The sequence below is a fragment of the Arvicanthis niloticus genome, chromosome 12 (genome assembly GCF_011762505.2).
Source record: "Arvicanthis niloticus isolate mArvNil1 chromosome 12, mArvNil1.pat.X, whole genome shotgun sequence".
Taxonomy (NCBI): Eukaryota; Metazoa; Chordata; class Mammalia; order Rodentia; family Muridae; genus Arvicanthis; species Arvicanthis niloticus.
Genome location: NC_047669.1, coordinates 6,431,250 through 6,573,438, shown reverse-complemented (window position 1 = coordinate 6,573,438; position 142,189 = coordinate 6,431,250). Strand labels below are relative to the sequence as shown.

The following is a 142,189-nucleotide window of genomic DNA, read 5'->3' as shown; positions in this document are numbered from 1 at the left end:
AAGATCCTGGACTGATATCATGTCAGACCCTAAGAGAACACAATGCCAGCCAACTACTGTACCCAGCAAAACTCTCAATTACTATAGATGAAGAAACAAAGATATTCCATGACAAAACTAAATTTACACTATATCTTCCCACAAATACAGCAGTTTAAAGGATAATGGATGAAAACTCCAACACAAGGAGGAAACTACAACCTAGAAAAAGCAAGGAAGCTTCCAACACTCTAAAAGAAGATAGCTAAAAAAACATAATTCTACATAGAGGTAGAATTATAACAAAAAATAACAGGAAGCAACAATCTTTTTTTCTTAATATCTTTTAACATCAATGGATTCAATTCGCCAATAAAAAGAGTAGCGTATCAGACTGGATAAATAAACAGGACCCAGAATTTTGCTGCATACAGGAAACAAACCTCAGTGACAAAGACAAACACTACCTCGGACTAAAAGAATGGAAAACAAGTTTTCAAGCAAACGGTCCCAAGAAAGATGCTGGAGTAGCCATTCTAATATCAAATAAAATTGACTTTCACCAAAAATAATCAAAACAGATAAGGAAGGATTCATACTTATCAAGGAAAAATCATACTTATCAAAGAAAATCTATCAAGATGAATCTCAATTCTGAACATCTATGCTCCAAGTGCAAGGGCACCCACATACAAAAAAGAAACTTTACTAAAGCTCAAATCACACATTGCACCTCACACAACAATAGTGGGGAATTTCAACACCCCAATATCAGCAATAGACAGATCATGGAAACAACTAAACAGAGACACAGTGAAATTAACAGAAGTAATGAACCAAATGGATTTAACAGATATCTATAGAACATTTCATTGTAAAATAAAAAAAATGGTACCTTTATCTCAGCACCTCATGGTACCCTCTACAAAATAGACCATATAACTGGCTACAAAATGGGCCTCAACAGATACAAAAAGATTGAAATAATCCCTTGCACCCTATCAGATCATTATAGACTAAGGCTGATCTTTAATAATGACAAAACCAATGAAATGCCCACATATACATGGAAATTAAATAATGTTCTACTCAATTGTGACTGGTCAAAGAAGAAATAAAGAAAGAAATTAAAGACTTTTTAGAATTTAAGGAAAATAAGGACGCAGCATACCAAAACTTGTGGGACACAGTGAAAGCAGTGCTAAGAGGAAACTCATAGCTCTAAGTGCCTACAAAAGAAACTGGAGAGAGCATACACTAACAACTTGACAGCACACCTGAAAGCTCTAGAACAAAAGAAGCAAATACTCCCAAGAGGAGTAGACAGAAGAAAATAATCAAACTCAGGGCTGAAATCAACCAAGTAGAAACAAAAATATGTACAAAGACTCAAAAAACAAAACAAACAACAAAAAAAACAAGAGCTGCTTCTTTGAGAAAATCAACAAGACAGATAAACCCTTAGCCGGATTAACCAGTGGGCACAGAGACAGTATCCAAATTAATAAAATGAGAACTGAAAAGGGAGACATGCCAGGAAGGGTGGCTCACGCCTTTAATCCCAGCACTTAGGAGGCAGAGGCAGGCAGATTTCTGAGTTCAAGGCCAGCCTGGTCTACAGAGTGAGTTCCAGGACAGCCAGGGCTACACAGAGAAACCTGTCTCGAAAACCCAAAAATGGTGGGGGAGACATAACAACAGAAACTAAAATATTCAAAGAATTACCAGATCCTACTACAAAAGCTTATACTCAACAAAACTGGAATATCTGGACAAAATGGACAATTGTCTAGACAGATATCAGGTACCAAAGTTAAATCAGAAGCAGATAAGTCATCTAAACAGTCCCATAACCTCTAAAGAAATAGCAGCAGTCATCAAAAGTTTCCCCACCAAAAAAGCACAGGATCAGATATTTTTAGGGCAGAATTCTATCAGACCTTCAAGAAAGACCTAATACCAATTCTCTTCAAACTATTCCACAGAGAAGACAGAAGGAACACTACCCAATTTTTTCTATGAAGTCACAATTACACTCAGACCTAAACCACACAAAGACAGAACAAAGAAAGAAAACTTCAGACCAATTTCCCTTATGAATATCAAAGCAAAAATACTCGATAAAATTCTCGCAAACCCAATCCAAAAGCATATCAAAACAATCATCCATCATTATCAAGTAGGCTTTATCCCAGGAAAGCAGAGATGGTTCAATATTTGGAAATCCACCAACATAATCCATTATATAAACAAACTCAAAGAAAAAAACCACATGATCATCTTACTAGATGCTGAAAAACATGTGACAAAATTCAACATCCCTTTATGGTAAAAGGCATACCCAGAGACAGATACTCGCAGCTAACCATTAATCTGATCAAAGGTTCCCAATGGAGAAGTTAGAGAGTAAACTGAAGGAGTCTTAAGGGTTGGGGGCCCATGAGGAGAGCAACAATACCAACCAGCCGGAGCTCCCCAGGGTCTAAACCACAGCCTAGAAGCACATATGGAGAGACACATGACTCCAGCTGTATATGTAGGGGAGGATGGCCTTGTTGGGCATAGGTGGGAGACGAGGTCATTGGTACCTGGAAGGCTGAGCACTGAGTGGGGAGTGGAATCTGAGGGTGGGGAGGGGTATTGGAGGATAGGTGGGTAAACACCCTCATAGAAGCAGGAGGAGGGGGATTGGATAAGGGGTTCCTGGGGGGGGATGTGGTAAGGGATAAAATGTGAAATGTAAATATTATATCCAATAAAAGAGGGAAAAAAGAAAAGAGGTTAGAACCAACATCCTTAATAAAATGTCAGCCCTCTTAAAAAAAACTATCTTGATACTAAATTTGTTTTGAGAATTGTATATTGCAGAATGATCAGCCTTGGTGTATCTACTCAACAAGCAAGCTGGGCAGACCTGCTCAAACCTCTGAGGTCTGGGAATTCCATCTGGAGGCAGTGAAGACACAGCATCAGAGGCTTGTCAATTTGCTCTTCCTCCCACTCCTCTTCTAATATCTCAACACCCATAATCAGCTTGAAGAAGCTAATGAAGAGTCAACGCCCCTATTCCCTGGGCTTGGGACTAAGGTGGTAAATGTTGGGCTGTTTTTCTAGGGAAAAGTAGTGGTTTTGTCGGAATAGAGAGGATTAGCTAGGGTTTATTGCATAGCCATCACCTATTAGTAGAAATCTGTATAATTAGTATCAAGATGAAGATATAAATTTTTAAACGGCACCAATTTACTTTGATTACAAATTTTAAGGTTTTCATTGGTATGAGCTTCTTATTGATATAAGAGTGAGATGAATATTGTTACTCTCATAGGCATTGTACCAGTATAACACATTTAGGAATACAAGGCTTAGACCAGCCTTCTTTAACTTTTTTAACTGATTTGAGATGGTCAGCCTGTGAGTTAAGGGACTATAGCAATTCATGGCTTGGAGTTTATTGTTAGGGTGTTTTCTATGTTTTATTTAGAAATAGCTGAGTGGAGTTAACAGGCAACAGTCCAGATTACTTTACATGGATAGTTGATATTCAAAACATCAGAAATCCACAGAATTGACATGACAAACATTTCTGTATTAATGTTCATTTTGATTAGAGACCTGTCTGCTCCCGACAGCTTCCTATATTGAATTCTAAGAAGAATTGAGCATCTTTGGAGTTACTCCAGTTGTGGTGAGACAGCCACTAGGCAAGAATTGCCTCTTTCCTTCTACAGAAAATTACTGTCCAGAAAAGGACACACTTGCAGAATAGTCGACTGATTATATCTGCCTAGACAGAGTAATCAGCCCTAATAATTCTGCAGCACTAAGGTCTGTCAGATGATCCTGGGCCAGAAGGCAGAAGAACAGATGCTCCAACATTTTGAAGTAGAGAGTCTGTCCAGGTGTTCAGAGGTCTCTATAAATTGGCTAAGTTTTAGAAGCTATGCTTTGTGCTTCCCACAATTATAGTTAACTCAGTCATTCTGGATCTCTGATGGGGTTGAAAACTTATAGCCTCATAGCCAATCCTGGCTATTTACCTTGAGAGAAAAGATTTGAGTGGATGATTGTCAACTGACATTCATTCTAAAGCCAGGTTCAGAACTAAACGTTTTAGTTAGGATAGATGACAGAGGTGCTGGTTAGTCAACAAAGGATGGACGGGGTATTAGGACTATCTTGTACCTCACTGGTACAAATTGGCATAATTATGCTTTAATTGTATTTTGAGAGAAAAGTTTCATTTTAACAGGAAGGGTGATATGTAGGAGGACCTAAGGTGGGAGGAATACTGAGAGGAAGAGATGGTGTAAGAAGAGGAGGAGAAGAAGGAGAGGAGAAGCTAGGTGATGAAAGAGAGAAAGAGGGGGGAGACAGGGAGGCAGATGTTCATGTATCTCCACCAGTCAAAGATAGTTGATATATCTAGGTAATGGGTAGTTAGGTAGTGGGTTACACCTCTGATTGAGCAATACCAAAGCCTATGATTAACATTTTTTTAAAAATGTATAAATGCAAAAAGGAAAAGGGAGCATGGGATAAGGGTTTTCTAAGGGGGGCAATGGGGAAAGGGATGGTATCTAAAGTGTAAATAAAATATCTAATAAAAAAGGAAAAAGGAAGAAAGAAAAGATGGGGGAAATGAAAGAGGAGACATGAAGTTGGGAAGGGATCTCAAAGATATTTTGGATGACAGAATGGGAGTATATGTTTAAAAAAGCATCCATATGTGTGAGATTCACAAATAATAGATAACATCTATTATTTATATATATTATATAATAATATATAATATTTATATTTATATTTATATTATAAATAAATATTTATATTTATATTATAATAGATAATAGATAATATTTACTAGAGGTTTAGAGTTATTAGCTCTCTAGCAGAATACATACATATGTATGCATATATGTATGTTTGCATGTATGTATGTGTGTGTATGTATTTTAGACAGACATGATAGTTTCATGGGTATAGGTAGCTGAAACCAAGCGTGATAACTGGAGTACATTCCATGGAACACACACAGTATGAGGAGAGAACCAAGTCTTGCAAGTTGTCACTATTCCATACTCAATGGGGCAGTCCCATGACAACACACAACTGATTAGCTAAATCTAATTTTTAAAAGTGTCATTTTTAAATTGTTAATTTATTCATTGTTACATTTCTATGCATTGGAGTTTTGCTTGTATGTATCTCTGCAGAGTGAGTATGCCTGCTATTGCTCATGGGATATTTCTCATAGTGCCTAAAGTATTTCTATACAACCTTACTTGACAAAGAAAAATAGTATTCTGATTACAACTGACTTACCAAACTGGTACCATCCAAGTTCACCTGAGGCTGTTCTGAATCTTCTGTTGGAGGTTCAGGTTCACATTTCAGTCTAAAAACCATATTTTCAAATAATTATACTCAAAATTCAACTTTTACAAAACAGAGTTCCTGAAATGTGCAGATACTTTTCTAAAATTATTCAAATGAATGGATTGGTAACCATCACTTTTCTAGCTGGACTTGAAAATTTTGCCAAGATAGAATATATAAAATGTATTTTGTTTTCTATGTATTCCTGTCTGAGCTGTTCAAGTACTAATTCAGGCTGATGAAAATCTTAAGGCACTCCCCATTTCTCAAGTTTATGAGTGTTGAGAATGTTAGGTACTTGCATTCAACCCAACATTTTAAAAAAAGAAGAAGAAACTAAAGAAAACATTCAGAAAACCGAGGAGGAAAAATGTACTTTCATTTAATATGGCATTTTAAAAGGAAATGAATATAACAGGTTTAGATAAAAAATCTTATGCTGTTTATTTAAAATCAAATACTAATTTATAGAGTTCGAAATCTATGCTTTAAAGAAACTCTGATATTAAAAATCTTCAGCTAGGATTATAAAATCAACTAAACAAATAAGTAGCCTTCCTCTACTCAAGGGATAAAAAGGCTGAGAAAGAATTAGGAAAGTGACACCTTTCACAATAGTTATAAATAATACAAAATATCTTGGAGTGAATCTAACCAAGCAAGTAAAAGATCTGTATGACAAGAACTTCAAGTCTCTGAAGAAAGAAATTGAAAAGATCTCAGAAGATGGAAAGATTGCCCATGATCCTGGATTGGCCAGATTAACTTAGTAAAAATGGCCATCTTGCCAAAAGAAATCTACAGGTTCAATGCAATCCCCATCAAAATTCCAAATCAAATCTTCATAGAGATAGAAAGAGTAATTTGCAAATTCATTTGGAATAACAAAAACCCCAGGAGAGTGAGAACTATTCTCAACAATAAAAGAACTACTGGGGGAATCACCATCCCTGACCTCAAACTGTACTACAGAGCAGTAGTGATACAAACTGCATGGCATTGGTACAGAGACAGGCAGGAAGATCAGTAGAATAGAATTGAAGATCCAGAAATGAACCCAAACACCTATGTGTTGCGGTAAATCTCTCGCCCATTGGTAGTCCATAGAAGAAAAGACACAAGTCAATAAGTATCAAATGAATGCTGCATGCCTAGATTGGGCAGATTTACCATTAAACTACACTATTCCCCGGCTATGAGAGCTCTTAACAACTTGCGATTTCCTAGGTCTTCTTCATCTTCTCCCTCTCCACCAACTGCCCTCTGCTTCGACCAACTGCCAACTCCGCACCCCCTCTCACTCTCTCCTGGTCTTCCTCTTATCTCCTTTCCCTGCCTCTGGCTCCTTCCACTCCTCTTCTACTGCCCAATCACTGGCTGTAGCCTGTATTTAACAAATTTGATTGGACAGAAGGTTTACAAGATTCTCTCCTCCTTCGCAGCCCCTCCCAGGAGAGGAGTTACCATTACAAGAAGAGGCTAGGGCTATCCACCACACCTATGGTCACTTGATCTTTGACAAAGGAGCTAAAGCCATCCAGTGGAAAAAGGACAGCATTTTCAACAAGTGGTGCTGGCTCAACTGGAGGTCAGCATGTAGAAGAATGCAAATTAATCCATTCTTATCCCCTTGTACAAAGCTCAAGTCCAAGTGGATAAAGGACCTTCACATAAAACCAGATACACTGAAACTAATAGAAGAGAAGGTGGGGAAGACCCTCGAATACCTAGGAACAGGAAAAGTTCCTGAACAGAACATCAATGGCTTATGCTCTAAGATCAAGAATCGACAAATGGGACCTCATCAAATTGCAAAGCTTCTGTAAGGCAAAGGACACTGTCAATATGACAAAACGACAACCAACAGATTGGGAAAAGATCATTACCAATCCTACATCCAATACAGGGCTAATATCCAATATATACAAAGAACTTAAGAAATTAGACGCCAGACAACAAAATAACCCCATTAAAAAATAGGGTACAGAGTTAAACAAAGAATTCTCAACTGAGGAAACTCAAACGGCCAAGAAGAACCTTAAGAAATGCTCAACATCCTTAGTCATCAGGGAAATGCAAATCAAAACAACCCTGAGATACCACCTCACACCAGTCAGAATGGCTAAGATCAAAGATTCAGGTGATAGCAGATGCTGGCAAGGATGTGGAAAAAGGGAACACTCCTCCAATGTTGGTGGGAATGCAAGCTGGTAAAACCACTCTGGAAATCAGTCTGGTGGTTCCTCAGAAATTGGGCATAGCATTACCTGAGGACCCAGCTGTCCCACTCCTGAGCATATACCCAAAAGACGCTCCAACATATAGCAAGGACATTTGCTCCACTATGTTCATAGCAGCCTTATGTATAATAGCCAGAAGCTGGAAAGAACCCAGATGTCCTTCAACAGAGGAATGGATACAGAAAATGTGGCACATTTACACAATGGCATATTACTCAGCTATTAAAACAATGAATTCGAAAAATTCTTAGGTAAATGGATGGAACTAGAAAATAACATCCTGAGTGAGGTAACCCAATCACAAAGAACACACATGGTATTTACTCTCTGATAAGTGGATATTAGCCCAAAAAGCTTGAAACAGCCAAGATTCAACTCACAGACCACATGAAGCTCATGAAGAAGGAAGACCAAGTGTGGATGCCTCGGTCCTACTTAGAAGGAGTAACAAAACACTCAAGGGAGCAAATATGGAGACAAAGTGTGGGACAGAAAGTGAAGGAGGGGCAGTCTGGTGATCATTCCCCATGGGTATCCAACCCATGTGCAGTCACCAAAGGTAGACACTGATGTGGATGTCAGGAAAAGCATGTTGATAGGAGCCTGATATAGCTGTCTCCTTAGAGGTCTACCAGATTCTGACATATTCAGATGCAGATGCTCACAGCTAACCATTGATCTGATCCAGGGGTTCCCAATGGAGGAGTTAGAGAGAAGACTGAAGGAGCTGAAAAGGTTTGTGGCCCCATGACGAGAGCAACAATACCAATCAACCAGAGCTCCCCAGGGTCTAAACCACCATACTGGGAGCACACAGGTAGGAACGCATGACTCCATCTGTATATCTAGGGGAGGATGGCCTTGTTGGCCATAGGTAGGAAAGGAGATACTTGGTCCCATGAAGGCTGAACACAGAGTGGTGGTGGGGGATTTGAGAGTGGGGAGGTGGGAGTCATTGGGTAAGTGGGGGCACATCCTCATAGAAGCAGGAGATGGGAGATGGGATGAGGTTCTTGGTGGTGGGGGAATGGGGTAAGAGGATAAAATCTGAAATGTAAATATAATATCCAATAAAAAATAAAAATAAAAATCTTCAGCTAATATAAACAACAAATAGAATCAGATTACGAATGAAAATCTTTGGCCCATATTGAAAATTACTGCTGAATCTGTATGTACACTTTTTAATTTGGATAATTTCTTCTCTATCTATTGAAACTATGTGTTGATATCATAAATAATATATTTATTTATTCTTCATACCAAGTTATTGGCTCAGACATGAGTGATTGTACCCATTATAGAATACTACAAAGTCAGAAAAATAACAGAATTAGCAACTTTACCTCTTCAGTTCATCAGCTAATTTTAGTATCTGGTTTCTCTTGTCCACTAAAAACTTTGCCAGGCTTTCGTTGTTTCTTAATCGAGCCAGAGTATATGGTGTAAAATTATCCTATGGAAAAACAATAGTTGATAACTCTGAGAACTTGATATGTCTCAAAATAATGGACGATCCCATGGAAGACTTAATGGAGCTCCCTTCTCCTGAGGGTCAGGGAGCCACAGCCTTGCCCTTCTCACCCCACAGTGCTCTTGTACTTGTTGCTCTTCCCTTTGCACAGCCTCTGACTGACAGAGCTGCCTACAAATCCTGTCCTCCTGACACTCATTTGAGGGTGAAAAGGTCACCTGAGCTTGGCTTTTCCCCTGGCATTACCATGGTATTTGAGTCATGTGATTGCTCTCTTGCTAAACCAAAGCTCCTTGAGGATGGAGCCCTCGTTTTTATCTCTAATACCCCAAACATTAAACCATAGTGGAAAGGTTCCCAGTATTTCCTTTGAGTGATGAGTTAAATTGCATCTCTGGGAGAGGATTTAATCCTTCGTATTACAAACTATATTTAGTTTACCAGAATATCATGCCTCGTGTGAGCACCATGTTCATCTGTTAGAAAAATGTTATAATCCTGAGCACAGTAAGACCAGTATGGAAGAAATATCATGACATGCATAATCCTCCCTACATGGTGACTTTGTGGCAAACATACACAACTTCACTGAAAGCATCACAGAAACAACTGCATTCCCACCAGGCTATGGAAGCAACTCTTTAGATTCTACTTATGGTATTAGGAACCCACGGCAGATGCAAATGGCTCACTGAGACATAAGTTGTGAACTAAATGATACAGGCATCAAATGTACTCTGATAACTTATGAACAATGGATCTGTACAATTTTTCTACCTACTGGACAATGAATCTCTTATCTTTAAGAACTCTTAATGTCTCTAAGGCACATTTACTTAAAAAATTTTAGGTCAGTTTTTTTAGTTACTACTTAAGGTTATTTCTAAGCAAAATATAAATCAGATATTACAATGAAACTGTCTATCAATACAAAGTCTGATAACTGTCTATGTGGTCATTTTAGAACAATGAAAACCACTAACTGACTGCATGTGGAATGCATGACTTTAGTCCCAGCATTTGGGAAGCAGAAACACAGTACCAGAAAGCCAGGGATACACAGAGAGACAGGCAGACAGGCAGACAGGCAGGCAGGCAGGCAGGCAGGCAGGCAGGCAGGCAGACAGGCAGACAGGCAGACAGGCAGACAGGCAGACAGGCAGACAGGCAGACAGGCAGACAGGCAGACAGGCAGACAGGCAGACAGGCAGACAGGCAGACAGGCAGACAGGCAGACAGGCAGACAGGCAGACAGGCAGACAAGGAGATAGGAACTGAGCTGCTAACAAGTTCAATGAACAATGCTGAACAAGAAGTTTTTTTTTGCAATAATCATAAGCCCTGCACCCGCTCCTATAAGTAACTTCATCAAGCTTACAGATATGCAAAGGGAATGGGATTCCTTAAGGGCTGAAAGTTGTTTAAAAACAACCTCTAACTATTAAAATAAGATACCATTTGTAAGATAGTTATAAATTACACAACATAATCTTCCCAGATAATATACTTTTATATGTCCTGTCATTGTTTTCACAATGCAAATAAATCATTTAAAGCACACGCAGTGAAAATAATCTTTAAATCAAAGTTGTGTGGTCTGTACCTCGTTCCTTATACAGATGTCAGCATTGTGTTCCAGCAGTATGTTTACCATTGAAGTTTTGTTATGCCAAACAGCATAGTGCAGAGCCGTGTTCCCATGGTTGTCCTTGGCATTTGGATCAGCACCACTACTTAGTAAAGTGAGCACACATTGTTCATGCCCATACTGTGAAGCCTATGGGTATTACATCAAGAAATAAATAGGAAAGATGAGAAATACAAAAATTTCACAGATTTCACTAACCATTTGCATTTAGCTGAGATCATTTTTATTCCCAGAATTCCCATCAAATCCATGTCACACTGAAACTGTTGGGTGATGTCTACCTTAATTAGTGCTGTGCAGTTGTCACTGTCACGGAGATCAATGTCACAATTCCACTCTATTAGGAGGGCAGCTACCATGGGATGGCCATGTGCACAGGCATAGTGTAACATCGTTCTGTGAAAATGAAGACATTTTAACAATTTTTATGACCGTCCCGGTCTGCACCGGTGCCCAGAGCAGTCACAGGGTGCCAGCTCTGCACCATATCCCCCCAATACCCAGAGGAGGCTGCACTCCCAGGAGCTCTAACAGGCCCAGGATCTTGGGTGAGTAGGCCACGACACACCCACACCAAAACAGGAAGGAATTGGGACCTACTGGGACCCAGGGACTCCAATATGGCCAGTGGCACAGGACCCTTCAGATCTGCACCAGTGCCCAGAGAGGTCATAGGGCACCTGCTCTGAACCAAATCCCACAAAACCAAGAGGAGGCTGGACTCCCTGGAGCTCAAACACACCCAGGAACATAGGATAATAGGACCACAGGATCTCAGAAGCCTGGGCCTACCAGGATTTTAGGATCCCAGAAGCAACCTGACTCCCAAGAGCTATCCAGGATCTCAGAATCAGAGAATCACAGAAACAGCTGGACTCTGAGGAGTTCTGACACAAGAAAGATAACAGGACAGACTTTTCCAGTCAGAGACAGTGAATGAAGGTAGCACTAGAGATAACCAGCTGGCAAAAGGCAAGTGCAAGAACATAAGCAATGAAAACCAAGGTTACTTGGCATCATCAGAACCTAGTTCCCCCACTATAACAGGTCCTGAATACCCCCATGACACTGGAAAAGCAAGATTCAGATACAAAATTAACTTCTCATGATGATGATACAGGACTTTAAGAAGGACCTAAATAACTCTCTCAAAGAAATAAAGGAGAACACATGTAAACAGGAAGACGCCCTTAAAGAAGAAACACAAAACTCCCTTAAAGAATTACAAAAAAAAACCACAACCAAACAGGTGAAGGCATTGAACAAAACCATCTAGGACATAGAAATGCAAGTAGAAACAATAAAGAAATCACAAAGGGAGACTAACCCAGGAGATAGAAAACCTAGGAAAGAGATCAGGAGTCATGGATACAAGCATCACCAACAGAATACAAGAGATAAGAGACAGAATCTCAGGTGCAGAAGATACCATTAAAACCTTGACACAATGATTAAAAAAATACAAATGCAAAAAACTCCTAACCCCCAACATCCGGGAAATCAGGACACAATGAGAAGACCAAACCTAAGGATAATAAGTATAGGAGAGAGCTAAGATTTGCAACTAAAAGGGCCAGTAAATATCTTCAACAAAATTGTAGAAGAAAACTTCCCTAACCTAAAGAAAGAGGTGCCAATTAACAAAAAAGAAGCCTACAGAACTCTAAATAGACTAGACCAGAAAAGAAATTCCTCCTGTCACATAATAATCAAAACACCAAATGCACAAAACAAAGAAAGAATATTAAAAGCAGTAAGGGGGAAAGGTCAAGTAACCAATTAAGGGCAGACCTATCAGAATTACACCAGACTTCTCAACAGAGTCTATAAAAAGCCAGAAGATCCTGGATAGATGTCATACAGACCCTAAGAGAACACAAATGCCAGCCCAGACTACTGTACCAGCAAAACTCTCAATTACCATAAGATGGAGACACCAAGATATTCCATGACAAAACTAAATTTACACAATATCTTCTCATAAATCCATTCCTACAAAGATAATAGAGGAAAAACTTTCCAAAACAAGGAGGGAAATTATACCCTAGAACTAGCAAAACAATAATGTTCTTCCAACAAACCCAAAAGAAGATAGCCACACAAACATACCTTACCTCTAATAACAACAACAACAACAAAACAGCAAGCAACAATCAATTTTTCTTAGTATCCTTTAATAACAATGGACTCAGTTCCCCAATAAAAAGACATAGACTAATGGACTGGGTGCGTCAGCAGTACCCAACATATTGCTTCATAAAGGAAATGTGCCTGAGTAACAAAAACAGATACTACCTCAAAATAAAAGGCTGGAAAACAATTTTCCGAGCAAATGGTCCCAACAAACATGCCTGAGTAGCCATTCTAATATGGAATAAAATCAACTTTCTAACAAAAGTTATCAAGAAAGATAAGGAAGGACATTTCATACTCATCAAAGAAAAGATCAAGCAAGATGAAATTGCAATTCTAAACATCTATGCTCCAAATGCAAGGGCACCCACATTCATAAAAGAAACTTTACTAAAGCTCAAAGTACACATTGTATCTAACACAATAATAGTGGGAGACTTCAATACCCTACACTCAGCAATGCACAGATTATAGAAACAGAAACTAAACAGAGACACAGTAAAATTAACAGAAGTTAAGATTCAAATGGATTTAGCAGATATTTATAGAACATTTCATCCAAAAAATAAAGAATATTCTTTCTTCTCAGAACTTTATGGTAACTTCTCCAAAACTGACCATATAATTGGTCACAAAACAGGCCTCAACAGATACAAGAAGATTAAAATAATCCCATGCATTCTATCACATCACCACAGACTAAGGCTGGTCTTGAATAATGACAAAATCAATGGAAAGCCCACATATACCTAGAAAATGAACAACACTATACTTAATGATAATTTGCTCTGGGAAGAAATAAAGAAAGAAATTAAAGACTTTTTAGAATTTAATGCAAATGAAGACACATCATACCAAAACTTGTGGGACACAATGAAAGCAGTGCTAAGAGGAAAACTCACAGCTCTAAGTGCCAAAAAAAAAAAAGAAAGAAAAGAAACTGGTGAGAGCATACACTAGCAGCTTGACAGCATACCTGAAAGCTCTAAAACAAAAAGAAGCAAAAGCACATAAGAGGAATAGAAGGCAGGAAAGAATCAAATTCCGGACTGAAATGATCCAAGTAGAAACAAAAAGAACTATACAAAGAATCAACAAAACCAGGAGCTGGTTCTTTGAGAAAATCAACAAGGAAGATAAACCCTTAGCTAGACTAACCAAAAGGCACAGAGACAGTATCCAGATTAATAAAATCAGAAATTAAAAAAGAGACATAACAACAGAAACTGAGGAAATTCAAAAAATCATCAGATCCTACTCCAAAAACCTATACTCAACAAAACTAGAAAATCTGAATGAAATGGACAATTTCCTAGACAGACACCAGGTACCAAAGTTAAGTCAGGATCAGATAAACCATCTAAATAGTTCTATAACCCCTAAAGCAATAACAACAGTCATTAAAAGTCTCCCTACCAGGGGCTGGAGAAATGGCTCAATGGTTAAGAGCACTGACTGCTCTTCCAGAGGTCCTGAGTTCAATTCCAAGCAACCACATGGTGGCTCACAACCATCTGTAATGGGATCAGATGCCCTCTTCTGGTGTGTCTGAAGAGAGCAGCAGTGTACTGACATACATAAAATAAATAATAATTAATTAAAAAAAAAAGTCTCCCTACCCAAAAAAGCCCAGGACTAGATGGTTTTAGTGCAGAATTCTATCAGACCTTCGAAGACCTAAAACCAATTCTCTATAAACTATTCTATAAAATAGAAACAGAAGAAACACTACTCAATTCGTTCTATGCAGCCACATCTACACTCGTACCTAAACCACACAAAGACCCAACAATGAAAGAGAACTTCAGAACAATCTCCCTTATGAATATTGATGCAAAAATACTTAATAAAATTCTCACAAACTGAATCCAAGAACACATCAAACTATCATCCACCATGATCAAGTAGGCAAGAATCCAGGGATGGTTCAATATTAGATATTCAATATTCAGAAATTCGTCAACCTAATCCACTATATAAAAAAAAAAACTCAAAGAAAAACCTGCATGATCATCTCATTAGATGCTGAGAAAGCATTTGACAAAATTCAACACCCCTTCATAGTAAAAGTGTTGGAAAGAACAGGAAATCAAGGCCCATACCTAAACATAGTAAATGCAATATACAGCAAACCAGTAGCCAACATCAAACTAAATGGAGAGAAACATGAAGCAATCCCACTAAAATCACACACTAGACAGAGCTGCCCACTCACTCCCTACCTATTCAATATAGTACTTGATATCCTACCTGGAGCAATTAGACAACAAAAGGCGAGCAAAGGGATACAAATTGGAAAGGAAGAGGTCAAAATATCACTATTTGCAGATGATATGATATTACACTTAACTGACCCCAAAGCATCCACCAGAGAACTCCTAAACATGATAAACAACTTCAGCAAAGTGGCTGGTTATAAATCAACTCAAACAAATCAGTAGCCTTCCTCTATTTAAAGAATAACAGGCTGAGAAAGAAATTAGTAAAATGAAACCCTTCACAATAGTCACAAATAATATAAAATACCTTGGTGTGAATCTAACCAAGAAAGTAATAGATCTGTATGACAAGAACTTCAAGTCTCTGAAGAAAGAAAATGAAGATCTCAGAAGATGGAAAGATCTCCCATGCTCATGGATTGGCAGGATTAATATAGTGAAAAATGGTCATCTTGCTGAGAGCAACCTACAGATTCAAGGCAATCCACCTCAAAATTCCAACTAAATTCTTCATAGAGTTAGAAGGAGCAAGGCTCAAATTTATTTGGAATAACAACAAAAAAAAATAGCAAAAACTATTCTCAACAATAAAAGAACTTCTGGGGGAATCACCATTCCTGACCTCAATCTGTACTACAGAGCAGTAGTGATAAAAACTGCATGGTATGGGTACAGAGACAGGCAGGAAGATCAATGGAACAGAACTGTAGAGCCTGAAATGAACCCGCTCCACCTACTATGGTCATTTGATCTTTGACAAAAAAGCTAAAACCATCCAGTGGGGAAAAAAAGACAGCATTTTCAACAAGTAGTGCAGGTTGAACTAGAGTTCTGCATGTGGAAAAATGTAAATTGATCCATTCTTCTCTCCTTGTATGAAGCTCTAGTCCAAGTAGATCAAGAACTTTCACATAAAACCAGACACAATGAAACTAACAGAAGAGAAAGTGGGGAATCGCCTCGAACACATGGGCCCAGGGGAAAAGTTCTGGAACATGACACCAATGGCTTATGCTCTAAGATCAAGAATTGACAAATGGGACCTCATAAAATTGCAAAGCTTCTGTAAGGCAAAGGACAATGTCAATTACAGAAAACGGCAACCAACAGATTGGGAAAAGAGCATTACCAACCCTACATCTGATAGAGGGCTAATATCCAAAATATACAAAACTCTCAAGAAATTAGAATCCAGACAATCAAATAATCCTATTTTAAAATGGAATACAAAGCTCAACAGAGAATTATCAACGGAGGAATATCGAATGGCCAAGAAGCACCCAAAGAAATGTTCAACATCTTTAGTAATCATGGAAATGCAAATCAAAATGACCCTGAGGTTCTACCTCACACCAGTCAGAATGGTTAAAATCAAAAACTCAGGTGACAGCAGATGCTGGTGAGGATGTGGAGAAAGAGGAACACTTCTCCATTGCTGGAAGGATGGCAAGATGGTACAACCACTCTGGAAATCAATCTGGTGGTTCCTTAGAAAACTGTACATAGTACTACCTGAGAACCCATCCATACCACTCCTGGGTGTATACCCAAATGATGCTCCAACATATAACAAGGACACATGCTCCACTGTAATCATAGCAACCTTAATTATAACAGTGAGGTAACCCAGTCACAAAAGAACAATAATGGTATGCACCCACTGATAAGTGGAATATTAGCCCAAAAGCTCACAATACCCAAGACATAACTCACAGACCACATGAAGCTCATGAAGAAGAAATACCAAAGTGTGGGTGCTTCGGTCCTTCTTAGGAGTAGTAACAAAATACTCACTGGCGCAAATATGGAGATAATGTGTGGAGCAGAAACTGGAAAAGGGGCCATTCAGATAGTGCCCCACCTGGAAATCCATCCCAGGTGCAATCAACAAATGCAAACACTGTTGTTGATGTAAGGAAATGCATGCTGGCAGGAGCCTGATATACCTGTCTCCTGAGAGGCTCTGCCAGAGCCTGACATATACAGAGGCAGATGCTAGTATATAACCATTGAACTGATTACAGGGACCCAATGGGGGAGTTAGAGAGAAGACTGAAGAAGTTGAAGGGGCTTGCAGCCCCATGGGGAGAGTAACAATACCAACCAACCAGGGCTCTTAGGGTCTAAACAGCTAGGATGGGAACACACATGGAGCACCCATGGCTCCAGCTGTATATGTAGTGGAGGATGGCCTTGTTGAGCATCAGTGGGAGAGGAGGTCCTTGGTCTCTTGAAAGCTGGATTCCTCAGTGAGGGGGAATTCGAGGGTGTGGAGGTGGGAGTGTGTGGTTGGGAGGGGAAACACCCTCATAAAAATAGGAGGAGGGAGAACGGGATAAGGAGTTTCTGGGGTGGGGCGAATGGGGATAACATCTGAAATGTAGATAAATAAAGTATCCAATGATAAAAAACAAAACAAAAAAAACCTGATAATAGATCTGGTTATCGAAGTACAGCAATTGAGACTTTTGGCAGCAATTTAAGATTACCCATACTACTGGAATACCTTATAATTGTCAAGGACAAAGACTGTGGAAGGGGCCCAAGAAACTTTAAAACAGTATCTTCATAAAATAAAAAGGGGGACATATATCCCCATATACTACAAATTTATTTAAATCATGTTCTTTTTATTTTAAATTATTTTTTAAAAAATTGGATGCCAAGGAACTATCTGCTGACTGTCTATGGCATCCTACAACTAGGCATACTTATGCATAGTTGAAAGGGAAGGATCCACTTACTGGCATATAGCATGATCTCGATCAGGTATTTAATGTGGGGAAGAGGGCATGTTTGTGTTTTTTCTGCAGGAAGCTGAAGGAGCAGGGTGGTGGTCAGAGTGATGGGTGAGACATGCTGATGTCCGGACAAAGAATGATGCTGACCTGTGGGCTTGCTGAGTGCTGTGACAATGCTGACTGGGGAGCTGCATTGGACATATGTTTCTGACTCACCTTTGCTTACCTATACCCCTGATGGGAAAAGCTGACTTGCCTTAAGTTTTTAGGCCTCATGGAACAGAGAATCAAAAAGAGAATTGTATTTTTCTTAAATGTGACCAGTTATTCGGACTGATTCATGTACTGGTCTAGAAGTCAATTCAATATTGGAAATAACAGTCTTCATTGGGAAGGCTGGATCTGGACATTTTCAGAGACATATTTGGAAGTTAGCTGCAGTTCTCTATAATGTTATATTAGCAAGAGATAAGGTTGGGACAAGATCTGGATTTCAAACAAGTGTTAGTGCATGTGTTAAGGCTCATTTAATTGTCAAATTAAAAATACTTTTGTTTCTTCTACAGTATTTAATGCAAGTTGCATTGATTGTATACTTTCTAATTGTGTTAGCATGTTGAAATCCAGCATGTCAGTTATGAAGGTCTATCAACCAGCTTTTGTTTTATTGCCTTGAGTATCACAGAACTTTGGTCTTTGGAAAAAAAGCTTGCAAGTACTAGAAAAAAGTGAGTCAGGCCTTAAGCAGAAGCAGGAGGGTATTGGGCTAGATTATTGCTGGTATAACGGCTTTTATTACATTAATTGCTAGCACCACTGCTTCTGCAATTGCTGTGACACAAGAAGTTAAGACAGCTACTTTTGTTAATCATTTAGCAAAAAATGTTACTAATGTGTTGAATAGACAAGAGGATTTAGATAGGCATTTGGAAGAACAAATTGATGCATTTATCCTATTCAAATTATTGGAAGGAGGTTCAGAGATTAAGAGAGTATGGAGCCATCTCAAGTGTCATGCCAAATACCATTGGATCTGTTAGTTCTAAAATTTATAATAGTAGTCATTATAATTAGGAAAAAGTTTAAAGACACTTGCAGTGTATTTAGCATAATTCTAACACCTCTCTGGATTTTTAAATTTTGCATAGTGAACTTATAAGTTTAAAGAATGCTGCTCTGCTGAGTGTTGATGCAGCAGATACTGTTGATGAAATTACCCATGGCCTGAGGTCAGTATTTCTATTTTGGTCAATCTTCAAGAATGGCATATATAGCTTGATCATGCTAGCCCTTTTTGTCCTGGGAATACTTTTATTCCTGCCCATCATGATAAAGCTTGTCTGTAACAACATGTTGGCAGCCAAAGTACATGGCTTGAAACTGAAAATGGACCCCTAGATAGAGTTATTAAATTAACAGGCTGGCAAGCCAAGGACGGGTAAGAGTCTGCACAGAGCCTTACCAACGTAAGACAGAAGTGCATTGCTTTGGAGAATGCATATTGCATGATGAGTAAGGAAGTAATTCTTTTCAAAATGACCTAAGACAGGCTCCATCTTATTTACAAAATAAAAAAAGGGGGAGAGGTGGAGAGCTTTTAGGACTTCTTAGCAAGAATGTGACATTGGTCAAGGACAAGGAAGTGGGCTTCAGGCAGGAATCTGACATTAGGCTAGAAGAAAGAAGTAATTTCAGGCAGGAATCTAAATATTAGGCTAGAACAAAGAAATAATTTCAGGCAGGAATCTAAATTTTAGGCTAGAACAAGAAAGTAAGCTTCAGCCATAAAAATGACTTTGGGCTAATACAGGAAAGTAGGCTCAGATATTTTGGTCATCCAGATAAGCGCTTAAAAACAGTGATCATGGAATTCTTCACAGAACTTTGTTTATTGCCTTGCTTGTTCTTTGCCTATTTATGTTTATTGTCTCGCTTGTTCCTTGACTATTTGCATCTATTTTATTGCTAGTTCCTCAACATAGAACTGACCTTAATACTTGCATGTAATTAAAATGGTATAAAAGCAAAAAGGAAGAGGGGGCATGGGGTAGGGGTTTTCTAGGGAGGAAAAAGGGGGAAAGGGGATGGCATCTAGATGTAAATAAATAAAATATCCAATAAAAATATTTTTACAAAACAAAGTCAAAACCACATGATTATTCATCTAATTGTAAACATTATTAGCATGTAATTAATTTTCTTTTGATGTAGACATAATATATATCAGCTCTTAGCACACAATTCATTAAGTTAGGGCAACCAATTCAGAGATTTTCTTTTTTACTTGCAGTGTTAAAAACATGGGACATACATTTCTGCACAAGGGACAATAGCAAATTGTATCTAAAAAATAACTTTTGATTTATAAATCATTAGCTAAAGAAAAACCAGGACTCCAATGAGAAAGTGCGGATTGTTTTATTCATTACTTAAATGTATACAGTGTGCAGAAATGAGAGGTTTTAATGATTAATAAATAGATTTTGATACTGCTATAATTTTTCAAAATAGCTACTCTTTATAATTTCCTAATTTTAGAAATATTGTTAACTGAAAGGAAAGAGGTAGAGGTTCAATTAGACTTGAAGCCTATTTCTCTAAAATTTCTACACAGGGCAGAAAATCTGGACAAGGTGAGAGGCATTTACAGGACATAGAATAAATGTGATACCTACATAATAGAGAATTGATGTATATTTGGTGAACTACTGTGTAAAAAGAATAAATAAAGTTGAGGAGTTGAGTGCTTTATACTTAGTAATTGTGAGGATTCTGATAAATTTAATTAATTATTTTATTAATTATAACTCACAACCCATAAATCAAGAAATGGGTGAAATTGAAATTATAGTTATTTTATCAGCAAGCTTTAGGAGGTAAACAGTAAAATACTGTCAATAATCATTCTCTTCCCCTAATGTGAGAAAATTGCCTCAACAAATGGGTCCATGAAGTGCAAAACCTCTGCATTTGCATTTGTATGTCCAATAGTTTTATTTTCTAGACTTCTATCATTTTCAGGGGTGTGTGTGTTTGTGAGTGTGTGTATGGTGTATGTGTGTGCATGTGTACAGTGTGTGTGTGTGTGTATGTATGTATGTGGGGAGTGTTTCTCTTTTTTGTGTTAATGTGTGTATGTGTGTGTGCTTGTGAGTGTGTGTGTGTGTGTGTGTGTGTGTGTGTGTGTGCGCAGGTGTGCCTATGTATGTTCTGGATTAATAATTTTAGCTAATTTTTAAGTCTTTATTTTATTGTCTTCACATCAAGGCCCACAGTTATGGAAAGTTTTTCATTTAAATAGTTACAATATGGGTCATTCATTATTTCATTTATTGAAACAAACATGTATTTCAACACCCAGGAAGCTATGTTAAATTGTCTTAAATGACAACTTGCCACAGCTTAAAATCACCTAGAATCAGAGCCTTAAATGAGGAATTCTGTACATCAGGTTTGCTGTGGGGATGTCTATAGGGTATTTTCTTGTTAACTGTAGAATGACACACTACAGGTACCAATGTTCCACAGGCTGAGTAATGAGAGCTAACTGTGAGCAAACAGCTTGCTTTTGTTTCATTCCTTTCTTGTCTGTGGATGTGGTGTGACCAGATCCTGACTCTGATTTCCCCACTATGATGAACTATAACCTATAACTGTAAGCCAAATACCCCCCTTTTCTTCAGTATGTTGCTTTGTCAGGGTGTTTGATCTAACAGAAATGAAGCCATGGAAATAGTAAAATGACCCTTAAAAAGTTTTGTGATGAGTACCTGATGTTCAAGATAAAATACAAACTGTACCAGAGATATAAATAAGACAATGGCCAGTGAAAATATAGAGAGCATTATGCAGACTCTCTAAGAAAGAATGAAGTTGTCACAAAGGATGCCAATTGGATTTTCAAACTGCTGGTATTCATATATGGACGTATATAACCATTTGGTGTTTACCAAGCATAATGAGAGGTAAATGATCATCCTGTCCTAAATTTTCCAACATGCAAATGCATACAAATTTATAAAGCTCATACTTGTGCTCTTGTGCCTATATTTATAATCTCCTGATTTTAGGAAGAAGCCACTTTTGCTTTTTCTGTGAACATCTCTGATTTTTCCTTCAACATATCTAACCTAAGCTTTTGTCTTCCTCCTGTTCTAGGACGAAGCACTACATATGATTTGTGTATCTCAGCTTTAAAACACTTTCTTTTGAAAGTTGACAAAATCCAGGAGGTGGTGGCACGCACGCCTTTAATCCCAGCACTTGGGAGGCAGAGACAGGCAGATTTCTGAGTTCGAGGCCAGCCTGGTCTACAGAGTTAGTTCCAGGACAGCCAGGGCTACACAGAGAAACCCTGTCTCGAAAAACCAAAAACAAACAAACAAACAAACAAACAAAAAAGAAGGTTGATAAAAGTAATGAGCATATTTAAGACAGATTTTCAGTTTGAAGTCATTTTTCCTTCTCACTATTATGACTGCAGTCATTATACCTCTTGAAGGAAAAGTTGTATAAATGGAAAGAAAACCTGTATTTGAGATAAACATATTCAATGTCATATTTTCAGAAAACTTCAACTAAAATGATGATGTCTAATTATTTATATGTAACAAACCTGTAAGTATATAATACTATGATTGCATAATGAACTTTCAGTTTTCCATTAAGATCTATTCTTTACTTCTAAAGGCATTAACTGCTTTTAGAATATATACAGTATAATAGTACAAGATAATACACAGTACAAATAGTATAAAATAATTATGTGAAAAAAGTCATAAACTTGCATGTCACAAGAGATACTTTATTACCAATAAATGTATAATAATATTTCTCCACGTGTTCATGGCAGAATTCACAGATAAAGAAAAAATAAAGGTGCCATCTAACAAGGCTGACATATTGGATATGAATTCATTGGATTGTACAGCTTGAAAAAAAATGAAGGTAACAACACACTCTACACAAAAGAGCTGAGGGAAAACCAAAGCTACTGTACAGTTTGCAGATGATGAAAAACACAAAGAGATGTCAAGGAGTGAAGGGGAAGCAGCATGGGTGGCTCTCCGCTGGCCGAGGAGAGCTAAGCCTTCCAAAAGATAAACATGTGCTCCTGAATTTCTGCCCTGGGCTGCATGATAAGACCATAGTTTCCAGAAGCCTGGCTGTCAGCTAAAGAGCCTTTGAAAATGACTCCAAAGATTAATGTTAGCATTGCAGGAGTTCACGTATACTTGCCTTATACGTGATTCTCTGTATATTTCCCCCATAGGTGAACTCAGACGCCAAACTGAAAGCGTGGTTATTACTATTAAGTGAGTTATTTTGGGGCACTGAAGGAATGAAATTTAATAACATGAACGTATCAGCCTACTATAGAGCCTGGGAGAGAAACAGGTACATCAGGCAATCACAGAAAAAAGGAAGGCTGGGTATCAAAACGTAAAGAAATTCAAGTATCAAGGGAGTTGAGTGGTGAACAGTTCTAGGTCAGCAGCGTCCCCACCCCCACCCCGCATTCATGGAACAGTAGAATAACTGCCAAGTTCAGAGATTAGCACCTTTGATTCCCAAGACATCTTAATGACAAAGGTCAACATACTAGTCACCAGAACTGAAGGCATTGGCAGTTCCCTCCTCTCTAGTTTTCTGGGCTACTTAGGAAAGCTGACACATCTTCCTCCACTCGACTCCCAACCTGTGCCTTGGCCGTGACTCTCAGTCCCAATTACCTGTCATTCTTGTCTCGGTCATTGACACCATTTCTTTCAAGCATGAGTCTGCACTGAACTATGACAGCAGCACCCCGGCTCGCAGCCTTGTGGATCTTTCCAAAAGCATTGTAGCTTTTGAGCTGTCTGAAGGCGTGGGGAACAATAGCATCAGGGCTCGGGAAGGACTCCCTCTGGCTGGTGGAGGGGCCAGAGGAAGAACGCCTTAGATTCCAGTTGCCAAAGAACTTCTTCATGGTGGAACTCCCCCACCCACCCACCCCAAGTCACCCTCTCCCTGCCCCTCCCTCTTCCCCTCCCCCTTGGTTGTTGGCCACTCTCAACCAACACAAAAGGAAGCCAAGTGAGCTTTGTCACCACCACCACCACCACGACAAAGCACCCACAAAGCAAGCTCAGTAGGATAGAGTCCAGGCAGCACAGGTACTCCTGTCAACCGAAGTCCAATCCCACTGTTGCCAAGCAACGCATCAAAACACAGGCATTCGCACGCTGACCAATTGGAACGCCTGGATCAAACTACTATGATAGGAGCGTGCTTGCTGTTTTTTGTTTTTTTTCTTTATGTTTTTTTTCTTTTTTTTTATTAGATATTTTATTTACACTTCAGATGGCATCCCCTTTCCCCATTCCCCCCCCACCCTCGTTAGGAAACCCCTATCCCATGCCCCCTTTTCCTTTTTGCATTTATACATTTTTTAAACATAATGTTAATCATAGGCTTTATAAGTTTGGAATTGTTCAATCAGAGGTGTAACCCACTGACCAACCTAGATATAACAACTATCTTTGACTGGTGGAGATACTTGAACCTCTGCCTCCCTGTCTCCCCCCTCTTTCTCTCTTTCTTCACCTAGCTTCTCCTCTCTTTCTTCTTCTCCTCTTCTTACTCCTTTTCTTCCTCTCAGTACTCCTCTTACCTTAGCTCCTCCTACACATCACCCTTCCTGTTAAAATGAAACTTTTCTCTCAAAATACAATTAGAACATAATTATGCCAATTTGTACCAGTGAGGTACAGGATAGTCCTAATACCCAGTCCATCCTTTTGTTGACTAACCAGCTCCTCTGTCATCTATTCTAACTAAAACATGTAGTTCTGAACCTGGCTTTAGGATGAATGTCAGCTGATGACCATCCACTCAAGTCTTTTCTCTTAAGGTCAATAACTATATGTTTTCAATCCCATCAGAAATCCAGAATGACTGAGTTAACTATAATTGTGGGAAGCACAAATCATAGTTTCTAAAACTTAGCCAATTTATAGAGACCTCTGAACACCTGGACAGTCTCTCTACTTCAAAACGTTGGAGCATCTGTTCTTCTGCCTTCTGGCCCAGGATCATCTGAAAGACCTTAGTGCTGCAGAATTATTAAGGGCTGATTACTCTGTCTAGGCAGATATAATCAGTCAACTATTCTGCAAGTGTGTCCTTTTCTGGACAGTAATTCGTCTGTAGAAGGAAAGTGGCAATTCTTGCCTAGTGGCTGTCTCACCACTAGGAGTAACTGGAGTAACTCCAAGGATGCTCAATTTCTTCTTAGAATTTAATATAGGAAGCTGTCTGGAGCAGACAGGTCTCTAATGAAAATGAACATTAATACTGAAATGTTTGTCATGTCAATTCTAAGGATTTCTGATGTTTTGAAAACCAGCTATCCATGTAAGGTAATCTGGACTGTTGCCTGTTAACTCCACTCAGCTATTTCTAAATAAAACATAGAGAACACCCTTATAATAAACTCCAAGTCATGAATTTGCTATAGTCCCTTAACTCACAGGCTGACCATCTCAAATCCGTTAAAAAAGTTAAAGAAGAACTGGGTCTAAGCTTTGTATTCCTAAATGTGTTATACTGGTACAATGCCTATGGGAGTAACAATATTCACCTCACTCTTATATCACTAAGAAGCTCATGCCAATGAGAATCTTAAAATTTGTAATCAAAGTAAATTGGTGCCATTTAAGAATTTATATCTTCATCTTGATATTAATTATACAGATTTCTACTAATAGGTGATGGCTATGCAATAAACCCTAGCTAATCCTCTCTATTCCGACAAAACCTCTACTTTTCCCTAGAGAGACAGCCCAACATTTACCACCTTAGTCCCCAAGCCCAGGGAATAGGGGCACTGACTCTTCATTAGCTTCTTCAAGCTGATTATGGGCGTTGAGATATTAGAAGAGGAGTGGGGGGGGGAGAGCAAGTTGACAATCCTCTGATACTGTGTCTACCTCCAGATGGACTTCCCGGACCTCAGAGGTTTGAGCAGGTCTGCCCAGCTTGCTTGTTGAGTAGATACACCAAGGCTGATCATTCTGCAATATACAATTCTCAAAACAACTTTTAGTATCAAGATAGCTTTTTTTTTTAAAGAGGACTGACATTTTATTAAGAATGTTGGTTCTAACCACTTTTCTATTTTTCCCCTTTTATTGGATATAATATTTACATTTCAAATTTTATCTCCTTACCATATTTTCCCCATCACCCAGGAACCCCTTATCCCATCCCCCCTCCTCCTGCCTCTATGAAGGTGTTTACCCACCTACTCCCAGCCCCCCTCCACACCCTCAGATTCCCCCCCTCTGTGCTCAGCCTTCAGGGTACCAATGATCTTGTCTCCCACCTATGCCCAACAAGGCCATCCTCCCCTACATATACAGCTGGAGTCATGTGTCTCTCCATATGTGCTCCTAGGCTGGTGGTTTAGACCCTGGGGAGCTCTGGCTGGTTGGTATTGTTGCTCTCCTCACGGGGCCACCAGCCCTTAAGGTTCCTTCTATTTACTGTCTAACTCCTCCATTGGGAACCTTTGATCAGATTAATGGATAGCTGTGGGTATCTGTCTCTGGGTATGTCCGACTCTGGGGGACCTCTAAGGAGATAGCCTTATCTGGCTGCTGTCAGCTTTCCCATTCTGACATCCTTATCAGCGTCTACTTTTGGTGACTGCCCATGGAATGAATACCCAGATGGAATGGTCTCCCTACACCCCCCCCTTCAGATTCTGTCCCACACTTTGACTCCATATTTGCTCCCTTGGGTATTTAGTTACTCCTTCTAAGAAAGACCTAGGCATCCTTACTTGTTCTTTCTTCTTCATGAGCTTCATGTCGTCTGGTAGTTGAATCTTTGTTGTTTCAGATTTTTGGGCTAATCTCCGCTTATCAGTGAGTAAATACCATGTGTGTTCTTTTGTGATTGGGTTACCTCACTCAGGATGATATTTTCTAGTTCCATCCATTTAGCTAAGAATTTCCCAAATTCATTATTTTTAATAGCTGAGTAATATTCCATTGTGTAAATGTACCACATTTTTTGTATCCATTCCTCTGTTGAAGGACATCTGGGTTCTTTCCAGCTTCTGGCTATTATAAATAAGGCTGCTATGAACATAGTGGAGCATATGTCTTTGTTATTTGTTGGGGCATTTTCTGGGTATATGCCCAGGAGTGGTATAGATGGGTCCTCAGGTAGTGCTATATCCAATTTTCTGAGGAACCGCCAGACTGACTTCCAAAGTGGTTGTACCAGCTTGCAACCCCACCAACAATGCAGGAGTGTTCCTCTTTCTTCACATCCTTGCCAGCATCTACTATCACCTGAGTTTTTGATCTTAGCCATTCTGACTGGTGTGAGGTGGTATCTCAGTGTTGTTTTGATTTGCATTTCCCTGATGACTAAGGATGTTGAGCATTTCTTAAGGTGCTTCTCGGCCATTCGAGTTTCCTCAGTTGAGAATTCTTTGTTTAACTCTGTACCCCATTTTTAATGGGGTTATTTTGTTGTTTGGTGTCTAATTTCTTGAGTTCTTTGTAAATATTCGATATTAGCCCCCTATCGGATGTAGGATTGGTAATGATCTTTTCCCAATCTGTTGGTTGCCGTTTTGTCTTGTTGACAGTGTCCTTTGCCTTACAGAAGCTTTGCAATTTGATGAGGTCCCATTTGTCAGTTCTTGATCTTAGAGCATAAGCCATTGGTGTTCTGTTCAGGAACTTTTCCCCTGTGCCTAAGTATTCGAGGGTCTTCCCCAACTTCTCTTCTAATAGTTTCAGTGTATCTGGCTTTATGTGAAGGTCCTTTATCCACTTGGAGTTGAGCTTTGTGCAGGGGGATAAGAATGGATTAATTTGCATTCTTCTACATGTTCACCTCCATTTGAGGCAGCACCACTTGTTGAAAATGCTGTCCTTTTTCCACTGGATGGATTTAGCTCCCTTGTCAAAGATCATGTGACCATAGGTGTGCGGGTTCATTTCTGGGTCTTCAATTCTATTCCATTGATCATCCTGTCTGTCTCTGTACCAATACCAAGCAGTTTTTTTTTATAACTACTGCTCTGTAGTACAGTTTGAGGTCCGGAATGGTGATTCCCCCAGAGGTTCTTTTATTGTTGAGAATAGTTCTTGCTATCCTAGGTTTTTTGTTATTCCAAATGAATTTGTAAATTGCTCTTTCTATCTCTATGAAGAATTGATTTGGAATTTTGATGGGTATTGCATTGAATCTGTAGATTGCTTTTGGCAGGATAGCCATTTTTACTAAGTTAATCCTGCCAATCCAGGAGCATGGGAGATCTTTCCATCTTCTGAGATGTTCTTCAATTTCTTTCTTCAGAGACTTGAAGTTCTTGTCATAAAGATCTTTCACTTGCTTGGTTAGATTCACTCCAAGATAATTTATTTTATTTGTGGCTATTGTGAAGGGTGTCATTTCCCTAATTTCTTTCTCTGCCTGTTTATCCTTTGAATAGAGGAAGGCTACTGATTTGTTTGAGTTGATTTTATATCCAGCCACATTGCTAAAGTTGTTTATCAGGTTTAGGAGTTCTCTGGTGGAAGTTTTAGGTTCACTTAAGTATACTATCATATCATCTGCAAATGGTGAAATTTTGACTTCTTCCTTTCCTATCTGTATCCCTTTGACTTCCTTTTGTTGTCTAATTGCTCTGGCTAAGACTTCCAGTACTATATTGAATAGGTAAGGTGAGAGTGGGCAGCCTTGCCTAGTCCCTGATCTTAGTGGGATTGCTTCAAGTTTCTCTCCATTTAGTTTGATGTTGGCTACTGGCTTGCTGTATATTGCTTTTACTATGTTTAGATATGGGCCTTGTATTCCTGATCTTTCCAAGACTTTTAACATGAAGGGATGTTGAATTTTGTCAAATGCTTTCTCAGCATCCAGTGAGATGACCATGTGGTTTTTCTCTTTGAGTTTATTTATGTAGTGGATTACATTGATGGATTTCCGAATATTGAACCATCCCTGCATTCCTGGGATAAAGCCTACTTGATCTTGATGGATAATTGTTTTGATGTGTTGTTGGATTCGGTTTGCGAGAATTTTATTGAGTATTTTTGCATCAATATTCATAAGAGAGATTGGTCTGTAGTTCTCTTTCTTTGTTGGGTCTTTCTGTGGTTTAGGTATAAGTGTAATGGTAGCTTCATAGAATGAATTGGGTAGTGTTCCTTCTGTTTCTATTCGATGGAATAACTTGAAGAGGATTGGTATTAGGTCTTCCTTGAAGGTCTGAAAGAATTCTGCACTGAAACCATCTGGCCCTGGACATTTTTTGGTGGGAAGATTTTTAATGACTGTGTCTATTTCTTTAGGCGTTATGGGACTGTTTAGGTGGTTTATCTGCTCCTCGTTTAACTTTGGTACCTGGTATCTATCTAGAAAATTGTCCATTTCCTCCAGATTTTCCAATTTTGTTGAGTATAGGCCTTTGTAGTAGGATCTGATAATTTTTAAATTTCTTCTCTTTCTGTTGTTATGTCTCCCTTTTCAGTTCTGATTTTATTAATTTGAATGCTGTCTCTGTGCCCTTTGGTTAGTCTGGCTAAGGGTTTGTCTATCTTGTTGATTTTCTCAAAGAACCAGCTCCTGGTTTTTTTGATATTTTGTATAGTTCTTTTTGTTTCAACTTGGTTGATTTCAGCCCTGAGTTTGATTATTTCCTGCCGTCTACTCCTCTTGGGTATACTAGCTTCTTTTTGTTCTAATGCTTTCAGGTTTGCTGTCAAGTTGTTAATGTATGCTCTTTCCACTTTCTTTTTGTGAGCACTTAGAGCTATGATTTTTCCTCTTAGTACTGCTTTCAATGAGTCCCACATGTTTTGGTATGATGTGTCCTCATTTTCATTTAGATCTAAAAAGTCTTTAATTTCTTTCTCAATTTCTTCCTTGACCAAGTCATCATTGAGTAGAGCATTGTTCAGTTGCCAAGTGTATGTGGGCTTTCTGTTGTTTTTGTCTATGTCAAAGACAAGTCTTAACCCATGGTGGTCTGATAAGGTACTAGGGATTATTTCAATCTTTTTGTACCTGTTGAGGCCTGTTTTGTGACCAATTATATGGTCTATTTTGGAGAAGGTACCATGAGGTGCTGAGAAGAAGGTATATTCTTTTTTTTTTAAGATGAAATGTTCTATAGATGTCAGTTAGGTCCAATTGGTTCATAACTTCTGTTAGTTTCATTGTGTCTCGATTTAGTTTCTGTTTCCATGTTCTGTCCATAGCTGAGAGTGGGGTGTTGAAATCTCCCACTATTATTGTGTAGGGTGCAATGTATGCTTTAAGCTTTAGTAAAGTGTCTTTTATATATGTGGGTGCCCTTACATTTGGGGCATAGATGTTGAGAATTGCGAGTTCCTCTTGGTACATTTTTCCTTTGATGAATATACGAAGTGTCCTTCTTTATCTTTTTTGATTACTTCTGGTTGAAAACTGATTTTATTTGATATTAGAATTGCTACTCCAGCTTGTTTCTTGGGACCATTTGCTTGGAAGATTGTTTTCCAACCTTTTACTCTGAGGTAGTGTCTGTCCTTTCCACAGAGGTGTGTTTCCTGAATGCAGCAAAATGTTGGGTCCTGTTTACGTATCCAGTCTGATAGTCTATGTCTTTTTACTGGAGAATTGAGTCCATTGATATTAAGAGATATTAAGGAAAAATGAGTGTTTTTTCCTGTTATTTTTGTTATTGGCAGTGGAGATATGTTTGTGTAGCTACCTTCTTTTACGGTTTTTAGAAGATTACTTTCCTACTTTTTCTAGGTTGTAGTTTCCCTCCTTGTGATGGAGGTTTCCACCAATTATCCTTTGAAGTGCTGGATTTGTGTTGAGATACTGTGTAAATTTGGATTTGTCATGGAATATTTTGGTTTCTCCATCAATAATGATTGACAGTTTTGCTGGGTATAGTAGTCTGGGCTGACATTTATGTTCTTTTAGGGTCTGTATGATATCAGTCCAGGATCTTCTGGCTTTTATGGTCTCTGGTGAGAAGTCTGGTGTAATTCTTATAGGTCTGCCTTTATATGTTACTTTGCCTTTTTCCCTTACTGCTTTTAGTATTTTTTCTTTGTTTTGTACATTTGATGTTTTGACTATTATGTGGCGGGAAGTATTTCTTTTCTGGTCTAAACTATTTGGAGTTCTGTAGGCTTCTTGTATATTTATGGACAGCTCTTTCTTTAGGTTAGGGAAGTTTTCCTCTATAATTTTGTTGAGGATATTTACTGGTCCTTTAAGTTGGGAGTCTTCCCCCTCATCTATTCCTACTATCCTTAGGTTTGGCCTTCTCATTGTGTCTTGGATTTCTTGTATATTTTGGGTTAGTAGCTTTTTGTATTTTGCATTTTCTTTGACAGTTGTGTCAATGTTTTCCATGGTATCTTCTGCACATGAGATTCTCTCTTCCATCTCCCGTATTCTGTTGGTAATACTTGTGTCTATGACTCCTGATCGATTTTTTAAGTTTTCTATCTCCAGGGTATTCTCCCTTTGTGATTTCTTTATTGTTTCTACTTCCCTTTTTAGATCCTGCATGGTTTTGTTTAATTCCTTCTCCAGTTTGGTTGCATTTTCTTGCAATTCCTTAAGGGATGTTTGTGTTTCCTCTTTAAGGGTTTCTATCTGTTCTTTGAGAGTGTTATTTATGTCTTTCTTAAAGTCTTCTATCATCATCATGAGAAGTGATTTTAATTCTGAATCCTGCTTTTCTGGTGTGATGGGGTGTTCAGGGCTTGCTATGATGGGGGAACTGGGTTCTGATGATGCCATGTAACTTTGGTTTCTGTTGCTTACGTTCTTGTGCCTGCCTTTTGCCATCTGGTTAAATCTAGTGCTACCTGTGCTTCTGTCTCTGATTGTAGCCTGCCTTTCCAGTTGTCTCGCTTGTGTTTGGTCTTCTAGGGGTCCAGATGTCTCTATGATTTTTTCTAGCTGCACTGATTATGGTGGTATCTCTAGAATGCCTCAGGATATGGTGCCTCCAAGGTAGCAGTCCAGCTATTTGTCTGCTGTTCTGGGTGCAGTGTCTCCTCTTGGATATTTCAGGATATGTTGTTTGACACTCTGAGTTCAGTTGTTCCTCTGTGGCTCTGGGTTGAGTGGACCTTCCAGTATGTCTCAGGCAGAATCCGGGGTCCACACAACTGCAGACCTGGCAGAGGTCTGGTCTAGGCCTCAGACCCGGGAGATGGGCTGAAGGGGGGTGCTAGCCGGCAGGGGTGGGGGGGGTATCTGCTGGATTCTGAGCACTCAGGGCACCCAGCTATGAGTTCAGGGTAATATGTGGGTTTTCCTACCTAAAGCTGGTTGTGGGATCTGTGGAGCCCCCAGAATGTGTCTGGCAGCAGTAACTGGGGTGCACTCACCAACAGGCCTCAGACCGGAAGAGGGGCGTGCAGTGGCAGGGGAGTGCTAGCACTGGCTATGGGTTCTATGGATCCCCCAGAATGTGTCTGGCGGAATGGAATCCGGGGTGCACTCACAAGTTGGCCTGGCAGAGGTCCGGCCCAGGCCTCACACCTGAAGAGGGGCGCGTGGCGGCAGGGGAGTGCTAGCACTGGCTATGGGTTCTATGGATTCCCCCAGAATGTGTCTGGCGGAATCCGGGGTACCCCACAAGCTGGCCTGGCAGAGGTCCGGCCCAGGCCTCAGACCGGAAGAGGGGCGCGTGGCGGCAGGGGAGTGCTAGCGCTGGCAGTGCTTGCTGTTTATGCTCATGGCCTGATCTGGGAAATTGGATCCAGCTCAGTCTAGCCTTGGATCTGAGAAACCACACATTCGCTGGGACTGATGGAGCCTGCTGAAGCCAGCACTGGTTTAGTCTCCAAGAGCAGTTTCCTAAAAACCTGTCAGTCAAACTGCCCTTTCTTTGACTTCCTTACCAAGGCAAAAAAAACAAAAAACAAAAAAACAAAAAACAAAAACAAAACCACTGTGCCCCCATTGTTGTCCATGGGGATTTAGCAGGAGCCATTAGGCAAGGAAGACGACTTTGGTGACTCCAAAAGCAGTGACATTATTTTGGGTTTTTGGTTTGTTTGTTTGTTTACTTGGTGTGGTTTGGGGTTTTTTTTGTTTTTGTTGTTTTTTGTTGTTGATTTGGAGAGGTATTTTTGATTCCAATATGGGCTTTCAATAACAGAGAGCTGGATGGGCTCACTTACTAGACCAGGCTGGCCCAGAAATGAAAGAAATCTGCCTGCCTCTGCCTCCCTTATGCCAGGATTAACAATATGCACCACCACATCCAGCCATATTTGCAACTTTTTTTTTAAGCAGAAACAAGCACCACTTAGCCTGATAAATGAGAAGCCATCCAGTCTTTTGTCTGCCCTGTGGAGGTGTCTTTCCTTCACTGCATCTATGCTGTTGGATGTGTCTGCTTGAGTTAGGAACATTTTCAACATTTTAATTATTTGCTCCTTTACTTCTCATGAGCCCTGTAATTTCTTTATTCTCTAGGTAATAATGTCAGTGTGATATGGGACTGAACATGAGCCTGGAAACAAGACAGGAAAGAATGTTAGTCTTCCATGGACGCTTCTGGAGTTTCTGCTTCCAATTTCCTGCCTCCAGCTCAAGCCTTGGCTTCCATTATAAACAGAAATGAACACTTTCCTTCTCAGACCTAACCTTCATCTGCCAGGTTGACTAATCCAAAGACTAGTTCCTGCTTCACAAAGTCAGTTGGTTCTGACTGAGAGAAGACTTTTGGGGGTCCCCATTGTCTTAGTTAGGGTTTTACTGCTGTGAACAGACACCATGACCAAGGCAACTCTTATAAGGACAGCATTTCATTGGGCCTGGCTTACTATCATTAAGGTTCAGTCCACTATCATCAAGGTGGGAATAGGGCAACATCTACGCAGACATGGTGCAGGCGCAGCTGAGAGAGCTACATCTTCATCTGAAGGCCACTAGAAGAAGACTGACTCTTACACGGTTAGGAGGAGGGTCTCAATGTCCACCCGCACAGTGACATACTTCCTCCAACAAGGCCACACCTACTGCAACAAGGCTATACCTAATAGTGCCACTCCCAGGGCCAAGCTTATTCTAACCACCACACCCATGAATGCTCCTTTGGTAAAGGTTTTCCAGCTCCAGAGTTAACTGTCAGTATGGGGCCATAGCCAAACTTGGGGTGTTAAACCAGCAATGGTATGCCACTCCAGTACAACTTCCAGCTAACCAAGTTGAGGGAGATGAGCTGACCAACTGGCCCAGACTGGGCAGTCCTCTGAGGTGCAGACTGGATACTTTCCAGGTTCAGCCAGAACTTAGTGTAACTACCATCACTTGTATGATTGCAGGTCTAAGTGCATGCAGGATACACTTGGGAAGCCTTGGGAGGGCAGCTGGAGGTTGTCTCTGTATTTAACTGACCTTCATTCAGGTTGGAATATAGCTCTGCAATGAAACAAGCACACATGCATATCAGGAAAAGAAAACCAGTTTGGGGTTTTACAACCTAGAAAAAGGATGATTGGGAGCTCATGACAGTTCACTGGAAAACTGGATTGGTTGTCACCCATTTAAAACAGCACAGTAAATGGCAAATGGCGGTTCACGAGCTGACTCAAATGGATTTTTCGGAAAACATGGTTCCAAGTCCTCACTTGCATCACCCTCCTTGTTGACCACTACTTCCACTCAGGGTGACCACCGAGCCCCCTTAGCACAGCTGAAACTCTATTTTGCAGCCACCCGTGTCCACAAGCCTCATCAGAGTCCCCTGGCTCCGCCATCGGAGCCTTCTTGATGGATTGTTCCTTTAAAGAAAAGCAGGCAGAGTGACCGCAAGGAAATGCCTCCCTCAGGCCTCGCCCTCTGTGAAGCCCAGGTCTGATTTCTGAGCTCACATTCGGGGGAACTTGTTGGGAGCCGACTTTAGTAGAAAGCGGCTAGATCATCTTTGCAGCCATCTGGAACCATATACCCTGATGGAAAGATTTGGTTTTCAATAGCCTACAACAGCTGAAGCACACTCTGATATCCCACATATTTTGTGTTGCTGTTTACTGCCCCCAGCTGCAAGGTGCACCTGGTGGCCACGCCTGCAAGGCATGCGGTTCACGTGCTGTCCACGTGCTATCTACGCCATACATGCCTGTAAGGCGCACGTGCTATCCACGCCTGCAAGGCATTGCGGTGCATGTGCTGTCCACGCTATAGACGCCTGTAAGGCTTACGTCATATCAACACCTGCAAGGCACGTGGCAAAAGCCTAAAGATAGCTCAGAATTCCCTTCAATAAAGGAGACTTGATCAGAATCTCTGTCTTGTCTCCATTCTTCGCATCTCTTGCCCCAAGAGCCACACTCTCTCTTGACCAGAGCACTGAGCCCCAAAAGTGCTGAGGCAGAAGTGTTGAGGCAGAATGTGGGCCTCAACAGGAACTCTGGGTTTAACCATGAAGACTGCCCGCAGGCAGTCCTGGTCAGGCACAGAGCTGCGCAGGGGCTGTGGGGTAATGTGCGGGTGACAGGCGCGCGGCCAAGCGACATGGCGTGGCCCTGCATCAGCCGGTTGTGCTGACTGGCCCGGCGCTGGAACCAGCTGGACCGCTTAGACGTAGCGGTGCCGCTGACTCTGCACGGTTACTCGGACCCGGGGAGCGAGGAGCCCGGCGTGGACTGCAGGGTCTCCCGCGGGAGCCCGTCGGTTGCAGGCGCGCGGGAGCCTAGCCGTGCTGTGCCGCTCACCCAGTACCAGCGGGATTTCGGTGTGCGAACTGCGCGCGCGGGGTCCCGGGATGTGGATCAAGAGCGCACACCGGGGTCTGGCGACCGCAGGGGCCAGTCCCTGGCGCCCCCAACCCGGACGGTCTACGTGCTTCCGGTCGGGGACGCGGACACAGCTGTAGTAGCAACCATGTGGGTAGCTGACTGTGGCAAAGGAACACTTGGCATCTCGACCTGCGGTGGGAGGAAACTGAGTCCCGGAGTCCTGAAGCGGGGTGGGGGGCGAGGAGAGCATGGAGCCTGAATACCACAGGATCTGGAGAGTGGCAGGGGAGCCTCAGTGTCATCCCTTCCTGACACTGTAGGCACAGCCTTGCCTTCCCGTCTGCTCCCTACCCTGGGATCCAGGATGAGCGCACCTCACAAGGGAGTACCCCCTTCCTCGGTTCCTCCTCCTTCCCTCTCAGATAGTTCTCTTTTAACTTCTGTGGGGTGAGCACTGAGGGCGGTGCATGGCCCCCCACCCCACGCCTCACGCTGTGCCCAGGACCAGTGCCTGCTCTGTTCAAGACCCCACTGAAGGAAGGTCCTTTGCTCCCTTAGCTGCTCAGCTTTGAACAGCTGAGGACTTCCTGCCTCTCTTTCTACACAGAAGATTAATGAATGCTCATAGTGGGGGAATTAGGAATAAAAATAACAAATACCGCCTTAACACCCTCACACCTCCCCTCCCAAACAGATGGATCGTCCTAATTCTCAGTACAAAATGAATTCATACACATTCAGCTTCTTTCATGATCCTATTCTTGCTGTCGCGATGTTTTAAAAATATTTAATATATCTTAGTGCGTGGGGGGAGAAGGGGGTGAGCAGGTCAGAGGACAACTTTAGAAAGTCACTCCTCTTCCCCTTCTGCCTTGGGTTCCAGGGATCCAACTCGGGCTGTCAGGCTTGTGCCAGGCAGTCACATCTTCTGAGCCATCTGACAAACATTTAACTACATTACCTTTTTAAAAACCTAATGTAATGTTTGACCATAGATAGATGTTCTGAATGTTAATAACTGTATTGTATGTTAGCCTTTTCTTAGGCATACAGCCATAGGCAGAAGCCCAATATATATATTATTTTTGTCTCATTTGTGATTCCCAATTTGGGACTATTAAACACTACCACACATTTGTTACAGGTGTTTAAATACTTTAGGAATTTTGTCATTTAGATTCCTTGTAGGTAGGATGAAAGCTCAGGACTAAGAGGTAATGGGGCTGAGAGGTGGCTCAGTGATTAAGAGAGTGCCCTACTCTTGTGTGGGATTGGAGTTCCAGCACTCAGACCAGGCACCTCATAGTTGCCAGTAACAACAGCTTCAAGGAGATCTGACACCTCTGGCCTCTGGGGCATCCACACTCACTGCACACACTCAACATTCAAGAGATGCACACACATACACATAATTAAAAATAAAACTTAAAACAATAAAAATGGCACATGGGGACATTGTACAGGTAGATGGTCACAGCCCTGCTGTCCTGATATTGGGGATGGGACGCTGTGAAGCCCTACAGGCAGATGGTGAATCTCAAACACACACATGTCAAAGAAGCAAAGTGCAGGACAAGGCCTTGTGCTCTTGGACTCGTGGAGCTGCTTGGCACAGCTAGTGGCAGAGCAGATAGGCTTACTGATTCCTAGAACCCGAATCCTCCTCAGGAGAGGTCTGAATGTTCATGGTCCTTCCAGTGGTCCTGCATGTGCAGCACTTTGCAGTGGCTTGAGATTCTAGCAGTCAAACAATGGCAGGCTTGCAGGGAAGAAAGGAAGCCACCTTTCACAACCATTTAGCAACTTGGGGACTTTGGTGCAAGCCACTCTTCATGGGGGATATTCCAGAAAATCATGGCTGGTTATGAGAAGCTGTTTTACCCACCCTAAACGTCCTGTAGGGTCCTCTAAGCGCTGTTGGTGGCAAGGTGCTAGCTGTTGCTCTCCACTTAACCTGATGTCTCTACCCCCCCCCCCCACTCCCACCCCGCCAATGGCCTGTTATTGCACTTCCTCTGCAAATGAGGAATTGAGCTGGTAGTTCAAACCACATGGCTCTGAACAGCATAGGAAGGAGTGGGACTCAGGCACCAACTGTGTAGTCCCCGCAGGCTCTCCTTCCCTAACACAGTTTATACAGCTCGTCTTTGGCCACCTCCTTGGAGACAGTTTCTTAAACTGAGTCTTGAAGGCAGCAGTGGAAAATCACTGAGAGATGGGGGCTTGCCTTTCCAAGTGTAAACTCTGCCATTGGAACATTTGCCTTCCCTGGAGAACTGGAATAGTAAGATCCTGGCTGGCCAGTCACCCCCAAGACCAGCCCAGGAGCATGACTGACCTCCAGCACTAAACTCCCTGGCCTCTAGGACCCCAGAGGCTGGAGTAATCCCATCCTGACTTCCACCTTCTGAAATGTACTTCCCCCAAGTGAACTGCTATAGGCATTCAGAAAACAATTTAGACCCGAAAGTAATGAAACAGGTTTGTGGCCACTCCTGACCTATAGTCTTTCAGTGCCATGGGTCCGCTAGGGCCTGCATCTCTCCCTGCTAACAGGTCCTGCTTCACTTGGCTTCTGGTCATCATGGAAAGAATGATCTGCCTTATTTGTCTAGCCAGATAGGCACCAGAGCCTTAAACAGCTGCCTTGGAGCTATCTGGCTAGCTCCTCCCAGAACAGTGCTTCCATAAATTCCTTTGAGGCTGGTCAGGTCCATGAAAAATGTGGAGAAAGAAGTACCTGGGTATGGTAGTGCACACCTTTAATCCCAGCACTTGAGAGGCAGAGGCAGGTAGATCTCTAAGAGTACAAGGTCAGCTCTGGTTTGTATAGCAAGTTCCAGGCAGCCAAGGCTACATATTGAGCCCATGATGCTTTGTAAGAAGCACAGTGAGGCTTGTGTTTTTTCATTAATCTTGGTGTAAGCTGTAGTTCACCTTACTCATACTCCTCCGTGAGTAGCCGGGCTCTGGGAATTCCACCTCTGATGTTGCTTCTCTATTCCACCACAAGCCCTCTTGATTGGAACACCTCCTGCAACACCCCAGGGACTGCTATAGGTACTTCCTGCTTTGAGTCCCCAGCTGTCACCTCAGAGCAACTGTCTTAGGCTGCCTGGAGCACAGCTCAGAGATAGTTGGGGACAGAAGGGCATGTTCATGGGGAGCCCCTGCATTCCCAAAAGAATGAGAACAGCATGTGGTTTAGACAGCTGATCTTTAGAACCTTGAAGCTTCAAGAAGCAAAAATTATGACAGGCCCTGGCTCAGCTCTTCCTTATACCCAAAATTCTGAGTGTTGACCACAGCAGACAACAGCTCCTCTTGCCCAGGCCATCTGCCTGCCCAGCGAGGATCAGCTCTGATGCTGCCAAGAAAAGAATCCCTTGTTGTTTTCAGGGTATAATCTGGACCAGTGTAGGGAGGGCCTAGCACAGGCAGGCACTGGCCCTGGCTGGCTGAGCCCTGTGCCTGTGGTCATGGGGGGATGATACAATACAATGGCCTTCCGAGTTTACCATTTAGGAGGGACTCTGACAAGATTAAGAGGTCTCCAGGAGTAGAAGAATTGAGCATTTTCAGTGAGTGACAGGGGCCTGAGTTAGCCTGTCCTTTCCCTCCAGAGAAGAGGCCCATGGGAGCTCAGACCAGCTTGAAGGTTTTTGTTTTGAGATGGCTACTGTAGTTCTCTTTTCAAAAAGACATTTTAAAAGAGATTTCTTTTTACTTTTAAAAGTCGTGTGTATTTCTGTTTGTGCTTGTGAGGGCAGGTTCCTGACAGGCCAGTAAGAGGGCAGCAGGTCCCCTAAAGTTGGAGTTCCTGGTGATTGTGAGGTGTGGGTGCTGGGTACCCAACTACAGCCCTTTGCAAAAGGAGTATACGCATAACTGATGAGTCATCTATCAAACCCTGTGATTTACCAAAGAGTTTTTGGGTTGTTTTACATCTGTTGTGCCTGCGTATGTACATGCATGTCATGTGCATACATCACAACCCACATGTGGAGGTCAGAAGACTGGTGGGACTCTTTCCTTCTGTCATGTGGGTCCTGACCATTGCTTATGACTAAGCCTTCTCTTTCTTCCAAGGTGTAAGCAGATGTACCATTGCTGGGCTGGGCATTGTCCACACTGACAATTCTCTGCACCTAAGTGGGCGTGAAGGTGACAGCCTTCACTGGCTCTGGACTCCCTACTAAGTGGCCTGTAATCACGAAGGGCAGTGTCAGGTCTCAGGAGGGCTGTAAGCACTGGGGCTTGTCTGTCTGTAAGGCAGATGTGTGCTAGATGCTGCCTGATGTTCACCTGCATGAAAGTTTTCTGCCACTACCCTCCTGGGCTTGGGTGGCTGAGATTTCTTGGTGGAGCATTCAGAACGGAAGAGCAACTCTTCCTAAGATGGTCCATCTGCTTAGAGCAACTGGTGCATCTGGTCCTGCTTGTGCGGGAGGATAAAGACTCAGTAGGAAGTGAAGCAGACCAGCAGTGAACAGGGCTTCTTTAAAGGTGCAGAAAATGAATGACTGACCCTGTGCAAGGTTGCGATTGTATTCTGTTGCAGACAGGAATTCCAAGCTTGGACTGGAGTGAAGCCCTTAAGATCCACAAAGGCCAGTGCAGCCAGAGTCATTACAACTCACAGCTCCAGATGGGACCTCAGCCCTGGGGCCAGCTTCCAGGTCAGCCTGAAGGTGGGGAGACAGATGCTTGTTCAGAATCAGGTTTTGATGGCATGATGGTTAAGGACAGGAATATCCAACAAAATATACCTCAGAAAAGCTCCTCTGTCATTGGCTAGGTAGCATCTTTGGACTCCCTAGTGAGCAGTGTCTGTCCTCCTAAACCCCAGCCTGTGTCCTGACTACTACTAGGGCTAGTGACTTCCAAGTGTGGGAGCGTAGCTCAGTGGTGGACTACATACACAGGCCCTAACTTCTGTTCTCAGTATAGCCCTGTTCCCTGTGGAAATACTAAAACCAAACTGACTCAAGCGCCATGTGAGGCTCCCAGCACTACAGGACTACTTAGCATCTTCATCCCAACTAAAGGGCAGAGGGAAGCAGAACAGGTTCATGTTCCCCACGACCCACCATAGTAGTGACAGTTCATTCTGTTAACTTCCACTGTGAACTGCTGCAAGGGGCAAGGAGTTCTCTTCTCAGAGCCAGGGACTGGGACAGGTTGAGGGAGAAGCCCACTGACACTGCCACACTTTCTTTTTCAGGTTCCAGAGGTGAGAAAATTCACACCTAATCCCTCAGCCATCTTTCAGACATCAGCTCCTCAGACTCTCAATGTGTGACCAGTGGAAACCATGGTTGGGAAAGCCAGAACCACCAGGCAGCGTCCTGGCCTGGTCCTCTGCTTACAGGACTAGCGTGGCTGCTGGCATTGGGCATAGTGTGGAGGCAGAGGGACAGTGTACCACCTGCTGCACTCAGCTTCTCCAACTGTCCTCCAGCAGTGGCAGGGAGGGAAACTTTCTTGTCTTGTCATTTGACATCCTTCAGTTTTTAAATCTGATGATCCATCCAGCTGTGACCTGAACTACTCCAGACTAAGAAACGTGACCACTATCAAGCCTTTGGTAGGTTGGTTTCACACTTTGGATGGTTTTCCCAAGATGCACAATTTTTGGTTTTTTGGGTTTTTCTTTAGATGACTTACAGTAGCCCCAGGCAGTATCCCCATCCTTTTGCAGTGCTTACCATTAAGTAATTTAGCCCAGCAGTGGTGGCACAAAACCTTTAATCCCATTGGAAACAAAGGTTGATCTCTGAGTCTGAGGCCAGCCTGGTCTGCAGAGCGAGTGACAGGACAGCCAAAGCTGCACAGAGAAACTCTGCCTCAAAACAAATGAGGATGGGGGGTGGAGGGATCCATCTTAGGTTGCCAGGAGTGATGCCTTTAATTCCAGCACCATAGAGGCAGAAGGATCTCTGAGCTCAATGCCTTCCTGGTCTACATAACAAGTTCCAGGAAAGCCAGGGCTACACACCCCATTTCAAAACAACAAAACCCTTTAGGGGTTTGTGTGTGTGTCTGTGTGTGTGTGTTTTAATATATAATCACTTGCACACAACTCTCAAGGTAGTGATATGTATCCAGGGAGATCATCCATATCTTCAATTTCAAACATACTTTCTTTATAGCCGAGATGATTCTGTTTCAAGCAAACAATTCCTAGAAGTGGGACACTGTAAGCATGAACGGCACCCATCCCATGTTGCTAGGGGCTGAACCCTGTTTTACTAATTTGTCTCCCCTCAACACAAAGGGCCTACCCTGCATACTCATGAGGAGTGGCAGCATGTCTGAGAGCATCTCCTTTAGAGCTTTAGGCTCCCCAACTCTGCTTAGCTACTCACTACCATGCTGAGGGGACAACTCATCTTCTCTTTGGAAAACTCATCTCCATAAATTCCAAGCAAGCATGTCTGTGTGGAACAAGCCCATTCCCCTTTGCACAACCCTTCAAACACTGGAAAGAGCCTATGTCTGAGAGATTTGGCACAGTGTTTGGTAAGAACTATAAGGATTTCCTTGTGGTTCCCTTTTCTTCCCAGGCTCTCCCTATGGGAGTGTCTAGTTTTGGTGGTGAGGCTCATGTTTCAAAGCCATGGCTGAGGAAGCAGCTCAGACTTCCCACACAGCATCCCTCCCCTCAGAGGTGTTAGCAGGCCCAGCCTCCCTCTTAGGTCCAGGAAATGTTGTTGTTTCTAAAGGGAAAATTGAAACCATATGCATACACCAAGGATCCTGTTACTCTAGATTTGTCAGCTTGTATGCTCAGTGTTCCTAAGAGGGAAAAGATTGCCTGCTGGGCAGATTAACAATTTAGTAAAATGCAGAACTGTGCTGCAGCAACTTGTTATAAACACAGGCATATCCCATCTCCATGGCACCTCAATAATGACCACAATATAGTATAACTATGCTAATATCCTTGAAGCTTGTGAACTCTAAACCCTTCTTGCTCCGGGCTGCAGATGCCTCCAGCGTTGTGGGTGTTGCCTTCTTCCCACTTCACTTCTCCTGCATCCTTAAGTGGGAAAAGGGGCCATCTGTGCTGCTTCCTCACTAGCAGGGACAGTGGGCATTTCTACTTCTGCACTTGAAAGTAAGGCTGCTATAACCTACACCCTGCTGGCTTGCTGGGAACATTCACAGGTAAAGCCAGTCAAGCATGGCTCAGTTGTCCTTTTCTGCTTAACTCTTCCTGGTCCTCTTGGTCCTGCTGTAGACTCTGGCATGCCCCAGCTAAAAGCCCCCAGCTGTACTCTGCTAGTGACCACACCACATGCACAACAAACCCAGCCCTGCATTCACTCTTGGTGTAGAGTTGCATGACCCTGCTGCATTTGGATAGAAAAAGCACATCAGTCCCTTCCTGGTAATGTCATACTATAGTGGCCATGAAGTGAAGCTGACCTCTGCTAGATCACAGGTTGTCTAGAACCTCAGCAGTGTGCCGCCAGTCCTCATGAGAAATGAAAACTTGCTCTTAGGAAGGCACTCCTCATTGCAGATCTGAGTACGGCCACACGGTTCCATGAGCAGCCCAAGAAGCAACCAAGACCAATGTCAGCCTTCTCTTGGTCCTGAGTCCACCTTACACACAACGTGCACAAAGACCAGAAAAATACACTGGAGGATGAGCAGGGCTCATCTCTGAGAACGAGTGTGCATATGGTGTATATGTAGGTCCATATATGTGTGTACTCCTGTATGTATGGGGATGTGTGTTCATGTATGTGCAGGTACATGTGTTGAGGACAGAAGACAACTCAAAAGTATTCTTCAGGTATCCTTCACTTCTCTCACTGGTCCAGAGCTCGTCAAAAGTAGGTTAGGCTGGCTGTATAGCAAGCCTCAAGTGATCTACCCATCTCTGCCTCTCCAGTGCTCAGATTTTAAGTGTGCACCAACCACCATGCCTGCCTTTTTTATGTGGGTTCTGGTGACTGAACTCAGGTACTGCATGCACTTCAACTGAGCCATCTCTCCAGCTCAAATTTTTAAAAATACTTTATCATACCTGCTAAAATTCCTATAAAATTTAGTAACTTTTGTATCCTGTAAGTTTTGAAAAATAGTTTAATCTGTTAATTTGAGAAGAGTATTCAATATTAATTATTCCATAACCACAGTGACCAATGTGGGAACTGACTCAATCAGGTGTGTGTACATTACAAGGCCAACTAATCAGAAAGCCTGAAAGTCCATTTATGCTGAAGCAAGGTCTTACCTCTCCATGCTTCCAGAGACAGAACTCAGGACTTCCGGCTTCTATTGGATAGGGTATGCCACCGGACCTATGCTCCCGGCTAGCCTTACTCTCCAGGGCTCTGCTTTCTTGCTAGCCCTCTGTCAAGTTGCCTCCCAGCCAGCTATCTCTACAGTCTGCATCCCAATACCTCTTCACAGACACTCCCTGTAAAAGGCATGGGCTTTAGAGCCTTTAGTTCTGCAGGGTCTGCACTGTTACACACTCTTTTATAAGAACTGCATCACAGGAGGGATTCAGACCTCACTACAGACCAACGTTATCTCACCAGATAAACTAGCTTTTAGACAAGGGGTCTGCTTTTCTGAGAAACAACCCATTTATGCATTTCCCTTTACCCCAAGTTGTATGAAATAATTATGCCCATGGTCACCAAGTAAAGTGACCTGAATGTAACTGTGACCCTTGTATATTGCATGGCTGCATTTGTTTTTTTTTAAGGAAGGAAAGACATCAATTTAAACCCGAAAAGACCTATACCACGGTCACCTCCCAACGAGCCCATCTAAGTACAGTGCTTCCACTCTGAAAAGCCATTGCAAATACTAAACGTTTTATTGTAGACAAAATGATACACAATTATTACACATTATGATTTTAAAAAACACTTGAAACTTTAACATACACGGAAACTATTAAATCTTTTTTTTTTTTTTTTTTTTTTTTTAGCAAAAAAGTAATTTCTTTACGTTTTTATCACAACAAATGAATCTGCTCTCATTGGGATGTTCTACCATGTAGGTATCTGTCCACTTCTGGACAAATCTGTGTCAATCTGCTGTATGGTCTGTAGACCAAATTCTTAAGCCAATTATACCATCAGCTATGCTTGCCCAGCCCCTGCACGGTGGGTCCCTTCTGTACCTACAGCTCCCAGGTGCTGAATTAAAGGTCTATTTTATCCTCCCTGCACTGTTTCCAGTGTTTCCTGACATACACACACACACACACACACACACACACACACACACACACACACACACACATACACCCCTACAGGACCTCAGAGAACAGGCTTTACGTTGCTTAAGTAAATTTCTTTGACTTTTACTCAGATATTTCAAGTTTCCTTTGAGCAGAAAAAGAACAGGTTTACAACTGAGACTGAGGTCTTTCCTGTGTCCCCATAATAGTTAGGAGGACTGGAGAGTCCCCAGGGTCTGTGCGCTGTGTACTGGTGCTAGAGCCTCCTGTCTGCACCTCTCACTGAGGGGCTCTGCTCCTGAGATTAGCACACTGGGTTAGAGCAGTTCTTCCCACGGTAAGGCACTCACAGGTGTTTCAACCCTTTCATCTTGGGAAAACTCTTTGGCAGAGAAGGACAGGACTCCAGTCCACCAAGAGGACAATCCTAGTAAAGTTTGCACTGGGGCTGCCTCCCTCCCCTTGACATGAGGCAGCAGCAGGAGCTTCTGAAGCCCACATGAATAGGAGGATCATCCGCGGCTCAAGGGCCTGGCTTTAAGGTCAATACCTACACTAACACTTGTAGTTCCTGGGTTACACGGGCACAGGCCTGATGCCTTCTGAACTCTGCTGGGACCCCTTAACATTGTTGTGACAGTCTCAGTGCAGCCTCCTTGGCCTTGGGTTTGCCACATGGTGTATTGCCCCCTCTGTAGCTGACTCACACAGGCCAAGAGTGTAGCCCTTCTATGCTGAAGCAAGGTGGGAGAAGGTACTTGCTTGCTCTGTTCTGAGTTCCCGAGCCCAGTATGCTGGGCTTATTTTTGCCTTCTGAAAAGCAGGCCTCAGGTGAATCCAAGCACACTCCAAAGAGGGGGCAAGCACCCTGTGTATGCGTAGACAAAGAACAGGTTGCCTCACACCAAGACTCTGCAGAGCCTTGTCGGAGTAAAGAAATGCAAACTGACAGAACCGTGTCCATTCAGCTTCCCTCCAGAATTGGAAACAACTCTGTCTTAAAAGGGGGGCTCCTGGGACTCGATGCCCTTGTGTAACACGCAGTTAGATGGAAGGAATGGTATGGCAGCCATGGCATTCCAACAGAGAACACCAACTTTCCCCAAGCACAAGGGTCACAGTTTGCACAGTGCAGACACAGCTTCCATCCCGCCTTTCGGGGATCTCCTCACTGCAGTCACTGATCTTCGTTCAGTCTCCCCATGTGTTTGTTCGTGAGAAAATCCAGAAAAGGAATGTTGCAAACGGCCTGATGAATATTACTCACTGTGATTTCTTTGGGAATCCTAGTCCAACAAAACCAAACAAAACAAAACAAATCCAAAAGTATAATTAGGTGCAATTTGTCAAATGCATTCAGAAATAATTTAGTCAGTTACTATACTGAAGGGGCCGTCTCTTATAGAAGGAGGTGACAGCAAAGGCTTGAAGCCAGCCTCTCACACTTTTCATGAATTCTTCTCCATCTGTAGTCCTACCCAGGACTCAAATCTTACTTTCTGGTCAAAGGAATGAGGATGCCATGCTGGCCAAATGACAGAAAAAAAAAGAGGTTGCAGACAGAAGAGAATGGTGTGCATCTAAGTCTTAGCAGACTGAAGTTTGTTTCAAAGCACCATAAAGATATAGATCCATCACTTATCTCAGAGGATGGGAGGCCAGCCAAGAGTGATGTTACACGCTCTCATTCAAATCACCCAGTCTGCCATATCTCCAGTCAGGAACATAGAAAGCATGGCTCCTCCTCCTTTTCAAGCAGGGTGAGGCCTGGAAATTTTTACTCCAACTTCTTCAACTACTGCTACTAACACCTCTTCCTCCTCCCCTCCTCATTTACTCAAGACCTCTGTGTTATCTGTGTATATCTGACTTAATATCCTCATTTGGGGGCCCCTGACCTGAGGTACTACATTACAGTGTCAAGGCAGCCTTCCACATAGTAGGAAGAGTACTGTTTTGAGTAAGAGGGAAAAAAGGATGTGAGCTGCATCTCTTAGAAGGCTGGGAACTGCATCCCACTCAACAGTTGACTGCTCAGGAGAGGGGTGCAGTGAGCCCAAGGGTCCACAGCGATGAAAGGAGTCTGACTATAGGACCTGTAGTTAGGGCAGTGGAGACAACTCCCTTTCAGAGCTTAGTTTCCCAGTTTCTTAGAGGAAGAGTGTGTCAGCAGTGACACACACCTTAGGTAGTATTTCTCAATCTCGACCCTAGAATCTGCCACATGAACCATACTGTCTTTAATTTGAGAGCCTGCTGCCTGCTCTACCCTGTGATACAACAGACCTGCAGGTCTATGAAGTACTAGCTGGGAGGGCACAGCCAGGCTTTCAAGTCAAGAGGTTCCCTCAGAACTACAGAATAGATCCCCAAGTCTGTCAGGCTCTAACATCTCAAGTACAGCCTACTCTATCTCGCCCTGCACTGACATATGGGTAAAACGAACATCTTCAAGAGTAACTGACCCACTCAGCCTCCACTATCAGCACCCGTACCTGTTGGGAGATGCTGTCTGGTATCCAACCGCCAGTGCCTGTCTCAGGATGTCACTCACCAGCTGCTCCGTGGCCTACAATAGAAGACTGGTGTTGACAGAAGAGCCGCCTGCTCACTAGTGGGAGAGATGCAGCCAACCTCATTCTTTACCGAACTTCTGAAATAACTGCCAACTAAATATTACAAAGTTCTCAAGAACAATTGAACTTTGTTTGTTTAAGAGGTCATGATGTAGGTATATTAGAAACTGGACTAAGGGTTTTTATTAACTGGACAGTTTTCTAAGGAAAACAGGTTGTGAGTGAGGGCTGCTCCCGAAGCCTCCCTTGCAGAGGGATGCAAAATGGAAAAGAAGAGCTGAGGTCAGAAGCAAGCTCGGCACGGAAGCCGTATCTTCCTTAACCCCTTGCCCAGGGACAGGACAATTGTGGCTGTTTCTGCTGTGGGAAGCCGGGGAAACCCATGGCTGTGTTTTCTCCCTATCTATCAGAAGAGCAGACACTTTTCACAGTAGGATACTTCTTCATAGACATAAGGATAGAGGTGGGAGCCAGGGGACTCCATGGCAGACCGCCTACCTGCCTGGAATGTATGAGACCCTGGGTTCTATCCTCAGCACAATAAACCCTCAATTCTTAGACAGAACACAACTTCATGTACTTTAAGTAGGAAAAAGAAAACAGAAGAGGAAACATAAAACCTAAGTGAGACGAGGGACTTGAAAGTCATCCTCTCTGTTCCCCTCCTGTCCCTTCCTCACAAGGACCTAGAATCCACACTGGCCAGCCTTGGTCACAGTGCTACCAGGTACCTACCTTTAAGATCATGTCCTCTACGACTGAGGCATACATGTTCCTGTGCAGTGCCACAGGCTGCAGGGTGATCCCGATCTGCAAGAGCAGAAGAAGGCCGTTTGTCCCATCAGCAATAGAAGCAAGCCTTTTCCCAAACGAGTGAACTTCTCTGGTACACACGGGCCCCTGGCTGCAAGAAGGGCTCTCTAACCACTCTGGACTATATGTAATCATGCTTTTATCCCCAAATATCTTATCATGAACCAATGGAATCTCCCAAGAATTCATAATATATAAGCAATATTTTGGAAGGCCTAAAATCAAGACTCCAGGGCCATTTTTTACAAGACGCAAAGAAAAGCCCTTGGGAAACTCACCGGCCCACTTCCAGTGTGCACCCTGCAGGTGTGGGTGGGGGCGAACACTGCCTTTGCCCTTGGATCATGAGCAGCTAGCAGAGGCTCATGCTAAAGAGCTGCTGGCTAGCATCAGGTTTGGATAGCTCTCTCCCAAGTAACAAGGGAACACAGGCTTTGGTATGCAGGGGGTCGGGGAGTTGACAGTATGGGATGGATGGGGACGGCTCATTCAAGTATGACCTGAAAACATCACAATATGCCTCATAAAGGAGAAGTACTTCTGAAGCAGATGAGAAAAAACCCAGGAGCAAAGGGTTTGTGACGACCCTCCTCTACTCTGTAGCCAACACAACCTTTTTACATGGGAGAGTGGGAACACACCTAAGTTATGGGTAAAAGCCAATCACATGTCAGCTGGGCAGACTGTCGTCTAAGCTCATGAGGCAGAATGTGTGGTCTGCGACCTGACAGTACCACAGCCTTAACCTCCCACCTTCTGTGTGATGTCACCAACAAATCCAGAGCCTGGGGTTGGTGGCAGGTAAAACCTCATTTCTTCCTGCTTTTCTTCCTGCTCCTTTTTAATGTTTGTCTTCAGTGGCTCTGACAGGCTGAGGATATCCACTTCTTCCTCACTCTCAGGCTCCCTTTTCTGGAACTGCTGCAGATCCTCCAGCTTCCGGCAGAGGTCATCAGCCGTGGAGAAGGACGACAGGCACTCTAGATAAGAGGAAGCAGTCTGTGACAGCTGAGGTGAGGACAGACAAGCACCCCAGGCTGAGGAAGGCAGAGTCTGCAGGGAGCTAACCTTTCTATGGATCTCTCATGAGAACCAGTGCCTCATAAAGTAGAAAAGCAGACAAGTGTCCTATTCCAAATGTATTCTATCTGCCATTAAGACCAAAGACACAGTACATAATCGACTCCAGTCCTGGAAAACTAGGCCACTGCCCGACTTTCTGAATCATTAAATTGATTTTTTTTCATTTTTTAAAAAGATTTCCATTCAAGCTGGGGATGACGCTCAGGTGGTGAGAGCACTTGCCAAGCAAGTAGGAGTCCCTGGGATCAGGAAGGCCTGGGTTTGATTCCAGCACTGTATCAACTAGGTGTGGCACTCGGGGAGGCGGAGGCAGGAGGATCAGATGTATAAGTTCATCTGCAACTACACAGTGAGCTCCAGGGAAGCCTGGGCTACTTGAGACTTCTCACTTTAAAAAAAAAAATTCCTGTCTCACTGTTGCCATGGTAATGCACACAGCCTTCAATGGGTTGTAGAGTGTCAGGACAATAAAGTCATGCCCATACGCTTTTACAAAGGACATGAAATCCAGGCCAGGTACAAGGTAGGCTCCTCTGAGCAACACAAAGGTGGTGGCTCAGCAACTCCTGGCTGCTGCCTGCTCTTCTGACTCCGTGCTATATAGAGAGCACCAGTGAAACTTGGAGATGATCACCTGGTCTCTGTTCTCCAAGGACATAGCTCTAGAAGCCAACAAACCCTCTCAGCATGGATACTACATGCCACAGGAAATGAGAGAAAAGACCACTGAGTACTAGGCTCCCAGGAAGATTTCTGCAGAAAATAAGACTTCCCTAGATGGGCCGGAGCATTCTGACGTCTATGTGAACAATGGCTGAATCCTTCTTATTCTTTAAGGCACAGCCAGATGCTTTCATGCCCCTAATTTAATTCATCAGCAGTCGTCTGTTTCTTTACTGTATTTCCTACAACACTGTTGATTGTTCTCATGTGCCCCCAACAGCCTCCCCAGGCTTGGGGGTACAGTAACATCCATAAGACACTAGCCTATGTTGATGGTAGTAGGCCAGACCCACCTACTAGGGTTCCTAAGGTCACACAGCAAGGGAAAGAGAGGTGGTTTGGAGTCTTCAAAGTAACTCAGGGAGGACACTCCCATGAGAACAATGCATGCCTACCAGATGGCAGGAAATAATCACTCCTGGCTGGGGTACAATGCCTGAAACATGAGTATAAACAGTTCTGAAGTGCTGTGTTGTCTGGAGTGTCATGGTAAAAAGAAAGGGTCTTGTCATCTAGAGCAGCTCTCCCTCACGCCTAACTGAAGGGAAGAGCGCTGAAGGCAAGTGTTCTGTAGGGCTGGAAGTGGGCAAACTTGCTCAAACCGGGACAGCCTGTCAGCGCCTACCTGGCTCACTGTCAATCTGGGTAAGCACATCCTCAATGGAGGCTCCATCGTGTCGCAGGCTCTCGGGGTCTGGTGGGGTGTAACCGTGGCAGCGGCACCAGTGAGCAATGTGCTTGGTCTTGAGGGGTGTCAGGTGGTGGAATCTGGGATTCTTCTCCAGGATTTCCTGTAGCACTTTTCGGACTGTCATTGCTCTTTGCCACTTAAACAGGATTTGATCCAAAATTAGATCCTTGAACTTAAAATCAATAGCTGTGCGGTGAAATAAACCAAACAACTAAAAAATCAGATTCTATTACTCTCTAGCAACAAAGGGAGGAATGTGAGAGCTGCTTCTGGGACCAGTGAGATGGCTCGGGGGTGAGCTGCCTGCCACCAAGGCAAATGAGCTGATTTGCAGGAATCTCATGATAGGAGAACTGATTCCTCATGTCCTCCAGCCTTCACAAGTATGCAGTGGCATGTGTGTGAAAATGCGTGTGTGTGCACACGCACACATATACAGTAAGAATTTTACATGTAATAAAAAGAGTTACTATTGGTCTTAATGTTTACAAAATAAAATAGAAACTTCTAGGTGTGCATTTAAGGCTTTTCACCTGGTCATGAACCAACTTCTCATTTTCCCCAAACCAAATTCAGTAAAGCTGGCTTCCAGGGCTGCCGAGCTACATGGCACACTTTCTTCTCTCGTGAGTCAACTGTGTTTGGCAATACTGTTATAAGTCCTCTGTAAAACTCTGAATTCAATATTTTTTGAAATTTACAAATTGAAGAAATTTGTGTGTGTGTGTGTGTGTGTGTGTGTGTGTACCATCTGCATGCCTCTGTGTCTGAAGTGGCCAAAAGAGGGCACTGGGTCCCTTGGAAATGGAATTACAGACTGCTGTGAACTGCCACTGGGGCTGGGGAATGAACCTGAGTCCTCTGTGATAGCAGCCATCTTGCTGCTGAGCCAACTCTTCAACCACAAAATATATAAAGTTTTCAAAGAAAATACAAGATGTTTTTACTGGTACAGGGGAACAAGCCTTTCAAAAGGCATCTGGGATCCAGAAGAATGAAGCTTCTGACTGAGAAACAAAGAAGACACTGCAAGTTTGCCTCCTTTTTTCATACAGGAAGAGCACACAAATGTCTGCCTCCACTGTGCTGTCTGACTTTCAGTAGTGGCCTGCAGATCCAGCCAGAAAACAGACTTACCTCAGCAGCTCTCCTTTTCCCAATGTTCCAGCCATAATACTGCTCCAAAGACTTTGCAGAAAAACAGCTTGCATCATCACCTAGAACAGAGAACTGCAAACTCTGAATAAAAGTTATCGTTTAGACTAAATGTTGTTTATTGTTACATTTCCAAGTTCCTTGATTTGCTTTTGTAAAACAGAAAAATTTTATTATTCTGCAGAAGTAATATGTGTGTGCAAGTGAGGGTTGCATTCCACATAAAAGTAAGAAAATAACTCCTGAGGGTTAGTTCTCTTCTTCCACCTTACTGAGACTCATATTTAATGCCCATGTCTGTCTGCTAAGTTGTGGGTTCTGAGGCTGGCTGACCACAAGTTCCTGGCCAGTTATCTTGTGGCTGCCTCTCATCTCCTGGTAAAGATGCACCAGCATTATAGATGCATGTGCTATTGTAATATCAATTTTTTCTGGTTATTAACTGATTAATTTTTATATTTGGAGGATTTTTGAGACAGGGTCCATTAGTAGTCAAGGCTGGCTCAACTTTAAGATCTGCCAACCTATGCTTTCTGAGTGCTGGTGTTAAAGAGATGTGCCAACATGCTTGGCTCTGCAGTCTGGAGTTTGATGCAGGTTTCTTGCAGATCAAGAGCTTTTACCCACTGAGCCATCTTACTGGGTCCCCACTTTCTTTGTGTGACATATTTCTCACTGAACAACACATCTCCATGATGAATAAAGGCAACAGATGAAAGATGCAACAGAAGTAAACGAGGGGCTTGGCCCTGCCACCAGCTCACTAAGTAGCCCTGGGTAAGCCATAGCACTTCAGGCTTCAGTGTCCTTCCCTGTAAACTGTACAGATGGGTCTTGAACTGCCCAGTTCTAGCTTTAACATTCTTAGTATTTATGTAAGACAGAGAAGGGAGGAGAGAGCAAGTGCATGTGCACGCACACACAGGGCAAGTGTGGACTCATCTTTTCCGCTAAGATGGGAAACCATCATGAAAGTATATTTTTAACTACCTCAAAATGATTCCCAAAATGAGAAAAGGAGCTAGTATTTTATTTTAAAAGTCAACGCTGGAGATCTAGCCAGGACCCTGCACACGCTAGATCAGTGCTCTCCTCTACAACTTCATCCCAAGCCCTCTTGTTTATACTTTTAAAAACTTGAGACGGGGGTCTTACTAAGTTGCCTAGGCAGGGCTTAAACTAGCATAGTTCTCCATGATCCTTCCAAAGAGCTGGCAATATGAGCTTGTACCACAAGGCTCAGCAATTTCTCTGCTGCTATAGGCGGAAACAAATCAGCAAGGTGGTCAGCCTACCGTCTCCTGCCCACGCTATGCACACGGCAGGAGCCTGCTGCACACCATCCTGTGCCTCTCATGGTCATCTTGTCCATGAGCAAATCACCCTTAGTAAGGCTGTCTATTCAACCTTTACCATCAGAACAACTCAGATAAGGCATCAGCCATTGCATCCCACTAACCAGGGCCACAACACAGCAGACTATTACTGGGGTCTTGAAAACTGCACATTTCCAAACAGTGTATCAGTTTAAATCTTAGAGAAAGATTACTGGTCTTATAGGGCTGGATGTGTACCTGCCTTGTCACCCAGAGCTGTGTGAGTTAATTAACCTGGTATCACTGGCATGTCCTTGACTGTGAGCTGTGAACTGGGACAAGCTATTACACAGAAGGCCGTGGCTAATGAAATGTGTATGTAAAGCACCCACAGCAGACAGTGGGGGTGGCACACTATGTCTTAATGTATACTTAACATTTATCATTTACATACACAAATATAAGAAATAAGTGATTAAAGACTAAGTGAGGGGCTCAGGTAAAGGAGTTGAGTAGTGAAGCATCTGCTTAGCATATACAGGTCTCTTGGTTTTGCTACTAGCACTGTCTGTACCCTAAGTCTAACTGGATGCAACCAAGATACCGTGAATCCAAGACTCCTGCAAATGTCTGGCTAAAAGTTACAATCATGGTAACACCCCAAGTGATTTATAGTTTAACAAATGCACATGAGGGTACGGTCTTACCTTTTGCAGTAATTAATGGGATCTTCTTGACTACAGCCGTCAAGAGCTGCTGGATAGTCTCCAAATGGTCTACCCTGGGAAGGGTAAACAAAGACAATTCTACAGGCTTGTCACAAGTTCTTTCTCTCCCCTCCCTGCCCCTTGCTAATAAATAGCTTTCTTTTCTTCCTTCCTTCCTTCTGTTCTCTTTTTTAGTTTTTTGAGACAGGGTTTCTCTGTGTAGCCCTGGCTGTCCTGGAACTCACTCTGTAGACCAGGCTGGCCTCGAACTCAGAAATCCACCTGCCTCTGCCTCTCAAGTGCTGGATTAAAGGCATGTGCCACCACTGCCCAGCCCTCCTTCTGTTTTTTTTTACAGACAGGGTCTCATGTAGCCCCGGCCGGCCTCAATTTGATCTTGAATTCCTGATCTTCCTTGCCTCTGCTCACTCAGGGCTGGGATTATGGGGATGCACCACCATTCCTGGCCAGAGATCTCCTTTTATAAGGCATTTTATGCTTAAAAAAAAATCAAGAACAAACAGACTGGGAAATTATACAACCATTGCAGACATTTTATCTACATTTGAAAATTAGTAGCAAGATCTATTTGTAAGGTGATTGTTATTATACAAATGCCCGTCTTAGGCTCATTGACTGAAGCCTCCATGTATCATGTTAAGGGACACCATGTTTCTACTGTCTCTAGAAGCTATCAGAAATTCAAAGTTGCATGATCAGAAGGAGGTTCCTAATTTGAAAGAGAGAAAACTTTAGAGAAAGCAAGAGGAGTGCACACGTCTCTGCAGAGGCACCTGCGAAGCACAGTCAGGGTGTGTTAATATCCAGAAATAAACTGCAAACACCAGGGTGATTACACTTGACTATGCCAGTCCCACACAGCACAGACGCCACATCAATCAGCAGGCTCAAGTAAGTTTGAAGGGAGGTCTCCATGACGGTTGATCAAGTGCTACCTTTAAGCTATATCACTGGCTAAACTCTTCAGGAGCTGGAAAGATGGTTTACTGTTTAATTAAGAGCACTAGCTGTTCTTCCAAAAGACCCAAGTTCAATTCCCAGAACTGACATGGTGGTTCACAACCATCTGAAACTCTAGTCCCAGGAGATCCCTGGATCCCTGGGAGTCCCTTCTTCTGGCCTCATTGGACATCAGGTATACAAGTGGCATCCAGACATACGTGCAGACTAAATACACATACATATAAAAAAAAAATAAACTCTTCAGCTCTGCAGGACAAAGCCCCTACCATGCTTACCTCACTGTCTGCACATACTCAGCTGTCACAATGACTTTGAAAAGATCACAAAGACACCAAAAGCAGAACCCCTTAGAAGACACAGACACTCACTTAATGACGTAGTTGTTTAGCTCAGAGCTCTCTTCTGTTTTCACTTCTACCTGGTTCTCCTGTGCCACAACGCAGTTTGGCCCAGGAGTTTCCGGTTCAGTCTTCACTACAAAGGAAGATTAACAAAGAGAGCTGTCAGGGGCCAGTGGTGGAGACTCTGAGTCTTCCAAACAGTTGAACTTAACTGAGGGCTCTGTTGCCTAAGGTGTGAGGACAAAGCAGGAGACTCAACTGGCTTCTGCCCTCAAAGGCTCACTCAGCACATGAGATAACTATTAGCTTAGGTCTCAGAGAGAATCAACTCTCGGTGGACGGCCCACCACACGGCCCACCACACCACGCTGCTCTGCATGTCTCTCACCCCACCCAGGATATTAGCACACAATAGCAACTGTTCTAGCTCTGGATGTGTTCATTCTGGTATCATCTTTTCCAGCTGAGCTTACCAGGCTGAAATATTATTCTAGTATTTTGGGACACAATGCAGAAAGCAAAAAGCAGATCTGTTCCACTTGGCAATTCTCAAGTTAATTCTATCTGGCTTTCAAAACCATAGGCCACAACCCAAAGCTGCTTGAATACCAGCATGCTACTTCACCATTCACGTATACAAACTATTATTATTATGTTATTTTTGGTATTTTGAGACAAGGTCTCATTAGCCTAGGATGGCCTAGAATTTCCTCTGTGGTCCAGCTGGCCTGGAATTCATGAAAATCCTTCTGCTTCAGCATCCCAAGTACTAGGATGATAGGTATGAGCCACTCCAAGCAGCTGCAATGCATACAAAATTAATTAAAAATAATATATATTACCTTCAGGTATATGAAGCACAAATCCATTCTTGTTCACATTCGAGTTTCATTCCCAAGGTATTACATATGTATATATGTGTGCAAACACTATAAAATCTAAAACTTTTCTATCCTTGACAGGAAATAGTCAAGCTGCATTAGCTTTGCTGATGTAAACAGCAATATCTCAGAGGATATTCCTTTGAAAACACTGTGCTGACATAGTTCTTGTTTCTGCATAGTTTCCCTGCCTTCACTCTCTGACAGTCTTCACTGACTCAAGGACACGAGTGCATGTCTGTGTGTGGTGTGCTGGCCCCACAGCGGTTAACCCAGGCCCCGGATGGTTTACATGCCTCACTGCCTCTGTACTGGGTAAACTTTGAATTCTTGGTGATCTTGCTTCATTGCTAGGGTTTTAATTTACATTTCCTTTCATTACTAATAAAGCTGAATAATTCTCACAGGCTTTGAGCTATTTGGATGTCCTCTTCTGAGAAGTGTTTATCAGTATCTTTCACACTGATTTTGAGTGGTCTCTATACATTCAAGACATGACTCTTTTATTATATATATATTTGTGGAGAATATCTTAGAGTCTATAGCTTGACTTTTTGCTTTTAATATTCTCTGATAAAGCAAGGTTCTCAAAATTAAGTCCCTTTTTCCAACATCCTGTGTCTCCTATTTTCTTCCAGGAAAAGATTTTAGATCTTTCATATTGGAATTTATATTCTAATAGTTGTTACCTCTGATGTAAGGCAGGAGTGCTGCTGCTTTCAGATATATGTCTACTTCCCCCTGCTTGTCATCAAAAACACCACCCTTCTCCACTGACTGCATCACGAGCATTATTTTCTGTTTCATGAGTCTTTGTAATCTTTGACTACTTCAAAGGTTGAGGCTCCTTAGTATCTATCTGCTATCCTGTCTTCCTGATTCCTGTTCAAGATTGTTCTGCTATCAAAATAACTAGTTAATTAATAGCCCCATGAGAATATCTCACTGAAAAGCCAACGTCAGCCTCTGCTTCAAGAGGGGTACACCACCATGTCTGACTTTGGCTCTTTTATTTTATGTGTTTGCACTTTGAACTACAATATATTCTTTTATTTATCTGCTTTTAATTTCTCTTAAAATAATCTCCTTTTAATTTCTCTTAAAATTATCTCCTTTTAATTTCTCTTAAAATTTGGGTTGTCCTTACAAGTCTAATATTGTTTTTTTATTTTTACTAATGGCTATTATGTATCAATAGAAGAAGGCATCAGACTCAGCTTCCCCAGGGTGAGGCTGTGAGCTGCAGGCAGCTGTGAGCTTGGGATACGGGTGCTGGCATCTAAGCTTAGGTCCTCTGCAAGAGCAGTAAGAGCTCTAACTGCTGAGCCATCCCTTCAGCTGCCACATCTGGCCCTCTGTTATTTAAACCTTGTTTGGTATGTGTGCACATGTATGTATATGGACACACACATACCAAGGCATGTGAGGAGGCCAGAGAACAACTTGTGGGAATTGGTTCTGTTTTCCACTGTGTGGGCCCTGGAACCTTAACTCAGGTCCTTGGGAGCCTTGGTGCCAAGTACATTCACCTACTAGCCAAACAATGGCCCAGAACCATTGTTTCTGTCCCATCTTTCCTTTTCTACATTCCAGATATTTGGTATTACTGAGTCTTCCCTCTCTCTCCTTGGCTTATCGATAAAAGGTTTTACTGTGTTTAATGGCTATGTACCTCACTGCACATTTTACTTTGCTTAAAATCAAAATAAGAGGGCTGGTGAGATGGTTCAGTGGGCAAAGGAGTGTGCTGCCAATCCTGATATCCTGAATTAGATCCCTGTAACACACATGGTGGAAACAGAGAACCAACTCCTGAAAATTGTCCTTAAACTTCTATATGTGTGCCATGGTGTGTGCATGCCAATGTGCACACATACAGTTAATGTAATAACAACCAAAAATAAAAGATGCTCTGTCCTGGTCTAGAATGAAACGCATCAGTCTGGTGCAGAGTGGTACTAATGTGTGCACAGCAAATTTCACTCAAGGGCAAACCAATGCTCCCCCACACAGGTAGCCCACAAGTACTGGAAGCTTTCTGAGTCATATGCTCTCTGCAGGAATCAAACTCTGGGGAGTTTGAAAAATAATATGAAGGCAAATGGAGTGGCTGTCTGCCAATAAAGCTTTACTACCAAATTCAGGTCCTGGACCTGTCAAGCTATACTCTGCTTTAAATGAGCATTTAGCAAATTACAAATCCACCTCCCAAGATGATGGGATCCCAGAATGCCTGAACAGCAGCCTAGCACAAATCTCAACTGCACTGCTTCCTGTACGTGGCAGGTGTGCATTCCCAACACAACCTAGGATGTGACAGCTGACTGAAGACTGACATAAGAATTACTGATAGTGCTGTATCTACAAAGCAGCAGGTACTGGGGACTAATACACTAGAGGGTCAGACTAGATGAGCCTGCCATTGCTAGGTGCCACAAATGATTCACTGGACCCACCTTCTATTAATCTACCCTATAATCATGGATATCCTGCTAGCGCCGTCTGCTTCTACTAAAGCTCCCTTCTCACAACCATGCTGCCTAAGTGCATCCCTAAGGCTCAAGTTCCAAATCAAGCCCTTCAAGCTTTGTCTCTACCATTCCCTTAAACCAGCATACCCTGACCTCCCTGCAGCTGCAGGGCTCTCTACTCTAAAAGGCTGGTTTATACAAGTCCATACAAGTTTATACCCCTTGACCTCACTACAGCTCAAGGGTTTTCCACTCTTTAAAAGTCTGGTTTATACAAGAGAGCCCTGGACATAAATCCTGGACTGCAACATGTCAGTAATCACTTTCAGACTACTTGTCTTGTACTTACTGATCAATCACAGTTTGCTATTTATGCTTCTTTCTTTTGAACCAGGTTATAAAGTGCAGGGCAAAAGTGATGTCTGAAACCCCACAAGTCTATTTTCCTTCAACTACGACACAGTGCTCAGCACGTATTTGTCTAGTGGCTGACTGACAGATGCTGAAATTCAAAGCATGAAACTTTGGAACAAAGATACTGTGAGGTCCTACATACCTTTGGCAATGGCTACTGGAGCAGAGCTGGGGGCAGCTGGACTTGGGACACTTATGGGCAGGACAGTAGGTAATTTGCTGGTAGAAAACGATTGAACCACTAAGACACAGAAAGAGGAGAGTATAATAGTGACAAAAATTAGTATTTATTTTCTTTAATTTAATCTTTAGCAATTTTATATATGCATATCATATATTCTGGTCACACTCATTCTGACACCTTCTCTTATGACACCAGCTCCTCTGTCTCCCAAAAGCTGCTCCCACTTCCCTGTCTTTTTGTTTGGGGATGAATTTTAACTGGCACTGCACACATGGGCCATGGTGTGGGGCTATCCACTCACTTGTGGTTAGACCACTAAAGGTGAAGCCCCCTTCTCCAGTAACCATCAACTGCCAACAGTGGCCCTGTGGAGGGCTGGGCTTGTAAGGCCCTCACCCATCGAAGAGACAGCTGATAGGCCCAGCCCTGTGCAAGCCCTGGGTAGGTGGCCACCATGGCTACTGCATTCCTGAGTGCAATGGCCACGCCCTGCCCAGGAAACAAAGCTGTGTGGCCCTAACCCCACCCCCCTATGACATCTACATTCTTTCCTGTTTTCCTTGAGACACAGAAATTATTTTTTATCACAAATGACCTAATTCCCACGTGAGAGCCCATTTTAAATGTACACCACAATCTTAAGCTGTGTTGCCTGCTAGTGGCAGAATAACTGAGTTACAACCTCTATAAGGACATGAGGGCATGTCAGTAAACTAAGAAACTAAAAATGAAATAAACCCGATTCTCACAAACGCTCTAAGTGTTGTTTTTTGACATAACTTTAGAAACGGGCAGCTAGAGCCAAGCTACACTGCTCAGGGGACACAGGTGCTTACCACCAGGCATCACAGCAGCCTGAGTTAAATCCCTGGGACCCACACTGTAGGAGAACTTCACTCACAAGTTGTCCTGTAACCTCATACGCTTGCATGCACCCACTCATGCACATAAAATGAAACATGAAAGTTAAATGACAAGCTACACAAAGCAAAGAGACATCACCACCTAGCAGGAGGGTTCCTGAGACAGAGCTGCATCAGCACGAGGGTGGGACGCACCTTTGTTCACAGGCATCAGGACAGTCTGCACGCCGCCAGAGGTGTTGATGCTTAGTGGCTTGAGCTGACTGGGGATTGTCAGGACAGCCTGCTGGGGACTGGACTGACCAGAATGAATTTTTAATAATCCTAAAGTGGGAAGACAATGCCAAGAAAAGGTCAGGCATTTCCTCAAGCTCTTCCCTCTGTGACACTCTCAGTTTCTCCCACAAGGAAGTTCTTAGGACAATCACCCTTTAGTAAATAAAAAGTTGGATGCAGGAGGCAGTGGATAATGGAGACTTCACAATAAAACTTAGATGTGATATAGTTTATTTTTCAAGTGTCCTTGTCCTAAAACAGAACAAAACAACAAAAAGCAGGACAGGAATCTGCAAACACAGCGTAACAGAAAGGTACACTGGGAGGCAAAGCTGTAACTGCTGCCGAGTAAGACAATGACCTGGTATTTTGCAGTTTTCAAATGCCTATTTTTAATGAAAATATTGTATGATAAGCAGTTGAAAAGCAATACAAGGACGAAGTTCTGACTACACACTAACCAGTATTTAGTTCACCCAATGCCTTGTCGATGCTTGCAGCCTTCTCTGATTATTTATCTCAACAATGTCTTTGTTTTTCATCATTTCAGTGTTTATGTAAGAGAATGTCCACACTTGTAGGCCTGGCTTCCTTAACCTTACTGGGGCCCATGCTACAGAAAAAGCTTTTCTTTTCTTTCTTCTTTTCTTTTGAGTCAGGATATGGGAAGAAGAGAAAAAGAAAGCACCTCAAAAGGTTTGTCTCAATGATGGTGGTGTGGTGCATTCAGGCGGCAGAGGCAGGAGTTTGGGCCAACCTGGTCCATATAATGAGTTCCAGGACTCCACAGAATAAGGACACTTGCTGCCAAGCTTGATGCCCAAAAAGCAACTCCTTACCTGAAGTGCTCTCACTCCCTCACCCCACACTAAATGTGGTTTACAAAAGTAGCCATCTGGAAAATATTTCTGGATTATTTAATAAAATACGAAATATGAACACCTTCCAAACATATTCTGGTCAAATGAGACAGCGAAGAAATGTCACGGTACTCACCTGACACTGTGGCTTTCCCAGAGATGGAGCTTGGTGCAGACACCAGGGATGTGGCAGTGACAGCAGCAGGAGCTGTGCCCTTGCAGGTCGCCACAGTGGCCTGGCTTCCACACACTTGTGGCTGCCCAGGAGTTTTGATTATAGAACCGACAGAGGATGACACGGGGGCTGATCCTTCAGACTGTTCAACCAGGGCGAGAGAAAGGGAGTTAGGAAGGTGGCAGCATTGGGACTTCCCCGGTGCAGCGGCTCACACACAGCACACCAATAAACAGCACGTCTTAGTCACTACTACCCACGAAATGTCATGTTTCCGTATGCAGGCATGTGTTCCACGGCACGCACGTGAAGGTACGTGAAGACAACTTGTAGGGGATCAGTTCTCTCTTCCTGCCATGTGGGAACTGAGAATTCAACTCAGGTTGCCAGGCTTGGTGGTAGACACCTGTATAAACTAAACCATCGCCTAGTCCAGGCCATACAATTTCAAAAAAAAATAGTTTAAAAAAAATTTTTTAATGATTTACTTTTATTTATATATATGTACATATATTGTGTTTGTGTGTCATGTTTGTATCGGTGCCTGCAGAAGTCAAGAGAGGGCAACAGATTTCATTGTGCTGGACTTACAGGTGGCTATGAGCAGCCTTCCTTGGGTGCTAGGAAGTGAACTTAAGTCATCTAGAAGAGCAACAAGTATTCTTAACCACTGAGCCATCTTTTTAGGCCCAGAAAGGATGGTTTCTTGGGGCTAAGGATGCAGCTCAGTTGGTGGGACACTACTGTGCACGAAGCCCTGGCTCTGATTGCCAACATGGCATAAATTGTGTTTGGCACATACTTATAACCTTACATTCACACACAAATAGGACGGTTTCTCTAATTTAGTAGTTCCTGTATTGTTATATTTCATAGGCCAGAAAAATTAGCTTTGCGATTAGTTATTAAATGGAAGAAGGTTTGCTGGATATACTTTTTTAATGAAAAGTTTATTATTAGTGTTTGAGTGTGCATGCGTGCAAGCATGTGGAGAACAGAGACAAGCTGTTTCTTTCCTTTACCTGGGAATCCAACTCTGCCTTCCAGCCCTGCTCACCAATGGTCTGTGCCTGTTGAGCCATCTTGCCAGCATTATATCAGTTTTGAAAAGCTATTCAATACCAAAACCACAGGCTGTGTTTTCAGATTATATAGGTAGGATAAAGTGAGCTTTATTCAACTGTGAGAGAAGTGACAGTACTAGAGAAAGAGGCGACTAGAACTGTACACTGCAGGGGCCTTCAAGAGCTGCAGCAGACAAAGTGTGTCTTGATATCTGAAAGCATGTAGCGGAAAATGGCACTGATGACTGTGGCACACAAGGGCTACAAGATTCAGCAGCACAACCACTGGGCACAAGAAAAGCGGCTGCCACGGGCTTGACAAAGAGACACTTAAAATTTCCCAACAAATGACGCTGGATCAGCTAGGTATTTAAACATAAAGAATGAAGCTTGGTTCTGAAACCTGATACCATAAACCAAGAGTCCACTCAAGACAGAACAAATCGAGAGAGAAGAACTGTGCATGAGCGACAGCTTCTTAGATATCATATCAAATGAGCAATGAAAACAAATCAGAGCCAGATATGGTGGCGCATGGCTTCAGTCCCAGCACTTGGGAGGCAGAGGCAGGCAGATCTCTGTGAGTTCAAGGCCAGCCTGGTCTACAACGTGATTTCCAGGACAGCCAGGGCTGCACAGAGAAAACATATCTCGAAAACCCAAAAACAATCAATCAATCAAACAAACAAAAATCCCAAAAGATAAAAGGAAATAAAAAAAGAGAAAACAAAACAGGTAAATAAGACTTCATCAAAATAAATATTATTTGTTGTTCAGGAATCCTGAAACAGCTTGGTGGATAAAGGTGCTTGCCACACAAGCTTGGTGACCTGAGTTCAATTCTCAGTAGAGAACCCACCTCTCTATAGTGGAATGCATACATCCACACACCATACATACATAAGGATTTAGAAAGGGTAACTCTTCTAACTGGCTGGCATGAAATGGCATATCTACATCATCAATTCCTCAGAAAATTAAGACTTCCTACACGAACCAGCAACTCTACTCCTAGCTCTGTAAAAATAAAAAATGTGTGTATACATGTTTACAGCAGCATCCCTAACAGTCAAAAACTACAGATTCCATTAAGTGATGGACAAAACAATTCATAAATCTAAGTATTATTCAGATATAAAAAAATGTAAAACTGATAAATATTACAACATAAATAAATCCTGCAAATGTCATATAGATGGGTGTGGTGGTGCATGCCTGTAACTCCAGCACTAAGGGGGCAGAGGCAAGGACAAGCTTGAGCTACATAGTGAGACTATGTCAAAACAAAACTCACACTAAGCAGAAGTAGCAAGACATAAAAGGCCATGTGTATTACTACATTTAGATAAAATTCTTCAAGTAGAAAAAATCCATGTAGAAAGATGTGGGCAGACAAGATGACTCCTGAGTAACTATCAGAGTTGGATGCCATGAGTGGAGAGAGAGAACGAACTCTTGCAAGTAGCCTCTGATCTCCACACCCACACCTATCTAAAATAAAAATAAAAAAATAGAAAAGGAAGGTGAGTGTTTTGCATAGAGCGGGAAGCAAGGAGATTGAAAAGGAGCTGCTGACTGGTATGGAATCTCTTTGGGGACAAGAAAAATGAGCTCGCCAACACTATAACTATAATAAAAATCACCAGAGTACATGTTAAAAATAGTCCATTTCATGTTATGTGAATGCTACACTTCAGTTTTACAAAGGCCTCCCGCCTCCCATCTCAAGGGTTTTCAAAAGGCCCACTTGTGCCTGCAGGTGTCCTGCTCAGCTAGGCTTGTTTTCATGGTGGCTTCTGCTTTCCTCTCACCTGGTGTACAGCACCATTTGCTGAGAAGGCCACAGCAGGGGAGGGAGTAGCTGTGATCACGCCCCCTGCCACTCGCAGCATCGTGGTCCCAGGCTTGGCAAGTTGTGGAGCTGCTGGCACAGACTTCAGGGTGTTGTCAGGTAACTTCAGCAGCGATGTCTGCCCAGCAGTGGCTGCCTACAGCAATCAAAAGACTGGATGACAACACTGCACAACTTAATCTTTATCTGCATTTGATCAGATTTAAGGAAGTCTTGCCAATAAGGACTGTGTGGTGGATGTATGAACTTTTCCAACAAGTTGAATTCTACAACCTCTGAGGTTCCTTTACATTAAAATGGAACAAATAAATGAGTGTATTACTACTTATAATCAGTATCTTCAAAGATATCAGGACCTTTGTTTTCAAAATAACTGAGTCAAAGTTTTCTTAAATCTCATGGAGTACTTTTGCGTATGTGGTGTGATGCATGTGTGCAGGTGCACATGACTGTGCATATATGGAGGCCAAAGGAGGACCTCAAGTGTTCTGCTCTATTAGTCTCTGCCTTTTTTCTGGAGACAGGGCCTCTCACTGACCGTGGAGCTAGACTAGTAGCCAGCTCCCAGTGATCCTACAGTGTCTGCCTCAATAGCAATAGGGTTATGCGTGCATGGCCACACTAAATGTAAAACAAAAATTTTTAATTACTATTATTTTGGGTAGGGGTGCTATGATTTGTGGAGCTGGTTCTTTCCACCTTTATGTAGACTACAGGGATTGAACAGGTTGCTATACTAGAACCTCTACTTTTTACAGGGGTGCCAGGAACTTGAACTCAGGTCCTTGCTTAAGTGTTCTTACCCATTTCCACAGAAAGGCTTTAAACATTAGATATTCAAATCATGTAAGGCAAGATTCAGTCAGGTAAGTTAATGGTGCTCTAAGATAGATACAGGGTCTATCTGTCTGTCTGTCTGACTGACTGACTGACTGACTGACTGACTGACTGACTGACAGGGATTTTTCTATCTATAAAGCCTTGTCTGGCTTCAAATTCACAGAAACCTGCCTGTCTGCATCTCCTTGTCTGGCCTCCTAACTCCTTACTTGAAAGTACAACAGAAAATACGGCATGCCATTGCAACAGAACTCTCTTTTTTAGAGAAAGCATCTCTTTATGTATCCAGGTTAGTCTTGAGCTCACGATCCTCTTGCCTTAACCTCCTAAGTGCTAGCATTACAGGCATGCAGCAGCAGCATGCCTAGCTCAATTACTCGGTTACTGCTACTGTTACTGCTACTGCTACTGCTACTACTGTTATTTGGTTTGATGCTGAGAATTAAACTCAGGGAGGGCCTCAGGTATGCTAGAAAAGAACTCTACCACTGTGCCATACATAACCCCAAGCCCTCAAACTCTGAATAGTATTTACCCAACTGATCAGCTGAGATCTCAGACATCTTTAAAAGTTCCCCCTCAAGCTAGTCTTGGTAGTACATGCCTTTAATTCCAGTACCAGGAAGCAGAGGCAGAAGGATCTCTGTAAATTTGAGTTCAGCCTGTCTCAAAAAAAAAAAAAAAAAAAAAAAAAAGAAAGAAAGAAAGAAAGAAAGAAAAGAAAAAGAAGTTTCCCCTCTATAATTCTATTACCATTATTTTACTAAAGAATTCCTTATTTTTATTTTTTATGTCTAAGTGCTCTGCCTCATGTGTTTACATGTACCACATGCATATAGTGCTATAGAACTCAGAAGAGGGCACTCGATCCCCTGAACTGGGGTTAGAGATATGGGTTGTGAACTGTCATGTAGGTGCTGGGAATAAAACCTAGGTCCTCCAGAAGAACAGCCAGAGCTCTTAACTGCCGAGTCATCTCCCCAGCTCCTCTAAATTCTCTTTATACAGAACTGCTGGTCTCTATATGGAACTGCTGGTCTGTATATGGAACTGCTGGTCTGTATATGGAACTGCTGGTCTCTATATGGAACTGCTGGTCTCTATATGGAACTGCTGGTCTCTATATGGAACTGCTGGTCTGTATATGAAACTACTGGTCATTATATGTGCCTTATATATTTTTGTCATCATACATTGATGAATATTCATGCAATTTAATATTCATTGTGGATCTTTGCTTTGATTCATAAAAAATTTGTTTCACAATATGGTCAGTCTTGATTGTCAGCATGATGGGATTTAAAGTTACCATAAATTTGGGTGATAACATCCCATGGGTTGGGATCCAGGCTTCATAAAAATGAGGAAGTGGTCTGACTACCAGCATTTATTCAACTCTCTGCTTCCTGACTTGGGAGGTAACAAGACCAGCTGCCTCCTGTTCTGGCTGCCATGATGTCCTAGGTGGACTGTACTCCAGAACTGTGAGTTAAAATAAACCCTCTTCCCCTTTTGTCAGCCCTTTTGTCATAGCAATGAAAAAGTACACAGGTGAGAATGATGAATTAAACACAACCTACCATATTCTTCCCAGTACAAAATTATAATAATAATAGAAAAAACAGTCAACTGATGAGACCAGCAGTGGATAATTATAAAAAACAAAACAAAATGAACCGCAAACATCAAGAAACAACTGGAATGGTCTTTTATCTAGTGAATAAATTAAAATTGTAGTTAAGCAAACTAGACAGAAAATAACCACTGATCAATGTCTCCTGAAAAATGCTAAATAAACTCTATTAAACTAAGCCCCAAGAATACACTAATAAAGAATAAAACAGGAAAAGCAAATGTGGTTTGCTCCAGAAACCACACAAACGGCATATCACTAAAAACAACGTGACAAATCTAAAAGCTAAAAGCCTTATGATTAACACAAAGGTCAGAAAATGTGTCTGACAAAACAAGAACCCAGTAGAGGCTCAGTGCCCAGGATCTGGGAAGGCACCTCCACACTGTTCTCCTCTTCTGACTCCTGTCATTTATGATATACCTGTGGAAGACACTGGAATTCTGCACCATCAGACCCTGACGCTGTTTCCTTGGTTCTGTAGAAATGTGCCCCTCGTCTATCACTACACTTACCATGTTGTGCTGTGGGAAATAATCTACTTCACTACTCAGGATCTCTCACACGAAATCCCTTCATAAAAAATGCTAGAGCTAAGAGTTGAGCAATCTGTGTCTTCCATGGAAGCCAATGGCCATCCCCCTCAAGTGTGGCCTCTGTAGTTGGCTATGCTTCCCCTTTGGCCACTACCATAAAAATTACACTCTATCATTTATACAAGGTTGCCCAGTCACATATATGAATAACCTTTGGCCTTATTTTTCCTCGTTCTAATTATATGTTCCTAAACCTAAGGCTTATTCTAATCTTTCTGAGCTATTTTGTTTAGCTTCTTATGTAACTAACCTTAGCTTCATTTGGGTTTTCTAAAGTTTACATAAAGAAAAACAGATTAAATGGCATAATTACCATGTGTTAACTGGAACAGGGGTTTACCTTAACTCTGTGGCCTCACTGTGGAGCCTGTTCCCCCTAACGGAACTGTCTTGGCTGGCCTCAGAGGGAGAGAACCTAGTCCTGCAGTGACTTGCGGTGTCAGAGTGGGCTGGTACCTAGTGGTGGACTTCAAAACCTCTTAGAGATGAAGCAGAGAGTGAGGTGGGGGAGAGGCCATCTAGAAAGACTAGGAGGAGTTGGAGCTGCGATCACAATGTAAAATGAATAAACTACTTAATGGAAAAAATTACCATGTGTTAGGCATGCAGATGGGTATGCATTTACCTGTGTAAACAGAGTGGTTTTCTGTCCAGAGATGACTTTCAGTGTCTGTTGTCCCTGTGCAGACGATGAGCTGACTCCCAGTGTTCCTTGAACAACTGATGCAGTAGTCAGTTGTTTTCCAGGTGTTTGGGGTGATGGTTGGCCAACTAAAAACGTGCCCTAAGTTGGAGGAAAAAGAGTTCACCGAATTCCATTAAACTCTGATGGCCTCCAACAGGCTATATCTCAGCTGCATTCAACAACTCAAAGAACCTGAGTCCAACTGAGTGTCCCTAGGAAGCTGACCCTACCCTCTTTTTACTCCTACCCTCTTCAATGAGACCATCTGGACCAAGTCTGAATATGGCCATGAAAGATAAAGACTTCAGCAACAAGGAAAAAGAAGGATGAAGCTTTTCCTCACTGAATCCAACCCGATCACCAAAACCTGATGCTGCCTGTGCTTTTGCCTTTCTAAAAGCAGACTTTCAACTGTATGTTAATACCGTTTACTACCTAGTGGATTGGGGGGGGGGGGGTTGTCGGGAGGAACAATTAGCATAGCAGGCTCTTTCTTTGGGGCAGAAGGATGTAGAGCTCAAATCCAAACTCTACCATTAGCTTAGCAGGAAGGTCTTACATCAATTACTTAAATCTTCCTGAATCTATCTTTTTACCTTTCAAAGCAAAACAAGCTCAAAATAATACAGAAGTATAACACGGCTAAAATGCTAAAGGGAAATCAACAATAATTAAAGGCATTTATGAGGTAGTTAAGTAATTTACAAGTTTAGGTATATGCTTCCCAGACCTGGGGGGTTTGCTTGAGGATGTAGGATGTGTAAGTCAGGTGCTGGGGGCCCCCTCCTGGGCCAGAGGTGCTTGGGGTTCCTCCAGCTGCGCTGCCACCGCCACCTCCACTGCCTCCCCCTGCACCACTGCTGCCACTGCCACCAGCAGCAGCGGAGCCAGACTGCAGGTCTGTAAGCAAAATGGATGACAGGAACATCACAGGAAGTAGCTCAACAGAAAAAGCAGATGAGTGTAGATGCTTTGCCCACGCTATCGTTCCTCCATATCCTGCTAGTCTACTATAAGTGAGGAAGACTCCCCAGGGTTCAAAGCCTAAGGCTGACTCTGCTTAGTCCTTCAGCAGGAAAAGTCTGGCAATCTTAAATTCAAACCATTTTATACACTGAAGTAACACTCGAAGTTCTAGATTACAGAGCACATTAGAGAATACTTGATAAAGTCTATTAAATTCTAAACTCTAAAAAACAGCAATCAATGTCTGGTCCCAAGCATTCTAGATAAGAGGACACTTGAGTTGTACTTTTAAGAGACTGGTAGCTGACTATACCTCCACTCTGAGTACAAAGAAGAATTTACTTTTGACAGTATTTTGATTTAAGATGAAAATCTGATGCTAATATTTTCTAGACAATGTTTTGATATCAAGTTCTGGCTCCAAGTTCCCAATTCTTTTTCAGATCTCACTTCAAAGCCTTTTTTTTCCTTTTCCTTCCATGTTGGTGAGCTACCTGGACTATAAGCACATAGTCAACAAATGTTCCCCACCTTGATTACAACAAGCACAATTCTCCAACAGTCTCTGACTCTGACGGAAGTGGAGACAGAGATGCCATCTGCTTTCACACAGAATATGGAGGCTGGCCCTTTCTTACAAATCTTTTTGACACTGTACTACTATTTAGGTATGAGAAAAATATTCCAGAGTAAGTGGCAACAACCCATTATAAAAATGGTAAGTGGCTTAACAATGTACTGGGCAAGGGTCAGCCATTTCTCTCATCTGAGCACTGCCAGGCCTGACAAGGTTCTGTGTATATAAGACAGTCTGTCAACAGGCCTGACAAGGTTGTGTGTATGTAAGACAGTCTGTCAACAGCCAAGGGAAGTCATTCCTAATGAGCCTGGCTCCTAGACTGATAGACTCCAACTCAAAGGGAGATCCGGATTTTCAACACCACCTTCACTGTCAAAGCAAAAGTTTTATGTAACTAAACAAACTACTTGGCTTTAGGACATACACTTAGACTGAATGAACCTGGAATTGTCATTTCAACTCCAAACCTAGTAATACAACCAAAAACTAGTCACAGAGACAAATGGTTCCTACCCCCACACATCTGTGTCAAAAGAAAACAACCTTCGAGCAGATGGACCCTTTCCAGAAAACCCCAAATAACAGTGTCACTACCTAAGACTATGATTATTTAAAACCACTTTAAAACTACTTAAAATATGTATAAAATCCAGTTGGGCAAATTCTTCCATTACACAATCAAGCAGAATTACAGAAACACTTCCTGGCTCAGGAAAGGACGGCCCTTAGCTGAACAAGACGGACCCATGCAGAGACCCGGGGACTGAATGATGGAATGATGCACTAACTGGCATTGTTGGTAGCTCGCAGGATGGCTCCTTGAGGAATCAGCAGCAGCTTCCCTTTTCCTGCTGTGTTCTTGCTGTTCGTGGTAAGGTACAGTTTAGTGCCCGGAGGTAAGTTGGCCAAGTTAGCCAAATTAGTGGCTGGTAGCTGCAAGGTTGCCATTACTAAAAGGACAGAGGAGTAGAAAAACAAGAAGGTCATCAACTACAGATAACATTCTAAAATTAAAACATGGAACAATAACACAGCTAGTTAATGAAGAGTAAAAACTTAGTTCATTTCCTAGATGTCTTAAACTAAATCACTTATATCCTAGAAAAGCCTTCCATAAATTTATGCTGTATATAAACAGGCTAAGCCCAATTTTGCTTGGCAAATCTCCCCAGCCCAAACTATTTCTTCTTCTTTTGGGGGTAGGGGTAGAGGTGGGGTGGGACAGGATTTCTCTGTGTAACCCTGGAATTCACTCTAAACCAAGTTGGCCTCTAACTCAGAGATCCACCTGCCTCTGCCTCCTGAGTGCTGGGATTAAAGGTGTGTGCCATCGCTGCCTGGGATTCCTTCTTCTTCCCTCCTCCTCTGCTTTTAAAAGAGAAGGTCTTCTCCAGCTGGAGAGATGGCTCAGAGGCTAAGAGCACTGAAAGTTCTTTCAGAGATTCTGGCTCACAGCCATCTGTAATGAGATCTAGTGCCTGTTCTGGACTGCAGAATACATGCAGACAGAACACTGTACACATAAGTAAATAAATCTTTTTAAAAATATGGGGGGGAATCTCATTACAGAGACCAAGTTGGATTCAAACTCATGACTCTCCCACACACTGGAGTTCTACCACCAAGCCAGGTCCTTATGCACATAATTTTTTTTTTAAAGACTTACTTTAGGGGGTGGAGAAATGCACAGGTAGTTAAAGAACACTGACTGCTTTTCATGATGGCCTCGTTTCTATTCCCAGCACCCAAACAGTGGCTCACAACCATCTCTAACTCCTGTTCCACAAAATTTGACTCCCTCTTCTGGCCTCTATGGATACTTAATGCACATAGTACACAGAAATTTACGTAGGCAAAACACCCATACACATAAAATAAAAATAAATAATCCCCCAATTGTCTTTTAACAGAAAACAATGGGTTTATTGGAGAAAATGAAACCCTTTTCACTGTCACTATGGTACTGTGCATGGCTTCTGTGTGAAGAGTAAAAGGAGGCAGCAGAGAGCCACTGACGCTGATCCAGCAGAGACAGGCAGAAGAATCCTTTGTAGGCATTACCTAACAAATACATACTGAAGCTAACTTCTGCTAAGTGCTATGGCAATATAAGGAAAGTAGAGTTTCCTTACTGACTGTTCAAAGCACTTGAATATCAAAGAATTTTTAAAATGATTTATTATTTATTTGTGCATGTGTAGGTGGGTATGTTTGAACACATGCACATATGTAGGCACCTACCTACACAGGCCAGAATAGAGTGATAGATCCCATGGGGTAAAAGTTATAGGCAGTTGTGAGTCACCCAGACTAGGTGCTAGAACTGAACTCTGGAAGAGCAGCAAGCACCTTTGATGGCTGAGCCCCCTCTCTGGCCCCCTTTGTGCTTATTTTTTAATACTACAACATGCAGGCAAAACATCCTCATACATGGAATGTAAATAAACCTCAAAAACAAAGAAAAGACTTCTAAAGTAAACACATTAATATCTTTAGCATTTTGTTTTCATGCTCTCAGAAGCATCAAGGGCTAAAGCTTATTCAAGGTGTCCAAACATCTGCTTAGTAGAGTTCACTACTTAGACATGTCAAATGTTGCTGACACTTGGTCATGCCAGGGTTCCAAGTCTGAAGCACAACTCAGGTGGGGCAAGAACAGGTGAGAATGACTTCATACCTGAAGGCAGTATCATGGATACCTCTGATCTTGACTTTGCTTGCACAGACATCTATAGTACATACACAAAATAAAGCTTAAACTACTCATGGTTCTCTATGTAAACAATCCCATGAGAATGAACTGGCACATCACTTATGTCACTTTCCTAGTCAGAACCAAATAGCAAATCAAGTCACTACAATCTACACAGTGGTGCAACTGAAAGGTCCTTAACTGAGATATTTACCTGAGCCCTGGGATCCACTCTTCTGCGGGCCAGCAGCTGTGACCTGAGTCTTGGTTAAGGTCTGTACTGGCTGAGCAACAATGGTCCCTCCACCTCCACTCACGATTGCTTTGGCAACTCCTTGGGTCACAACTTGTTTTGGACCAACAGCTTTGGTGACAGAAGAGCTGGCCTTGGCGACAAGAATTGGGCCACTACTGATAGCCACAGCCTGCTTCACTGTGGAAGGTAAGGCAGAGGCAACAGGCACACCAACAACCTGTTTGTGACAGAAAACAGTCCAACAGTGTTACTTCTGGTGAGTTCTCTCTGGTGAGTTCTCTCTGCAGTTGAAGCAGCCACTCCACTCCAGCAAGAACAAAGCAATAGCAAAGGTTGGGGGACAGGGGTGTCACACAGAAGTCTAACTGTCCCAAACGAGGGTGCCTCGGCATGAGAGAAAACTGTCTTACAGTTTGAGTATTACCACAGAACAAAAGCTTAGTTGAGTGGCACCTGCTTTCCAAAGCTTCTACTATAACAGGAAGGCTTTATACATACATAGACTTACATAAAATCCAATTTTCACACGAAAATAAAGTATTTCTAATGTATTTACTTTCAATTCACTTTACTGTCTACTTTAATCAAAATACAGAACTGGCATCACACTGTACAGTCATAAAACATTAACAGGTAATACAAGCTTTTTCCAGTGTTAAATTTATAAATCATTTCCAGTGACCAAGTACACACCAGAACAGGAATAATATAGTGTACGATAGCATTTTCTGCTGTTGGATAGGCAGGTGCTTTCAATCATCACACTATGAAACTGCAGGAAGCTTCCTCGTCAATTCAAACTGCAGCTTTCCCACTTCAGAGAGTATTCTCCTGAGTCTGTAGTCTGCCCACTTGGATGGCATTTTCTCTCCTCACCATGTGACAGTAGCCTACCTGATTCTGGGAAAAATAACCTCTTTACTTTCCCCAATCTTTCCCTCCTTGAAGACAAACATTTAGTAAAAAAAAAGGAAACGTTTAAACAAAAATATTTAATTGAGAATAATTTTTTTTAGACTGGGTTCCATGTACGCCAGATTGGCCTCAAACTTCAGTGTGACCTGAAAATTCTGACCCTCTTGCTCTACTTCCTGTGTGCTGGGATTAAGGAACAGGTGGTCCACCATGTCAAATTCATCTAGTGCTGGGTATCGAACCCATGATTTTGTGCATGCTAGACAAACCCTCTACCACATGAGCTACATCTCCAACTCTGGTAATAAAAAATTCAAGCACCAAGTAAATTGTTATAGTAAAAGTAAAAGTTTCTAAAAGTAAAGTCACTTTCTTTAATTAAAAAAATTCAGCAGTTTGTTCTAACAGAATAAGCAGCAGAATGTTAAACTAAGAGGTAATTTAGGGCTGGTGAGATGACTCACGGGTAAGGCACTTGCCTCATAATTCTAACCACCCGAGTTTGATCCCAAACAGTAGGAAGCAGAAAACTAATTCCCCGAGTTGTTCTCTAGATATACATGACCACTGTGCTACATGTGTGCTCACAGTCACACGTACAAATAACAATCAACAATAAATGAAGTCACCTGAGTTCATCCATTAATTTATTGTTGTGTATGTATATTTTGGTGTCTGTGCATGTGCCTGAACATATGAAGGACAAAGGACAGGAAGACAACTTGTGGGAATTAGCTCTCTCCCATCATGTGTGTGACGGTTTCTATATGCTTGGCCCAGGAAGTGAAACTGTTTGGAGGTATGGCCTTGTTGGAGTAGGTGTGTCACAGTGGGAGTGGGCTTTAATACCCTAGTCCTCATTGCCTGGAAGTCAGTCTTCCACTAGCAGCCTTCAGATGAAGATGTAGAACTCTCAGCTCCTCCTATACCATGCCTGCCAGGATGCTGCCATGTTCCTGCCTTGATGATACTGGACTGAACCTCTGAAACCTGTAAGCCAGCCCCAAATATATGTTGTCCTTTATAAGACATGGTCATGGTGTCTGTACACAGCAGTAAAACCTAACCAAGACAGAAGTTGGTACCAGGAGTAGGGTATTGTTGTGATAGGCCTGACCATGCTTTTGTCTGGAAGAATGTGGATTTGGGGACTTTGGATTTGGAAAGCAGCAGAATGCTTTAACTGGGGCTTAATGGGCTATCCTAGTAGAAATATGAAAGACTGTTACTGACGGTGATTTGAACTGTGCAGATCTGGCCCAAGAGGTTTCGGTAGAGAATTTCAATATGGGGCCTAGAGACTGTTTTTGTAATTATTTTGGTGAAAAATGTGGCTACTTTTTGCCATTGTCTGAAGAGTGCCTGAGGCCAAGGTGAAGAGACTCAGATTAATTGCACTGACAAAGGAAGTCTCAAAAGAGCCTAGCAGAGCTACCACGCTCCCACCTTGATGATAATGAACAGAACCTCTGAACCTGTAAGCCAGCCCCAATTAAATGTAGACCTTATAAGAGCTGCCTTGGTCATGGTGTCTGTTCACAGCAGTAAAACCCTGACAGACACTGTGGGTCCTGTCCCAGGACCTTTACCTACTGATAACAATGGCTTCTGCTTTCTAAGAGAAAAACAGAACAGTAGCACTTTTCACTTTTTACAAGCTTGGTTATCGGCTGCCAGCACACACATGTGGTCATCTAGAATTCTAACACATAGGATGCGAAAGCAGAATTAGACGTTGGATGTCATGAGACCCTGTCTTAAAAATCAGGGAAGGGCAGACAGACGGCCCAGAGGTTGGGGGTGTTTGCTGCTCTTCCGGAAAACCTGAGTTCAGTTCCCAGCACCCACTTTGGGGCAGCTCACAATCACTTCTAACTCTAACTTCAAGACACGTGACTCCCTCTTCTGGTCAACAGATATCTGGCATATACTCATCCCAGACACAGTCAGTCAGTCAGTCAGTCAGTCAGTCTGTCTCTCTCTCTCTCTCTCTCTCTCTCTCTCTCTCTCTCTCTCTCTCTCTCACACACACACACACACACACACACACACACACCTTAAAACAACCCTTCCCCCAAGCACCTATCTGAGCACAAAAGAATTAGCCAGAGAATACTGTGAAACAAGAACATTTGTTCACTGTTGGTAAATATACCACTACTCCAGAAGGCCTGTCTACCATACTTTATGGTAGACAGTTATATAAAAGTTATGTGCTTAAGAATATGATTCTCTGAATAAAGAACATTTTAGACATATGCTCAAGGGAACGCACACAAGAATACCCACAGTAGCATTATGCATTATTTGTGTGCATAAAATAACTGCCAGCATTCCCCAGTAGCATGTCTGCCTGTTTGCTGCCATGCTTCCCACCAGAACAGATGAGACCACTGAAATTGTTAGCCAGCCCCAATTAAATGTTCACCTTGGTCATGGTGTCTCTTCACAGCAATGAAACCCTAAGACAGCCTGTCTTCCACCTCCCCAGTGCTAGATTACAACTGTGCCCCACCACACTTAGCTTTTTGTATGTGGGTTCTGGGGAACAAACGAGTCTCCCTGCTTATTACTGACAAAACCATCTCTCTGACCCAAAAAGGTTTTTAGTGTCTACAAACAGAGCACAGTCAGTTATGTAAGAGACAATGCTAGAGCCACCTACTAGTAAAGGTGAGTAAAAAAGTGTCTAGTGAATAAAAGCTAAGACAGTAGTTGCAAGAAACTACACAGATAATTATCTTTTATACTCTGTAAAACAGACATTCCAAGTTGTCTAAGGCTATGTGCTGATGTAATAAAACTGTGGACCAGACTGACAAGATGACTCAGAAGTTAAGAGGACTGGCTACCCTTTCAAAGGACCGAGGTTCAATTCCTAGTGCCTACCTTGAGGCTCACAACCATCTGTAATACCAACTTTAGGGGATATGACGCCCTCTTCTGGCTTCCACAGGCACTGCATGTATATGATATGCAGACACATAGGCAGGCAAACAACCTTCTTGAAAGAGAAGCATAGCCACAGACTTAGATTTGACTACATGGTTCTCAGTTGGTAAAACTCTTTGGGAAGGATTAGGAGGTGTGACCTGTATGTCACTGGGTGTGGGCTTTTCAGTTTCAAAAGGCAGCTCTATTCCTAGTTAGCTTTCTCTGCTTTATGCTTGCCTGCTTGCTGTCACGCTCCCCACCATGGTCATCACGGTGTCTTATCACAGCAATAAACTAAGACAGGCAGTGAGATTATACAAGGAGCTGACATTTATATCTTAAAAATAAATTTATGAAATTCTCAAAGACTTAAAAGATTTTTATTTTACATGTACACATGTTTTGCCTGCATCTATGTGTACACTACATGCATGCTTGGTTCCTGAGGAGCCCAGAAGAGGACATGGAATGCCCTGGCACTCGATGGCTGCAAACTGCTTTGTGAATGCTTGGAATTAACGTGGGTCCTCCAGAAGAGCAGCAAGTGTTCTCACCTGCTGACTCATTTCTCCGGTCCCCATACCCACTACACACGTATGTTTAAAGAGCACTGGCACCTGGTTAAAATCTCGGTAGAGACATGCTGAGGTACATGGTGGGACCTTGTCCCCAAAAGGGAGAAAACAGTCACTCAGGAGTCAGAACAAAATAATCAACAAACAAATGAGCTTTAAAAAAAATCATTAAAATCACTAAACCACTTGTTTCTTTTCATAGACTGTGATATAAAAATGTATTTATCATGAGTTTGGATATTATGTTAATGTGAAGACTACACAGTCCCTAACTGAGCATTATTAAGGAATATTATGTTATTGTGAAGACTACGGTCCCTAACTCAGCATTATTCAGTACAGAGCAGCCAGATAGACTTGTTTTCCTAGTTTAGTTCCAAGTAGCCAACTGGGTAAATTATTAACTTCCTTGAACTTTAAAATTAGCTTATGTATTAGCAATATTTACCTCATAAAATCATAAAATGAGAATAAATTTATAAAATGCTTGGCTAACATGAACTGATTTCTATCAAGTAAGGAATGGTAATCACGAAGCAATGTGGAAACAAAGAGAAACAAGGAGAAATGTGGAAACAAGGAGAGTCAAAGAATAAATCCTTTCTTTGTTTTGGTGCTGTTGCTTAAGACAGGGTCTCACTATGTAGCCTTGGCTAGCCTGGAATTCACTATGTAGACCAGGCTGGCCTTGAACTCAGAGATTCACCTGCCTATGTTTCTCCAGTGTTGGGAGCGTGCACCACCACGCTGCTCTTAAAACCTGAACTCTGAGCCAACATGATTGATTCTATGACCACTTCCTCCCCTAACCTGGCTTGCAACAATAAACCACACCAATGTGCAGAGCTAGGCTGTCAGCTGAGGTAAAGGGGTGGCCAAAAAGGAGCCCAAGCTGGAAGCCAAGTGGAAATGAAACAAACAAACAAACAGGATAAATCTGAGCCATCTCCCTCGGCTCGTGAATGAATTATTTAAAAGGTGAAATAATATGCTGGTTGTGTATTTTTTTTGTAACAACCAGAAGATAACAGGACACTGAATCACGAGAGGCCACGGCTGTTTTAGGTGTCAGTGTATCTAATGCTCTATGGACTGAGCTGGTTTAGCTCCTACAGCATAAAGCATACTAAATGGCAATGTGAAGTCTCAGTCGTCTGTTTACTATGTCTTGGGTATTTAAAATTATTTCTAGTACCTTTATCTTAACAGATTTTTAGTTTCCTTAAAAAAATAATCACTCCTTGGATTGGCATGGTGATTCACACCCTAATCCCAGCCTGGAGAAGGCAGAGGAAGGAGGACCTCTGGGAGTCTGTGGCTAGTCCAGTCTACATACTGAGTTCCAGGACCTTGGTCACTGCCCTATCAAACCAGTGTGCCCTCTGTAACGCCTCTAGTTGTTGTGGTGCATGTTTTCTAACAATCTATGTATCTCGACTAGCCTGAAATCTGTTAGAGACATCTGTAACCCAGATGTTCAGAGGAGGAGCTCAGTGGGTGCCAGGGAAAGCAAGTTCAGCCCTAACTGGCCTCTGGGAAAAAACTGCTGTATTTCAACTGGATTTTAGGTCCTTGCTCAATGTAACTACTGAAATCTTAACTAAAGCTGTCAAAGGGGAAAAAAAGGGATACAGTAGAAAAAGAAGGAGCCAAATATTCCGTTTATATATAACACCATACAATAAAGACCTCAAACACCATCTGAGAATCTCAGATCTGTAAAATACTCTACGAAAATTACCAGAAGCTTTTCCAGTACCAGTAACAAACCAACCTGCTGAGGGAAAAAAAACAAAACAATCCCCCCCACCCCCCAAAGAGGGTGGGAAGCTCATTCATGCTGTTGTTGCAGAGGGCCCAAGTTAGGTTCTCAGCACCCACAATTCCACCTTTGGGGAATCCAACAAACACTGTATTATTAAGTCGTGATACTGCACAAGACTGGGGTCCTCAGTGTCCTATTGAGTCATAAAGGCCCACTCATCCCTGAAGATCTGTGGGTAGTGGATGGCTGCTGGGTAAGCAAGAGGTATTTTCTTCCATGGTACAGCCACTGGTGAGCTGCCCATGCTCCTATAGGTAACACCTCACCCCAATGAAACTAACTTCTCCTGTACACAATCCTAATGAAACTTAACAAGTCACATACACATCATCCAGTGTAGAAGAAACAAAGAATAATGGGTAGGTGAATGTAATCAAAATATCGTACCAAGCCCATTATGTATACTTAATATACGGTAATAGAAAAACTGCAGCTGGATGGATGGTACTGTTGCCCTTCCAGAGGACCCATGTTCAATTTCCAGCACCTACATGGTAGTTCACAACATCCAAAACTCCAGACTCAGGGGATCTGACACCTACTTCTGACCTGGGTACCAGGTTCACATGTGGCACACAGACATTAAGAACACTCATACACATTAAAAATATTAAACAGCTGCCAGGCGGTGGTGGTGCACGCCTTTAATCCCAGCACTTGGGAGGCAGAGACAAGCGAATTTCTGAGTTGGAGACCAGCCTGGTCTACAGAATGAGTTCCAGGACAGCCAGGGCTACACAGAGAACCCTGTCGCAATATGTGGGAGTGTCCATCCTTTTGACACGTTCCTGCTCAAGAGCCCCAAAATTCAAGTGAAAAATTTTCAAAAGGTCTCATGCTGTTCTCGTAACGTAACTCTGCATGTGTGCTGCATTCATGGTTATAGTTAGTAGTCAGGGAGCTGCAGGTTTGTTATATAGGTGCTCAAAGCTATAGCCCATTACGTTCAATGCTACTGTCAGGGTACTAACACATGCACACCAACCACAACAAAATACTCAGATAATGCTTACTGTTCTCACGCTCTTTAATTCTTATTCAGGCCTGAAAGACAGGGGCTATTATTTCTTCCACAAGACCAACAAATAAGTTCCTGAGACACCAGGTACCCTGGCTGGGTTAGAGAAGTAATGAGCACTTACGTTTGAGATTTCTAAGAAATGACTGTCAGTGCTCATGTCTGCTGATCAAACCTTTCTGCTTCCATCCTACAAGCCCACTTAGTCCTCAGCTCTTTTGTAGTTAAGGGCACCTCTTCACTCTTTCATTTTTCTGTTGTTCTGAAGGTGTACACAGGGAAAGCTCCTGTCTTCTATACCTCCTGCTGGGGTAATACATAGGAAGGCACTTCAACAACCCACGTGCACACAGCTCCTCGTCTTGAAGCTGATGCGTGTGTGAAGAACTCAGAGACAGTGGTGTCTTTGTTCATGTTCTCCCGCCTCTTCACAGGTCTTCCCTTATTCATGACATCCTTACACAAAACCACCTACTTTCTCTTTAGTTTCAGTAGGGAGATGGAGCTGTGCCAAGAGAGAATGACGGGTCAGCACTGCTGGGCGGTGGATTGGCGGGGATGTCAAAGGGGGGGTGGGGGGTGGGGTTAAAAGTGGAGACTGAACCTGGCCCAGAACATGTTAAAAGCTTACAGTGGGTAGCTAGGCTCATTCAGTAAAGACAACTGGCACTGACCTGAGTTTGATTCCTGGATCCACATGGCAGGAGAGAAGTGAGCCCTACAAGCCATCCTATGATTTCTGCTGGCATGTTGTGGCACTCTCCTACACTACATAAATAAAATCTTTTTTTTTTTTTTTAATTGGCAAAGCAATATGTTTTCTTGGGCCAATGAGACAGCTCAGTGGATAAAGGCACTTGCTGCCCAGCCTGACCGTCTGAGTTTGATCCCTGGACCCACATGATAAAAAAAACTTACTCCAGCAACTTGTCCTCCCACTTTCTATCACATGTGTTGTAACATATCTGTATCCTTAGACACATAAATAAATGTAAAACTAACACAAACAAAACTGTATCACTATATGAAGCCTAATATACTTTCAGTATAGCATATGGAGCTAGAGAGATGGCTCAGCAGCTGAGAACACCCACATGACAGCTCACAGCTGTTTATAACTCCAATCCCAAGGGAATCTGATGCCCTCTGCTGGTGTCTGAGGCACTGCATGTACAGGGTGCACCTACATACATAAAAAATAAGTAAAATGTTAAAAGAGAGAATGTGTAAGAAAGGCTGACCAGGAAGTTAAGCAAACGATGCCAGCTGGAGACACAGGCCTACCACCACAGGAACTCCAACTCTGTTAGAGCAGAGAGAGGGCTGCTAGCCAGTCTCGGTTACAAGCAAAGGTAAAAAGAAAGCTCAGCTGAGCTACAGAATACTTGTCTAACACGTGAAGCCCCAGTTCAACCTCCAGTGTGGACAACAGCAGAACAGTATCTTCGAACACCATCTGACTCCAGAGGTGCAGGAGTGACTCCAGAGCAAGGCTTCGGGAGTGTCTAACTGGCCAGGGCATCTGACTGAGATCAAGGCTGTGGGAGAGTCTAACTGGCCAGGACATTTGACTCAGTGGGCACCTTAGGAAAAAGCAGATTCCCAGGCCCTTGAGAAAATACTGGCACAGAAAGTGTAGGGCAGATTAGGAATTGCTGTGTGAATCTAGAAGATGCATTGTCTGATTAGATCAATTTGGAAACCTTACAGATTTAAAAGCAACCTGTAACCCTAAGCTTTCACCTCTATTCCCAGAGAGATCTATTTATCTACACTAACCCAAATTATGTAATCCTATCTTCCATTTTAGAATATTCTTCTAAAAACAATTCCCTACTAGCCAGGCTGGACTTTGAAGCTGAAATATAAACACCCACAAGGCACTCTCAATAGCTTTAGAACACTCCCGCTAAACACTGAGATAATTTAACTACATGTTCCAAAGCATGCTTAGGTTAGAGCCAACAGCAGATAAATCTCACCAGCTCTGGAATGGTTTGTTTGGAGCTAAAAGACATAAGTCTCAAGCCTTCTGCCATTTACTACCTATGTTATACGCTAGTATGCTATATGCTCATGCATTCTCCGGGAAGGTTTCTAGCCCCTCAAACTCAGGGTTGCCACATTTATAAGAGGGTGAAAAAATACCTACCTTCCAGTACAAGAATTAATTTACACAGACACACACACACAGACACACACAGAGGAGCCTGCCACAGAGCACTTGATAGACTGTGTAACTGATGTAGAAAATCAATTATATGCTGCTTCACAGAACTCCATATATTTATTTATTCTCTGGTATTTCTAATTTATAAATAAAATGAATGAAAGAATCAAATGGCACACACTGGAACCCTAGCATAGGGGTAGGAGGGTTGCCTTGAGTTTGAGGACTTCCTTTCTCAAAACAAAACAAATCGCACAGCCTGGACACTGGAGGTGTTCAGTGCAGCACTCTTACAGGAAACCAACAAGTCAAAAAAGTGTTCCCATTTAGATGTGAATCAGACAGAAAGACCATGAAGCCTGTTACTTTTACTGCTGAAGACAGGCTACTTTGTCTCTGTGCCCCTTAGACTGTTCCTGGGTCTTCTGTTTAAACACGCTCGACTCTTGTCAGGGATAGACAGTAAGGGGCACATGTGCATAGTATCAACTGACTGGGTCTTTTCCAACCAGGCTAACATACATGAGTTAGTATGGGATCAACAACTTAGCCACCCTAAGTCACTCTAGCACCTGTCAACTATGTAGACAAATAACCTCTATATCTTGAACATATCCCTCCCATCCCAAACCCATACATACCTTGGAGGGTGGAATCTTTGGTGACTGAGTTGTCCCTTCTCCAGCACTTATGACCTGTTTTTGGGGGGACACAGCTATCATGTGACCCCCCTTCACAGTCACATACTGAGGGAATGTTGACTGGTTGGCAGCTCCTGTTGTGGACACATGAGGAGCTTCTCCAGGTTCCTGTTTGATGATCACCTTGCAACAATGACACTGAGTAAGTATCCCATGGGGGAGGAGGAGGACCTACTATGAATACTTGAATCTAGTCTCAGCAGTATTAGTGAAGATTGGTATGTACAGAATGGCTCCATGAAAAGGGTAAATACTGCTTTAATAGAGTCCTTAAGATCTAGTAAAGGAGCCAAATAGAATTTCACTTAACCCCTGCTTCTGTCATTGTCATGGAGACAGGGTAGGACGGCAGCAAAGAGAGACATTAGGCCATGACCTCTGAACTCCCGTTTCCCTGGAATCCTAGGCCATGGACAGCATTAAGTAAGTGGGAACATATCTCAGAACTAAGGCCTATTAAAGAGTGGGGAAGACACGGCAAGGCTGTGGCACACACTCACCTTTGTAAAAGCCCCAAGTCCTCCAGTAACAGCTTTTGGGCTTTGCACTTTAGGGTGACTACCAATTGGGCAGAGAGGTGGCATAGATGCAAATAAAGAATCCTCCTGCTGCACGTAAAAACAGTTTTTATATAACAGGCCAAAACGGATGATTTCAGATATTCTAACCACTTAGTACACTTAATACAATAATACTAATAATATCAGCCACTTAATACAAACCTACCACATCTAGCAACAGAAAACACCAAAGACAAAATAAACAACCCACAATGCTCTGGCTTCCCAAGCTTCTATACAGTCACTGTAGTTTCCTTTTTAAAAGCAAATGAAAAAATGAGGTATGCAATCCCATCTGAGCACCAGTAATAACTCACTGCACAGGAAGCTGACACAGGAGGACTGTTAGTTCAAGTCTAGCCTGGACTAAACAGTGAGACTCTGCCTGAAAAAACAGGAAATCAGTCATCTATGTCCTGATCAATGTTACAGTCCTGTAATGCAGGGTGTCAGGTAGGCCAGGTTGGTCTCACTATCTAGCTAAAGAAAACCTTGAGCTTCTGATCCTCCTGCTTCTACTTCCCAAGTGCTGGGGTTACATGCTTACAATCTTACACTTGTTTTTATGTGGCACTGGGGACTAAACCCAAGGCTTTGTGCGTGTTGGGCAAGCATTCTACCAGTGTTGTGTAGCAGTATCCTGGAGATTGAAATGTTCCATCTCCCAAGGAAGCTCCTTAAGATACAAGGTAAACAACTCAAAATAGCTGAGCAGATTCACTAGGGCCCTCCCTCTCAGAGCAATAAAGACTGTTAGGAGTCACTTTCAGACAATGCAATCTGCAAGAAAGACTCTGAGACCAGACGAGCCAGGAAGAGGAGAAACCAGTCAAGCTGCCTGACTAACATAGTCACTAGGAAAAGATACTCCAACCTACTGAACTGACTACAGGCTGTGTAGTGTGTTCCAGATTTCCTAGCTTCTGTGAGTTGACACCCATACTAGACTAGGCTTTGGTGATGCAGCTGTTTTTGAGTCATTTCTGCCCTGTAAGCAACCCCTCATCCATACTTACATAAGTAACCTCAACAAAACTCACTGGTTTACCATGGTGGACTTTGGTCTGTTGTTGGCTCCCTATCTGAGGTGAGCAAAAATGAACATGACTTCCTGCGAAGTCTCGTCACACAACACCGACTAATCCTGTATGTCCCTTTGTAATAGTGGTTCTTTATTGGTTCCTATGTCTAATCTTTCACCAGATGGTAAAGGATAAGTGTTGTATTTGGCTTTATATTCCTAAAGCATAGGCACTAAATAAATTATTCTAACAAATAATGGTTATGTTTTAGTGTGTGTTTTTTCTTATATACTCTCAACTTGCCTTGAAATATTCACTCAGTATCTGCAATACAGATAAATGCAAAATGAGTTTTACATTTGGAAAACAAATTTTCCAAAGAAAGAAACCGGAGAAGAAAACAATGATCTAGGTTGTTTCCCTAAGTAATCCTGGATCTTAGAAGGCTGGGGCAGAAAGGTCCTGAGTTCCAGCCTGGACTACACAGTGAAAGCTTACCACAAAACACCCAAACAAACAAAGAAATTAAAACCAAGGTGGGAATAGAAAATGGAAAGCAACTGACACTTGTCTCCACTACAAAAGACAAGTCCAGATCTCAGAGATAGTGTGCCGTAATTGAACTTTAAAGGAAAGAATTAAAGTTAAGACTACTACTTATCTACTCAATGAAATGTCATCAACAAATATTAAAAAATGGTAGAGGTATGACTTTCAAGGGAGTTACTACCAAAAAAAAAAAAAAAAAAACCCTCATTCTGATCAGAAAACTATCTGTGATCAACTAAGTAAGAGGAATGTTGAATGCTGGGTTGGGTACTCACTAAAAGAGGTTTCCATTCTCAGATCCACTCAGACAGGAATCTGCATCTGAAAGGCTTCCAGTTAAGACAGCCATTTTGAGTAAACATGAGCCAATCAAGGAAGTGCTTTTGCCAAAATCCTGAGCAGATTTTCATGAGTATGTGAAGAAGTCAGATCACTGTATGGAAAGGTCATATTCTGAACTGCTCTCTACTTTGAAGAGGTTAAGAATTACTTTTAAGTTAATTAACTAAGGCTTATGTGTGCACCAGCAGAAAGCATGCTGCCAGACAAACATTTCTATACAGAATGTGCATGTGTGAGTCTGTACATGTGTGTGCAGTGCCTACAAAGTCTACAAGTGGCATTAGATCCTTTGAAGCTGGAGTTTCAGGTAGCTGTGAGCTGCTATGTAGCCTCTGGGACCTGAACTCAGGGCCTTTGCAAAAGCAGCAGGCACTCTGAACAGCTGAAACATTTCTCCAGCTTCTAATGGAGTAATGTTAATAAATCTGCACCCTCTTCAAAATAAGTAAGGCTGCCTCTTCCCCATACTGAGCTTGCAAATTAATACTGGCTAATCACTTGAAAAATGTGCTGAGTTGGGCGGTGGTGGCGCATGCCTTTAATCCCAGCACTTGGGAGGCAGAGGCAGGCGGATTTCTGAGTTTGAGGCCAGCCTGGTCTACAGAGTGAGTTCCAGGACAGCCAGGGCTACACAGAGAAACCCTGTCTCGAACCCCCCCCCCCCCAAAAAAAAGATGTGTTGAGAACTGTCTTCTATAGCAGGAAGAAAGTGAGTAAGGAAACGATCTTCAAGATCAAATGCTGCTGTTGGGTAGCACCCCTGCCAAGCCTGCACACTGTAGTAAAGTTTACCTTCACGGTAGATGTTAAGAAACTACTTCCATGGATTTTAGGAATCGGGGACCCTGTTCCTTGGGAAGCCTGAGAGGTCACTGGGAGCTTGCTTGTAGGACTTCCTGATAAGCAAGACAGATATAAAAATTATGTATCAACAAAATAAAGTTTACAAGATGTAATTTTAAATCATTTTCCCCCATTCTTTGTTTCCAATTATTTACTGTTCATTTCTAAGGTTTAAAAATTCGAAACACGCACGCACCTGTTTCCAAATGCTGCCCGTGCTATCCACAGCCATACAATGGCTTTCAAGGTCTGATAAAAATAACTCAACTATCAATAGTGAATAAGTTTAGATCTGAAGAGATATTCCATAACTTATTTCACCTACCAACTTGCCTCTTCAGAGTTGTGGCTGATTCCTAAAACTAACACGTAGCCACAAAGACAGTTCAGCATACCTAAATATGCTAGAAGCAGTACTTCTCAAGTGATGTCTACATGGAAACCCCTCTAACTGCTAAGCGTGAAACCAAAACACCTATGTGGAAGCCCACTATATACAGTAATGTGTGGGGTGGGAAACAGACTCATTACTTTAAAATCATTCACTTCATTTTATTCCTTTTGACTATTTCTCTTAGCAAGGGAAGATTATACCTTAGGAACATGTGTATAAACATGGGTTAAATAAAAGAAATGGATACAATGTTAGTAAAAGAATATTAAAAACCAAGATTAAAACCAGAAACCCTGACAGGCACCATGCAGCTGTGCTGAACTACAGGGACGGTGTCGGTGCAGACATGATTCTAAATCCGAAACACTGAACTTTCACCCACAGTAAATCTGCCTCAAGAAACAGTATGGAGTTTCATTTATATACACTCACTTATTATAGACGGATTTTATCATTAATAACAGATCAAATTCTTTAGATGGCACAAATAATGCTTACCCATACCTGTGCTTGGAGTGGAGGCTCCAATGCCCTGCCCAGGCTTATCGACAATAACATGAGGGTTGTTGACACCAGAACTGGCAGTGCCTTGCTTCAAATGAACTGGAGTGGAAGTTGGTGTGCGAGGCAATGGTGATGGACTTGGAGTTGATATTGGAGAACCTTTGTTAATTAAAGAAAGGAGAGAAACAAAATAAACACAGAATTTAAGTAAGAAGATCCAAAGACTAAGGTAATTAATCAGAAGAGAGAACTGGCCCAGCACTTCAGATACTGAGCAGGGGCTGCACCAGTGTAGCTGACAGGAGTCCAGTCTTACACTGTACATTTGGATAACCAGGACCATTTCTTGACCAGGATCAGCAAATTGAGCAATTAACTAGAAACAGATTCTGGAGCTGGAGAGAGGCTCTGCAGTTAAGACTTGACTTGTTGCTCATCCTGAGGACCTGGGTGTTCAGTTCCCAGCACCCACATGCAGCTCACAATTGTCTGTAGCTCCAGCTCCAGGGGATCTAAAGCCTTCTTCTGCTCTTCATGGGCACCATTTATATGGGGTTCCTAGACATACATACAGGCAAAACACTCCTACACATAAAAATTTAAAAGAAAAACAACGTTTAAAAAAGAAACAGTTCTGAGGCTAGTTGAGGTAGCAAATGCCTTGATCCCAGCACTCAGGAGGCAAAGGCAGGCAGATCTATTTGAGTTTAAAGCTAGCTTGCTCTACATATCGAGTCCTAGTTAGATACACAAAGAGATCAATCTCAAAAATATATATATTCTCTAGGCCCACTCTTAACCCTACTGAAAGTAAGCCTACATTTTAACAAGATCCCCTGGCATGTACATTAAAAGTCTAAAAGTAGGCCAGGTGTGGTAGCATATGCTTTTAATCCCAGCACTCAGGACTCGGAAGAATTTCTGTGAGCTGGAGAAAAAAAATCTTTGCATTCTCTTTTGGTGTTACTGACCAAAAGTCAGCCCAGATTGGAATTCTCTACTTTTTTCTCTATTAGTCTTCCATTGTCTCTGACGGTTGTATGACTCTGAATCTGTCCCTGTGTGTCTGTCCCTAAAAAAGCCTCCTTCCTCTCTTTTATTGAAAAGCACAGGATGTATCACACAGGTAAGAAATGAAGGATATTTATATAAATCTTTAAGTTTTGTCTTTAATCTTTAAGTCACTTACTCCAACTGACCCCAACTGAGATTTAACAAGCAAGTCTCAGATCTTTTGTTCAGCATTTATGATGAATATTCATTTTAGAGGATTGTTTTTAACCAGTATTTTGTTTTTGGCAAATGATCATAAGAACATTCACACAAATGATATACATACAACCACGCATGTACTAGGTCAGAGACATGAAGAACACATAATTTAAGATTACAGTTACATGCAGGAGGTGGTGGCATACATCTTTAAAACCAGCTCTTGGGAGGCAGAGGCAGACCAGATCTCTGTTGAGTTTGAGACCAGGCTGGTCTACAGAGTAAGTTCCAGGACAGCCAGGGCTACAGCTACACAGAGAAACCCTGTCTTGAAAAAAAACCAAACAAACAAACAAACAAACAAACAAATGAGCAAGCTTAGGCTGTGAAATCTCACCAACAAGGCTACTTAAACAACACAAATGGGGAGACCTGTAAGGGGCCTCACCCTAAATGAAGAGCTACAGGCAAGTAAAACTGCCAAGAAAGCGCTTCCCCAGGCATGAGCACCCTAAATTACTACCCAATCTCACATGATCAATCCAAAAAATATACACACAAGCAACACTAAAGAGACTCAGCAGTTTACATTTAATGTAATCACACACACACACATACAACTTATGCACACAATAATAATTAAAAAATAAAAGGCCAAGAACACATGGGAAGGGCTGGAGGGATAAGGAATAAGGTAAACATACTTTTATATTAAAAAAAAAAAATCCAAAAAGCAGTATTTTATATCCACAACTACTGTATTTTGGTATGATAAATCTCTTAATACCACAGGCTGGTATTTATAATACTGAATACTCAAAGAAAATCAGTAAGTAAATAGCTAGATTGAGGAATTCTATTTCTGATTTGGAATCTATTTAGAACAGGAAAATGTGAGATTTCCTTACAACAGACAGAAATTTCTAACAAGACTATGTATGTCACAGGCAGAATGACAAGCAGTACTCACAAACTCTACGTATGCACAGCTAAACACACTTAATTACCCACTCCACCCCACACCATCAAAGTTGTCCTCTGTAAATTTCTCCAAGCCTCAAATCAATTTACACGTTCAGCCTACCCTACTTCTGAATCAGGAAGTTTCAAATTTGAAATTTACATTTAAATATAATCACACACACACACAAACACACAACTTATGCACACAACAATAATTTAAAAAAAAAAAAAGGTCAAGAACACATGGGAAGGGCTGGAGAGATAAGGAATAAGGTAAGCATACTTTTATATTAAAAAAAATTTTTTCAAATTTCTTAGTAGCAGATTAAATTACAGGATAGTTACCCTCTGTTGATTGTAAAGATTTGTATCATACTTTTGCTTAGCTATCCACAGACAGCAATAAATACTTCCATTTTCCTTCTTTTAAGATTTATACAGAGGGGCTGGAGACACAGCTCAGCAATTAAGAACACTGGTGGCTCTTACAGAAGACAGTTCCCAGCACCCATACGGTGGTTCACAATGACCTGCAACTTCAATTCCAGGGAATAACTATCTTCTCCTGGCCTCCACAGGCATACACGTGATACAGCAACATACAAGCAGCTAAAACATTCATACATATGAAATAAAATCATAACGTGATCCCCCTGTTTAGACAACTGCCCCTTCCTGTCTTTCCTGAAGTACAGCCAACATAAGTATGTTCCCATTAGTTCTTTGGTTAACATGAATGTGAAATTGTCACAAGACAAAGGTCCTCGGCAAAAAGGAAGTCTCAATGACTGATCAAAAGAGCAACAATTTTCTAGCAATTTTCTAAAAATAAAAGGCAATTCAATTCCACACCAACTCAACCCTTAGAAGGAAGTCGAAGACCTCTGCTTCTCTTCAAATTCAACTCCAATCTTAAAATACAGCAGAACACAACCGCAGTGAGTACCTTGGGCCTCATATCTTCACCCTACTCAGAAATTCTGTCCATATAAATGACTTGGGCTTTTCTTTGGGACAGCTTTGCCTACCAACAGCGGTTAGCTGTCCTTTGATACACATGGCAATGTAGAAGCATCTGTCTGAACTGGGTATGGTGGCTCTCACCTGTAATCTCAGCATTTGCAAGGCTGAGTAAGGAGGAACACCCTGAGTTTCTGGCCAGCCTGTGCTACACAGTAATTTCCAGGCTAGTTTGATAGTCTGATATTTCCCCACCTAGTCAGTGCCACCCACATTATCTCCAGCACATGCTCCGAATACCTGAGACAATCTTACAGCTCATGGTGATGGGCTGAAAGGACTTGCCAGGTGACTCAGGATTAGGCATCTGACTTTGTGGCACAATTTTGCAGCTCGATGCGATGGGCTGGAAGGCAGAATTGCCATGTGAACTGAAGGTGACCTTCTGTGCTGTTGTCACTTTAGTGGGTGTTCTTTCCAATGAAGATGGTAAAGAATAAAATATACTGTGTCTCTCAGTTTCAGCGCTGTCTGGGAATCCTGTTTGAAATGTAATGACAAATGATAAAATCAATTACTCTGAAATACTTTCCAGTTATGGGAAATAAACAAAACTGTTACCACATTATTCAATATTAGTTCAAAACCTATTTAAAACAACTGTCAGCATAAAATAAATATCTATTACCCCCTTGGATATTTTTGGTAGAAAATAAATCCTGTGTTCAGACTCCTAACTTAGGTAAAAGAATCAGGGATATGATAGTTGACCTTTGTTTGTCAACTTAAGGTCACTAAGACACACCTGTGTATCTGAGGGAATTTCCAGAGAAGTTTAACTGAGACGCCCCACTCTGATGTGAGTGGAAGCATTCCCCTGGTCGGTGACAAGTCATTAATACAGAGTTCCAGGAACACCATGGACCAGCAGGGAGCTTACTGTCGTGATGAGCTTGAACATGTGCTTCATAGGCCTTTGGGACTCGAGTTTAGGAGGAAAGAGAGAGAGTTTGGATCTGCGGCTAGGAAAGCCCTAGGATGCTGTGACCAGAGTCTAACATAAAGGCTGTTCTAGGGACTACAGAGGACCAGATTGCTGACAGGCAAAAAGACTGTGTTCATGGGGCTTAAGAGGGAACTAAGGACTCTGCTGAGAACTGGATTAGAAGCTGTTTTGTGTTGTGTTCCAGTAAGCAAACATACACATCAAAACTAAAACAAACCACTACCAACACTGGCTGCTTTCTATCCCAGCCCTGGTAATTTGAGTGAGGTTAGATTTAAACTCCAGACTAAGTTGACTGCAGAGGAAAGAGTAAGGTAGTGCAGCACTCAGGCTGTCTCGAGTGATCATTCTCTGTGTGTACTGAGGTTCACAATGAGAACTCAAAGACAGAAGGTGTGCGTTTGGTGAGTTAAGGGGCATGAGCTCAGGGTAGAGAGAACAGGTGCTCTCAAGGCAGCAGCCATTGTGAAGGAGGCTAACACCATGAAGGAATGACCTCACACTCGCACCTAGATGACAGGAATATGACCTAGAATATGGGACTCCACCCGTGGAGGGATAAATAAGCAAACCCATTGCAAAACCTGAAAAGACAAAGCCTGCAGAAACCCTGTTCAAGGCCACACAGGCTGCTGGAGCTATATGGTCCAAGGGTGTCAGGCTGTATCTCAAACTGGCAGCAAAACCATGCAGCATCCACATGGTGCTCATTTTACAAGCACACAAACTCCAAAAAGTATAGGAGATGGAAACAGGACATAGGACATGGATAAGACTCAAGGTTGTTGGAGCCCAGATAACAGACATGAAACTATAGGATTTGGTATTTGCTTTGGTATTTCTTTGCTAGGCCTTTATTCCTTCCGTTTGGAATGAGAGTGTTCACTCTGTAGCACTGTATACTAGAAGTATACAGAACTTCTTTGATTATACAAGGTCCAGTTAAGAGACTGCCTTGAGTCTTAGAAGAGACTTTGAATTTGGGCCTTTGAGCAATGTTAAACCTGTTAAAGCTTTGGAGATCAATGAGGCTAAGGAGAGCATTAATGGTTAAATGCTGTTAACCACTGCCGCAATGGTTAAGAGCATTTGCTACTCTTGCAGAGGACCAAAGTCTGAGTTAATACCCACACTGGGCAGCTCACAACTGCTGGTAACTCCAGCTTCAAGGGATTTGACACTCTTCTGGCCTTAGTGGGCTCCTGCACACATTGGGTACACACAAGCGATGTACATACATCAAAATAAATCTAAGAACTCACAGCACTCGGGAGGCAGAGGCAGGCAGATCTCTGTGAGATCAAGGCCAGCCTGATTGACTAAGGAAGTTCCAGGACAGCCAGAGCTGCACAAAGAAACCATGTCATAAAAGCCCAAAATGAATTACTAACAGAAAAAAAAAAAAAAAATACTTTGGAGACTCTTGAGAAGTCGTGCATTTTCACTCTGAGATGAATGTAAGCCTATGAGGGATATATGGTAAGGGTTCAAAAATAATGTTGCAGCTAGAAAGATGGCTCAGCAGTTAAGAGTACTTGTTCTCTTCACAAACATCTGTAACTTCAGTTCCAGGGGGTCTGATACGCTCTTCTGATCTCCATGGGGACCAAGCAAACATATGGTGCACATATATACATAGAACCAAACTATTCACATACATAAAATAAAATAATCTAAAATCAATGCATTTGTAAGTCACGGTGACAGAGAGATTCTCATTGTTGACTAGATTTGGAGTCACTAGGATAAGTACATCTGAGGGAGTCTTTGAAGAAATTTTCAGACAGGTAGAGATGTGTGTGTGTGTGTGTGTGTGTGTGTGTGTGTGTGTGTGTGTGTACATGCATGTGGTTGATGCAGGTGCCTTCTTCCGTTGCTCTCACTGAACATGGAGGTCACCAATTTGGCTGTACTGGCTGGCCAGTGAGCTCTAAGAACCTACCTGTCTCTCGACCCCAGTGAAGGGTTACAGAGATAAACTGCCTCATCTCATCTAGCCTTAATATTGACTGGCATCTGAACTTAGGTCCTCATGCTTGCATGCAAAGCCCATTATAGCTGAGCCAGCTTCTCTACTCTCCTCAGGTTTACCTGAACAGATTACTCCTCCCAGGTATACCTGGGAATCAACTGCTTATATATAAAAACTTAAATAAACATTAATACATTTATATTCTTATTGAATGATAAGATATCATAAAATATGATAAAATGTTGATATTGAATGTTTTTTTTTTTTTACAGAAGATTGAATATGTAACATTAAAGTCTCCTGTTCACACAATGAGAACCTGAATCAGAAAGTTTTCAGCAAAGGATAAAAATGAAGGGGCTGGAGATGCCTTTGCTTTAAGAATACTGATTGATTGCCCCAGGGGGTTGCAACCCAGAAGCTGAGAGCCACTCAGAGGACCTGGGATTGATTCCCAACCTCCACAAGATGGCTCACAAGCATCTGGAACTCCAGCTCTAGGGGATCTGATGTCCTCCTCTGACTTCTGTGAGCACAGGGTGTGCATGTGGTGAACAGACATACCTATAGCCAAAGCACTCGGGGACAGTTAACAAAATAAGATGTTTAAAAAGGATAAAAATTCAGTGATTATTGTAACCTTTCACCCTTCTAAAATGTAGAAATTTATGAAAAACTTATTACCAAGAAGGCGTAAGTTCAGCTATTTTCATAGTAGAACTGTAAGCTAGAAGCAGCATGCCTATTTAATCTGAGCTGCTGCAAGCAGAAGTCAGATATTCACACATGAGAATGCCCAGAGAGTGATTCTCTCAACAAAGACCAGTTACCTTCTCCCACAGGGGCGGCAGATGCAGGCTCAGGGGACCGGGGCACTGGTGAGGCTTTCACTGGGGCTGGAATCGTCAGGGATGGAGGAGGGGCATCGGATATGTCTGACTCAGATGACTGAGGATAAACGTAGTCTTCACCAAGTGAATGGCGATGAAGCTCAACATCCACTACCTACACAGTGCGGGACAAGCAGGCGCATGAGTCCATCATCAGTGCGACAGAGCTCAAGCCCGTCCAGAAAGCAGGTGAGTCTAACCACATCCCAGCAGACAACTGCAGTGTCCAGAAGGAGATGTTCATCATCCACTTTAATACAAGGACACCTTGGTGGAGTCCCTGTCCTCCCACTTACTGCTTCTACAGCTTACAACACTCTTCCCCTATGGCCACCTTCCTACCAAGACATCTCAAGCGTCACCTCTCAGGGTCACCTCTCAGGAAGACTTTCCCCAGCCACTGTGACTTAATGTAAGTTCCCCATTCACCAGCCTCTCTTCTTTAGCACACCTATTGTAATTGAGATTGAAACTGTCTTATTTGCTTCTTTGTTTAGTGTTTACTGTCTGTGCTGGTTACTTTTTGTTAACTTAATATAAGCTGGGGTCATCTGGGAAGAAAGAGCCTCAACTGGGAAAATGCCTCCATCAGGGGTAAGCCTGTCGAGCACCTTTAATACTTGGTGACAGAGAGCTCAGCCCACTATGGACAATGCTACCCCCGGGCTGGTAGTTCTGAGTTATGTAAGAAAACAGGCTGAGCACACCATGAAGGACAAATTAGGAAGCAGTAATGGTTCCTGCTTCAGTTCCTGATTCCAAGCTTTTGCTTGAGCTTCTGTCCTCAGTGATGAGCTGTGACAGTGGCTCTCAACCTGTGGTGGTGACCCCCTAGGGTGAGCCAGATGACCCTTTCATTAGGAAGGTTGAGAACCACTGAATTATGACTTGGGAGCTATTAAATGAAATAAGTCCTTTCTCTTTATGCCTTTAGCATAGCAAAGAGACTGAGTCACTATCCTTATGCTCAAAGCCATCTAGAGTAACCCCGCAAGAACAGAGATTATCTCAGTTATGTCTTCAGTCCTAGTATCTGACCAGTGAAAGCACACTGAAGGTACTTCGTATCTTCTGGTATCATAAAGTACACTGCTATAAACTCAAGATTTAGCTAGCTAGTTATGATGATTGCAGATATACAGTAAATACAAAAGCACAAGGGTAGAGAATAAAACTGGAAGCCTTATATTTTCCAAGTTCCAAAGCTTATTATAAAGCATGAGTTATTAAACAGTATTTGGAACAATAAAACAGACACCTGGACCAACAGAATAAATTACAGGTATGCCAAGTTATCTTTAAGTGAAGTATCAACCACTCTGAAATAAAAAGGCCAGTCTTTTCAGTAAATGGAGCTAGGAAAACTGTGTATCCACATATAAATGAAGTTGGAACTTATAGTATAACCAAGTTAACTAAGTGCGTACACATAAGAGCTAAAAATGGGCCAAGGAGATAGCTCAGGGTAAAGGTCTTGCCACCAAGACCGATGACCTGAGTCCCATCCTCCAAACCCAGAGTGGAAGGAGAGGACCAACTCCCAGAAGTTGCCCTCTGCCACACACAAGCCCTGTGCTAAAACAGGCGCTCAGAAGAAAATACAGGGGATGCCTTGACCCTTACTCATCATTCAGCTCTTGGACAGTAAAAGCACAGGCAAAAATCCCACAACCTAGCATGAGTAAGACTCTGATTTTCAGGCTAGAGAGATGGCTCAGCAGTTAAAAGCACTGATTATTCCTCCAGAAGATCTGGGTTCAATTCCTATCATCTACATAGCAGCTCACAACCATCTGTAACTCCAGCCCTAAGGCAATAACCTTTTCTGACCTCCTCAGGCACCGGGTACGAATGTGGTACACATGAATATATACAGACAAGATACTCATAGATATAAAATAATAAATCCTTTTTAAAAATTAAAACAAAAAGGGTTTTTTTTCCTTTTAATTTCTTTTCTACCTTTATTTAATTGTGTGTATGTGGATGCCCGAGGACAATCTGCAAATACTAGTTCTCTCCTAGCCCCAAGTGTATTCTAGAGATGAAATTCAGATCACAAAGGTTAGTGGCCAGCATTTTTAACCTACTAAGCTATCTGACAGTCTATTAAAATGGGACATTTTCATGTATATATAAACACACATGTTCATGTATATTCACACAAGTTGCTCTGGTCATGGCCTTTAGCATAACAATAGAAAAGAGACTGAATCATTATCCTGGCCAAAGGATTTGAACAGACGTTTCCTGAAAGAAAATACTATCAACAAGCCCATAAAAATAATGCTTGCTATCACTAGTCATCTTAAAATGCCAACCCCTTTACAACTGTAATAGTGACTACCTGTAACTTAAACCAGAAAAATAACAAGCACCAATAGAGATGTGAACAATCTAGACGCCATACTTGTGGTGACAATATAAAATTCCATAAAAGATGCCATTCAAAATACTGAAAATAGCATTAGCGTAAGATGCAATTTCACTTCTGGATATATGCCTAAATGAACTGAAAACAGAAACCAAATGCTATGTGTAAGCCCCACTATTACAACAGCCAAAAAGCAGATTCCACCCAAGTGTTCATGAACACATGAAAAACAAGCAACATGTGCACACACAAACAGAGCATATTTAGTTTTAAAAAGGAAGGAGGGCAGGAGATGACCCACTGGTTAGGCGTGCTTACTGCTCTTGCAGATCACTGGGATCAATTACTAGTTCTCCATGTTAGTTAACAACTGCAAGTAAGTCCAGTTCCAAGGGATCTGAGGCCTTCTTCATACATATGGTACACATGCATGAAGGCAAAACACTCACATATATAAATACAAAATTAAAAGGCTTAAGGGGCTGGAAAGATGGCTCAGTGCTTAAGAACAGGACCGGAATTCAATTCCGAGGACCCACATCAGGTGGCTTGCAACCACCTATAACTCCAGCTCCAGGGGACTGAATCTTCTGGCCTCTGTGGACACCTATACACACACGGCACATATTCAGATACACACTTATACAAGATTAAAAGTAAAGTAAGTCTTAAAAAAAAAAAAAAAAAAAAAAAAAAAAAGCAATTTTTCTCTTGTGAAGGACCTTTGTTCAGGTCCCAGCACGCACATGGTGACTCACAAGTATCTTTAATTTTAGCTCCAGGGGATCCACCCTCAATCTGGCCCCTAAGGACAACTAGGCACACATGTCCTTGAGATTTTATATATATATATATGCGCACAGGTAGAAAGTTCATGCAAATAAAAAATGTGAAGATAAATCTTAAAAAGGGGGGATGGGCTCACTGTCTCCTACAACATAGACAAACCCTGAAGATCCTGCATGTCCTGCAGTGAGGGAGTTAAAGGAAGCCAAATGCTCTGTGAGTCCAACCACATAAAGGAGGCAGGTCACACGGACAACAAGGAAAGCAGCAGGGGTAACTTCTAAGTATGGACTCGTAAGATGAAAACAGCTCGGGAGATGGCTGACATCACTGTGAACATATTTCATGTCATTGACGTACATGTTGGAAATGGTTCAGATCCTGAAACTGTCATATTTTAAACCACAACTAGAAAAAAAAAAGGAAAAAAAAAAACATACTAGGTGGGGTGGAGGAGAAAAATCAGCTCAAAAAAACAAAACAAAAAACCCAATACTCATCTTGTTGTTGTTAAATAAAAATAATAGTCAGCTGGGGTAGTCACAAATCCTAGCACTCAAGAGGCTGAGGTGGGAAGTCTGGATTTGAGGTGACCTAGGCTATGAGGTGTGACCCTGTATTACACATGTGAACTGAGTACAGCATGCACATATGCATGCACACGCACACACACACACACACACACACACACACACCGCCCCCCCCACACTCCCATGAGCACAACACCTTCCCCCATACAGGGCTGAGCAATGGTACGTACCGTCTCTGCACCCAGGGTCTGTAGGCCAGTGTAGGTTCTATCCAGCTATTCAAAGATAAAGGGGACACATTAGACTTCACTGTGATCATGAAACTGAGCACCTAACACCAGTTCACTGCAAGCTGATCCTCAATACTCTGGGGGAAATTTGAGTAAAGTCAAAAATTAATCATGAAGTTTTTATAAATTGTACACTTTAGAAATCCATTCTAAGGGCAATCCGAAAATGAGGCTTCACACAGGTTTTCTGCAGCCTTAAATATAAAGAAAAAAACCAATAAAGAATGTTTCACTAAATCACATCAGGTCAACTTGTACAGTATTAGGTGGCACTGAGATAAGCTGATAAAGTTGTGTAAAAATATTTCAAATGGCAGGCTACAGAAATACACATGCAACTGCACATAGTGTGTAGTTACAAAGCAAGATGGGAAAATTATGAATGAAAATTTAAAAGGAACAGTTAACATTAAATACTTGAAATACACTGGCACCACAGATTTATTTTTAAAGCAAGGAGTATAAACTGAGGGAAGGAAACTAACAAGAGTTTACAATTACATTGAAATTCTTACTACTGCAGCATTTCAATTTATATCCCACGCTAAAAAAAAATAATTATTTTGATATCTTATCAGTACAAACACTGTATAGTAAGACTAAAAGGAAAAACAGTAAGTAGGGCAGAAAAACAAAAATACACAAGACTAAGTGAATCTGGGTGGAACAGTAAGCATGGGCTCTAAGGGTCAACGACTGCAAACCAGGGCAGCTGTACAGCAGCTCATACAGGCAAGGCCATTCAGTCCGCCATACTCTGATGCTCTGAAGCTTAAAAGCAGTAACACAAGTAATGGTGGTGACAGATTTCAGATGTGGCTTCAGGGGGGACACAGAGAAAGAAGTTTATTAGAAGAGTTACCAATGCCAAGGACAGAGAGAGAGCAGTATGGCTGGCTGTTATGGCTGCTCAAGCCCACATAATGACAGACAGCATGATAGGGGCAATGGAGGAAGGAAACCAGAGCCTATACGATGACAGCCTCTTCTCATATCTTCCTGATTCCAGGATGGGAGGCAGGGAGGTGGGACAGGGACACGATGTACGGTCACTAATACCTGCTTTGGAGTGGGTACTTTTCCAGGTGAGAGATCCTGGCAGTTTGAGTTATATAGAGAGAGTTAGGTGTTAGTAGGGTACCTATGGGCATCTGTGGTGGGGGAAGGATACTGCAGGTTCTGTGGCCTGAGCAGCGAGTCTGGGTTGTCTGGATCCTGAGATCTAAAGGTTTACCATTTAAGCTCTTAGCCAAGACGACAGCTGCGCAAAAGACAAGCGCAGCTGTAGGTTATATCCATGCCTCTAAAGATAGAAATAAATATCTCTATAACCTGTCTAGTCTCCGTGGGCACCTATGCAGACACATAGTTAAAAAATAGTAAATTCTTTTTTTAATGTACTTTACTATAATTTTAAAATACTGTTCATTAGGACTAGGTGTGGTGGTACAAACCTTTAATGCCAGTGGTAGGCAGCGGTAGACAGATCTCTGTGAGTTATAGGCCAGTTTGAGCTACATAGTGAGAACCTATCTCAAACATGAACACAGCAAACAACCAAAAAACTGTGTCTCAAATAATCTTCCACTGAGAACCAGAAAAAAAAAAAAAAAAAAAAAAACATAACAGGTAAGAACTATGTAAACACGCCCCTTAGTTGATGAATTAGGGCTAGATCCACTGCCAAATAAAATGGTATGCAGTGAGTAACTGGGGCTGGAGAACTGGCTCAATGGTTAAGAGTACTGAGCTATTGCAGAGACTTGGCTTCTGTTCCCCACACCCACATGGCGACTTGTAACTCTCTGTAACTCCACTTTCAGGAGATCTGATGCCCTTTACTGGTCTCTGTGGTCACTAGTCAAGCATGCTGTGCACATACATACATTCAGGCAAAACACTCATATGTAAAAAATAAAATCATGTATGTTTTTAAAAACCAAAAACTATTCAAGACCTTTCCTGCAAGAAATGGTAGGGGCAGCGCCTGCCCTTCTGATCAAAGGCCCCAAGCTTTAAAGCTTCTTTCCATTCCCCCCTAAGCCCATGAAAACACACGCTGGAGAAACAGACAGTGCTTGCTGTCCATCATCAACAGAAGGAAAATCCCAACGGCTCAGAGTAAAATAGAGACATCTGTACAACAAAGGTAACAAAGACGAAAACTCTTCAGATACATTCAACTTTATTTAGTTCAGTTTTTGGGAGCTCAAATGATAACCACAAAAGGGTGACCTGAGGAAAGCACACTGTTGGATTAAATCACATATGAATGACACAACTTACTGCCTCTACTACAAAGAATCCAAGAAGAACTTTGAGAATGATGGTCTTCCAATGATAGTATTTACATGTATTTATTATGTAATTGCAAAAAAAAAAAAATTTAAAAAACAAATACAAAACACAAAGCAAACAAAAGGGAGCCGAAAAACTGGCCACAATATTATTATTTCAGTTAATCCAACATTTTGGTATTATTTGTTTTGTTTTAACCTTTAAAAAAATTATACATGGTACTGAGAATTTCTTGTACATGCTAGCCAAGTGCTCTCCCACTCCTACGCTACATCAGAGCTCTAAAAGCTGTTTTATTGTTTCTATTAGTGCCGGAGGTGGAATCTAGTGTCTTACTCATTGAACACAGACTTGTACATGCTCATACTCTTTTGCATGCAGTGCCAATGCTCTGCCTTCGTGTACTGTAACACTAATTATATATGCTATATATATATACATATGTTTAAGAGATAGGAATTATAATGGCTCTATAATAAGCTTCATGAACTAATAAAGGATCTCGATTTCAACGATTACAAGTTTACGCATTGTTGCCCAAATATGTTCACTTACCTTAATTTTCATGTGAAAATTAATTTATTTAATTTTCTAGTAACAGGCTAGAGCAACAGGGTCTCGAGCAACATATTAATGGTATGTTTGATAAAGAATTGAATCTTTTCTTTACTTGGAGTTAGTTCGCCTTTTTAGAGAGCACATAGTGTCAAATAGCTGCCTCCCCTGCTTTGAGGAGAAGACGGCTGCAGCCGTAAGCATCATAAGCTCAAAGGATTACCCTGCTTCCACCATCTGAAGCCACGATCCTTGGGGTCAAAGCAGGTAATGCAAACAGACACTGTGTTTCTAAGGAACAATGCTCTGCTACAGTACCTTCAGATTGTGTATGATATCTATCCGCTTGTTCTGGCTGTCCTTAAAGTGGACTTGCACTCTGACAGGAAACTCACCCCAGCCTCTTCTAGTCAGATGAAAGGGGGGCTCTCTAGGGAAAAGCAGAAATTTTACACATTCACCTGTGTTTATAGTCTCATTCTAAAAAAGTTTTCCTAAGAGAAATTCACATCTTCCCCAAAACCAATTAGGTTTCTTCATGAGATGCTAAATCATGTTGAGTTACACATACACACACACACAGAGCTAATAAAATTGTAACTCAAATCTACATAAAACTTATTACTAAATAATTATAGATAAGAGGTACAAACTGTATAATCCAAGGTCGTTTCTTAAATGGAACTAGTATGAAAATGTGACACTACAGTGTTAGAAACCGACTGACAGGCACAGGATGCAAGATGTACATCCCAAACCAAAATAAATCATAATCATGTTCAATCTAAAAGTGGTAACTGAGTTGGTATTATCTGCTAAAAGGACTGGGTAAAAAGAAAGCAAGCTGTTCATAATATGATCTTCCCTACACAGGGGGCTGCATCTTAGAGTGAAGAGTGTATACTTGAATTCTAAGGAACTAAAGACTATTCAGTCACAATATAATTTATGAAGAAAAAAAGGGAAATGAATGAATGACAGGCAAAGTGTTACTAATAGATTTGGCACATGGAGGTTCATTATAATCTTTGCTTTTGTGTACATGTAAAATTTTCCATAATAAGAAAATTTAGAAATTTAATTGAGATTTTGAAGTATTTCAGATTTGTAAACGGAAAACACCTATGAATCTCTGAGTCAGAATTACTGTAATTAGATGCTAAGATTGGGAGGGAAGGCATTCTGTGGCATAAGCTTTTGGAAAACTAAGACATGATTTGAGTTAGGTCAGAGTCTCACACAACAGAACCTGAGAGGAGCCTAACAGACGAGAACTAACAAGCAGATCCAGAAGCAAGCGTCCGAGGCAGAAGTCCTGAATTCAAGAGCAGCCTGGAAAGCAGAGAAAATAACCACGGTAATCACAGCGAGATCAGTCCTCTACATCTGAGCCAGAGTGACTCCATTTTATAGCAAGCTAGTATATAACTGCTCCATGTGCCAGACTACAACAAAGCCAGCCATCCCCCAGGCTCCATGTGTTTGCCAAGAACAGCAGTCTCTAAGGACAAGGACAGAGTACGTGTAGACGACTTTCTGAGTCTGGTTTTGCATCTGCCTTAAATTTGTTCTCTCCACCTCCATGGCTTTAACACCAGAGGCACTACAGGTTTACATCCATTCTGTTGAAACTATCAGTGACCAGGAAAAAACCACCAGCTGTGGCCAACCAGTCTTCCAGTTACTTATATAACTCTTGCTGCACTACTCACTGAAGGTTTCAGCTGGGCATGACTCCTGTGGGCAGTGGGAGGGCCATGGCAGAGGAGTTCAATGCCAGCTAGGCCTATCTGCTGCATGAAAGCTGTAGATTTGGAATCACAATGAATAAATAAATCATTTCTTTACATGGAAGAGCTTCAAAGAACTAAAACGCTTTTCCAAGTTCTTCCTCGGATGAACACTTCTGATTCCCATGGTGACAGTGGCAAACATTCAGAGTTATTTCCTTAATACAAATACTGTTCTGAACCTTTTGGATCTACTAACTTGACCAATGTTCACAACTTCATGAAGCACCATCCTCAGGCACAGTTCAACTGCTAAGGCCACACAGTAAGCACGCAGTAAAACATCAATTCAAATTCAAGTCCCAGGCTACAGAGGCCATGCTCTCACCACCGTGCTAGTTCAAATGCCCATGGTGGCAGATCTCCTCACTAGCCAGTCCTGCTCTAGATGCACAACAGTATGGTAAGCTGCTGTCAGACTGGTGTCACACTAGGCCACTTTAGTCTCATATGCACCGAGCCTAGGGACAGTCCATTAAACTCCCCAAATGAAGAGACCAGGCATTCATTTCTGTAATCTCCACAAAAAGCCTGGCGTCCAACACACTCAGTGAGTCACTTAACAAAGTTTACTCCCAGAGCTCTCAGGAAGCCGGACAAAGGTGGACGTGACAAATGAGCCAAGTAGGAAAACTACGGCTTCCCCGAAGAAACCTGTACACTTCATCAGGTCATGTGATAAGATCTGTTGATCATGAGAAACACATTTGGGCTCTGACTAAAAAGAATTTAACTGTCGTTCTTCAGCAGGTGTATCAAATTACATCAAATCAGTGTAAATCCAATTAATTCTGACACCAGGTACAAGCAAACTTGGGAGTCCCATAGAGAAGATTCTAAGTTATAACTGAAGCCAAGACACAGGCTACTTTTATCACCCTACGTTACACCCCACCAAATCTGGAATGTTGTGTCTCATATTTTAAGAGGAATAAGCTAAGCTGGAGTATGTCACGGTCTATAAACTAGTGATAGGGAGCACAGTACACGTACATACATGACATCTGAAATAAAGACAATGGAAGAGACTCAAGAGCCTCTTTCAAATATTTGAAATCTACTAGAGAAGAAGCATTATGATTATGTCTGGCACCAAGGCACAGACCCATCTTCTTTTCAGCAGTTAGAAGTACACACCTGCAATCCCAGCATGTGGGAGGTTAAGGCAAGAGGACGGCCCACATGAGAGGCCAGTGTGGTCTACATAGTAAGTTCCACAACAGCCAGGGCTACATAGCAAGGCCTTGTCTCAACCCCTACCCCTGAAAAAAGAACTCACAGAAATTTAGGCCTCTGCTCAGTATAATTTAAAACTTACCAGCAAGCAGAGTTACCTCCTATGAAACTGCCTATCTGACAATCTAAGTAACTCATTCTCCATCACACATGAAATGGGTATTTACTAGTTCTAGGAACCATGTTAGATCTTGGGGATGCTACTATTAGTAAGAGATCACAAACATCAAAAAGTGAAAAGCCAAGACTGGGTGTGGAGGCACTTCTTTAAGGCAGAGGCAGAGGCAGAGGGACAGAGAGACAAAAGCAGAGGCAGAGTTCTAGGCCAGTTATGGGTATGCAGTGAGTCAATTATCTTAAAAAAGAAAGACTTCGAAACCGAAAATCAGGGCTCAGATGAGGCTTTGTGAATAGAGTGCTTTTCAACATACATGAAACTGTGGTCTTGATGACACCCAAGACCAAATACACGCATGTACATACTGCCTGCCATATTAGCAGTTGGGAGAGACAAGCAAGAGTATCCCAATACCCTATCTTAAAAACTAGAAAAGAAAGAAAAGGAAGCTCAAAGTCTAATTAATACGGGAGATGCATGCAAATTATTTAGTATATTTAAAAACTTGCTTAAAAACAGAGTAAGTGACCTCTCCATTTTTGAGACAGGGTCTCATTATGGATTTCTGGCTGTTCTAGAACCCGCTATGTACACCAGACTGGCTTTGAACACAACCTGTCTCTGCATCTGAGTACTGGGATTAAAGATGTGCACTACACATCTGGCAGTTTCTGCAACTGTAAGCAGCAAAAGCATACAGTCAAGAAAACTATGATTCAAGCTTGACACTCAGGTTCACTCCTCAGGACCCACATGGAATGTCAAGTCTACATATGTATCTCTGTGTGTGTGTGAGTGTACATGTGTGTCTGTAGATCAGATGTCAACCTCTGGTGTATTCCTCAGGATCCATTCAATATTTTTAAATGCTTTTTAAAAAGCGTATATTTGTGCATGTCTGTAAAAGTAACAATTCAAAACGTAAAGAAGGGCATGCCTATAAAGATACAGGAAGCTTATAGAACACTAAACAGATTGGACCAGAAAAGAAAGTCCCCTTGCCACGTAATAAAAAAGGCATCATACAGAACAAAGAAAGAACATTGAAGGGAAAGGAGTAAGGAACAGAAGAGGCTGAGCTCTCAGAATCACACCCACAGACACTCTAAAAGCCAGAAGGGCCCTGACAGATGTCCTACAGACTCTAAGAGACCAGATACCAGCCCAGACTAGTATATCCAGTAAAATTTTTAATCACCCTAGATGGAGAAAAGATATCCCATGATAACGTCAAATTCATAAGCAATATCTATCTACAGATCCAGCCCTGGAAAAAGTACTAGGAGGAAAATTCTAACCCATGGAAACACAAAAAATAATCTCACACCAACAACACCTCAAGAAGAAAACCACATGGAGCTCCCCCCACCCCACACACTCTCTTACCTGCCCACAACCTGCCCGCCCATACTCTCACACATATACTAAGAAAAACAAAATAACAGAAATTAACAATTACTGGTCACTGATACTTCTCAATTATCAATGGACTCAATTCCCCAATACAAATACACAGGCTAACAAAATGGATGTAGTAACAGGATCGAACCTTCTGCTGCATGCAAGACACACACTTCAACATCAAAGACAGGCGTTAACTTAGAGTAAAGGGTTGGAAAAAGGTTTTCTGAGCAAATAGACCCAGGAAATAAGCTGGTGTAGCCATTCCAATATCTAATAAAACAGACGTCAAAAGAATACTTAGTACTCAATCAAAGGAAAAATCCACCAAGATGATGTTTCAATTCTTAACATCTGTGCTCCAAATAGAGGAGCACCCATCTTTGCAAAAGAAACATTATTCAAGCTTAAATCATACATTGACCCTCACACTTTTATAGTGGGAGATTTTTGGTATCACACCTGCCATGGAGAGGTCATCCAGTCAAAACTTAAAAATAGAAACAATGGAGCCAACAGACGTTTTAAACCAAATGGACAACAGACGTTTACAGAACATTTCACATTTCACCCAAAATCAAAAAAATGTATCTTCTCAGTATCTCATGGAACTTTCTCTAAAGCTGACCACATACTCGGTCACAAAGCAAGCCTTAACAGATACAAGAAAATTGAAATAACCCTCTGTATCCTATCAGACCACCACGGATTAAATGTGGATTTTAACAACAGAAAAACCAGAAAGCTTACATACTAATGGAACTGAACAACTCTCTACTCAGTGACCACTGGTCAAAGTATAAATAAAGGAAGAAATCAAAGACTTTCTAGAATTCAATGAAAATGAAGACAAAACATATCCACACTTATGGGACACAGTGAAAGTAGTGCGAAGATGAAAGTTCCGAGCACTGAGTGCCTACATAAAAAAAATTGGAAAAATCTTATAGTAGCAACTTAGAAGCATACTTGAAAGGCCTAGAACAAAAGAAATGAGCACATTCAAGAGAGATATCAAACTCAGGACTGAAATCAATAAAACGGAAACAAAGCGAACAATACAAAGAATCAATGAAATAAAGAGTTGGTTATTTGAGAAAAACCAACAAGATAGACAAACCTTTAACCAAACTAACTAAAAGGCAGAGAGAGAATATCTAAGTTAACAAAATCAAAAACAAAAATGGGGACATAATAACAGATTCTGAGGAAATCCAAAGAATCAGTCAGAAACCTTCACTCCACAAAATTGAAAAAAAAAATCTAAAATAAATGGATAATATTCTTGATAAATACCACTACAAAGTTATAGCAAGATCAGATAAACCATGTAAATAGACCTATAACCCCCTAAGGAAATAGACAGCCATCAAAAGTCTGACTGCTGCCCATATGTGAGATACACTCTACTAGCTGGACTGCCTCTTCTGTGCTTAGTGGGAGAGGAAACACCTACCTCACAGGCTTGAGGTGTCAGGGTGAGGGGGGATACCCAGGGGGAGAGGAGATATTTAGGAGAAGGGAGGGGGACGGAGGAAGGATTGTGGGAAAGGGTGACCGGGAGACAGCAGTGAGTGGGATCTAAAGTGAATTAGTTTAAAAAACAAAAATTCAGTGAGTGGTAGGATATAAAATATTTCCATTACAAATACATTTTTGCATTTCTTAAAAAAAAAAAAAAAAGTTTCCCAACTAAAAGAAGCCCAGGGCCAGGTTGTTTTAGCACAGAAGTCTACCAGACTTGAAAAGAGCTGATGCTAAGACACCTCAAACTGTCCCATAAAATAGAAACAGAAGGAGCACTGCCAAGTTCATTTTATGAGGTACAGTCATCCTGATATGCAAATCACAGGAAGATTCAACAAAGAAGAGAATTATATAATAATTTCCTTTACGAACATGGGTATAATACCCAATTACAATATTTGTAAGCCAAATCTACGAACTCATAAAAAAGATCATCCACCATGATCAAGTAGGCTTCATCCCTGAGATGTACAATATATGATCAGTCAATGGAATGCACCATATAAACAAACTGAAAGAAAAAACACATGACCATCTCTCTTTAGATGCTGAAAAATCCCTTGACAAAAATCCAACAACCTTTCATGATAAAAATGTTGGAGAGACTAGGGATACAAGGGACACAGACAAACATAATAAGGCAATATGCCAACATCAATAATGCAGTAAGCCAACATCAAATTAAATGGAGAAAAACTCAAAGCAATTCCACTAAAATCAGGAACAAGACAAGGCTGTCCACTGTCTCCATAGCTATTCAATATAGTGCTCAAAGTTCTAGCTAAAGCAACATAACTCAGGGAGACAAGAGGATACAAACTGGAAAAGAAGCCAAAGGATCGTATCTTTATTCCTAGATGATATGACAGTGCATAAGCCAGCCCAAAATTTCTACCAGGGAACTTCTACAGCTGATAAACACCTTCAGCAATGTGCCGGGGTATAAAATTAACCAAAGGGGTGGAGGGAGAAAACCAGACTGAAAAAGAAATTGGGAAAACAACACCCTTCACAATAGCCATGGATAATATAACATATCATGGGCTAACTCTCACCAAGCCAGGTAAAGATCTATGTGACAAGAACTTCAAGTCCCTGAAGAAAGAAATCAAAAAAGACCTCAGAAGATAGAAAGATCTCCCATGCTCATGGATTGTTTGGATTAACATAGTAAAGATGGCATCTTACCAAAAGCAATCTACAGATTCAACGCAATCTCCATCAAAATGTCAACACCATTCTTTACAGATCTTGAACAGTCAGTATTATACTTCATTTGAGGAAGAAAAAAAAAAAAAAAAAAAAAAAACACCACAGTATAGCTAATATAATCCTGAACAATAATAACAGAACTTCTGGAGGTATAACCATCCCTGGTTTCAAGCTGTATTACAAAAGCAATAGTAATAAAAACTGCATGGCACTTACATAAAAAACAGACAGGTTGGTAGAATACCCAGACATATCCACACACCTATAGACACCTGATTTTTGATAAAGAAGCCAGAAACATACAATGGACAAAGGAAAGCATCTTCACCAAATGGTGCTGGTCTAATGGAATGTCTACATGGAGAATGCTAATAGATTCTTATCTACCATCCTGCTCAAACTCAAGTCCAAGTGTACCAAAGACCTCAACATAATACCAGATACCCTGAACCGACAGAAGAGAGATTAGGGAATAGCCTTGAACACACTGGTACAAGACACAACTTCCTGAACAGAACACCAACAGCTCGCACTGAGATCAATAATCAATAACCTCATCAAACTGAAAAGCTTCTGTAAGGCAAAGGAGACCATCAATAGGACAAAAGGCCAGCCTTACAAATGGGAAAAGATTTTCACCAACTCCACGTCTACCAGAAAGCTAATATCCAAAATATATAAAGAACTCAAGAAACTAGATATCAACAAACCAAATAACCCAATTTAAAAATGGGGTACAGAGCTAAAAAGAGATTTTTCAACAGAGGAATCCTGAATGGTGAGAATGTTCAAAGTCCTTAGTCATCAGGGAAATGCAAATCAAACCAACTGTGACATTCCATCTCACACCCTTCAGAATGGCTAAGATCAAAAACTCAAGTGACAGCAGATGCTGGTGAGGATGTCGGGCAAGGGAACACTCCTCCATTGCTGGTGGGAGTGCAAACTTGGACAACTGCTTTGGACATCAATTTGGCGGTTTCTTGGAAATTTGGGAATATTTGTAAACCGAGACCCAGCTACGCCGTGACTCCTGAGCATATACCCCAAGGACAAGAAAGTTCTAGTGGAAAAGAGCAACAGGGGCAACAAAGAATCCTTCATATGGAAATAATAGATAATCCCAATGAAGAAGGAGGCAGGCAGGATGGGCTGCAACGGGACTGAGGTTTCAGGGTTTTGTTTTTGGAGACAGGGCTTCTTGCTGTAGCTCTGGCTATCCTGGAACTAGCTCTGTAGACCAAGCTAGCCTCAAACTTACAGAGTTCCTCCTGCTTCTGCCTCTCAAGTGCTGAGATTAAAGGCATTCCCTACTACTACCCTGCTGAACTGAGGTGTTTTTAAGAAAGGAGAAAAGATGGCCCAGAAACCAGAGGTATGAAAAGGACAACACTCTTTCCTAGACCCCAACACGCGCGGGGCAGGGCGGGGGCATATTTGTCACTTTAAGAAATTCAGCAGGGCCATAAATAGAATGCTCTGTGCCACACAGAGATGTGGGAAATTTCACTGACAGTAACAATAAAGTACAAGATAGTAATGGTGTTTGGAGCTGCTAACATTATATAGAAATGTAGAGAATGCACCTAAATAACATAAATTTCACATCAGTACATATAACCATCCCATCTCACTGAGATAACTGTACTAGGTAAGTCTGTGTACAGAAAGAAATACCACAGGATTACATCTGAAACGGTGACATTACGGGGAACCGTAAACATTTCTGTAACGTTAAAATGCTGTATTTAAATATTGGTACCACTTTCTATGCACCGGTCCTTCAAAGGCTACCAACACAGCAGTGACAATATGACAGGAGGTGGCAGGGCCACTTAGAAAAACTGCAGAGGAAAACCATAGCAAAAAGCTATCTGATGACAGAGAGTGGGCACTGAGCGACACATTAATGGTATAAACATTCCTACGGCACATTACAAAGTTACTCACTTTTCTTAAACTCAGTGAACCTTAGTGTGCTCACCTAACTTCCACAAGATCGTTTGGTTTATAGCTAGGATGAAGGAAGAACCAAACTTTCTTCACAAAGTGATTAATGCTAGGCTCTCTCCGCGACCCTCGGACATACACCATCCACTTATGGGTTGACTGGTCATTTTCTTCTCGCTTATCTGGAGGTATGTACCTGGAGAAGAAAGAGAGAGGTGAGTTTCTTCCTTCAAAAATCAAATCATTCATGCTGGTGAGATAGCTCAGTGGGGGAAGGTGCTTGCCACAAAATCTGAAAATCTGAATTTGCTTCCAGATCTCACTTAAAATGATGTCCTGATCTCCACACATGTGCCGTGATGTACAAGTCCATGCATACAAAACTAATGAACATATACACACAATAATAATAAACTTAAAACCTCAACTAATAACTGAGGCTAGAGTAAATGTCTCCGAGAAATGCTCTTGCAGAGGATCTGTGGTTCCCAGAATCCACAGAACGGCTCACAACTGTCTATAACTCCGGTTCTAAGACATTCGATGCCCTCTTCTGACCTCTGTGGGCATACATGTGGTATTCATGAAGACAAAACACATACACACATTACAAATCTTAACAACTAATAGTAAAGATTCCAGCAGTAATTAACAGCAGTCACACTTGACCAGTCTCCAATCCTTACTGTTCCTAAAACCTCCACGCCTACTTAAGTCCCTTCGAGTTTGTTTTCTATTATCAATCACAAATTTTAATTTTAATTTGTGATTATTCTCTTAAGAATAAACAAACTTGGTTTCTTATTGAGTGGGTATCTGAGGTAGAAATACACTGGGCATGACCATGGCACATGACGCCTCTTGATCTTTGGTGGGCTTTGCCTTTCGCCAGCAAATGGGACACCCTTCTTAGATTCTGGTGAAAAACATGAACATGGCCCTGGTCTGATGTGCTCATTAGGTCTCTGTCCTTAGTCCCGCTAGGTACAAGATGTGCCACACCCTGTCCACACAAGCACTGTCAGTCTGCACTTTATCTGCAGGTCAGTTTTAATTGAGGGAGCAGTGGCATTTACAACAATACTGAGCCTTCTTGGCTGTCCGTCTATTGCTCTATTCCTTCTAAGAAAGTATAAAAATTCCTCTTGAAGGGCTAGGCTGACTTTTGTTTAACTTACTGAGCATGTTTTGATTGCTAATAAATATCATTTTTAAACATTATCTAATATGTGGCTTTCCAATAAGAACTGACTTTTGTGTAATGATACCATAGTCAATAACCTTACTAAACTTATATTAATCCTAAAAATAATTTAAAAGTTGGTTTTAAGGGCTGAAGGAAGGTTTGGCAGGTAAAGCGCTTGCCACGTAAGCTTCATGACCAGAGTTCAATCCCAGGAGGCCATGTAAAGGTGGAAGAATGATTCCACACGGCGTCCTCTGATGAAACACACATACATCACACACACACGTAGACACAAACACAAGCACACATATACACAAGCACCACAAACAAAGACATGTTGGAGTGTGTATACACACACACACACACACACACACACACACACACAGAGTTCTAAAAAATGTTTCCCCAAACTTAGACATTTGACAAAAAAATATTCGTGCAACAAATCATGTATCAGAAATGTTTGCTAAATACATTTTTCCTCTGAGTGGCAGACACATTAAGGTAAGGTCTCAGTTCTTAGAGCTGGCTTTGTCCTGGCCATTGGATGCTTCCTACAGAGAAGCATAGAGAGGCAGCTGAGCATGTTCAGCCAGAGACGGATGTAAGCAAGGGCATCCATTTCTGTTCCTTATCAGCTTCTGGACAAATCTCAAAGATCACTATTGGTTCCTGGGCAGATTCTCAGATTTCCTTAGTCTGCGTAAGGAGGTTTATGTTTTATGGCTTGGGCTGAAAAACTGGCTAAACAATCAACACAAACAAAAATACACCTTCAAATGCTCATCTCCAGAATACAGTTCCAGCAATAGGACCCAGCACAGGAAATTGAAAAAGTTTGTTTTCACAAATAGGCCAAAGAAGGTACAGAACTCTGGAACACTACAATGATAGGTACACAGAGACAGTGTTTTTGTCACTGCAGTAGTGGCAGTTAGAACCTGATGATGATCTGAACTGACTACATGTTACGGACTGTCACAGTGCTGTCCCACTGTTTACCCACAAAGAGGATCTTGTGAGATGTAGTGATACTGTTCTGTAAAAATGTCTTCACTGCTGCTAGAAGACAAGACAAACCACAGCTGGTAACACTAGAGAAGGACTGTCAGGTGCAGACTCCTTCAAGATCAGTCCCAGGCAGTCTCTGAACGCTCACTCCACCAAGCATGAATCCAACAAACATATAAGTTGACAGATGCACAGCCAGGAATATTTTAGAACTTTCTACTTCCATTTATTGTCAGATTTATTCACTCATTCATTTACTCACTCACTGGGGCACAGGTGAGAGGAAGTGCATGTGCATGACCTCTGCATAGTAGTTCTCTCTGTTGATGTCTATGTGTGTTCCTGGGTGGAGCCCAGGTCACCAGACCCATGTGGCAAGTGCTTCTTCCCACTGAACCACCTTGTCAGCCCCCAAGCATGGCCCTCTTCCTTTTAATTTCAGCACAGGGGAAGTTGAAGAGGGTGATCTCTATAAGTTCCAGGTTAGCCAGGGCTATATAATGAGACCCTGTCTCAAAAGAAACTAACCAACCAAACAAACAAACAAAAAAACCCAAACTAAGCACACAGTACAATTTTCAGTGTCACTATCAATAAAGCAAAAACTGACTTAAAAGTATTTAGTGTCAAAATATTCATCAGAGAATCAAAAATGAGACCTTTAGTACTTGATGGTAAACACCAGTGACTTTTATGATGTATGATGGAAATCTCTTTGGCTTATCCTCTGGACTCACTAAAAATCTTAATACTAATTTTTTTGTTCATTTGATTGTTTTCTGTTTGTTAAGTTCTGAGATGGGGTCTCACTATGTAGCCCATGCTGGCCTTGAAGTCATACAGAGGAGAAGGAAGAGGAGGAAGAAAGGGAGAAGAGGAGAAAGAGGAGGAGAAAGATGGAGAAAGAAAATGAAGAAAGAGTTGGAGGAAGAAGAGGAGGAAGAAGATGAAGGAGAAAAAAGGAGAAAGAGGAGGAAGAAGATGAAGGAGGAAGAGGAAAAATCAAACCACAAAATGCTGTAACACTTATATCACTAAATTGTACATGTATGTGTATTTTGCCTGGATGCATGTCATGTGCATCGTGTGTGCAGTTCTTGCAAAGGACAGAAGAGGGTGCTGTATCCCCTGGAACTAGTTACAAACAGCTGTAAGCAGCCATACTGGGACTGGGCACTGAACCTGGATCCTCCAGAAGAATCCCCAGTGTTCTTAATCACTGACCCACCTCTTCAGCCCCTTAAATCATTCCATTTCACAATAGAAATACAGGAGTTTTTCAGAAAAAAAGACACTGGTTTGTACTTTGATAGGGATAATGGCAACTAAATATGAAACGCGGATATTATGAAAGTGGAGAAAGACATGTCTTTAAAAGTCAGAATAAAAAGCAATGATAAAACCTTACTACTTTACTGGTTTGCAAATAACTGAATACCCAGGCACATTAGTGCATGCCTTTCCTCCCAGCCCTCTGGAGCGAGTTGTAAGCACTTCTCTAGACCAGTGAGACCCTGCTCAAAAACAAAACAAAGCAAACAAAATGCAAATAATAATAATAATAAATCAAATACCTAAATTTCACATCAAAGTGTAAGCAGCAACAGGGAATCATGGTGTATCTGAACATGAGCTATGCAGGCAGCTGTGGCAGGAACACATGAGCTTGAGGACAGACAGCCTGGCAGAACACTGGCTCGAAAATAAATAAGCAGGATCTGAGTGAGAGATGGCTCGTGGGTTAAAACCATGGGCTGCCTTTCCAGAGAATCCAGGTTTGTTCCCAGAATCCACATGGAGCCTCCCAACTCTGTGACTCTAGTCTTGGGGATCTGACGCCTTTTTTCTGGCCTCAGCAGGCAACCAGACATTCATGTGGAACACGTGAACACAGGCACTCACACACATAAAGTAAGTAACTGGAAGTATAGAAAGTATGCCACCCTGTTTCTCCTACAGTGGCATTCAAGAGTAAACACCTCATCTATCACCAGCAACAGTCACAGATACGGTCCAAGGCAGAACATCACTGAATCAGGGAAACTGAAGATGAACTCGTCTCAGTGCAAGATATGAATACTTCTAGATCGCCATTTACTTTTCAAGCGAGCTAGGAGGAGAGAATCCCAGAGCTCCTCCTGCTCTACCACCACTGCAAAGAGGCACTGCTGGTAAAGTGCTCGTTCTAGAGCGAGTGGCTGACAGGGAAACATTTCCCAGTACTCACTTGGACACGTTGCCGACTACTATTGTTTTCTTGACAAACAGTCGGGAAGTCTCGTCTCCTGTGAGGTCAGCATTCCGTAGTTCCCGTTTGTGGGAGCCAGTAATACTAGACGTGTCCTGAAAGAAATGACATCAACATTTGTGCTCATTAAACAGTATTCAGTAGGGTGCTGACATAATGAAAGTACAAATAAAGTAACTCGGAATGTTTTATCTTTCAGAGAACAGGGTCTTCTACAACCCAACAGGCCTGGGACTCACTATGTATCTCTCATCTGCTCTCCTAAGTGCTGAGTCTGTGGGCGTGGGCCACAACACCAGGCAGCATGGTTGGTATTTTGGTGTTGATGTCTAATTTATATTTTATTTTATAACTGTTTTGCTTGATTGTGTGTTGACTCATCAAGTGTGTGCCTCGTGTCCACTGAGGCCACAAGAGATTGTCTATCTCTAGGAACTAAAGTTACGACTGTGAGCTGCCTGTGGATGCTGGGAAACAAACTCAGGTCCTCTGGAAGAACAGCCAGTATACCACTGAGCCATCCCTCCAGCTTATTTTCCTCTTTTGAAGAAAGAGCTGGGCATAGCTGTGCACGCCTTTAATCCCAGCACTTGAGAGGCAGAGGCAGGTGAATTTTCGAGTTCTGAGGACAGCCTGGGCTACAAAGAAGCCCTGTCTCAAAAAACACCACCACCAACAATAAGAAACTAGTGAGTATAGGGATGCCGTAGATGGCAGAGAGCCTCCCTGGTCTGTGCCAAGCCTTGGGTCCAGCCTCCAACACCATATATTCCAGTATGAGGCACATGCCTGTAATCCCAGCTTAAAAGGTGGCCATGGGAGAAAGAGTACTGATCAAACACAAGCTAAGTCTAAATATTCAGAGTCCTGATTATGAGTTGTCAAAGTATGGGTTAATTTTAAACAGGCCTTTCTGTTTAATTTTTTCAATGATAGACAGGTTAATTATAATAAAAAAATAACAATTTGTTTTTATGAAAATTAAATCAAACATTGATGCCTGAATGCATGGAAAGCTACTTCAAAGTTTACTTTATAACCGAAGCTGTAGCTGTGACATCACTGGTCTAGCCTGATAGTGACTCTACACATAAATACAAACACCAAATAAACTAGGTACTGTGTAGCTTCAATATAGGCACACACATTATCATAGCTGCACTAGGGAGGCAGAGGTAGGGTGATCACTACAAGTTCCAGACCAGCCTGGTCTACACAATCAGTGCCTGGCTGCCCAGGGCCTCACAAGCAAAACTGGGTCAAGAAAAGAATTGTGTATTTGTTTTTTGTATGTCAAATTATAGGACCTTCAGCAAGATCACAGAACTACCATCCTTAGGGGCTCTTTCCCATCTTTGTGAATGGCATCCAAGAGCTTTGCTGCACTCTGAAGTGCTATGCTCTAAACTGAGAATGTCAAAATACACACACACACACCCCATACACCCTCCACACACCCCACACACACCCACACCAACACACCCCACACACCCACCCACACACACCACACATCCCCAACACCTCACACAGCCACACCCCCACACCCTCCACACACCCACACCAACTCCCCCCACCTCACACACACCCACATACACCACATACCCCCACACCTCACACACACACCTACACACACCACACACCCCCACACCTCACACACACACACCTTACACCCCCTAAACACACCCCACACACACACTCAACCCCCCCAAACACCCCCACACCCCTCCACACCCCACACACATCCCACAATGGCAGAGCTTTAACTGATAGTTGTGATAACTGCTAATACTCAGTGTTGCTGGCTCTGATGCTTCACACCTGTAACCCAGCACTCAAGAGGCCAAGGAAAGAGGACTCTACTAATTTGAGACCAGCTTGGCTATAGTGCAAGATGAAAAAAAAAAAACCAGCTTCAGCTTCTTAGGCTTATACAATGGTTCAATCTTGTAACATCACCACTTGGGAAGTGTGGCAAGAGATAAATCAAGTTTTAGGCTAGCCTGGTTAGCCCCAGACTGAGACTCTATCTCGAAGAACCAAAGGTCTTTTTGTCTGCTGTAAAAAGCAAACTACGTATGTTCTATCCACATTTAGTAAACAGCAGGTCTATCCCGAGCCTATACCCTTCCAGCATTCCGGCTGGGCCTCTGCTCCCCAGTGCTTGAGAGTCTTTCCTCCATATCCACGTTGCTGTTATTGTCTCTGTCAGACAGGAAGTCGTTGTGCTGAGACAGAGAGTCACTTTCAGAGTGATTGGCAGACGGTGTTTCTGATCTCTGATTGGTAGGAGATGATGACCTAGAAGGTGATTCCAAAAATTTCTTGATAGCAGGGTGGTTAAAAGCCATTGGATCAAATGTCTTTAATCCCTAGAAAAATGAAAGAAGCAAACTTAATCAAACCCACTAAAACTGACGAAAACCTCCTAAAACTCCTGTTAAGATCAGGTTAACAATCTTTCAAAAATCTCTGCACATCCTGGATTGAGAGATGCCTCAGCTAGTAAAGGCTAGGCGCACAACCAAAAATAAAAGAAAAAGAAAAAAAACGAAATCTCTCTACATAAGTACATTCTTATACCTAGCCTGTGTCAATGAAACAAAAACTACAGTGACAAGTAACTGTGCAAAACTTCTAACTCTAAAAGTCAAAAATGAGCCAGGTGTGGTAGAGGCACACGCCTCTGAATCCATCACTCAGGAAACGAAGGCTAGAGAATCTGAATCTCTGGACCACCCTGGGCTACATTTGAAAAGGTAAAATAAGGGCTTTTTATAGCTTAGCTGACTGTCTAACATGCATGAAGTCAGTAGCACACATATGCAGCTTAGCAGAACAAGCCTGTAATCCTGGCATCCAGGAGGTATAAGCAGGAAGGCCAGAAGCTCAAAGTGTCACTATTCCCAGCAAAATTGATTTTAAAAGGACACACAACTAGGCATTGTGGCTCATACCTACAATCCCAAGACCTTTGGAATCTAAGTAATTAAGTAAGTAAATTAATCTTCAGTTCCAGGTCAGCCTGGATTATATAGTCTCAAAACAAACAATGAAAGTACACAGTATAAAAAAATGAAACCCACACACTGGAGTTAAAAAACAACAGAAGTAGAAGCTTTAAAATCAGCAGTGTAGAGCATTCCTTCAGGCTAGTTCAGGGGCCTAAGTTCAGTTGTTTTTAAAGAGGTGCCATCAGGTCTTCTAGCATTCATGTCACACACTCAACTTCAACTCCAGCTCCAGGGACATAGCTATTAATCAAAACAAAAGCCAAGGTCTGGGTGAAGAGAGTAATGTTTTAAAATAAGATATACAGCTGATTAATTCAGTAACCGCACATTTTAGTACTGTGTGTTCTCCAAACTATAATAACTAAATGGCTATATAAAACAAAGACTAGCTAAAGATTTCCTGAGCCACGCAGTGGTGTCGCATGCCTTTAATCCCAGCACTTGGGAGGCAGAGGCAGGTGGATTTCTAAGTTCGAGGCCAGCCTGGTCTACAGAGTGAGTTCCAGGACAGCCAGGACTACACAGAGAAACACTATCTCGAAAAAACAAAACAAAAAAAACCAAACCAAAACAAAACAAAAAAAAAAAAAAAAAAACAAAAACAAAAAAAAAAAAAAAAATTTCTTGAATGTTTTTTTTTTTAATTTCTAAGGATTCATTTTATTTTATCTGTATGAGTGTTTTGCTTGTATGCACACATGTGCAACATGTGAATACCTAATACCTGCAAAAGACAAAAGAGGGTGTTGGATCTCCTAAAGTAAAGTTACTGATAGTTGCAATCCACCATGTAGATGCTGGGAACTGAACCCAAGTAAACCCAACTACTGAGCCATATCTCCAGCCCTTAGTAGATCTTAATCAGAACATCAGAGGAGTTAAAACTGGTACATTGCTAGACAACCAAGCAGCACAGACTCCAATGGTAAATCAACAACACACTAACCAGTTTTTCAAGGTGAGTATCTGCTTACCTCGTGCAAATGCAGCTCATGATGTCCACCGTGCTGAGCCAATATTGAGCTATTTAATCAAGGATGCCAGAATTGTGGAAAGTACAACTTCCACAAATTCATGACCACCAGAAACTGTAGCTTTATTCAGAACTAGCCTAAGAGGCTGTCTGAGTTACTGAATATACCTATCATATGTGAGCGCCTGGGGCCAATTACAGGCACAAGCAAACACACAGAGAACAGGAGGTGGGAAAGAGAGGGGTCTTTGTAGATGTAGTCAATTTAAAGTGAAGTCATACTAGACTGAGGTCAACCCTCGCCCAGGACTAACATCCTCAAAGAAACTTTAGATGCAGAGAAATGCTGGGAAGACACCCACACACAGCGCTTTATTTGGTTTTTGTTTTGTTTTATCTTACTATTTACTTGTATTTTCAAGTCTCTGATTTTGTGTTTTTACAGGTATTATGTATGTGTGCTTTTCACTGGCACTCTGGGGTTAATACACAGCTGCCAGGAAAAAGAGAAAAAGGAGTAAAAGGTTTATAGTGAGCGCTGAAATGCTATAATGTCTAAGAACTTAATTTTAAATGCTTTAGAGGAAAGAAAACAATAGAGTTTTAAACTGATGGATCTACATGGTATATAAACATGTTTGTCTTTTTCTTATACTGAAGACTATCATTAAGAAGTAGCATTTAAAAGAGCAAGGCATGCTGGGTAAGGCAAAACAAAAGAGGAAGAACTAGGAGAAGTTGCAGTGAGGTCTCCCTGCTAGTAATACACTAGCAATCAGTACAGAAAGGACAGGATCATGTTAAACACATTGCCTGAAGATCTATGTCCCTCAGAAAGGTGGCCAGGCTTATTAAATTCTAAAGGCCAATATAAGAAATTTCTCAATGGTAGGGAATTCACACTGCCCCAACTTCCCCCCAGACAAGGAAAATGGTGGCTGAGAATAGACTGGAATATGAGGACCACTTACCTCAGAAACCTTCAGGAGACCAGCTGAAGCATAATAGTTTGCTACAATGCAGGCTCGGAGCTTATCCATCATCCTTCTGGCCTCAATCAGTCGCTAAAAACAAGTGAGAGTTTAAATGTTGTTTAAATAGGCAAATAACAATAAGGATTTAAAATCCACAGAATAAACACAAACAACAAAAGCAAGAACTCAGTTTCTTGAATTGCTTCAACAAATAAATACTTCTCACATAATTATACTAGCAAAGATACAGGCTGGAGATGCACTTCATGTATATAAGCAAAGCCCTGGAGTCTATGTTTTTACCCAAGAGCAGACTGAGGATGAGGGCAGTGTGTGTGCTTCCCTGATCAGAAGTCTTAAAAACTCCAAATATACTGGGCCTGATAGCATAAACCTTTGATCCCAGCACTTGGGAGGCAGAGGCAGGCAGATCTCTTGAGTTCAAGTCTATAGACTGAGTTCTAGGACAGCCAAGACCACACAGAGAAACCCTGTCTCAAAAAAAAAAAAAAAAAAAAAAAAAAAGAAAAAAAAAAGAAAAAAAAAAAAAAAAAAAAAAAAAAAACAGAGGCTGGAGAGATGGCTCAGAGGTTAAGAGCACTGGCTGCTCTTCCAGAGGTCCTGAGTTCAATTCCCAGCAACCACATGGTGGCTCACAACCATCTGTAATGGGATCTGATGCCCTCTTCTGGCCTATATACAGGCAGGAGAATGCTATACATAAAAAATAAATAGAAAGAAAGAAAGAAAGAAAGAAAGAAAGAAAGAAAGAAAGAAAGAAAGAAAGAGAGAGAGAGAGAGAGAGAGAGAGGGAGGGAGGGAGGGAGGGAGGAGAAAGATAAAGAAAACCTACAAATAAAGAATAAAAACAAAATATAATGTGAGCATATTAATTAAGAAATAACTATGGTATAATAAGAACAATACCAAAAATTCCATCTTTCGGGATAGAAGTTCAAATAGAACTTTTTATCTTATCTCCAACTTTATTTATTTTGGGTTTTTTGAGACAAAGATTCATGTGTCCCAGGCTGGCTTCAAATACACTAAGTAGCTGAATGACCTTAAATGTCTGGTTCCTCTGTCTCTACCTCCCAAGTACTGGGATTATAGATGTGTGCCCATCCCTCAGCAGGATAATTTTTTGTTTTGAGACAGTGTCTCATTCTGTAGCCTTGGCTGCCTGAAACTCATTATAAGACTAAAATGACTTAGCACTCACAGAGGCCCATCTGTCTGGGCTCCTAGAATGCTGAGATTATATATGCGTGCCACCATGCCCAACACTGGAATTTTATTTTTCTTAAATAAACCTCATCAAATAATATACTTTCCCCTCCATAAATTTAGTGTTTTCAATTTATCATTATTATACCTGGTCAATGACATCAATCTCATGTTCCTTATTCTTCATCTCAAGAGCAAACTGCTCCTTAATAATAGTCTCAATTTTCTGCACAGCTGCATCTCGAGCTACAGAAAGAACACAAAACACACCAAACTAATCAGTACCTATTGATTTAAATCAGCAGCTGAAGAAACCACCCCTGCCCCCACATCACAAAAAAACAAAACAAAACAAACAAAAAAACCCAACAACAACAACAAAAAAAAAAACAAACCCAGAAACTGCTTTGGGTTCATGACACAACAGCCTAATCAAGTACACAAAAATATAAAGCTATATAATCTGTTTTAAATGGTTCAGAAAGAAAAATATTTTTTTCATCTGCGATGCAGATGGAGGAGAAAAAAAGCAAGGTAATAACAAAATACAGTGTGATAGATAGACAGGTTATAAATATAGTTAATAAAAATATCTTTTATTTGTTTTTTCGTGTGTGTGTGTGTGTGTGTGTGTGTGTGTGTGTGTGTGTATTCATGCACATGAATATGTAAGTATCTGTGGAGGCCAGAAGAGAGTATCAGATAGCCTGGAGATGGATTTACTGGAGGCTGTGAGTTTCCCAGCAATTGCTGGGACCAGAACAACAAAGACTCTTAACTGTTGACCCTGAGCCATCTATCTAGCCTCAAATATGTATCATTTTATGTTAGTTTAAAAAAAAAAAAGGATAAACCATAAGTCAAATGTTAATGTAATCAATGATTTACTTTTCAAAAGATTACATAATGGTGAAATACCAATGAACCTTAAATCCCCACTAGCAGCTACAAGCAGGATTAGTAGTACTAGATCAGTGTTTTCTAAATTTCCATTATTCACGGATGACCTTCAAGATGGTTATTACATCTGGCATGTCCCCAAACACTCATGTGCTAGAAGCTTGGGTCCATATGACAATGCTATTGGAAGGTCTTAGAAGTCTAGGTGTGTAACCTAGTACCTAGCTGGAGGAAGACCATGCCTTTGAAAGATAAACACACACACACACACACACACACACACACACACACACACACACACACCTGTTTTTCAATAAGGGTTTTTCTGTGCAGCTCCAGCAGTCCTGGAACTTGCTGTGTGGACCAGGCTGGCCTCCAACTCAGAGATCCACTGCCCCTGGGATTAAAGGTGCTCAAACCAGAACCCGGCTGAAGGATACACCTTATCCTAAGCCCCTATAGCTCATTCTTTCTCCTTCACCTTCTGAACTCTTGTACCATGAACAGCCTCATTACTGTAATAATGATTGCCTAACACCCTCCCTCACCTCAGGCCTAGGAGCAATGGAACCAGTCAACCTCTGAAAGCATGAGTCAAGAGAAACCTCTCCTCCTTTGACACTTGCTAGCTAACACCCAAATGAAACATCTGATGAGCACAATTAATACTTTAAAGTAATGCTGTCCTATTTAAGCACCAGTATCCATGAAACAACCTGATCATTCTTATTTCTACATACATGAAAATAATACAAAGCTATATTAAAAACCTTCATCACATACAATCACCTCACATGGTTATTCCATATTATAGAAACATCAAAAACCTTTGATTTTATATTATTATTATTTTTAAAGATTTATTTCGGTTTTAATTATATATGTGAGTGCAGATGCCCATGGAGGCCAAAGAAAGCATCTACTTCCCTGGAGCTGTAGTTACAGGGTTTTGTGACCTACCTGACTAGATGCTGGGAACTAAACTTGGATGCTCTGCTACAGCACTGAGCTTAGGAGCTAGAGTGAGGGCTCAGCTGTCAGGAGCACTGACGACTCTTGCAGAGGAAACAGGTTTGGTTCCTAACACTCACATTGGAACTAACAATCTGTTGCAACTCCAGTTTCAGGGTCTTCAACAGCCTCTTTTGGTCTACACAGGAAATACATGTGGTGCATAAACATATATGCAGGCAGGCAAAACATACACATAAAATTACAAAAAAAGGAAAAAAAAGGCTGGTTGATAACAGTATATGCCTTTAATCCCAGCTCTCAGGAGTTCAAGGCGAGCATGGTCTACATGAGTTTCAGGACAGCCATGGCTACACAGAGAAAACCTGTCTCAAAAAAAAAAAAAAAAAAAAAAAAAGGTCTGATGTTCACAAACTAAACATAATGGCAGATACCTTTAATCCCATTTAATCTCACACCCAGAGGCAGAGGCAGGTGGGACCTCTGTTAGTTCAGGCCAGCCTGATCTAGAGTTAGTTCCAGGACAGCCAGAGCTACATACACAACAGAGACTTTCTTTCAAAAGACCAAAAAGGGGGGAAATCTTTAAGAAATAAAAAGACTGGAATGCACTCTTGACCACTGAGCCATCTCTCCAGTTGCCAACATTCTGATTTTAAGTTTTATGCAACAATAGCTAAGACTTACAGCTTGCTTTACGTCCAGACTACTTAATCATGTTCTTGCCAGATCCCTTCTCTTGTACGGGACATATGGTGAACTGCACAGAACATGAGGCTACCCTTCAAATATCCTTCAGCTTATATGATAGATATTCATGTAGATTCTATAAACTCTGTGCATAGGCAAATGACAGCAAAGTTCAGACTCAAAGCAACTCGACGGCTACCTGAACTCTCTGAAATCGCTTTATGCCGCTTATGTGGGAGGGCCACAGATACATCCTCATAATCAGGGTCAGTTTCTTTGATTGTTCGCTTGATTCCAGACATGGTGAAATTCAATTCTTCACTGTGAAGCAATAACAAACACATTAATAGTACTACTATGAAATATTAGCACGTATAAATGTTTATGTATATACACATAGGTAATAAACAAACACTACAAAATACTGGTACTTATTTTGTATACGTCTGCATATACAGGCTGAATATGACTGGTCTGAAAAGTTTGAAAGATTTTAGATTTTCTGGTTAGGATACTCAGCTCTCAGTGTTTGTCTGTACTTAGCCAACAGCATTAAGTCTAACATAGTTTCCAAAAACATTATCAGCATGGGCATTTGTTAAAGACTCTGGATTTCCCTTCCAGGAGGAAAATTCTTTAACAATGTTGCACACTGCTCCACTGTTCACACTTCTTCCTTCATGGTTTTTGAGACAGGGTTAATCTCTGTATCCCTGGCTGCTCTGAAGCTCAAACTGACCTTAAACTCAGGGATCTTTTAAATGCTTGCATCACCATGCCCAGCCAGGCTCAAACTTTTCAAAGGAAGTCTAGCTTTCACAAAAGGATATGAGAATAAGCCAGACTTTGATAAAAGCAATGCTAAGCTTACAGTGCTATGTAACTCACAAAGCTTTAAGCACACCTCAAAGCATGACTAGTAGTACAGTTCAGGGCTCATTCCAATATGCAAGCCCCAATTCCACTACTTCTACAGTACTTGCTGTAGTAGGTACTCAATAAAACCATCCCTGATCTTTTAGTATTACTTAAAACAAATGCAATTGTGTACTTAATGGCTAAACTAATGACCAGTTTTGCAGTACGGGGAAAATCAGCCAGGCTTACATATAAATGTTTAAATAAAACAATCCCATAAATCTTCTAATTTCACAATGTCTCCTACATTAGCCACTAACCACATGTGGCTACTTAAACTTAAAACTAAATTGATTAAAAGTAAATAAAGTGGGGCTGGAGATGGTCAGTAGCTAAAAGCACTGGCTGCTCTTCCAGGGGACCTGAGTTGGATCCCCAGCACCCATCAAGACAACCATCTGTAACTTCAGTTCCAGGGGCTCTGACTCCCTCTTCTGACCTCCATATGCACAGGGCATGCATGTGGTTCACAGACACATGCAAACAAACCACTCAGACACACAGAATAAAGTTTAATACATAAGTGAATTAATTAAGTATAAAATTCGGTTCCTTTTTTGTTGTTGTTGTTGTTGTTGTTGTTGTTGTTGTTTTGGCCACAGTGAACTCCTGACAGTGAACTCCCAGTGCTCAGTAGCCAGCAGCAAGCAGTTAGTCATTGCCTGAGAATAAGGGAGGCTACCATGAACCAAAATGCATCCTCTCAAAAGTACACAGCCATGCACAGTACGAGCCGGCTGAGGGATGAGTGGACTGTAATGTAGGCCACATAAAGACTTTTATTTTAGCAGCCACATTTTAAGAGAAATCATATCTAACCAATGTAAACAAGTCAGTATTTTGATTTTACAGTGGTGTATTTTTACCAAGTCTTTAAGATCTGACATGCAGGTGCAGCACGTCTTAATCTGCACTAACCATGCTTTTAAAGACTCAAAGGCCTGAGGCCAGTGGCTCCCTTAGTGGGCAGTTTGAATCACTAATGAGATTAGAGCATTGGTAGAGGGGCGGGGTCAGAGAAGCAAAGGGGGAAAGTAGGGGCAGAACAGGCAGATCCCTATAGCGATGACCTGTAACATGGAAGACTGCTTCATGAGTCCCAGACTTGTGCTGTACCACAAAGGGAGAAGAACTTACCTAAGCAAATGCAGAAACACACACTGGTTATTTCTTGAGGTGTTTAGTTTAAATGAAGGCAGGTGTGGTAGAAATAGCCATATACCTGACACTAAGAAAGTGGATCACCAGATCAAGGTCAGCCCAGGCAACACAGCAAGACTCTGAATTAAAAAAGGAGTAGGAGGTCTTAAAAACAGGGAGAATCTTAAGAATGTGGTGTTAGAATCCAGCCTCTGCACTAGTCTCACAGATACTGACAGGTACTGAACTAGGATACTGCTGAGTCCCAGCCAGCAGACTCCCATGCCACAAGTCACCTGGGAAGTGAGTTTACATCGAAAGGGTCCCACCTCTGCTCTGCACCCTGTCCTTTCCCCTCCTGCCTGAGAATAAGAGAGGCTGTCATGAACCTAAATGCATCCTCATAGAAGTATAAGATGGGGCAGGAGACAAGGCTCCGTGGTTAACAGTCCTGGCTGCTCTTCCAGAAGACCTAGATTTGATTCCCAGCACCTGTACCCACAGGTAGCTAACAAGTCTGTAACTCCAGTTCCTTGGGATTCAATGTCCTCTTCTGGCCTCCATAATCTGCACAAAAATCCATGCAAGCAGAACACCACACACATAAAACAAAAATGAACCTTAAAAAAGTGTCTCCCTCCATTACCATATGGGAGAGACCCTGCCTTGTTCTTTCTCAGAGACTGGGGCCTGAAATCCTCTCTTGGGGCGCCACCCTCACACCCTTAGCCTTCTGTCTGTCTATGTGCTATATTACCTTCCAAATAAACTCCTTATTCCCCACTCTCAATGTCCCCTTGAACTGTCCACTCCAATCTAAGACCTTACAAAAACAAATCATTAACTCAAAACTACTTATTTTGTATGGAAATGCCTTAAAACACAGGCAGTAAAATTTATCCAGTTCACTTTTCCCCCCTCAAATATTTTTAAACGTGTTCATTTAAAGGTGAGACAAAATACAGCAACTGAAAAGAACCTCAGCTCTTTGTTTAGTGCTTATACTAAAAGAGCTAAGCAAACACAGAAAGCCTGCCATGGTGCCTCTAATTACAACACTTGGGAGTGGAGGAATCTAATGCCAGCCTCAACTACAGATCAAGCTGGAGGCCAATCTAAGGTGCAGGAGAGCTTGTCTTAAATACCAAGAGGGACTAAAGAGGTAGCTCAGCACTTAAAAGTACTTCCCGCTCTTCCGGAGGACCTGAGTCTGATTCCCAGCACTGACATGATGATGTAGCTCCAGTGCCAGAAGATCGGAGGCCTCCTCTGGACTCTACTGGCACCAGGCACCCAAAGAGCACAGAGACATGTAGGCAAAACACTCATACACGAAAAACAACAATAAAAATAAAATTAAACAGATAACCAAGAGATCACTCAAGAGAACTGAATTAGTTAGTTGATCCCGGAGACAATCACTTGATTCAGCTCACAGTCAGTCATAAATCCTGGATAATAACACTAAATTTTAAAATATTCCAAAAAGCATGAAACATTTATAAGTACCCTATGTAAAGCCATGTAAACTTTGTTCACAACCATAAGTTACCTGCTGCAATTTATAACATAAGTATTTTTGGAAGGTATGGATTCTATTAGGTTCAACCTCCAGTACTACATTCAAACAAAGCAGGAGGTGGTAGACACCTGTAATCACAACACTCAGGTGGAGAAAAAGTCATCCTGGATTACACGGTGACTTCAAAGCCAGCCATGAGAACCTGTCTCAAAAGAAAGACATACAGTCAGAAAGACTGTTTTTTCTTTGGTTTGTGATTAGTCAATTCTGAAAGTTTCTTGGTGATGGAAAAAAATAAAAACAAAAAAAGCAGAAATAAAAAAAAAAAAACTCTATATGGCTAATTTATTTTCATTAGGTATAAATGTGTGTGTGTATATACATGAGTACATGTGCCTGCTGAGTCTTCAGGCTCCTGGGAATGAGGCTGGACAGGTAAGGGTTGCCGTGTGGGTGCTGGAAACTGAACCCTAGTCCTCTGAAAGAACAGCCAGTACTTTTAACTGTTGAGCCATGTCTCCAGCTCCTAATTTCTTACAAGTAAGATCAAACAACAAGACTCAAAACATCTCCCCGCAGGGATCAATGCATCCCAGCAGACCTTCATGTCTGTTCCCGAACCATGCCATTTCCCCAGAGGTGGCCTAACTTCTGGAGTGTGTCAAAAGTCTTATGGCATTATCTGTAAGGGTAAGACCAGGAGGAGTATCTTCACCTAGCTATGGATTTCATAATGTGCCTGTCCTGCCCTTCCCAAATAATCACAAGAATAATCCTGCCCAGAAAGATAAACTAAGAGGAAAGGAAAGTTCATGGAAAACCAACTAGTGTGATTCTGTTCTCACTCAAAGGATAAAGCAAAACTGAGGACAAGAAGGCAGAAGTGAACAGTCTTGAGTGGACAGGTAAGGAAGAAACCAACACGTTAACTTGTGCTGAGGTCCTTTATTCCATTAAGAACTTGCAATGAAGCTTCCTCTGTTATTTTAAAGTTTTAGCTAAACATACTAAGGAAGAGTTGGCAATTATCCTGAGAGGTTTAGAATAATTCAGGTCTGTTTCTGCCTAGCAAACACAATAAATACTTAAGTAAATGACAGTGAAGGTTAGGCACATTTGCAGAGGCATATTCCCTTACATGGGAGTGTAACTGTGTAATTAAACATCATTATGATATTATATTTTGGATTTATGGAAAGAAAACTGGGTTTTTTGCTACTAGTTCCTTTTTCTCTCCTGCTCCTCCTCCTCCTCCTCTTCTTCCTTGTTTGTTTTTGTTGTTTTGAGACAGGGTTTCTCTGTTCATGCCTGGCTGTCCTGGAACTCACTCAAGTAAATCAGGCTAGCCAGAGAAACTTGAATGTAGTTGATGGTGCTGGTGATGGTGACTGACTTGACAGAGAAAAAAGGTACTTTCAAGTGACTTATATATTATTAAGAGTTTAAGTTACATGAAAATTTAGCCATTTGAACACTTGAAAGCCTGTGTTTCACTGTATGTAAATTATACCTGTTAAGAAAAGCATGATGAGCCGGGCGGTGGTGGCGCACACCTTTAATCCCAGCACTTCGGAGGCAGAGGCAGGCGGATTTCTACGTTCGAGGCCAGCCTGGTCTACAGAGTGAGTTCCAGGACAGCCAGGACTACACAGAGAAACCCTGTCTCGAAAAACCAAAAAAGAAAAAAAAAAAAAAGAAAGAAAAAAAAATCTCTGTCTGAGATGTTCATCCCCTGGGGTTAGCTTCGTCAGATCCATGCTCAAACATCCACCGAATCTGAAAAAGTTTTCCTTAATCATCTCATCCAATATATCTCTCCCCACATCCTTGCTCCAAAGTATCTGAAAACATTCAATAAATTGTTCAAAAACACCCAACTAAACTAGCCAAAGTAAAAAAACATTCCCAAGGAAGCATCTACTAGCATTCATAGTTCCCTTTATAACAGACACACTATGCAATGCTGGAGAACGTGGAGGTACAAGCCTTTAATCCTAGTACTTCTGAGACAGGTAGACAGAGTTCTACAAGATCAAAGCTAGCCTGGTCTACACAGTGACTCAGGATAGCAAGGGATATACAATGGGGCCCTCTCTTTAAAAAAACAAAACAAAACAAAAAACAACATAACAAACATTGAAATAGAGACCAACTCCACCATTACCACATGAGAAGTCTCTGCCTCCTGCAAACCAACACCCGCCCCCAAGTGCCTCCCAAGTGCTGAGATTACAGGTGTGACCCACCAACCCACCTCACCCAACTACCCTTGGCATACTTTTACCACATGTAACCAACAGTTCCCTTTCTATTGGCTCTTCTGATCAGGATGCACAGCCCTTGCCTAGTGAAAACCAATTCTCTGTAATCTCTGTAATCAAAGCAGACATGCCTGAACGCCAGTCCCCTTCCAGTGGACTCCTATTTTACCTTGACCCTTTTGTTCTACACTCTTCATCCTTCAAGAATAAAAAAGGAAATTTCAACTCACCCAGGTGGCAAACCTTCAACTTCAATCCTCTTGTCTTAACCTCCTAAATAGCTACTGTTATAGGTGAGCCATGCCACAACCGGGTGAATACCAACATAATCCAGGACCAGGGAATCAGTGTTTAAGGTCAAGTGTGCTAGCACTGTATGCATATAAGCCTAGTGCTGGGAGATAGGGCAGGCTGGTTGTAAGGATCCTGAGTTCAAAGCCAGGCTTAGAAGCATAACTAGACCCTGTCTCTGTCCTTTCTCTCCAAGATGCAGGCATGGCAGCTACCAACTGTGACTTCAGTACCCAGAGAGGTGGAGAGAGGTAAAATTGCCAAGAGTCTGTGACCTGTTTGTCACACTCAGGGAACCCTAGTCCAGCTAGAGCTACAGAGTATGAGCCTACTCCACCTCCAACCCCTAAAAACATATAAGTACAATTTAAAAGCCTAAACAAACTCACCACCAACACAAATATTTTTTTTTTCTCTTATAATTCTGCAAATGGAACTCAAGGCCTTGCCCAGAATTCCATCACCAAGCTCCATCTCCAGCCACACAGACAGAGGCTATGGAGACATCCACTGCACATTCTGTTTTCCTCTCCACACAGATAGAGGCTATGGAGACATCTACTGCACATTCTTGTTTTTCAGCAAGGGAAAGCTTACCCCCAACCCCATCCTCCAACAGGTGGTAGTGTACAGACTCTCTTTCTCTCTCTCTCTCTCTCTCTCTCTCTCTCTCTCTCTCTCTCACACACACGCACACACACACACACACGCACACGCACACGCACACACACACATGCACACACACACACACGCGCGCGTGCACACACGCACACGCACACACACACACACAAAATGCACTGGCTAATTTAAAGAAGAGACAACAAAGATTCAAGTTAAAAAAAAAAAATTCCAAGAAGTCCCAGGTTCAAGTCCCAAAACCCACATGGTGGCTCACACCATCCATAATTCTAGCACCAGGGAATCCCATGCTCTCCTCTGACCTCCATAGGCACTAGGTACTCATGTGGTACACAGATACACATACAAACAAAATGCTCATACACATAAAAAAATCTTTAAAAAAAAATCAAGAAAAGACAAACCATGGTGGAGGTCTAGAAGGATAGATCAGTGGTTAGAGCATTTCTGCATAACCATTAGGAACACAAGTCAGATTTGAATCCCAGTACTCATGTAACAAGCTAGGTGTCCCACAAATGCTTGTACCTCTAGCTCTGAAGGATGCACTCTTCTGGCCTACAGGTGAACAAAGCTATGTACCCACACGCGTATACTCAGACACACAATATTTTTTAAAATGCATAGTTGAATACTCAATCCAAGTATGTCTAAAAATATACCCAGAGGTAATGAAATATTCCCTAATGAGGGTAAGGTGCATGCTAAATGGGCCGTGTTCAGAGATCTACGATGTAAGGCTTAGTTCTTTACACATGAATACAACAATTAGACACCTAGAGCTTCATATACGATATGCAACTGCTGTACCAGAGAGGTATATCCCCATCTCTCCCTGAACCATCTTGAACTTCTTACAATATTTTGCTCAGTTGCTCAGGATGACCTTGAAATTACTCAGAAGCTCTGAGCTAGTGATTTTCTACTAAAAAAAAAAAAAGAAAAAGTTTAAGTCTTTTTTTAAAAAAAAAAAATCTATGTTTTGCCTGCATGTGAGTAAGTATACTGCATGCGTCCTCGTATTCACAGAGGCCAAGAGAAGACACTGACTGGATCCCCTGAACCTGGAGTTGGTTATAAGCCACCATGTGGGTGCTGGGAACTGAATCCAGATCCCCTCCAAGAACAGCAAGTGTTCTAAGCCATTTCTCCAGACTTAAAAAGACTTGTTTATTTATGTGTACACATGTATGTTGTGTGTATGTGTACATATAGGCAGGTGCCCTCAGAGGTCAGAGATGAGCATAGGAGCTCTTGGAGCTGGAGTTACAGACAACTGTGAGCAGCCTGTCATGAGTGCAGGGAACTAGTCTTAGGACCTCAGCAATTTAAGACTACCTTTCCAGCTCTGAGATCCTCTGCTTTAAGCCTGTAAGTAGCTGGGGTTACAGATCTACCACTAGGTCTGACTCTTCTTATAGTCTACACTAAAAAAGTACTTTAGCTGGGTACTGTGGCATACCTGTAATCCTACTACATATGTAGAACCACCAGGCGTTTACCCCACCTTTGACCATGTGAACTTGAAGTTCCTGCTCCAAATAACTAAAGTACCCAACCAACCAACCAAAAACAGTACATGGCAAACTACAGCATGCCAAATAACACACAGCAGACAGCACTTAAGACTGTAGGAAACTTCTCACGTTACGTATAATAGCTAAAAAAAATATTTAGCAATAAATCAGAAAACAAAAAATTCAAAGGGAAAAAAACCCGGAAAGCTGCAGAGATAGATGGCCTCGTGGTTAAGAGCATTGGCTGCCCTTTCACAGGACCTATCCATGCTCGACAGTGACCAGCACTTGTGATGGTCACAACAGTCTTTAACTCCAGTGTTAGTTATTACACCTTCTGGCCTCAGTAGGTGGCACTACTCACCAGTGTGGACCCAAGAATGGCACTAATGCAGTCTCACCAGTGCAAAAGCAGCAACTCCTACCCTAGTACTTACAAGGGTCTCCAGAGGGAAAAAACACAATATTCTGTTTCTTCTCTGTCCTTTTTGCTTCATCTTTTAATGCTGACTTTTACACTGTCGCATGTGTTTTCTCAGCATATTGACCTTACAACAAACATGCAACTCAATTTAAATGAATTTTTAATTTGTTTAAAATAGAGACTGAGGCAGGGCAGTGGTGGTGCATGCTTTCCTCATCTCAATAAATGGTACAGTTATCTATCTATGTGGTTGCTCAAAACAAGAATTAAAAAGAGAATGCAGGGCATGTGGACAAAAACCTATAATCTCAGCATGCCAGAGGTGGGGACACAAGAATCTGGAGTTCAAAGCCATCTTTGGCTATATATGCAGTGTGAAGTCACTCTGAGCAACGTAAAACCTTGTTTCAAAATAAAAACTAAATACCCAAAACACATAGACGAAGACACAGACAGACAGACAGACAGACAGACAGACAGACACACACACACACACACACACACACACACACACACATCAAAAAGCAGCCCTCAGCATGTGGTGCCTGCAAGTCTGGCTCTTAGGAGTTGAGAAGGCCAACCTGGGCTACAAGTGATCTCTCCCTTTCCCTTCCAAGTCTTGCTAATTCTACTTCAAAATATCTCGTCTTTTCACTCGGTCCGCTTCCATTGTCCTGGGCTCAATCCAGGCTACCACAAAAGCTGCATCCTGACTCCCCAGCCCTACTCCCACACACATTTGACTTCTCTGATGTAGTAGTGAATCGCTTTGTGCCACTACCTTCTCAAAGCCTTTACACAAGCTTTCTATAAAAAGTAAGTCTGCCAGATGTAGAACACACTGTTAATCGCAGCACTGGGAAAGCAGAGGTCGGCAAATCTAAGTTCGAGGCCAGCCTGGTCCTACAAAGAGGACTGAGGTTCTGAGACAGGGCTATGTATGTATATGTAATGAGACCCCGTCTTAAACGAACAACAAAAAGTAAAACAGTTATGGCACTCAACCCTCATCTGTTGTTTTGGTCCTACCTTTAACAGAGTACACAAACATACACACCCATAGTAATTACTTCTGAACCTCAAAACTTCTTTGTCCTTGTCTGCATTTTAAATTTTTTTTAGGATGAATACTTGCTACTTATTAAGGGCAACGATACTGCTGAATAAATGTGTATTACGTTCTAGTTTATGTTAATTAGAAAATGGAATTTTAAAAGTGGGCTGTTTCTGCAATTAGGTATGTGCCTAGACAAAAAACTAGCAATATCAAAACTAGTAAGATGTGAGTGAGCTGCAGTTACAGGACACGGTATTTTCTGTTTAACACAAATACTTGCATAATGGAGATGAGCTCTAAGCCTTATTGTCTTCTGCATTACGGCTACAACCCACCGAGCCGTCTTTCTGGTTAAGTCCTCACTTTCCGAAGCTTCCATACGACACAGCACGGTCCTGCGCCCTCGTGCAGACTCCTCGCAACCTTCCTAAGACGCTGCAGATTTCTTTGGGCAAATCCAAACTTGCGGAGGCGACCTCGTCTCGGGACCACCCGCAGGTCACCGCGCAAGCTCAGCCGCCGCGGTTGCAAAGAGCCCCGTCTGAGGCTGCGCGGCGGAAAGGACCCTCCCCACGCCGGACCTGGCTCTCCGCGGACCCGGGCGCCCACCCGTCCGCGCTGCTGAGCTGTCCGCGCTGCGCCGGTGGGGGAGGGGTGCACGTGCCCGCGCCAGACAATGCCCCGCACAGGACGCGCGCCCGTGCCGACACTCACCCTTTCCTGCGCGTCCGGCTGCAGCGCCGCCCCGCCGGGACCCGGAACCCACACGCGGAGAGGAACGAAAGGTCTCCTCCCGCGGAACCACCGCGCGAGGCCAGGGACGCGCCCGCGCGGAAGCTCACGACACAGCAGCTCGCCCGCCGCGAGGCTCCGCCCCATACGTCACCTCGGGGGCGGGGCGGCGCGGGCGCGCGCGGTGGGGGCGGGGCCGGGGCGGCGTGGCTGCGGGGGCTAAAACTGCCTCTGAACTCTTGATCCCCGGCTGCATCGCACCTTCAGGTTGAGCCTGTCAACCCTTGTCTTCATGCTCAAAGTTTGAGAGAATGCTGGTTCTCTTGTAGTCATGGCAACAGTAACTATGGTGACTGTACTGCTGAGTGTACCATCTTGTGTCACTGTGCTTAGTGATAGGGGTTTATTTAGCAGCAGTAACCTAGTGGGGTAATACTGGTAGTCTGGAGACTGAAGCAGGGGCATCACAAATACAAAGTCTAGCTACATAGTCCCTGTCTCAAAGTACAAACTAGTGCTTGCTTAGCACAATGCTGGGCCTCCAACCTCCACCACCATAAATATATTTTTTAGAGAGAGAGAGAGGAGGAGGGAGGGAGGGAGGGAGGGAGGGAGGGAGGGAGAGAGAGAGAGAGAGAGAGAGAGAGAGAGAGAGAGAGAGAGAGAGAGAGAGAGAGAGACAGAGAGAGAGAGAGAGGAAGGAAGGAAGGAAAGACAGGAGGAAAGAATTAATTATTATGAACCCATTTTACTAGATGCACTAGAGTGGGGTGTAGTGGCTCCCCTCCCCTCTGGTCCCAGATACTTTGTAGACTGAAATCAACAAGGAAAGGGGTAGGACAGAAGGTTTGGAAATGTTGGTAACTTTTTTGTTTGTTTGTTTTTGTTTTTTGAGACAGTGTTTCTCTGTGTAACTATGGCTGTACTAGAACTAGCCTCAAACCCAGAGAGATTTGCATGCCTCTGCCTCCGGAGTGCTAGGATCAAAGGCAAGTGCCACCACTGCCTGGCAATATATTGAAAACTTAATATAGATCGCAGCTAATGAGTGACAATCCATGAAACCTCGTTTTTACCCTTTAAAATCGCTTGAAACTAGCTTTCTTCCACGATACCACACACCAAGACTTCCTATTACTTCTTCAGGACTGCAGTCTCCCGGCTGTCCTTGGGAGCTCCTCAGCCTTCTTCAGCTCTTGCATATTTACCACATAAGTTGACTTTGCCAACCAGAACCAAATAACAAGAACTGTCTTAAAACAAGCCCAGTTATGACACATAGTTTAGATTAAAAAACTGTCACATAGTATAGACTCAAAAACTGTGAACAGTGACAAAAGACTAGAGATATTTATTTTATCCTTGGCCTCCTGACTTTAAGGTTTATCAGGAGTAAAATTACATTAACTATTTTCTCAACAATGTTTATTGCTTCTCTATTGTCTGGACTCTCTAGTTGGGCACAGAGGACACAGAAGTACACAAAGCAGAATTAGCCCTGATAAAATTTTCAACCTCATAATTACTATCTTTCAGGTTAGCTTCCCACGTGCTAGGATTACAGGCACATGCAGCAACCTCCACAGGATTACTGTTTGACAAGGAAACTGGACTGAATCTAAATTTAGGCCAAGAAAGTCTTTTTGGACCCGGAAACAAAAATTCAGGAGTCTGGAAGATAAAAATCAAGTTCCTAGAGGTGGTGTATGCAACCTGATATATGTGTGAGGCCCTGGGTTCAATTCCTAGTACCTATGAAATCAACTAATTTCATTAAATTGAATGACAATAGCCCCCATTGGCTCATATAGTTAAATGTTTGGTCCCTAGTTGGTGAAACTGTTTTGGGAAGGATTGGGAGGTGTGGCCTTGTTGGAGATGTGTCACTGGGGTGGGCTCTGAGGTTTCTAAATTCCATGCCATCTCTTTCTCTCTGCCTCTACCTTTTGGATAGATATAAGATCTTAAGCTATTGTTCTACTGCCATGCCTGCCCTGGTTTTTGCCTTGTTCCTCGATAAGTCATGGACTTACCCTCTGAAACTGTAAGCAAGCAGACAATTTTTTTTTTTTTATTTTAAACTGAAGATCAAACCCAGGGCTCTATCACTGAGTTAAATCCCCAACCCTGTAAACCCATAATTAAATGCTTTCTTTATAAGTTGCCTTGGTCACAGTGTCTCTTCATAGCAATAGAACAGTAACTAAAACATCAAAAAAAGAGGTTAAGGTGAGGTCAGGCTGAGTATATTGAAATGCCTGGGAAGCTAGAAGCCCACTTCTTTGGTCAGCTAGAAGGCTGCCTAGGGTAGACGCCACAACAGTAACGGTGAATGAGGGGACAGTCTGTGATGGAGCTGTTGTTTCTCTCTATGGCTTTCAGATGGCATGCCGGAAACCCAGATTTGGGGTGGAATGTGATAGTGCACGCCTATAATCCCAGTTCTTGGAAGGTAAAGACGGGAGGATGGGGATTCGAGATAATCCTCATATACATGGTAGTTTGAGAGGACTCAAACAACAATAGACATCTGCATGTTTCTGAAGACAGCATTGCACAGCCCTTCTCCCTATCTTCTGCCTCTTGCATTCCTCCGAGAGCTTCCTGAGCTGTAAAGGCAGCATAAATGCCCTCTTTAGACTGAGTGCTCAGTCAATCCTGACTCTTAACACCTTGAACAGCCAGGATTCTGCATTTGCCGTGGTTTACTGCAAAGAAAAGTTCCCTGATTAAGCCTATGAACATTATCTGTCTATGACTTGACCACATCTAGAATCAACTGAAACCCACACAGCTGGCCACTCAAATGAGGGATGTTCTTAATTGGATTATTTGAAGTGGGAAGACCCACCTTCAATCTAAGCTGCACCCAGTGGCAGCCCACATAAAAGGGCGTGAAAGACAGAAGCCTTTGCTTTTTGCTGCCTGCTCTCACGGTCACTGGCAAGTTTACCTATCCAGTTACCAAGGCATTCCTTTGCTGGTGTTAGAACCTACTTTTCTGAGATTCTAATGTAGTCTGAAGACCTGCAGCTATTCAAGAATCTCTGGAACTCAAGCACCAGATTGAGACTGCTAAAATATCCATTCTTGTGGATTGAACAACTACCAGATTCTTGGCCTTTCTGTTAGGAGAGGTTGAGACCACAGCCTGTAAGACACACTAATGTAACACACACACACACACACACACACACACACACACACACATCTCTTTTTTAATCGGCTTACAGGGTTTTACAGGGGTTTCCTTCCCTTCCCTCCCTCCCTCCCTTCTTCCCTTTCTCCCTCCCTCCTTCCCTCCCTCCATCCCTCCCCCTTCCCCTCCTTCCCTCCTTCCCTCCTTCCCTCCTTCCCTCCTTCCCTCCTTCCCTCCCTCCCTTCTTCCCTCCCTCCCTCCCTTCCTCCCTCCCTCCCTTCCTCCCTCCCTCCCTTGTCCAGTCCTCTGCCCCATCCCTTCATAAACCCTTCTATACCTATCATTTCCCATCTCTGCTTTCATTTCTCTCTGTTAGCGCCCCCAACTTACCTAGAATGAGCCCATTTCAGTTTCCAGGCCTCTACGGTTACCCCAAGTTAAACATACAGATTTAAAGATTCAAAGCTAAGATCACCATGTAAGACAGAATATACAGTATTTGTCTTTCTGGGCATGGGTTATCTCAGTATAATTTTTTTTTCCAATTCTATCCATTTACCTGGAAACTTTAGAATTTTATTTTTCTTGATAGCTGGATGAAATTCCAGTGTATATGAGCCATAGTTTCATTATGTATTCTGTTGATGGACATCTAGGCTAGTCCTATTTCCTTGCTATTGGGAATAGTGCAGCAATAAATATGGATGTATAACTCTCTGTGGTAGGACTTAGAGTCCTTTGGGTATACACCCAGGAGTGCTATGGTAAAGCTGAGCCATATGGTAGTTTTAGTTTTAGTTCTAACTTTTTGAGAACCCCCAACACTAATTTCATTAGTGGTCTGTTGTTTGCATTCCTAACAACACTGAATAAATGTTCCCCTCCCCCTCAGCTTTACCAACATCTGCTGAAATCTGATTTTTTCCATATTCTAACTGCTTTGAGAAATTCAAAAGTGGTTCTTTAAAATATTGTTTACTTACATATTTTGTTTATATGCATACCACTGCACATGTTGGGAGATCAGAGAACAACTTCCCAGAGTCAATAGATTCCTTGCACCATTTGTGGTCCCAGGGACTGAATTTAGTTCTTCAGGTTTAGCTGCAAGCACCTTTACCTCATAAGTCCTCAAAGCTGTTTTAATATTCGATTCCCTGATCGTAATGATATGAAACACTTTTTAAAAGTGTTAATTAAGGCTGGAGAGATGGCTTAGTGGTTAAGAGCACTGACTGTTCTTCCAGAGGTCCTGAGTTCAATTCCCAGCAACCACATGGTGGCTCACAACCATCTGTAATGGGATCTGATGCCCTCCACTAGTGTCTCTGAAGAGAGTGACAGTGTACTCACATAAATAAACAGTATACTCACATAAAGAAATCTTTTTTAAAAAAATGTTTATTAGCCATTAGTATTTCTTATTTTTGAGAGCTTTCTATTCATTCCCAAAGTCCATTTTGATTAGTTTTGTTGTTGATGTTGTTGTTTTGATGTTTAGCTTTTCTTTTAATACTTTGTATATTTTAGATATTAATCCTGGTTAGATTTCTATTTCCTTCCATTCTGTAGGCTGTGTTTTTTTACTCAATGACGGGTTTTGCTGTACAGAAACTAACTTTATTAAGTTCCCTTTGCTAGTCGTTGGCCTTATCCTCTGAATGCTAGAGTCCTATTCAGAAAGTCCTTACATATACTACTATCTTGTCTGCACTCCCTTTTTTCTTATGCTGGTTCAGAGTTTCAGGTCTGCAGGGTGAGAGACAGGATCTGCTTTCATCTTTGTACATGTAGTCAGGTTGGCACCATTCATTTAAGATGGTGTCTTCTCCAGTGTGTGTTTTTTGCCTCTTTGTAAAGAACCAGGTAGCTATAGTTGCATAGCCCTTAATATGGATCACCTAGTCTATTTTATTGAAATAATTATCTATTTTATGCCAGTACCAAATTGTTTTTATTTCTATAGCTCTTCAATATAACTTTAAATCAGGTATGATGATGTCTTCATATTGCCCAGAAGTCCTCGAGAGCTGCAGGTCTTTTGTGCTCCTCTATGCATTTGTATTTTCTTCTATTTATTTATTTTTTGTTTCTTTGAAGATCATCACTGGAATTTTTATTGGGATTACATTGAACTTTTGATTTGTTTTTGTTAGAATGATATGCCAGCTAGTTTCATAACAACTTGATACATGCTCAAGTCACTTTGGAAGAGGGAACCTTAATTGAGAAAATGTCCCCGCCAGATTGGGCCGTAACAAGCTTGTCATGCAGTTTCTTAATTGATGTTTGATATGGGAGGACCCAGCTTGCTGTGAGTGGTCCCATTTCTCTGCAGGAGGTCCCGAGTGCTATAGTAAGCAGACTGAACAAACAGCGGGAGTGAAACAAAAAGTAACAGTCCTCCGTGGCCTATACGTTAGTTCTTGTCTCTAAGTACCTGCTTTGTTTTGTTTTGTTTTAGACAGGGTCTCTGTATTTAGCCCTGTCTGTCTTGGAACTCACTATGTAGACCTTACTGGCTCTCGACTCACAAAGATCCTCCTGCTTCTGTCTCTAGAGTGCTGGAATTAAAGGTATCAAGACACAGGCTCAGGTACCCATCTTGAGTTCCTGCCCTGAATTCGCTCAGTGATACCCTGTGATGTGATAGAAGCTAAAATAAAGCCTTTTCCTCCCCAAGTTCCTTTTGGTCATTGTATTTATAACAGCAATAAAACCCTCAGGCACATGACCATTTTCACAATATTCGTTGTTTTTTTTTTTTTTTTTTTTTTTTTTTTTTTTTTTTTTTTTTTTTTTTTAATCCATGAGCATAGTAGGGCTTTCCATCTAATAGTGTCTTCCTGTCTTTAGTATCTTAAAATTTTCGTTAAAGAAGTCTTTCACTTCATGGGTTAGGTGAGATTCAGACACACCAGAAGAGGGCATGGTTGTGAGCCACCATGTGGTTGCTGGGAATTGAACTTAGGACCTCTGGAAGAACAGTCAGTGTTCCTAACTGCTGAGACATCTCTCCAGCCCCGAGATTTTTGCTGTTGTTTGTTTAGTTGCTTAGTTTTGTTTGTTTGTTTTTGGTTTTTTGTGTTTGTTTTGCTTTTTGAGTGGGATTGATTTCCTTGATTTGTTTCTTCCTGTGTCTGGTTTTGGCATATAGGAAGTTGTCAGGGTTACTATTGCTGTGGTGGAACACCATAAACAAAAGCAACTTGGGAAGGGGAGGAATTATTTGGCTTACACGTCTACATTACTGTTCATTATTGAAAGAAGTCAGGTCAGGATCTCAAACAGGGCAGAAGATAGATAACAAACCACATGTTTTCACTTCAGTAAACACGGCTGGTTGTCGTAGCTTCACAGGATGTGCTTGATCACACATATGTGAGAGATACTTAGGCAGGAAGTACAGTAGGCAGAATGTATGCTTACTCTAGATTGGACAAAGGTGGTAAATACATAGGCTTGTGGGTTCTGCATTTATAAGGACTGACTAACTTAATTCAGGGTCATTCTCTGGAAATCCTGGTTATTGACCTGGCCAGTGTCCATTGTTCTGGCCAGTACTGGATAAAGCTCGCTTTAATTAGGCAATCATGGACTTGGTCTTTCTCACAATTTTCAGTTTTAACATAAGAAAATGTCCTACAGGCTTGTCTGCTTATAGCTCAATTTTGGGGGGACATTTTTCTCAGTTGAGGTTCCCTCCTCTGGGATGACTATAGTTATATCCAATTGATATAAAGCAGCAAGCAAAGTTGCATATTGATTTGTTTCTTTGTCTGAGACAAGCTGTTGCTATGTATCTCCGGAACTCTCTGTGTAGACTGGGCTTGTCTTGAATTCACAGAAATTGTATCTGGGGTGTTAAGATTTTAAGGGTAGCCAGGCAGTGGTGTCATATGCCTTTAATCCCACCACTTGGGAGGCAGAGGCAGGCGGATTTCTGAGTTTGAGGCCAGCCTGGTCTATACAGAGAAACCCTGTCTAGAAAAACCAAAAAAAAAAAAAAAAAAAAAAAAAAAAAAGATTTTAAGGGTGTGCATGATCAGTCCTGGCACCTACTGATTTTTGTATTCTAATTTTGTAGCCTACCACTTCCCTGAAGGTATTTTTAATGTTCCAGCTATTTTCTGGCAGTATTTTCAATGTATAGAATCTTGTTTTTACTTGTATGTTTTTCATCTCCTTCTTAAGTTGCTCTAGCTAAGACTTCAAGTACTATACTGAAAAGGAATGGAGAGATTGGATATCCTCGTCTTGTTTCCTGGTTTTAGTAGAAACACTCGAGTTTTCCTCACTCACCTATAACCTGTAGGTTGTCAGGATTGTCTCATGCATCCTTAGTCTCTTCAGGATTTTTTTTTATCACGAAGGGATGTTTATTGTATCACAAGCCTTTTCTGCATTTACTGAGATGATCTGTCCTTGTTCTCATTTTTGGTTGTAGAAACTTTAAATGGCTTTTCTGCATGTATCCTGGTTTCATTGTTGTAATGCTTTTGCCCTTTCTTTTACCCTAAGGTCATGTCTATCTTTGATGGTGAAGTATGTTTCTTGGATTAAGGAAAAAAGAGAGACCCTGTTTTATGATTCAATCTGCTAGTCTTAGGTCTTTTTCCCCTTTCAAGACAAGGTAGCCTTGGCTGTCCTGGAACTCACTTTGTAGACCAGGCTTGAGTTCAGAGATCTGCCTGCTTCTGCCTCCCAAGTGCTGGGATTAAAGGCATGTGCCACCACTGCCAGGCATCTTATTTATATCTTGATTGGAGAGTTGAGACCTTAGATAATCAGAGGCATTACTGAATTATTGTCCTGTAATTTTGTTGATTTTGTAGTGTTTGGTGTTATCTTAGTCTTCATTTTCTTAACAAATATCTTAGCATCTTTTTTTTTTTCAGTCATGATTTGGATATGTTTATCATTCTTTTCAATCTCAAGTATTACCTCCACTGTTCTCTTCAGAGTGGGCCTTTGTCTATCAATTGCTTTTGACATGGAAAGTTTTTCTTCTTCCATTATGACAACAGTATGGCTGATTATAAGTGTTATGGGATATCTACCAGGGAAGTCTGCCTGAATGTGGGTTTAAGCCAATAGAAAGTCCTTATTAGCCAACCAGCTGGGTGTTCAGGATCCCAGTGTAGCCCTGAGCCTTTCCCAGGGTGAGCTTTTAAGCACAAAAACCATATCCTAGGTTGACATACTTCAGTTAACAAGAAAAGTTAACCGGAAACAGTACTATAGATGCCAAAAAGCAAGGTTAGTATAGAGATTGTCCCATAACTATGGATTTTGATGGGTTAGGTCTTTGTTTTAGTTTTGGCAAGTGGTGCTATGTGCTGAGTTTTACAACCTGAATGGTACTGCCACCACAAAGTCAGTTGTGCGATGGTCTGGGGCCCAGTTACATATAGTAGTCTGAGTTTGTAGATTGTTATTTTCCAGATCTTGAGATGCATTCCTCTG

General features: G+C 42.0%; 1 protein-coding gene and 1 pseudogene across 9 annotated transcripts; one reads left to right on the top strand and one right to left on the bottom strand.

Annotated features, from left to right (window-relative positions):
• Positions 1-35,357: 35,357 nt before the first annotated feature.
• Positions 35,358-40,983, top strand: LOC117718256 (MAP6 domain-containing protein 1-like; annotated as a pseudogene).
• A 3,776-nt stretch (positions 40,984-44,759) lies between these two features.
• Positions 44,760-133,720, bottom strand: Yeats2 (YEATS domain containing 2). 9 transcript variants are annotated; one of them, XM_034515356.2, is made up of 31 exons: positions 133,567-133,710; positions 123,283-123,404; positions 120,670-120,767; positions 119,292-119,384; positions 116,460-116,705; positions 114,316-114,431; positions 109,926-110,087; positions 100,976-101,087; positions 97,745-97,789; positions 93,765-93,939; positions 90,257-90,496; positions 86,822-86,980; positions 85,873-85,976; positions 83,108-83,215; positions 82,548-82,730; positions 72,428-72,686; positions 70,310-70,471; positions 68,706-68,875; positions 67,916-68,074; positions 64,181-64,357; positions 61,267-61,447; positions 60,190-60,318; positions 59,090-59,188; positions 55,209-55,314; positions 53,857-53,930; positions 51,816-51,895; positions 50,613-50,814; positions 48,935-49,161; positions 48,104-48,178; positions 47,288-47,361; positions 44,760-46,078 (listed from the first exon to the last, which is right to left on the bottom strand). In XM_034515356.2, the coding sequence occupies exons 2-31, from the start codon at positions 123,383-123,385 to the stop codon at positions 45,970-45,972; spliced, it is 4,227 nt and encodes a 1,408-aa protein (XP_034371247.1). In that variant the 5' UTR covers positions 123,386-123,404; positions 133,567-133,710; the 3' UTR covers positions 44,760-45,969. The 9 variants fall into 9 exon arrangements, with proteins under 9 accessions (XP_034371247.1, XP_034371249.1, XP_034371245.1 ...); XM_034515354.2 differs by having other exon boundaries at positions 45,813-46,078; positions 86,816-86,980; positions 133,567-133,703; XM_076942666.1 differs by lacking the exon at positions 133,567-133,710 and adding an exon at positions 133,188-133,342 and having other exon boundaries at positions 45,813-46,078; positions 86,816-86,980.
• Between the last annotated feature and the right edge of the window lie 8,469 nt (positions 133,721-142,189).

Excerpts from the sequence above, each read along its gene's own strand:
- Yeats2 (XM_076942666.1), bottom strand. The coding sequence starts at position 133,231 with ATGGAAGCTTCGGAAAGTGAGGACTTAACCAGAAAGACGGCTCG. Across the intron at positions 68,075-68,705 it reads TCCTCAAGCAAACCCCCCAG|GGCACGTTTTTAGTTGGCCA; the intron begins GTCTGGGAAGCA and ends CCTCCAACTTAG. Across the intron at positions 59,189-60,189 it reads CCTGATGCCTGTGAACAAAG|TGGTTCAATCGTTTTCTACC; the intron begins GTGCGTCCCACC and ends TCTGTGTCTTAG.